Source organism: Cuculus canorus, chromosome Z (assembly GCF_017976375.1).
Source record: "Cuculus canorus isolate bCucCan1 chromosome Z, bCucCan1.pri, whole genome shotgun sequence".
NCBI classification, from domain to species: domain Eukaryota; kingdom Metazoa; phylum Chordata; class Aves; order Cuculiformes; family Cuculidae; genus Cuculus; species Cuculus canorus.
In genome coordinates this window covers 72,568,161-72,712,339 of record NC_071441.1, presented here as the reverse complement: position 1 = coordinate 72,712,339, position 144,179 = coordinate 72,568,161, and the positions used below count along the sequence as shown (strand labels likewise).

Below are 144,179 nucleotides of genomic sequence, written 5' to 3'. Positions count from 1 at the left end.
TCTCCAGCCCCCTCACCAGCTTCGTTGCTCTTCTCTGGACACGCTCCAGAGCCTCAACATCCTTCTTGTGGTGAGGGGCCCAGAACTGAACACAGTACTCAAGGTGTGGTCTCACCAGTGCCGAGTACAGAGGGAGGATCACCTCCTAGAGAAGCAGTCAGTCCTCGTGGAAACAGAATTTCCTTTGGGATGGTTTATTCTTCCCTTTTCCTTTAATCAATAATTAGATGTTAGTGTTTCCCATTGCAATGATATAGAAAATGAAAGAAAAAATAAAAAAGAACCTATTGAAGAATGGCAAACTAAGCAAGCAGCTTGAGATGTCTTATTGAAAGCTAGAGAGGCATTTTCTGGCTGTCAGCTGGAGTATTGTACTTCAGTGCAGAGAAGACAGAGGGGTGCACCTGCCACCAGAAGTGACTGGTAGGCTCAGAGACACTGACGTGGTCAACTTTTCCACATACACAAATCACGGAACAGTAATATTACACAGTGTGTTTTTCAGTGTCACTGAATGTTGGCCCTCTATCAACTCTATGCTAGTGTTGTTTTTTGCTTAGGGATTTTGTAGTGGAAGTATTAGTGAAAAAATAAGTAAAATGAGGAGAATGTGTATGTGTCACCATTTTTATTCTTATGAACAATAAAGCCTGTTTCTTAGACCAGATCCACACGCTGCTGGAGCAATGGACAATGAGATCATGATGACAGATTTTTCCCTTACTTAAAAGTTTGAAGAAAGAGGTTTTCTTCCACCATTCCAGTTAATTAACCTTTTCTAAGGCAATATCCAAATGTTTTATAAGTCTTTGTACGCACTATTATTTATGTGTTACAGATGAGTGCAGAAATAAGTCACATTAAGCTCTCATCATGCCATAAATTCTACAGAAACACATCCAACACAGTCCAGCGTCATAGGCTCATGGACTATCTCATCATGAGTGTACAGACTTAATTGCATGATTGGAGATAAATTAATCTCCCTAATCTCCTCACTAAGCTCCCCCAGCATCCTCTAAGGCACGCATTGTGCAATCCAGACTCATCCAGACTCATGATGTAGCACAGTGTGATCGACTGAAGCTTTCACGTACTCGCTGAGTCTTACCTGTTGAACCTTGGTTTAAAGAGGGATAAAGGAAAAGTAAATAAGCCATGAATAACATTCCCAATGCTGCAGGAAATGCTGCCCCTTTAATGATCCTGCAGCTAGAACAAATGATTGTTCACTCGTAACGTACACATTGCAGTTGTCATAGAAACACACTTAGCAACAAAGAATCCTTGACCTTTTCCCCATCTGTTTTAAATCTTCACGAAGGCACATTAATTTCTATATATTGGTTTCTCCTTTTTTTCTTCCTAAGAGAGGAATGCCACATTTTGCGTGGCTCCCAGGCACCAACATAAGCCTTCCACACCGTCAAGGGGAGTGTTGCAGGGGTGCTGGCTCTCCTTACCTCTTCTCAGAGTGAGGCACCAGACAGTTCTTCACAAAAAGATAAGTACAAATTAGGTTATACAACTGGGAACTCAACCTGCAAACTTGGAGAACAATGTGTTTCAGGCTGGGAGACGTGAAAGAAGCTAATAGCCCTATGGTTTTGCACAGCATCACCCAGGGTATGTACAGTCACAGTCAGTAATTAGTTCAGAATGTCCCGTTCAAATGGATCCAGACCATCCAGGAAATAAGATTGTATAGTCAAAGGCCAGTATATATATATAATAACATCACAGAGATGAAAACAGCCTTGCAACAAGTGGTATTGCTAAATTCCCAGAAGAAACAGAAATGGATAAAATCAATCCAGACTCTGAGAAACAGTGAAATCACTGCATATTGTGAAGGCACAGAGGTTTCAGATAAGGCTTGGCTGTCCTAATTAGATTACATCCCCGGGGCTTGTTTTTTTTCAACTATGATTTCATGTTTACTATTTGGGATAAATAAAGAAAACTCAGTCACAAATTATTTTAAACTAACGATGAGAAAATTAAAATAAACAATTATACAAACCGTTTCAATGATCTTTGAAAGGCTCCAGGTTTCGTTTTACATTTTTTACACCTTCTCTCAAGTGGATGATGTTTACAGTAGGAACTCCTTCCCTCCCTTTCCCTCCCCTCCCCTCCTCAGAGTTTGTTGGTATAACTGAAATCTCAAACATTGAACTTCAGAATCCCTAGTAGTCCAGATCTAAGTATTCTAGAATGGGAAGTAATATACCCTTTATCCTACTCTAACACTCATCTTTCTCCTGCTGTTTTGGGTCCCAGGGTTGGTGGTTTCTCGCTGGTGATGGTGGGTGTTATGGTGACTCATCGGGGTCAGAGTTCTTTGCTGGGAGAAAAACAGTGTTCATGTAGATGTTTTCTTGTTCCTTCCTCTGGGGTCCACTTAGGGTCACTTTATGTTTCCTAGAGCACTTTTACAACTTCATTGGTTTGCAGCTCCACATTACGTCTGAGTTTTTATTACATCCCAGATTTTATTATAAATCCCTGCTGTGCTGGAGCATGCCATATATTATGTGCGTGCATGCGAGTGAGCTATGTGAGAGAGGGTGCTCAGATGATTACCCTGGACTATCCTTCAGTTGCATAATTGATGGAAATTTCGTGTTCCCTTTATCTGCTCCAGCAGTCTGTATTTGTAGGCTTTCATGAGGTACATACATGACGCTGTCCTACAAGTGCAGTTTATTTTTCCTGTCTGAACAACAAGCAAAGGAGGGGACAGAATACTGCAACACCATAAAGATTGTGGTAGATTTTCAGAGCTGCTGATCTCTGATTTTTATATGATCTGGTTTGTGTTCAGCATTTTCTAAATGTTTGCTTTAATGTCTAAACAGAGACATCAAAATCATGACTGAGGTTGCCATTTAAAATTAATTGTAGCTGTGTATCTACAATTCAGTACCTAGGTGTTGACTTTGGGAATGTCTAAACAGAGACATCAAAATCATGACTGAGGTTGCCATTTAAAATTAATTGTAGCTGTGTATCTACAAATCAGTACCTAGACCTTGACTTTGGGCAGCTCTCTCTGAATGACTCTGAAAACACAATCAGAATCTCAAAAACCATTGAAATTGCTTGTTTTAGGTAGAGCTGGCTCCAAGTGTTCCCTTTGTTCATAGAATCATAGAATCGTAGAATGATTAGAGTTGGAAGGGACCTTAAAGATCATCTAGCTTCATTCCCTCTGCCATGGGAAGGGACATCTCACACTAGATCAAGTTGCTCAAAGCCTCAGATCAGAGTCATCTGAAGTGGTTAATTTTGCAAAGACTGCAAAAAGAAGCTATAAACAAAGTATTTTCCAAACCTGCACCCTTGCTAGAGATTTATGAGGGTTTTTTTTTAGAAATATTAATAAAAAGCTAATAATGAACACAAATGTTTTACATCAGTTCCATGGACATTTCTGAATTTCAGAAAATAATGTCTTTATGGGAACATTTCATCCTGACCCTGAAATACCCATTTTGGGAAATCAAATTTTTCTGCTATGTCATGAAGCCCAGTGTCAAGTTAGGTCATGTCAATGAGATCAAGTCCATGCTCCAAATGCTATTTATAAGTGCAGGTATCCTGAGATACATAGAAAAGATGTAAACAGTAAACATTTTAGGCTGTGCTGGTGGAGGAACGCCATCAATGACTCAGACAACCACATAACTTGTTCCTGAACAGGGCCAGAAGGAACACTTCCAGCACTGGGAAGCCATCAAAAACTTAGATCCTGTGGAGATGAGGCTTCTCCAAATTTAAGTGTCTGCTATTCATGACAGTCCTGGGTCAAAAGCCTTCTATGCAACTAGCATAAACAAACTTGTCCAAGGCTACATCACAAGGAGCTTGACAATAATTTTCCAAGGCCTCTTTGGGAGCTTGGACCAGCCCTCTGCCCAGACAACTAAGTGAGCCCACATGGATTTTTTCACTTCTTCAGTTATACAGCACTTTTAATCTTGCTGGTATTTATGCTGATGACATGAAAGACAGCTACAGCAATTGCAGATACTTCTGTTTATAGAGATTTAATAGAAACACTCAGCATAAAATTCACTGAGCAGCATCTTGCTATTGGAATAGTTAAATCTTAAATGCCATTAAACTTGATGGGAATCACAGCAGACATCATCACATAAACATTTCAGTAAACTTCAAATGTGGACACAAATTCCTCTCCAGGATGAGTGGGACGTAGCAGCACGGTTTCAGAGAGGCATCTCACAGTTAATAAAGCCATTCAGCTTGAAAGACATAATTTTTCCAGAAGTGTCTCTCCTCTGTAATTTTTCTTCCTTAAGAAAGCAGGGTGGAAACTACTACTGAGAAATTAAGAGCTGCTGAGAGGCAGCTGACTCAGTGGCCTATGGGACATGGTAGATTCTGCTATCTTAGCCCCAATGAGCTTGGCTGCCACATTCCCCTTTTGCCAGCCAACTCCGGACACCTGGACCCTCACATCCCTGATACTTGTGGTCCTGAAGTTGACTATTCTCACACGTGCATCCTCTGAAACCGTGCCCATAAAAAACACAGTCAAAAATAGCGTTTGATTAGGACAGAGCACAAGTGTAGGGTAAGGGTGGTGGTCAGTCACCTGCCTGCACTTAACTGGCCCCTTCTATTCCTTTTCCTTTCCTCATGCTTTCTTCCCCCCAGTCTCCCTTGAACCCGTTTCCTCACCTTTGATCTTTCCCCTATGTTTCCCATTAGTGAACCATACCCATTACCCCCATAAAACGTTACCATAAATTTTACCCTGTCCCCAAATTCTTTTATTCACACTGTGGTGGAATGAGAATATTTGAAGCACGGACAGTGAGTTCATTCTCTGTGCAAATACAAAACGCCAGTCTAGCCCTCAGATGGAGCAAGTCACATCTACTGCCTGCTCCCCCCAGGCATTTTTCAACTGTTCAGCCTCACGGCTCCAGAGCCCAGCACTCCCGATAGAGTCTGCAGACCCACCTTGGAACGAAGGTCTTTGTTCCCTTCATCAAGATTTAGCCTGGACTTGAATAGGGGAAGGTAATTTATTCATTTGAAACTGCAGTATCAAATAATTGCATTTGAAACCCTTGCCATAATCCTCAGGGCACAAAACATGGGCCTCAGAACAGTCCTAGAGTTCTTTTGTGTTTCTAAGGGTTAGTGAGTGCTTAGGGGAAAGTAATATCTGCTGCAGATGGAGAAATAGTCAAGCTTTCTGAACACAAGCTCTTCTTTTGGTCTGAAAGAGAAACAGCAACTGTCAGTGCTAAATTCAGGTTGAGAACAATTGCTATGAGTTGAACTTGATATGGCAATTAGTTAAATCATCCAAGAGAAACGTTGCTGGTATCTATAAAGCAAAAATAAGTGTTTGTAGGGAAAAAGATGATGACTTGATTATCTCCTATGGAGAGAGCAGAGCCGGGTGATGTGTCACCTCTGGGAAAGGTAGGAGGTGGCAAGGGGAAGGAGGAGAATCTGAAATGCGCTTTAAGGCAGTGTCCCTCCTGTATTCAGGAGGTTTAGTATCCTATGCAGTTTTGAATTCCAGTTCACAGACATGTTTTGAAGGATTGTGGGTGGAGCTTTTGGAAAGATTGAGGCGTAGAATAACTTTCCTTTGAGATTCAGGACTCAGAGGCCAGAGCTAGAATAATCATTCTGTGAGAAATCTCTTCTTCCTGATGACCCGATGTTTCTGCACCTCATTGATTATTCTTAGAAGCCTGTGCTGGGGCATAACGGTTGTCTATTTCTGCACACAGAGTTTCCAGGAGAACACAGAGTATGTACATTATATTTAAATATTATCCAAGTGTCATACATGTAAACCTTACAAGTTTCAAAGGCTGTAAAACAAATATAATTTATGATGAGAGCTGTGAAAACATGTTCTCAAACTTTACTTCCACTCTTTAGGAAAAGCTTATCTCCATCCAAAGTGTGTGATGACTGAAAACGAATTGACTTTTCATGAAGAGCTTTGAGAAGCCGGTGAACTCTTTGTAAAGAATTGTAGTATGTTAAGGGTTGAAATAGATCTTAAAGATCACCCAGTTCCAACCTCCCTGCTATGGGCAGAAATACCTCCCACTGAATCAGGTTGCTCAAAGCCTCATGCAATCTGGCCTTGAACAACTCCAAGGATGGGGCACTCACAACTTCTCTGGGAAGCCTGTGCCAGTGCCTCACCACCCTTACAGTAAATAAATTCTTACTAAAATCTAATCTAAATCTTCCCTCTTTCATCTTAAAGTCATTAACCCTCATCCTATTACTACTCTCTCTGATAAAGAGCCACTTCCCGTCTACCCTGCAGGCCCTTTTTAAGTACTGGTAAGCTGCTATGGGTTCTTCCCAGAGCCTTCTCATCTCTAGGCTGAACAATCACAACTCTTTGAGCCTTTCCTGGTATGGAAGGTGCTCCAGGCCTTGGGTCATCTTCATGGGCTCCTCTGGACTCAGTCTAACTTGCTCTATGCCCTTTCTGTGCTGAGGACTGTCTCATGAGAGCAGATTAGAGGGGCAGAATCACCTCACTGGACTTGACGGTTACGTTTTTTCTGATGCATCCCAGGATACAGTTGGCTTTCTGGGCTGTTAAGCACGCATTGCCAGCTCATGTTGAGCTTCTAACCCACCAACGCACTCAAGTCATTCTCTTCAAGGCTACTCTCAGTCCGTTCTCGCCCTCATTCTCTGTTTGTTCTTGGGATTACCCCGTTCCAGGTGTGGGACCTTGTAAAACCTCATGAGGTTCGCATGGGCCCACTTCTCAAGCCTGTCAAGGCCCCTCTGGACGGCTTCCCCTCCCTCCAGCATGTCAACCATCCCACACAGCATGTCATCGACAAACTTGCTGAGAGTGCTCTCAATCCCACTGTCTATGTCTGCAACGAAGCATACAAGAAAGTTACCCCATTAAGCACAGTGAAGTAGAGAACAGATTGTTGTTGAACCTAAGAAATTATTTCTATGTGTATTATAAAAATATGTAAATGCCTATGGATGTACATTGCTATCAAATATCTCCGAAAGATGAACAAAAGTGAACCAAAATGTAATTGCAATTGCTCTTTTTTCCCCAAACAGGAGAGGTGAACAAGCATTTTCATTTATTAGAACTGGATACAGAGAGTGGTGCAACTCCTTATAGCAAAAGAACACCCATGGAGCTGGAGTCCCCCTGCCTGGTTGAAAACACAGAGAGATGATCATTAGCTTCCAAAATATGTATTCATGACCCCCTCCATTATTCAGACTATGATTCTTCCTATTTACATTTCTAGCATTTTCTGGAGTGACTGCCCTCTTGTACTAAAATACACCCTTCCTGACCGAATAAAACAACTTGTGAAAAAACAATGATGTAAGACTTGACTTTCATCCCAGGGGTACTCAGGCTAACTCGTGTGAAGTGGAAACACCCTCATAAGGTTCTTCCCATCCTCCTGATCACAGATGCACCCTGACCAATGTTACAAGTTGATGAAAACCAAAATAAAACTATGAAAGAAGATCAACATGAGTAGTTTTCTGTCCTGCAATAATTTGAAAACTGAAAGCTCACTAAAAATTTGCTTTATAGTGGAAAAGAGAGAGTAGTTTCATTATCTTGAAACTTTAAAGCAACAGGTTTCTGTGAAAGAGCTAGGAAACCTCAGGGTCTGAAGTACCCCAGAGTATTTCTAAGTTTTCTTTTTCCTTCATCATGCAAGAAAACAAAAAGTAAATAGGTCGTAATTCTGATTTCACCTTATCAGCACCACTGACTGTTAGAATTACTTCAGTTGACACTAGTACAATAGGATATCCTGACAGTTCCAAGCAAACTCAGGCATATTAAAAGCAATAAATAACTGTTATGATCCCAGAGAAGCAACACATACTACTCCATTTGTTTTGCGTATGGCTTCAGAGATTAGGGGACCCTGCTACTTAATTGCTCAGAGGGACACTAATCTTGTAAAGCTGTTTTCCTAGCAGAAGCTATCAAATAGAAGGAGGACTCTTTAAAAAAAATTAAAGTTGTTAAATTCTCCATTTTGCCGCGAGGTTACTGGGTCCAGAAACAACCAACAAAACCACAGAAGAATAATCAGGATGTGAAAAATTCAGATAATCTAGAACAGCAGGTTTTGTTCACAGTCTTTTCTGTATGTTTATGTTATGTGATCATATATGCTTTTTCTTTCCCACAAACCGAATTTTCACACCATGCAACAGTCATGGCAGGGAAAATTACTTCAGTCTCAGCCATCCTGGGAAGGAGCAGGCATTGAGCATCCAAGGGACAGAAGCAAAGGGATAGCCACTCATTGGACGTGTTTTAACCAGATAGAAGGTTTCAGAAGTGTGGTTCCCAAAATATCTTTCGTATGCATGATATTTTTCAGACCCAATATGTACAATTTCTGATACCACAGTTATGTGCCCAGTGGCACTTCAGTCTCTCTTGGAGAAATTACGGGTAACTATGAATTTTCAATAAAACCACTGCAAGAGTGGGTTTTGTCTGTGTAAAAAGGAAATAAAAACTAGTTCTCCCTGAATTTGTTCAGAGATATAGCTGTAGAAGTCTGTCCTGGAAAAGGCTCTGTTGAATAAACTTTGGGTAAACCATAAGTAGCTTGGAACATCGTGCCGTAATATGTACAAAAGCACATATCATACCCTCGTTTCCAGGCCTGGCCTTTGTAGATGACTAGAGAACAACAAGATCAGCATCACTCAAATGCTCTCTGTCTTCTTTCAGTAGTATGGCAGTGAAGGTAGCTTTAACTGCTGGAGAGCCCATCTGTGCTGTTAACAATAACAGCAGAAATGAAGGAAGCTCTCTCCTTGCTCGAGTCATTGTGTTTTGCAGGGAACTGTCTTGTAACCTGTTTGCGTAGTACTCAGAACTGGTGAGCGTGGTGATAACGTGTTACACAAGACACGTCAGCTAGAGGTAACTGCCTCAGCTCTGCTCAATTTCACTCGAATCACACCACCTTTGGTCTGTCTGTCAAACCTAGACCAAAATAAACCATCTGACAGCTCAATTGAATGGGATTCGCTATGGAAAATGGGGCTCCTGGAGGCCCCTCATTATTAATAATTACAGTATAATAAAAAGCACATAGCTAATTGCTGATCCTCTGCTATAACCTGTTAGATTAATAGAAACAGTTCTTTCTTCTCAGGAGAGTAGGCTCACTTTCACATTACAAAAATAATTAAAATGTAATCAAGTGCTGAGAAGCCACCCAGGAGGTCTGTGTATAACAGCTCACATATACATTTTGCCTTTTGTGCCAAAGCTGCTCACAAAGGAACAAATCTGTTCTGCCATCAAATCCTGATTCCCCCCTTGCATATGAAAAAGGAGCAGACTGAGCATGATATGGTGGCTCTACACTCGCACATGGGGTCTGGTCCTGCTGCTGGCCCTCCAGCTTTGGCACTCCCCAGTCACACCTCATCTGTTCAGCACTGTCACTCTCCCTCTCCTAAGACACTTTAGCACTACCTTCTGTTTCAGTGCAGTTGCTAAAGATGCCATCCCAGCAACTAAAATAAACCAAAAGATTACCGCATCTCCAGCCCAGAGATGTAGACTCACTGGCCAATAAATCTTGTGGGTTTTTTTTTTTCTTTTTTTTCTTTTTCCTAATTACTGTTTAAATCTCAGAAGTAATTTGCAGATGGAAGATCAGAGGAAAATCTCCACTCACACACGCTTGCTTCTCTCTCTGCAACCAATCTGCAACTTCCTTTCACTCCAGGGCGAAAATGTCCTGCAATGCTCATAGTTTCTCTTCTCTGCACCTGTGCATGGAGCCAAAACTCCCCTGCAATCACCAGACATATTCACAGGGTTTCAGAATGGAGATCTTAATTACCTTAAGCATAACTCATTAAACACTTATTCCTATATTGGTGATGTATTTTAAATGAGCATGAACATGACTGCTAAGTCAGACAAAAGGGGCTAAAGAGTGGCACAGGGTATGAGGATCTCATTGTGATGCCATTAGGAATTTCTTACCAAGTAAAGCTTTGAGCAGACTATTGATTTTGGCTTGGATCAACACCCAAATAATTTTTTCCATTCTCACAAATGGGAATTAATACATCCAGGGAGCCCCTTCAGAATCTCCACATGAAGAGTTTAACTGCCCTTTTCCTGAAATTAACACTAGTGTTTAAAGAGTGTGCATAGAGAGTGGGAGAGGAAGAGTGGCACCTGAATAATTTTAAAAACAAAATCATGCCTGCTTGACTCCAATTTCACAAATATTACATCTAATTTTCACCTCTTACATCTGGAATAAAACAGTAGTGCCACACTCCTGTAAAGGTGATAGAACAAGAATCTTGGAAAATACGGGGATTTTTCTGTACGACTTTTTGACATGGATAACATGCTGGCTTTCATGTCTAATTTTTTTTTTTTTTTTTAAATTCCTGTCTGGTTGGTGATTATTTACATGAGATAAAGAATGTTTGAAGGCCTTCACAGTAATTAAGTTTCATCTTTCAAGAATATTTTTTACATGTAAAGGTAATTGCTTTTAGTTGTTATAAATCTTGTGTAAAATTCCTCAAGCAATAAACACAAGCTGTGTCTCAGTAATTGTCTATTGACTACACATTCCAGTATGAATTAATTTTCAATTACAAACTTCCTTTCTTACTGTATCAGATTCAAAGTCTGCATTTTGAACACGTAGATATTCTCATATTGTGTAGGTTTGTCTCACATTATACTGGAAAAAAAAAAGAGAGAGATTCAACCCTCATTCTGAATATCAATGCAGCATGAGAATAACAGTATATGTCAAAACTCAGATTTTTTTCTACAAATTCCCAGACATCAGCAAAGACCCATTACCCACCCTAATTATTTTTATTGCTGTTACATTGTATTCATCTCTATTGCTTCTTTAAAAGTTAATGGCCTGATTAAGAAGGGGACCTAAACTCAATGAAATTTTGACAGCAACCACACATGAAATCCCCGCTGACTTAACCAGGATATTTAGGGGATAATTACCTAAGTTACCTAAGCGAGGTAAATAGTCCTGGGCTGAGCTAGCACATCTCCTTCTGAACAAGAAGTTAGGGATCACAGCAAGACTTTCAGAGGTGTTCATCTGGAGTTAAGTACCCGGTTTGCTGTTGCTTTCAGAAATGCCCCAATGTAGGCATTTTTAGGTGTGGGATACTTTTCTCATAATAGCAGCTAAATCTTATCTTCAAAAGCCGTGTGACCCACCCAGCACTACAAATCTCGGTATGTAGGTCTGCATAGTTTGCATGCCATGCTGAGGAGACGCCAAATATCTTCTTCGCACATCAAATCTGGGGGAGAGCTAGTTGGTGTGGTGGAGACAGTGCCAAAGCCCTCCAAGAGGAGACAGAAGAGGTATTGACTCAAATGCAGAAAAAATGGACTTCTGCTAGAAGAGGAATTGTCCACCGTTCTTCCTTCTTCCTGTTTTAAAACTGTGATGTCCTACAGTCCCTTAACCTGACTCTGGATCCATGCTGTACCAATTTAAATAAATAAAATAGCAGAAAACTATCTACTCCTCCCACTCCCAAGACATTTGCTGTCATTTTAGTGAGGTAAATTAGCTCATGAAAAGTTCTTAAGAATGACAAAGGCATCACCAAACACGGGGCAGGGGAGGAAGGTGGAAGGAGCTCCTATCCCAGTACTATATGTAGCCACTGATGAGAGCAGCCTTTGTTTGTTCCCTACAGGACTGAGGCATCCTAAATTTACAGAGGTCTTGAAGCACTCTGGGAGAGATAATTCCATATGGTTTCTCACTTGATACCTGTATACTTTGCAACGGAATGTGAGTGTCTCACATTTCCTGTATCTTACCTGCAGCTCAGCAGAGCTGTCTTGGACGCCTTGTGGCATCTGGAATGGCTCTGGATATGTAGGTTTAGGGACATGAATCTCACCATCGGTGACCTCAAGTCATATCACTAAAAGAGGCTAATCTCGACAACTTTAAAGGGGTGTATTCCCCCTGTACCAAGAAAGGGGGAATAATACGTGAATAATACGTTAATACGTGAAGTGTGAAAGAGCAAAAGTGACTCTTCAAGAAGTTTCAAGTAAGAGCATATTGAACAATTTTTAAGGTATAAAATAAGAGCTCATAAATAATAGATTTCCTCTATACATCTATGTGCTCATCACATCTGCATTACAAATTTCTGAATTTCTGTTCAGGATTGCTGATAAGTTTGCCAGACTTATCAAATTCCTAACACTAAACGGAAAAAGTCAGACATGCACACACACATATCTGTAGGCGATTGCACATTTGGGCATTTATTTAACAAGGGATATTTTTCTACTCTCTGGTATTTGCAGTCACTGGAAAAAAAAAAAAAAGAAAGAAAAGAATAAAAAAAAGAAGAAAGAAAAGAATTTAAAAAAATCAGATACTTCCACCTGCAGAAGTCCTGAGAGTAAAGAGAATGGGATGTTACAGACACAAAAATGAGGCTGGACCATGTCACTTGACCACCGCAACATAAATAGCTCTGCTGGGAGAAATGACCTTTTCCTTTTCTTTTTCTTGTGTAAGATCTGCCTTCTGCCTGTGAAATGAAGACTTCAGCTAACAGTGCCACCAGATGGACCCTTGATGGTACTGTATTCCCTTACTGATATCCTAATGAAAGAGAAGAGAGAAGAGAAGAGAAGAGAAGAGAAGAGAAGAGAAGAGAAGAGAAGAGAAGAGAAGAGAAGAGAAGAGAAGAGAAGAGAAGAGAAGAGAAGAGAAGAGTTCAGTATTTCTGTTAATTTCATCCTATCTTTTCATCTCTGCTCCGGAATTCTCTCTCCAGCAAGAAACTGAAGGCTTTATAGTGTCTTGCATAATAAGGTGAAAAGACCTTGGCTTTATTTTTCAATGCGATAACTTAGTGGCTTGCAAATTTCTCACTGGAGGTTAATTGTATCTTTGGAATGCGTGACCCGCATAGCAGGCAGACAGAATAAAACAGTTCTGTGTACTTTTAATGGATTTATTTAAAAGGATGAGCAAGCAAATGTTCACTTAAGAGCACCTATTAGTGAGCTAATACACTCACATTTTCACTAGGATAATTAAAGACTGAACAATGCGATGGTCAAATTGAGGTCACAATTAAAATTAAATCAGTAAATCAATAGACTCAGAATGATCAAATCACTGCATTAATACAATACATAATGAAACCAAGTTACAAGTTTCATGGTGGATTAAATTACTAGACAACAGTCTTCAGCATTGGTTGAATTTAACAGAGGTGGTTTCCTTCCAGTAAGACCCCACTGGTGGTGTGTTGTACGAACATGGTGTTGATTTAGCAGGTAAAGGAAGCAAATGTTCATATAAATGGCTCTGCCCCTCCCTTGGTAAGGGGAGTAATCTCCCTTGGGGAGTAATCTAACAGACTACAACCGAGTCTTGATTTAGACTAAAAAAAAAAATAGCTCCCTGTGTGTGATTTCAACTCAACTGTTATCACTATAAACACTTTGCTGTTGTTATTCGTAATTATCACCCTCTGTTTTTGCAGCAAACCATAGAATCTCCCTAAGCACTCAAATCAGAATTGATGGTTTAGATAGATTTACTGCAGCTTTGGGATAGTTGCCTTTTTCTAATGCAGGAGAATGCAATTCCTAAATCACTAAAAGTTTGGTGTCTATTTTAGGGAATTATTGAGCAGTCATCAATACATCTGTCAAAATGACGTTTAAAATACCTGTGAGTACTGCCCTTCTCTAAATTAAGAAAAAAATAAGGACTCCAGTTTTAGTCGCTGGCAATGTGAAAGAACAAGAGAACCATTTTTCTTATGTAAAATACTAGATTTCATAAAGGTTACTTTTGTTTGTTCTCCCTTTGGAGTCAAAAAAAGTACATGAATTCAAGTAATCTGAATATTCAGCTCTGTCCAGTACTTCAGTCAATGCTCGTAAGTTTTTAAGGTTTTGTGTCATGGAAGAAATCTCAAAAATCAATTTATCCATTTCTGTCTGCCACACCAGCTGCAGCGGAGATAATGTTTGAAAAGGGATGAAAAGTCTTTGATAGAAAAGCATGTTGCCAATATTTCAGCCAATACAACGGACGTGAGATCTCGAAAATTATTTCAATAAATACACACCAATGAGACAAACATGCAATTTCCAAATCAGTTTTCTTTCCATGGCTGTTCTCCCTGTGCTTTTTTAGCAATTTCTATTTTTTTTATGGATTTTTTTCTCAGATAAAAAATTCAGCGACAGAAATTAGTATCTAATTCTAAAGGGTTTTGATATCAAAACGCTTACCAAAGCTTTTAATTTTTTATCAGCATTTGCTCTATATATTATAGCAGCATTTGAGGTGCTTTCTTTTCCCTCCCAGCTCAATTTAGTCTCCCTACAAGATTAAGAAATGACCCCATTTTTCCTCTGAAGACACCCGTCTCCACTGGCTACAGGAAGGTTACTACAGTCTGACTTGGCTGTCTCCATTAAGTAAGACTAAATTATCTACCCAGAAAGAAGAAGTCAGTCTGAATCACAGTTGAGAAGCTTAGTCCTTCAAATATTATCTCTGTTCTCTTAAAAACTATGTCACTCTTCCCATTTTTCATCACATCAGAGCTCTGGCCCTGACTCGCAGAACTCCTTGAGCAGGTAGTCTTCTCTTCTAAAGCGATGACAAAACTCTCACAAGGAATTAAATAGTGTCAAATTGCCATTCCATCAGCTGACTAAAGGGATTTACCCTATTTTAAGAGGTCTTACACAAACATTTTGGTAAAAACACTTGTAAGCATTTTAAATGAGACTATTAACGTGCACCTCAATTCCCTGCCCACCTCATTGAAAAACGGCCCTATCTTTCAGCGGAGAGTTACACTTCAGACTTGTTATGAGGCTGTGCCAGAGTTTTTGTTTCAGAGAGATCACAGACTAACAAATATGCAGAAAAGAGAACTATTCCCAGACCAACATGTGCATTGCACGACAGAATTGATATGGCCTTGTCATGTCTCAGGCTCTGTGTAAAGCTGTGAAAGAGATTCTCCTTTATCTCTAGCAGGAGATAAGAACACAGCAACCTGGGCTTAAGGAGTAGGACAAGCGTAGTTTTAACAGCAGTGGCCACAAGCACTTCAGATGTCCATCTTGGCTGTGAACAAACAACCAGCGCTTCCTAAAGCCCTACGTGTCTTGAACGAAAGGGGAGAGAGAGAGATAGTAACTCATGAACTTCCTAAATATCAAAACAGATTTGAATACGAGAAGGTTTTGTACTATTATATTAAATAAAATCCCTGATAGATAGCTAAGTCACAGGAGACCAGTAGCAAGCCTTTGCTGCTGTCAAGTGATTAATTTCAGTAACAACATCAAAGAGAGGAAACAAGGAAAATGGATGAGATGCTTGCTGCTTAGGAAGAGACAGCAGTGGGGGATTTTGCCCACATTAGAACTGCAGCCCTATCCTCAGACCTGCCATAGCACATGTAATTTCCATTGCATTTGATTCACATAATTGTACCAAGCAGTAAAATTCACTTTTCTCTGTAGCAGCAGTCAATGTAATATCAGAAGGTACACATATTTGAGAGAAGCAGTATAACAATACCGGTCTGCCCTTCCTCACTCCCAAAAACCATGAGATCAAGTTTAAGAATCACAATATTCAAAAAGAAAACAAAATCCTTGTGTAGTGATTTGCAGATTGTAAACCCTTCTTTGCAACTGAGAGACAGATATTCTCACCTTTAAAGAGTAAATAAAAGACTCTCACATGAATAAGCTGGATCCAGCTGTCAGGGCTTGATATACAAAGGAACTAAAGGGCATGGGAGCCCATCACACTTCTGTCACATTTCTGTGGACAACGCATTGCCTGGAAGACCCCTTACTTAACTGATGCTCACAGGGAGCTGTCAGTAGAGTCTAGAGAGTGATGAAGAGGAATGCACTGGGACAGAATTTCTTTTCCATTGACCAGTGGAAACTGGGGACAACTGTAGCAGACTAAGTTAGCAGACAGAAGAATTTTTGAACCCTGATTCTAGTAGCTTCATGTGGAATTTCTGGGGAGGCTTCTGGAAGAATATAGACATCAGTGAAGACTGAAGATAATGGAGAGGTTCATTTTATAATGGAGAAGATCATGTGTGGGTTGGGTTGTTGTTGTTGTGTTTTTTTTGTTTGGCTCAGTTTGTTGTTCCTTACCTTGTTGCAGAGTTAGACCTTCATCAGAAAGCATGATGCTTGTGGAGAGTGTGATGCTCCAAGTAACTCCACAAACACAGGTAGGTGGAGTTTGAACTTCCATTCCTAACTCAGTAACGTAATGCAGAGTATCAGCCAAATGGGTGGAAATTGCCACTTTTCAGGTGTAAAGAAAATGACATAAAAATTAACGCCTGCTCTATAGAGAGGATTGCAGAGTTAGGCTTTCCATAGACGCACATGCCCACTGCTTTCAGGAACATTTCACCTACTGTGGGTTCATTTCTGCTCCACTTAGAGGAGTTGGACCGATCTTTTCTGTCACTGGATTCTCCCAGATGGGAATCCAGGCTCCCTCACGCTGAAACTGTAGAGCCTATTCAGGTAATGGGGCACAAAAGCCTAAATTTGAAAGAAATTGTGTCCGGTTTTCACTATCTTCTTGGAAATAAAGTTAAACCCACAGCTACTATACCATAAACTCTAGGGCTTTAGCAACATAGGAGTGCCTAGATGACATTGTAGTTCATTACCGTTTGTGTTAAGGCATATATGTTCGAAGGCTAGATAATTTTTGAGAGATTAATACAAATGCAACCAATTTCACACACAGGAGGTCCGAGACTTCCCTTCATATATTCAGTAAAATACACAACAAATAGCAACCTTAAAACGCCTACTAGCAGAGATTCATAGATCTCAAAAGTACATTGATCGTAGTCCTCCACAAACATGACCTTCTGTTTAACACAGGCCACAGGATTTCACCCACCGTGGCAGAGGAAATTATTCTTTCTTTCTTCCTAACTGAACACTATCAAGCCCAATAACTTGCTAGTGGCTGAACTATAGCTTATCATTAATAAGAGATCCAGTCCTGGCATAAACGCTCCACTGTGAATTAACCAGCTACTTTGGTAAACTTCCAACGTGCTTAAACACCTTGACAGAATTCATTCTTTTCCATTTAAATTTATTTGACCTAAACGTCCTGCTATCCAATTCTATTATGCTTTAGTGCACTGGATTGAATACCCCTTAATATAATTTCCGTGGTTGAGATTGTTACACAAATCACCGCATGTAAGACACCAGGGACTGAAATGGACACTTCCAGCGCTAAAATCTTCCATCTCAACAGTCTGAGATAGCTCAAAGGTGGTGCTCCATGGCAGGATAAGCTAAATCGTGACTGCCACTGACATCCTTCCCCACTTGCACCAGCCCTTGCACTCCTGAGGTCACTGAGCACATCAGTTCAGTGAGTTTAGCCCTAAGAAATTCGGTACTACAGAAGCAATGCATTGGGCTTCTGTTGGCTTGCTTCCGGAACGGGATGGTCACACGGCTCACCCAGCACTGAGATACTGAACTCGCAGTTTGGGAGAATTAAGGTAGATTTGCACCATCTGTGAAGCATGGTCGCACAAAACACAGTGTGTACACGGTTAAAGCTGATCTTGAGGAGATCTGAAGACGCCTGATGAGCTTAATCCAGGCCTTCAAAAAAATCAAACTAAACCAAACCACACCTCGTTGTTCCAACTAGTGATTCCTAAATTAATCTCCCGTACTGGCCAAGGCATTCACACCATGTGTAGGACTTCTGGTACCAAAAGAGAATGGGAGCAGTGACATTTTATAGGAGTTTGAAAATCAAGACGGAAGTCCAGACCCACAGACATTCATCTCACTACGGAACAACCACCAAAAAACACTCCTGTGTCCAAAGTGAACTAGCACAAGACATATCAATGGCCTGAATAAAGGCAACCCATTTTTCATATTCTTTTAAAATATTAGCTTTTCTCCTTTCCTAAATAAAAGACTGGAATGGTAAATCAGCTAAGTGCATCACTTTGATAAAAACTATGCAAATCTTTATACGCATGAAAGCACCATCTATAACCCTGACAGTTCAGATAAAGTCTTTAGTTTTAGTTTAAAATGTAAGTTCCCAGTAAGGAATGTAAATGCAAACATTTGCTTTATTTTATTTTTTTTAAGTACTTTGTATTTGGTACTCTGACAGTTACAAATTGCATAGATAATTTACTGAACCTTTCCCTCTCCACAAACCCAGCCCCTCCTTCTTCAGAAGACCCCGTAATATTATAGGAGACTGGCAAAAAAACCCACATAACTTGAGCGGCAGTGGGAAGGAAGATAAAAAACACAGAAAGATCACACAGATTAAAGTAAAATAAATAGCAGGCAGCAGTTCAAATTACAAAGTGCTGTGGGTATTAAAAAGGAATTCATCATATGTGCCAGTAAAACGCATGCACTATACAGCATTCCTGTGCCGGTCCTTCCCTTCTAACTTGGGGTCACAGCCCATCTTTTTTTCCGTTTCAAAGGAAACTGGATACTGCCAATGTGCCCAGCTCCAATTCTTGACCTACCAAGAAAGTAAAGAGCACAGCAAGCAAGGAAGAAACTACGTACACTCTTCCAGTTTCCATCTCTAAAGACTTTCTCATTGCTCTTGCCTTGCCTTGCCTTGCCTTGCCTTGCCTTGCCTTGCCTTGCCTTGCCTTGCCTTGCCTTGCCTTGCCTTGCCTTGCCTTGCCTTGCCTTGCCTTGCCTTGCCTTGCCTTGCCTTGCCTTGCCTTGCCTTCCCTTCCCTTCCCTTCCCTTCCCTTCCCTTCCCTTCCCTTCCCTTCCCTTCCCTTCCCTTCCCTTCCCTTCCCTTCCCTTCCCTTCCCTTCCCTTCCCTTCCCTTCCCTTCCCTTCCCTTCCCTTCCCTTCCCTTCCCTTCCCCTTCCCTTCCCTTCCCTTCCCTTCCCTTCCCTTCCCTTCCCTTCCCCTTCCCCTTCCCCTTCCCCTTCCCCTTCCCCCTGCACTTCTCCCTGCCACACCAGAACAACAAAGTCTACAACGACACCGACCAAGGCGAAAATATGCAAAAAGGCTAAAATAAATCAGAAAACAAGGCTGTGCTGTTAGTTTTAACCCAGATAATTTCAGAGACTTGGTTTAGTTGTAACCTCACGCATAGTTGTATGGACACAGCCGAAGGGACGGCAGGGAACTTTGCACACGGCAGAAAAATTGTAGCACATAACTACTCCCGGTGGAGCCATTCAGTCAAATGGCTTACTGTGCCCATTCTGCCTGGGGAGAACAAACTTTAGGACAGATTCAGTTCAATGTGACTGCACGGCAGTTAAGACCTTGCTCAATGCCAAAGTGTTGTATAGTGGGCTTTTTTTCCCTGAGTTAATGTACATAAATGATCTTTTAAAACTGGAGTCTCTAATCTAATTTTGACTTTACAGAATCTAAATGAGGATACGAGGAAATTATACATTAAAATGGAAATCCAAAGAGTCACCTAAAAATCCAAGACACTGTGTCATGAAAATTACTGTGAATTACAGAAATGCTCAATTTATTACACAATGGAAAGAGAAAAAAATAGAGAAACAGAAACAGCAGCAGAAACAGTTCTGTGTCCCTCTGAAAAACAAAATAGGAGGCACATAAGAATTCCTGCCCTCTAAGGACCACACATGTATAAAACAGCACAAACCACACCTTTGCCAGAGTCTTCGGTGAAAACTAAAATACAGAGACCAGAGTTCTTCACAGGTCTGCAATCATTCCAACACCACCAGATGCCCACAATGAATGAGAAGCTGAATACAACGTTGATATTTAGGTGTCAGAATTCACTTAAAGGTCCAATTCAAAAAAAAAGTTTCATCATTCTCTCTGCAGATTTTTGGTTTTTTGCAGACAAACAACTCTTTGTATAAATAAATTACTGCTTTCCATGTCCTTTGGATTATTTTTTTTTGATCATCTTCTTTGAAGAAGATACAGAGCACACAAAAGCCAACACATAGAAGTCTAAAATACTTCATTAGCTTTTTCTAGGGCATTACAGAACAGTTCTTACTTGACTGCTTAGGGTGTACTCTCTGGCTCTACGATATGAGTAGGATTCAACACGTGTTTTCATCGCTTTGCCTGAAAAAAGCTAAACACCAGAGAGGTGCCTTGACAAACTATCAGTCTTTATCTCACAGCCTACAGTATTGAAAGTCAGTAATGCAGACAGATGGTGGGAAAACAAGCCAAATTCCATTGGAAAATCAGAACTGACACCATTTTCACATACATTACACCCGTAAGAACATGCAGCAAAATAGCTTCATACGCACAAAGCGAACACTAAGGCTTCAAACAGAAGAATTTAGTGGGTAACCCCATGGACTGCAAATAAATTGTCCAGGCAGACGTTACAACATCTTACAGCCACGGTACCTTGATGTAGCAAAACTTCCAGGTTGCTAAACTGATTTGACTAGAAACAGATGTCACTCCCGAGTCAGGACAAACATCACATTAAGTTGGCAAGTCTAAAATTGGAACACCTACGTTAAGAGTTTTGGCTCCCCTTTGTAATGAAGGGAGAAAAGAAAGAGAACTACACACTGTCGCTCCACATGTCCCCAAGTTGGCAGTGGAGGAGGGAAAAGCCCAGCTCTTGGTGTGCTCAGATCTCCACATCCTCCATGGATAACAGGTCTGTATCCCAGCAGCGCCACAGTGCAGCCTTCCAATTGGCTTGTACACGGCAAAAAGTAAGGAACAGTTTGGAAACCTGCTTCTATCAGAAAGGCAGGACCGCTATTGCAGTCTGTTTCCTCATGAAAAACTTCAGCTGGGGAAGATGGGGATTGCAAAGTACACATCCTTGGGCCTCCTCAGTCCTTTCCTTCCCTCCCAAACTGCATGCCCAGACTCTGATGGAAGGAACTCACTTGCAAACAGCCACAGAGTGCCCGTCCAGCAGTACCAATAGCATCAGGGAGCCTCAGCAAGAAACAGCCCTCCCTGCACACCAGTGTGGGATTTTCATCGAATTCCAGCTGCCCCAGAACCACACATTGCATTTTTTCAGCACTATCCCCCGTCCTTGCTATACTAAATTCCTTAATTTAAATATTCTTTTATTTTGGTTATTTTTTTTAGTCCCTCCCAAACCTCCTGCCTCCCCTGTCAAAGCCTCATCTTGCCTTCGCTCCCCGATCTAATTATTTCCCACAGAACACCTGGGTTCTGCGTGCCGGACTGACATCTTTTGCGATGCACCAATCTTGTGCTCGATTGCCTCAATTAGCTTCGGTTGTACACCTGGGTACGGCATTAACGTGACATCTGTACAGTTCAGGAAATGCCTGCTCCATAATGGAGCTTTTCCATCATTTCTCAGAAAGAAGGAGATTATCCAGCCCTTAACGGCATCCCTGTCTTAGCCAGAGGGATCATTCTCCATCTCCTTTTCTCACACACAGCCGCTCAGCCTCTCTGCAGATGTTGAAGCTTGGAAAAAATGGGTCCTTTGCGAGAGATGTGAAATCACAAACCATCACAGCTCTGGAAATAGTAATTTATTGGCATGCTTAGAGACAGAACTGTAAAGCTGAGTATGGCTGTTATAACTGTTGCACCTTGATTGAACTCTGCTGTAATCCTAGCAAAGTGTAGTTCTTTGCCCTGTTTGGGCTAGCTATAAAGTTCAGGGGCTTCTCAAGCTGCATAGCAGGACTTAAAACCTTCACTGGGCTCAAACTGCTCAAATTGCTTGCAATAAACTGCAGACCAGGATGTTAAGGGGATAGGTCCAGACTTTATTACAGCTATTTTACATTTTCTTCCACAGAACTGCTGGCCAAATTTGCAAAATTCTCTTCAAAAGGACATTAAAGGACAGTGGAAAGGACACCTCTAGAAGGTGAAACTCCTGGCAATGTTGATTATCTTAAATTTAACATTACCAATAATAAAAGGTGTAACAAAACTGTTCAGTGCGGTTGAGGAAAATCAAGGGCTAATGCTTCCTTACAAAGATGAAGTCTTTCTTGCTGGATCCTAAATGACAAACGGGCATTTTTTAACAACTCATCATGTTGAGCTCGTAAATTGAGTTTTTATAAAATCCAAGATCCTAATAGTCCTTATTTGAGGGACTGGCAAAGAAGAAATTAGCTAGTACAGTTCTATTTGACAGATATAAAAGCTGTAAACTAACATTTTTAGTGAAGTTATGCTGAAGCTGGAAGGTTTATGTTATCAATTTTCATCCATTTGTCCATTCTTTGCAGCATAATTGCTGAAGCTGTTGGCCAGTTTCATCTAGATCTGATGGACAAGGGGATGTCTCAAAGGAATTTTATGAATGTGTTTCATGGAAATGAATCTTTAATCGAGGAGGGAGACATTATTAATTTCTCTGCTGATTAAAACAGCTGTAGTGTGAGAGCAAGAATCATTAAACAGAGAAGCTGCACCAGAAATCTTTATCGTAGAATCATAGAATCACCAAGTTGGAAAGGACCCATTGGATCATTGAGTCCAACCATTCCCATCACTCACTTAAACCATGTCCCATGACCACTAAACCATGTTTATGACCACTTGAAGAAAAAAAACAAACCCCCAAACCCAAACACTGTCACTATTTGCACTTTATCAAGCACAAGAAGATTCAGCTGATTGACTACTTCAGAACAGACTAATCTCCTCCTTCTCTTCAATGCTTCCACTGGTCAAAGAACAAGTTGTTTCAATATGAGGGGAGACCTTATTTCTCTCTACAATTACCTGAAAGGAGATTGTAGTGAGGTGGGTGCTGATCTCTTTTCTCAAATAACAAGCAATAGGACAAGGGGAAATGGTCTCAAGTTGCACCAGGGAAGGTTTAGATTGGATATTAGAAGAAATAAAAATTGTCACAAAAAGAGTGGTCAAGCAATGAAATAGGCTGTTCAGGAAAGTCTCCTTCCCTGGAGCTGTTAAAAAAAACGTGCAGACATGGCATTTTGTGACGTGGTTTAGTAGGTATGGTGGTGTTGGGCTGATGGTTGGACTTCATGGTCTTAGAGGTCTTTTCCAACCTTAATGATTCTATGATATGATTATTTTGGGTGTCCAAAAGAGAAGATCCTTTTGGATTTGGTTTGCACTTAAAAGAAAGAAAAGTTTATACTCTAAGAAAGCAAAGGAGTGATGAGTGATGACTGCGCTGCAGTAAACACGTTTGACCCAGCCTACAAACTACCCACTCTATGATGAGACATCACATAAGTTGCCATGAATTATATATCTCAGGACCTCCTCAACAGATTGATCAAGAATCAATATTGTACACGCTGTAACCTTATTTCTAAATGGCAACTTTTTTCTAAATATGACCATTTCTAAGCAGTCACTTTTAGATGTGCCCAAATTTAGAGGTCCCGTGAAGTGTCCCACACACATTTTCTCCTATTCTTAGTGAAGATTCTAGAATAAGAGTTCAGGTTTACCATTGTTAGTTATTTTTTCTTCTTGTTGTCATTTTCATCTATTGTAGCTGTTTTATTACCGCTAATTCACAAAAACTCACATCAAGTGTCTTCTTCCCACAAAACAGAAATTGATTTGCTTATGGAAAGGAGGCTTCTTGAAGGCAGACTTTAACACAAGAGGTGTCTGCATTTTTCTCTAGGTTTTCCTTCTTTTTTCTTGTATTGTGACTGATTTTGTGGTAGTTTGCTTTCTTCATGTGTATGTCTTCTGGAAAACAGCTTTAGTTGACCCAGTTCAAACTCCAAAGCAATACCCTATAGCTCTGCCAGTATACCTGAGGCAAATAAAGAAGCCTAATGGCTTTTAACGGCTATTAAACCCCTATTTTCCAAGAACTTTAATCCATGTCATTAAAGGACTTCCATGCCTTTGAGTTGTCCCAGTGGATGATTTGATTATTAAAATTAAATGACTAAGTGTCAAGCTGAATGGGTGCCAATCTTCTAAACCATCCTCAGCCCACAACGAAACTTCTGCAAAGAATTTCAGTCATTGCCAGGAAGTCCTTTAGAGGCAGCAGGATAACGGAGAAAAGAATGTTTGGAAAGGGAGAACTCAACCGACTCGAGAGGAGGGAAGCACCACATTGCCGTGTTCGATTGCTTTTGCACTAACAGGGAGAACTGGAGCAGCAGAGTTCTTTGGGGACCAGGCAGAAAGGGCAGCAGCTGCTTACAGGCTGCTGCATGGAAACAGCAGATATGCCTTTATTATTGCTAAGAAACAGTGTGCGACCAAGAACAGCTACGCATTTCTGAAGTGGAAAAACATTGCCAAAGTGCTGGGAAAGGAGGAGCTCTGGGGTCTCCCTTTAATTCCACAGTAGTACAGCTCCTTGTCATGTAGGAAGCCTTCTCCACTCATATCACAGCTTTCTGGGGGCTCTAAGCAGTGCACAGGAATCGATTTATGTACATTTACATGCTAACAAGGGACATCTTCCTTTCATCTATACATACGTCAACTATATTCCTCACCCTTGGGTTAAGTTCTTCTCTTGTCTCATTTATTTATCCATTCTCCTGCCATCATTTCTTCTTTTGGAAGAGTCCTGGATTTTTTTATTGTGTTTTGTACTAATTGAGATGATTTGACCACACACAATCTTACAGTAAAACACACAGGTGAGAATGAGTCTTTAGGCTTTTGCTTTGCCTTTGCTGCATTTGCTCCTAGAGAAAATCTTACACGGAAAGTCACCATGAGTAAGACCTCGTTGCCTCATCCTTTAGGAGGAAACAGAATTAAATAAGTTGTTTTTCTGTGGCCCCTGTGCTCAGCCAGTGACTCATTCCCTCTGGAAGCAGCACATCATTTTTCATGTCTCGTGGACCATGTGATTGGCAGACAGTAATTTCCTTTCGATAGGGGCCTCTTTGAACAGACTGAGAGACTACGGCACGTGGTTATAGTGGAATCCCAGAACGAGCTCTAGTGCCTGCAGGGGAAACTATTCCTTCCAGAGCAGCCATTCATGTACTGCTGGATCACTCTGGGGTTTTTCTTGTAGCATGTATTATTTCCATAAACTATAGTTAAGTGTTGAACAGGACAGTTCTGCCAGATGAAAACATTGTTCTGAAAACATACCTGAACTAATAATATATCTATGGTTTTGATTCCTTTTAGGAAAGGTAGAAAAACCCAAAAACCCGAATGCCGTTTGTCAGCAAGGCCAAGGTTTGCTTTCATAGGAAGTCCTTAGACGGAAGAATGATTCAAAAGAACAAAATCAGTACATGCTGAGTTTAAGGAAAGTCTGCCCAAACTGCCTAAGAGGCGATTGACTCACCGGACTGTAGGCTCAATTTGACTGTTATGGACTAAGACTACTATTTGAAAGCTCTTTCTGTTCATAGATGTCATCTATAACAACTTTCATCAGTCTATGTTCATGCGGCCTTTCCTGCAACGTACGATAATGTGCAATCACACAGAGTGAATAATTAGCAGCCAATGGGCTAAGAGTAATGGATATTTCCAAGTGGAGGTTTTTCCTCTTTTTCTTTCATAACTTTTCAGGTGAGTATTTGAATAGTCGGAGGCAGGAGGGGTTATATCTTAAAGGTAATTAATATCAATCAGTCATCGACACTAGCTGCTTTTGTGAGATCTAATTACTGCAGATTCCAACAGCTTGGTGCATCACAGAATCATCAGGTTGGAAAGGACCCACTGGATCATCGAGTCCAACCATTCCTAACACTCCCTTAAACCATGTCCCTAAGCTCTTCATCCACCCGTTCCTTTAAACACCTCCAGGGAAGGCGACTCGACCCCCTCCCCGGGCAGCCTCTGCCAGTGCCCAATGACTCTTTCTGTGAAGAATCTTTTTCTGATATCCAACCTGAACCTCCCCTGGCAGAGCTTCAGGCCATTTCCCCTTGCAAGGAGTGGTTCTGGCCACCTCCTTGCTCTAGCCCTCAGGGTAATGGTGATTTTTCGCTTGTCGTCCAGTAGAGAGTTCTCTGAGAGAAACCACAAAGCGAAGATCACGAAAAAGACTTCAGTCTCTGGTTTGCAGCCTGGAACCAGGAAGGGGCAGAGACTTCGACCATCCTTCTGGAAAAATTCTGTCAGCAGCAGACAACTGCTGTGATGTGGATGGTATGAGCCTGCATGATGTCCAAGTTTCCTGAAGGCCTCTTTTTTTCGTATTTCCTCAGAGCAAATCGATCAGATTGAACCTGTCACAAACTTGAGACGGTCACCCACTCTCAGAGTCCTGATTTAGGTTCTGGTATTGTTAACCCTAGCAAAACAGGTGTAATATTGTGCTTATCCTGAGGCACACGCTTTAAGGTCAAAGAGATCAAGAGAATTGTCAAAGTCCCACCTGACTCAGTGGGTGCTGTCAGCACCACAGACACTCAAATTCTGCTTAAAAGCTGCTTTAAGCACTGAGGTTCCTCCTTTTTCTTTCCCTAAGAAATCTCTATTTCAATGAAAACATTTTTTTTTGTCCTGCATCACGCACTGCTTCTTCTTGTTTCTTTTGTTTCTGATGCTTTAAATGTTCTTTAATTGTCATCATTCATGATGGAAGAATATTATCAAAGCAATCAAACTATAGGCAAAGGGACTTAAAACATTTACAGCTGCGTTCAGCCCTCCAGACGAAGCTTGTGACAGCTTGAAGGCACAGCAAGCATCAAGCTCAGTTGATGGCCACAGTATGTCAGTACTCATCCTGGGTAGATGTGGGAAAAAATCCCCAAACACAAAGCTGGACTGGCCTGAATGAAGGTGGAGAAAGAAGCAGATGCAATAGTCCCTGGGACTTTTCCCACCCAAACAAACCTGACAGCCTTTCCAGGTTTATAACCTGGAGTTCCTCCTTTTTACCATCTCACTCCAAAGGCAACAGCAGGAAAAAAATAGTCTTAAACCAATACCGACATATAATTGATCTGGGTTTCTAATCACTGCTCCACAGGGACCATCAGCCCTTTAAAAACAAGATGTACTTAATCAGTGTCCCACTGACATCAGTTCAAAGGCAGCTTCAGCCGCTCTCATCTTCAAGAGAGAACTTTCTTGCCCAGACTTCAATTAATCCCCATGCTGTCTAATCTTTCAATATTTTCAACCTTCTACAGATTCTTTGCACAAAATCCTGTCGCTTCCGCTTGTTCTTTCTTCTCAGTTTGATAATACAGGTCTTCAGCCAAAAAGGATATATGAAAACTCTCTCATCCAGGCTTTTCCTCCCTAGCACTATCAGTTAAGAATGTGGCTGCTTTTTTATTCGCTTTATTTGTCATAATGAAAACAAAAAGTAACCCTCGGGGCTCAAACTCTTCAGTTTTAGTCTGTTACAGAGATCGTCAGATTTTTGTCTTGTGCAAATCAAGTTCTTCGCTATTCAGTCTAAGAATTAATTATGATGAGTGATTTCTTCAGCTTATGCTCCGGATTTTCCTAAACTGTACGATTTGCTTTTCCAAATGGGAAATTCTTCAGTCTCCTAATATACAGCTATACTCCTGTGTTTTGCAAAAGGAACAGATATCCTAATTCCCATTTGACTCTAAGTCATTTAAGTAATTTTATTTATATTTACATACATCAGAATTAGACCAAGACTCTGAAAAGCGTATTAAATTTTCACTTCTGTTTGAATAGTTTTCAGTATGGAATTCCCTGTATTATAGATTAAATTGATGTCACAGCATTCATCAAAAGCAGACATGCAAATGGCACTTTCTTGCTTGGAACTGGATGGGCTTTAATGTTCCTTCCAACCCAAACCATTCTACGATTCTATTATATAATGAATATATTAATATTTCTCTGTTACATTATCTTAATTTCCAATGGCTTGTAGGTTCAGAGAATTCAAGGACTGTGGCTAACATTGTGTGTAACTCACCTTGATTAATGTTTGTTCCACACATTCATCTAATTGCTCTTTAACACCCATAAAACACTATGATAAGGAGCTCCACAGTTCAATGGTGCACTGTGTAAAAAGCACTTCCTTTTACTTGTTTCAAACCCTTTCAACACCATCTGTTCATTAAGAAAGAGAAGAAACCAAATTTTTCTTTTTCACTTTTCTCCCACATTACTCAGAATTTTCCACAGAATACCATGGGATAGACAGGCCCTCTGGAGGAAATGTTTTCTTGTGTTCAGACTGAAATTCCTCTGTTTCAATTTGTACCCGCTATCTTGTCCTGGCACTGGGCACTACCGTAAGGGGTCTGACACTGTCTCTCTTCTTCATTCCCCATACCCAAGTATTATTACACATTGGTAAGAACTCTCCTGAGCTTTCCCTTCTCCGAGATGAACAGTCCCACCTCTCTCAGCCTTTCCTCATAGGAAAGACATACTTCTTCAATCACTTCTTCTCTAGACTGAAGCTTCCTGGTCCAGCCATTGATCTTATGTTGGGAGTCAATTTGCTCCCTTGCTTATCCTTTTCAATATCTTTATATTCTCTAGATTCACTATATTCATTTTGGAAAGACAGCCTTAGCTTTGCTCGCATTCAGTGGCACAAGGATTTTTCTGTACCTTCTCAATTCCTTTTCTATCAAATCCTAATGTCCAATCGCTCTTTGCCTGCAACAGAGCATGCAAAGGTGTTTTACTAAGTCTGTATTAAAACTCAGAGATCTTTTTCCTGAATAAGCCTTTTAACAGATGGGATTGTAGAATGACATTTTGTTCCCCTATAGTAGTATTATTAGAATCACTTTCAAATGCTTCCCCCTATTCTTCCTTCAGTTTTTGCTTTGCTTTCTTAAACAAAAACTGCAAAAGGAATTTATTTTGTGTTAGTATTTTTGCTGCCTTTCAATGATTTTCCTAAGGCAGAAAAGAAAAATAAAGGGAGATGGGGTGGGAAAGAAGGATAAAAATTGATTTTCTTTTAGAGATGGTTACAGCATGTCTCACGGGGATGCCTTCTACTCTTACACACTGGTCTATGCAGTGATAGAAGAGTTTAGATGCCTCTGTCAACATTGTGGGCACAATTCTATCCATATGTAAAGTAAAAACGGCTGAAGACTTCTGCCTTGTGAAATGGAGAAAGAAGCAGAGCAGCCATGCTTTCATTACCTACTTCTGCTACATAACTTACTTTTCAAATGCAGATTGGCTACCACGACCTATGACTCGATGCTTGGAGGGATCTGAAGTAGCTGGAACTTCTTGCAGAAGATATGCAGAGAGACCACTTTATTGTAAATCTTCGCATCGTTTCCTTTCTTTTCACATTTCTGAGTTTTGTTCCACTTCCAACATGCATATTAGTGGATGTAAACGCCCATGGGATTTGACGAGAAATGCCTGTTGGTCAGGAGAAAGAAGAGGTGTGCCACCCTGTGAATGAGGTAGGACTTGGAGTGAATAGGACTGTGAATGAGTGTTTTAGGATTTAATTCCAGAAGGATGAGAAGCACTGAAAAGAGCTGTGCCTTTGGTCCTGAGTGCATTTCATTACAGACAAAGCTTGGATATCTGCTTCTGCAATCCAACCTACTGCTTCTTGGTGTGAATGCATTACTGCCACCATAACAATAACATATTTCTCCCTGAATTTTTAGACAAGGCACTTCCTTCCAGCTCTATCCTACCTGAAATGGTACACTATCTGAATAGAGTAACTGTTTTGTTCTCCACTAGAAGTTATTTGGCACTGTCTAGCAGGCAGACCGGAAGGATTCCACTAAGTGATTACATGGTTTGGTTTAACATTACCTAACAGTTCTTCTCACTTTGATTTAGAAAACAAAAAACTACATTTTTTTTTTCTCATATTTTTGGGTTGACCCAAGTGAAAATGTATGAGGGCAATTATTCTCGTAGAAAGTATACATTTTCTTCAGTGGGCTTCTCCTGTCTATGAGCTATCTAGTGTCTCTTTGCATTTTAGAGTTAATTTAACTATGTAGATACAGCTATGTTACTTACATGTGCCTTTTCATTTGGCCTTGGATTGCTGGTTTCTGCTGAAATTATTTGTATTATAGGACTATTCAGATATTGTAGCTGTATGGTGAAACATAATGATGTGATCATTGCCCAGAAGGCTTTCAAATTTAAGAAATCAAGAGAACACAAAACGGATGGATGCAACAGATGAAATAAGAACAACTTGGATTGTCAATACCACGTACATATGGGTTTAAAGGAGACTAGATAAACTTTCATATATATGAAATGGCAAACAGTTGGCATGATATCTATGGAACTCTAATGATTTCAAATTCAAATAAAGCTCCTTTCTTAAATTATTTAGATTGGAAATAAATAAATAAATAAATTAATAAGGAAAATAAAAGTAACTTCATTCCCACCCTCAAGCACCCTGGATTTTATGGAATTAAACAAAGTAAGAATGAAATAATCTATCAAATCCTCAAGAGACATTTGAAAACTGCAATATCAGTACAAATTTATGTTTGACTTCAGACAACTCATACAAATCTCAACCTTACAAATGTTAGTAATTTATGCCTCATCTGGCATCTTTCCACTACCAGACCTGAACATATTTGGTTTTTGAGCTTCACAGAACACCTGAAAGCAGGAAAGGACAGAGATCAGAGCAAGCTCATCTCAACTTGATCTACCATGGCGATTGGATATTATATGGAGATTTATATCCTAAAGCTGGGCATAACAGAACAGTTAGTTGATTTCCTAGGGCAATGTAATTATCTACCCTGTGAGTTAAGCTTGGTTGATATGCCTAACTGTGTGAAATGCCTTTGACTCTGCTCCAGCTTCTGAGAAGATGGCATTTCCAGAAAGGTGCGACATAATCCACTAACAAATTCAGGTGAAGCAGTCTGTCTTCTTGGGACACCATCATCTCCTGCAGCTCTTCGGGGAGACTTCGCATCCACATCATTCTAGTTAAGTTTATGGGCACTTGAAAGTGGGAAAAGTATCTCAGTGTTCAGTGATGTTTACTATACACAAAATCCTGCAGAAGTTTGGCTCACGGAAACAATATTTTTAAAGTAACCAGATGGATTGATGGAAATGTGATGGGATTAACCCTTTCTCTGAAGACTCCTGTACAGGACTCCTCTCAGAAAACAAGTGTGCGATCATACAGATAAACAAATTAGTCTAAATGTCATTTCGATGCACACTTAATCCGCATCTCAACATTAATTGCACTGCTCATAGTAACATAATGGCTGCATGCCAGTGACTGTGTCTTCCTTTAGCAAAGGAGATGGGCTCTTGCCTTGAAGTCTCCACTGACAACTAGTAGGACCTCAGAGCTCCTTAAAATGATCCAAATTTCTCATGACTAGGAGAACCAGTTGGAGAACCAGTTAGAGATGCTGTCTGGTCCTTGAAAGGAACACACCAATATTGGAAAACCCAGCTGCCATGTGTGCATTTCAGATTCATGTAAGTACCTGCATTTAAGACCTCAGCATGGTCTGTGAAAATCTACTCAGTGCAGTCAGCAAAATCTAATAATTTCAGAGTCAGCTCATCCTGAAACAGGCACAAAAGACTTCCTTCAATTTGGCCAAAACTAAATGCCCAAAACCATTTGAAATGGCATGGAGCAGCCAAGATCTCCATGGCAGGCTGGAAAACATAGCATGGAAAATATGTGTAATCCATACTCCTCAAGAGCAATAGCTAGAGTCCAAGAGGGTATCAATTAGATCTGGAGCCTACCTTAAACAAATTTCCTTTAGAATCCTACTCTGTGATTTGGATATCACAATATAAGGTTATGTTTGATGATTCTTACTTGCTCGCCTGTCAAGACAAATAGAAAGGAAGAGATTACGCAAGTTAACCAAGGGAAGTAAAGACCTGAACAGGATCCTATAGATAAAATAATCTACAGGATTAGAACATGCATAAACCTGGGAAATTAATCTAGTAGTATTACTTGCCCCAGATCTCTGTCTGCACATCACCAATTGCAATGGAACTAGATTCCATTTCATAGAACCATTGAATAGTTTGGGTTGGAAGGGATCTTAAAGATCATCCTGTTTCAACCCCTGTGCCATGGGCAGGGACATCCCACTAGATCAGGCTGTCAAAGGCCTCATCCAGCCTGGCCCTGAACACCTCCAGGGATGGGGCAGCCATGACTTCCCTGGGCAACCTGTTCCAATGTCTCACCACTCTCATGGTGAAGAAATTCTTCCTAATGTCTAGGCTAAATCTGCCCCTCTCCAGTTTATATCCCTTCCCCCTCGTCCTATCCCCACAGCCTTTATGAATAGCCCCTCTCCAGCTTTCCTGTAGCCCTTTCAGGTACTGGAAGGTTGCTATAAGATCTCCTCAGAGCCTTCTCTGCTCCACACTGAACAGGCCCAACTCTCTCTGCCTGTCCTCTTAGGGAAGGTGCTCCAGCCCTCCGATCACCTTTGTAGCCTCCTCTGGACCCGTTCCAACAACTCCATATCCTTCTTAAGTTGAGGATTCCAGAACCAGACACAGGATTCCACATGAAGTTTCACAAGAGAGGAATAGAGGGGCAGAATCACTTCCCTCACCCTACTGGCCACACTTCTTTGATGCAGCACAGGACATGTTTGGTTTCTGGGCTGTGAGCACACACTGCCGGCTCATGTTGAGCTTCTCATCGACCAGCACCCCAACTCCTCCGCAGGGCTGCTCTCAAGCATATCATCTCCCATCATGTACTGAAAATAGGGATTGCCCCATTTCAGGCTCCTGTATAACAGCACATTGCAGAAACTGTAATCAAGTATTTGAGCAGTGACTGCATCCTCAGAGATATTCCAGTCCAAAGTCAACACTGTGCAGTCACAAAAATTAGGATAAACGGTAACCCCACCACCATGCCCATGCTTGCCTTTGCTCTAGTATCAACACCACAGCTGAAAAATGGCAAACTGCAACAGTGGTTGTACACCAAAGCTCAATATGCAAAAACCTAAGTAACAAAGAAAATTATACTTATGATGGAACAAAAAGCTCAACACTAGAACTGCTATTGAGGAGCATTAGTTAGGTACAGGATCAGGGACATTAAAATGGGCAACAAAATAATGAAATAGTGGAAAAGCATATGCTAAGTGAGCCTTTCATGTAAGAATGAACTGCAGGTGTCCTGATTTATGCTGATGTACAAATCTTAAATGAGCTGGTCTTCTTGCTTATTATATTGCTCTAACTGTAAACGAGAAAATAATCCTTGGAACTAGTAATTCTCAGTTGTTCTTGTACACACCCATTTACAACCCATATGGTGCTAAACTAGAAAACAACATACAGCTTTTAGCTATCCTTCTGGCTATATCTCTTCATTGAATAAAATAATTTAGTTGCAGCATATTAAATCAAGATCAGGCACCCATTAAACTGGATGATGCACAGGCAGAGAACACGGACCTTGATAAAAACGCCTGACAAAGTGCCTCGCAGCTATTGCAAGCTTAAGCTGAAAAACTGATTACCTTATTTTGCTGCATTTCTGTTGAGCTCTTTTTATATGTAGAGAACTTCAGGACTAGTTAATGAAAGGAAAGAAACATTTTCATCCTCCCTAATTTTACTATAGCTTTCTAAGACAGAAGGATGGAGAGAACCAGCAGAACAGAGTTTGACAGGAACATGAGTTCCAGCAAGTACATTTCTTCAGGCACCTTTCAGCTCCAACGTATGGAAAAACCACGAGCCAACAAACCAAGGCTGAATGCAAAATGCAATCAAAACACATTGCTGTTTGGCAGATTACAATGGCATTTCCCAGATCCATCTAAAATTAAAGCCCCAAGCTACAGCACTTCTTGTGTGAGACAAGTTAAAAACCGGTCCTGCACCACTGAGCACTGAGTTTACAGAGCTGGGAGGGTAATGGAAGTTTGAAAAATGAAAAATCTTCAAGCCCAATAGACAACCAAAGCCACAGCCAGGACTGTAACACTGCGTCGCTCAGCTCTCATTTCAAAAAACAGCACCTACGGAGTTAGGAGCAGAAGCTGTAATCTCCTCATTTGCAGAGTAAGAAGCCACTCAGCACTTTGTTATTAGCATGCTGTTTGCAGCTTGGAAAAGATAAATACAATATGGCCTGACATTGTTGAAAAATACCCCTTACATGTTTTAGTAACCACACTTCCAAACTATATATCCACATTTTTTCCCTCGTTCAGGATTTCAACAAGTACAGTTCTTGTGGTAGCCAGCTCTCTAGAGTGTATTTCATATTTAAAATTACCTCATTCATTATGTCTGTTGCTGTGCTTTCCCTCAGAACAGAAACTGAATTAACTCTCAGTGTAATGCTGTCTTGGCAGAATCTAGGCAGGGAATCACTCCTTTAAAGAGCAAGCTTCTGGCCATGCATGCTGCCGGGTTGATGAATGAATCAGATAATCACTACAGCATCAACCACCTACCCTTCACCTCTTCTGAGTCACAAAACGGAGTAGCCAAGTCAGTCACTGCATGATCAAACCTGAGTGTCAGAAGTAAAGCAGTTATCCACACAAGAATGGCTCCCAGCAGGGACAGACAAAGGGAAAAAAAAACTCAAGTACAAGCTGAAATGGAAGCTGCCTACCTCACGGAATAGACACTGGTACTAGACGAGACCGCTTTCGTCGGAAAAGTCTCCCTGGTATGTCAGCTGAAAATGATACAGGACTAGAGAAGTGACAGACAGCTGACTGGACCGAAAAAGTGCAGTTCATATAACCAGAAATGGAGAAAAACAACAATCCAGTATTTACTAGAAGAGAAGAAAAGCTCTGTCTCTGTCCTGGCACACAGTATCTCTCTACTACAACAGTTCAGCAACATAAGTATGCATCTCTCTACACCTGCACGCAGATATGGAGCTTGTTATTCCACTAGAAGTTCAGAGAGAAATAGTTTGCCAATGGTTTGTTAAAAGCAAAGATTTTCCCTAATTACTTCCCATCTTCTCAGCTAGAAAGCTGTTTATATATGACTGTGCCAGAAAGGAAACCTATTAGAGAAAAAAAAAAAAGCAAGCCATTTTTCTTTAGCGATACAGATTCTTCAGTCTCTAATCAGCAAGAGATGTTGTATGAAACAGACATGAGAGAGAAAAACCTTTCACTACAATTAACTTCACAATCTGATTCCCAGCAAAAAAAGACACTGAAAAAAGGACTGTGCAAAAAGTCTTCCTATTTTATAGATCAAGGACAAACGAAGCAGTTTGTTTGACAGTGTGGAATGTGTACTGATATGATTTACCCATTGCATATTCCAATTAATGTCTAAGCACCTAGTGAGATGGGGAAAGTGCCATCATACAACTGTCACTACAGGCTGGAGAAAGCTGAATGGCTTGCCCATGGAAGAACTCATCCCGTTCCTCCCCAGAATGCTCACACTGGCTCAGCCCTCCCTTCATATTGCTTTATTTCCTGTGCACTGTGGTTTCTGAAAAGAACATCCTCCCCGGAGCCAGTCTGTAAAATTACCATCCTCTGATCCCTCAGCATTAATGAGGAGACGTGGAAAAAAACAGCACAAACACATTTCTGTCAAAGGAAGAAATCAAAAGTAGCTCTGTTAAATTTTGCAAAACACCTGATTGTGGAGAGGTTTTATTCAGAATTCAAGTACTTCCCTGGGGTATAGCTTAATCCACTTTGGAAAGGACCATTCCATACACAGTTTAACCAATTAATATCTTTGTATAGATGAGCTATGAATTCCTTACCAAGCAACGTTCCTGCTGTTTCAGATTTTAACCTATGCTGCTGAACCACAATGATACTCTAGAAGAAACTGGGATTGGCTATTTTACCCTCCAAAGTGAAATTTCTTCATTCTTAAGCACAGCTTTTTCTAAATTACAGATGCTTGGAAGGACAGGAGAACACCGATATTGCACTTCAAGTAGCTTCACTATTACAAAGAATCATCACACCAGTCAAAGGGGTTACAAAAATCTATTTTAACACAATCCACCTGCAATCTGCTTTCAATGACTCCCTTAAGACTCATTAAATGTACATGCTTCAGATACTTCATAATAATCACGATATTTTACCATCCACTGATGACACTGGGCCTTTAAAACCTCTGCTGACTACAAATAGCAGGACGTTTAGACATGCTACTTCCCTTTGGTGCTACACACACTCTGTAGGGTGTTAAGATTCCCATTCTCTGTTCCTCCTTCCCTTTCCCAAAACCACTATTCCCCCACAGCCTTGCAAATATGCTTTTTTGTTTTAAACCGCAGACTAGAACAACAAAGCCAGGTAACTGTCTGTAAGCACAGGGACATTTCTTGCCAAAAGAATATATGCCTTCTATATTAGAACAAAGAGCTTATCCCTCTCTTTCCCACCCCTCCACCCTACCTTCCAGAAAATACTGCTTTGGCAATTACTGCATCTTCCTCCCAACAATGAAAAAAATATGACCCTATCACCTTCTGCTCCCAAGCGCCACCAGCTGAAACCAATGTCAGTGTACAGGCAGGGGAGGACGGGAAAAAAAAGGGATCACAGAACGGTTTGGGTCAGAAGGGACCTTAAAGATCATTGATTTCCAACCACCCTCCCAGCAGACCAGGCTGCTCAACGCCCCATCCAGCCTGGCCTTGAACACTTCCAGGGATGGGGCACCCACAGCTTCCCTGGGGAACTTATGCCAGCACCTCACCACCTTCATTGGGAAGAATTCCTTCCTAACGTCCAATCCAAATCCTCCCTTATTCTACTTACTGTCATTCCCCCCATGCTATCACTCCATGCCCTTTTAAAAAGCCCCAGCTTTCTTGAACCCCCTTTCAGGTACTGGAAGGTTGCTCTAAGGTCTCCCCAGAGCCCTCTCTTCTCCAACTCTCTCAGCCTGTCCTCATAGCAGAGGTGCTCCAGCCCTCAGATTGTCTTTCTGACCCTCCTATGGACACAGTCCAACAGCTCCATATGTTTTGCTTCTCCCACCCTCAACTCCAACAAAAGACCATCAAAGATTCCAGGAAAAAATAAAATCTGTGTGAAAACAAGATGGATGTTGAAAGGCAATTAAAGCATCTACACGCTGTCTTTATAGTATTTAATAGTAATTTATTTCTAGTTATACAACTGCTAAGAAAAACAAGCCCACGGCAAAAATATTTCTGAATGTTCTGTTTCTTTTTCTCTGTAATTCTTCCTAGAGACTCCAGAGGATAATTTCTCACAAGTTATTCTGCAACAGGACTGGTACATCCTGGTTTCCTACCAGCTTTCACATCATGCTTCGATACAAGCGGTTGAGCTCACAGCCTCACTCTACAGTTTTGTGTGTGTGTGCAGCCCTACATACAAACAAGTACAAGTAAACACACGGGGTGAAACTGCTGCCCAACTCTTCCCTAGGGAACTTTGACTGGAATCTACCTTTGTGAAACTCATAGGAATTCCACCTTAAGGACTTTCACTCCCCAAGCCAGGATTGGATTCAAGGGATTCAGATTAGAGACAGACACATAATATCCTCACAGTACTGGGTTACACAGAGATATTGAGCCACGACAGATAACCTATTAAAACCTTCTCACACCAGTAAGTCAAAGCTTTAGACTAACATAATGAAAAAGAAACCCCGTCATTTAAAACTAGCTTATTTCCCCAGTTTTGTTTGGTTTGGGTTTATTTTTTGGCTTTACTTTAAATAGATGCTGATGCATGAAGTGATAAGGACCAACAGATTTTACACAATAAAATCAGAACTTATTTTTTAAATCTCCAAGACTTAAAAATTTTTTAAAAAATCTATTTATGTGAGGACTTCTAAAAACCCTTTTCAACAACATTTAGTATTTATAAGACAAGATGAAGTAATTAATTTACTTACATCTAGTATGTTGTAGAAGTTTCAGTGCTGTCCTGTTCTTCATGCTGTAAGGGCTCACAGGAGCTGGGAACAGAATATGCAGATCGGCCTGAAAAACGTCACTAGCTGTATCGCAGACACATCCAGACACTCTGTCAACACTCAATTGGTAAGTGTTCTACAAAATTCTTTGGAAATACACTGAAAAAATACCCAAAGTCAACAAGGAGAAACACAGATGAACACGTAGGTTGGATTGCATTCCACTGAGTCATGTTGGCTTTTCCATTTCTATTTTCCATTTACAAAGTGGCCAGTGATTTCCAGTGAAGTGAGGGTCTTCTTAAGCCTGTACCACACTCAGATACCATTCTAGTTCACATGCTACCCTTTACAACTGACTTTGTGTACAGTTTTAACCGGCTGTTGCATAGTTCAGCATACAAACAGGTCATTAATATTCATTTTAAACCATAAGACACAGTGAACAACCATCTATTAGTACTGTGTTTATGAAAGTTACATTGAACACTTTATAAACCTCTGCAAAATGGAATGTGCTGTAGGAACAGGCTGATGATGTCTTTTGGGTTTTAACAAGGAGTCCCCCTTGTCCCGTCTAGTGAACTGGTGCAGAGTGTCTCATTCCCATATTCTTCATAACTAGTCTTGGGCAAAGGGAAGAGGAATTTTTCTTCAAAAGAAGTTTTCTTCAAAGGAACTTGTGGAAAAGTCCTAGAATATGTACAGTGGAAAGAGCTGGGGATCAAGAGCCAAGAACTCAGTCAAAATGAAGTGTGGCTACATCATACAAACAAATGTGCGGGCATACAGGATGCTCCTTCAAAATAAATTAAAAAAAGATAATTTATTTTTAGAGTTTTCTTTGCATGTCAGAAAATTCCATGCTTTCAAAAATATCCTTGGAACTATGACAAAGTTCTGTATGTTGAATGAGTTCACAGGAAGTGGAGGCAGTGGAGAGATGTGTATTTCTGTCAGATTAAGCAAGACCAAAAAAACCCCACATGAAATTGATGATTATAACTTCTCTAAAGAGTCAACTGAAGATGAGAGATACCACTGTGGCTCCTCTGTAGCACTGTGTTTTACCAGCTAACACAAGCACTGCTTAACTAGGGAAAAACAGTTTCTCTAAGTCACTCATACAGAGGAAAAGAAAGACTGAATGGATGTTGTGTTCAATTAGCAAGCTTGGGTAATGTGTTGAAATAACTAAGAGCCCATCACAGCCCTAGTGGATTTTCCCCCATCAAAGCTCTTCCAGTGTTTGGTAGCAAAAGCAGTACAAAGCAAGCCTGACTCACAAATATGCATCAGATTCAGATTCAAATCAGTGCTTCTTATCATTATAATTGGGAGGGATTTCTTCCTGATTTACATTGTTATTAAAAAATATTGGAGTATAAGGGTACCCTTTGATGAGATGCACACATTTATGAAGAGCTAATTACATTGTTGATTGTTCAAAGCAGATTCATTATGAACTCAACATGAGGCACAAAAGACATCTTATGAGTGGTCTTATTCTTGCATCAAGCAAACTGAGGAGTGAAAATCCTTGCAAAAAGCCAGAAGCTATAAACATAATCCTCTAGTATGCCATGTCTCAGCAGGTAAGATTAAAAAGACAAAACAGAACACCTCAAGACTGCAACAACAAAGAGTTTATTAGCGTCAAGAATATATAATCACTGTACAGAAAACATTCAGAGTTAAAGTGTAAAATACCGAACTGCTCACTGTGCATTCCGGTTGCTGAGCTTGTTAGTGATGATTTAATTGGCTGCCTACAGCTAGCTAACTTATCAGTACTTAAAAACACTTTTGTAAGCAGGCAAGAAATGATTGTCCTTTGTGAATGATAACATTGCCCAAGGTGGGAAATAAAAGGATCATGTGAGCTACATTTAGAAGTTACTTAAGGAACGAAGTTGGTGGGAAGAGATTGCCATAGTTTTGTGGTTTTTCTAGAGAGAGGAACTGTAGCCTCACTATTGTAACTTTGTACATACTCGTGTTCAGTACAGCAATGATATCTTTTCTTAAATAAGAAAATATATTAACAGGTACAAGAATTTACCATTAAATCCAGCCTCTTCCAGTTATCTTTGGCTTGAGAGAAGTTGCTTACTTCAACATTTGAGGCTCAAGTGTTTTCACTGGAAAGAAATGTCATAGCATCTGATCCCCAAGGATGGTATAAACCATTTTCCTTTAAAAAATGCTTGGTTTTAAACCTTCAGTGAACAGAGATTCAAAAAGCTTCTCTACCTCCTGAGCTCTCAATTATGCACGCTTCCAAACCTGCAGCTTTTGCCTTCCAAAACTGTTTGGTGAAGTCCACAAGAGCTTGAGAAAGTCCCTCTCTTGAGCATTTGCTTGTTTCCACCACAGGCAGGCAAAAGGCTTATTTTCTCCAATACTACAAAAAATCAGAAAACACATAATACAGCTTTTATTCAGCTTGGTTTGCTCTCGAAGAACAAAAGTTATGTGTGTTTAAAAACATGGTGAAGAGTCAAAATGCAGGAGATATTGACAGGCGAACAAACAACGTGGAAACAAAGTGTATCTGCACCCTGACAAATGGCTTAATCCAATCTGCGCAATCCTCCTGGTAGATTTTCCCTATTTAATTTTGTCGTTCAATAGGAGGAAAACAGAAGTCCTGTCCTGAGGGAAAGAAACTACAGCTGCATTCTGGGATAGAGCAGTACTGGGACCATGGCTTGGAGATATACCAAAGCCACTTAACATTTACAGCTTAATTTGAACAGACAGCAGCCACTCATTAGTACAACCTCCAAATTGTAAACCCACATTTTAGAGGGGAGACCTCCCATCCTCCATGCTTTCACTTTTTTAATCACTACTTAATATGAGGCCAGACTTGACCTGTAAATTTACAAGATAAAAAGTGAAATTAGTCACTGCAACTGCAGACTCTCCAGGGAGAAATGGCTATCCTGTCTTCATTAGTATCAACTAAAATTAGTATGCACTTTTTCTCCTCTTGAACACTACTGTACAGCACCAGCAGCAACGTATTCTAAATATTTAATTTATTTACTTTTGAGACAACAGGTTTTTGATAACCATTAAGGAAGAGACAAGTACTATGTAAAAAGGTCTGTAAAATATCTGATAAGATAACAGAGATACATTAAAGACTAAAGGCTTCAAAACACAGCTTTGAACTGAACTCACTTTGCAACGCTGTTAAAAAAGAATACCAACCTCACCTCAAATATCTAGATTCCTTAATCCAAGAGCTTTACTTACTACACAGTAACATATATAATATGCTGATTCACAACAGTTACTATAATAGCCAGTCCTAGTAAAAGCTCTCAACTGCTGCACTAGACAGCACAGATTCCTTGTAGGCCAATTTTAGAGGCTGCGAGCAAATAAAAATCTATCAATAAACAAAAATTATGTTGAAGGGCATTTCAAATGAAAAATTGTGTGGTATTAGGCCAAAAATCTGCTGTACAGGCATGTGTATCTGTGTAGTGTTTTGGGGTTTTTTTAGACGACTTGTATCAGTATTAACAGCAAGAACTGGCAATTCGATGCAGCATTGTATCTGAAAAAACTGAAAGCTTCAACTGGTCATTGTGTAAGACGACCCCTTTACAGTCAATTCAATGACACATTAATAGTTCATTTGTTTAACGATTTACAGACTCTGTAAAGACTCCAGCAGCAAATTCTTAAGACCACCTCAGACGAAAAGGAAAGATAATGATTTTAACTAATGAAGTACTAAATATCACTAAAAGGCGTCCTACCTCGCTTTCAATATAAAGAGAATAGACATTAATTACACTTAATTTTGATGGATTTTTTAGTAAGTTTCTAAAAAGACCTTAGATTCTTAAGACTTGTCAACTGCTGATTCATTTGTCATTAGTTTTTTTTGTATCCTCCTCACACTTCTAAGGATCAAGTACTCTTGCAGGGGGAAGCCTGCAAGTGTAATAAGTTACAGAACCTGAGTGGAGGCAATAATCTGAACTCCAAAACTGGCAGAAGAACCCTACATCACACAGAGCCAAAAGATGCCTTAAGCACTGATAAAGCAATGCAGTATTGTTTTCATTTTACACACCTGATACTCAACGTAGAATGCAAAGCTAAAAGCAAATAGGTAGCAAACTCTGCAGCAGTGCATGAGGAGAGCTCAGGGCCTCAGGAAAAACAGCCTAAAAACCTCTATACCGAAACCAGCACCAGGTAAAAACCCCCAAAATGAGACAGCTGGATCAGGTCTGCATTAGTGCAACACACACTTGTGGGCTTGACTTTTACACCCCCAAATATAAATGGAATATGCAATTGTTGCCTATTGCTGTATGCACCGGCCTGTTCCCAACATTCCTGGGAGCCAGAAGCCAGGGGTTCAAATTCTTGGATACTTTTAAATATTCTGAATATGTCCTGTGATTTTAAAAACAATCATAAGTAACTCAGCATTTCCTGAGACCACCAACTGAGAAGATACCTCACCTGTGCAAACTTGTGTATCTGTTCCACCACAGCTGCAAAGAGCGCATGGACACTTTCATCAATTAGACTTTGCATATAATGGACAGCTTCTTCATCAGACAGGTCCAAACGAAACTTGTCCTGCACCTGGGACGGCAGGCGGAGATGACAAAGATGAATTCAATTGGACAGTCAAACACACACTACTCTATCCAAACTTTACAGTAGCAGACACAATAATTTCAGCTGTGGACCTTTAGTACAGTATCTTATTTCTAAGTTATGACAGATTACTGGGAATTCAGAATTTTATGCAAAATGCCTGTGGCTGTTTCACAAAAATGAGTATTAAACATAAGCTAGAAACACCCATACACTCCATTCCCCCAGCTAGTAACATCAAAAGTTGAAGCCAGGAAGTCAAGAAAAGTATCTGGACATAAGCAGAACCAAAATGCTATGAGAGAAACACTTAGCATTCACTAAACAAGAACGAAGCATCACTTAAGAAAAAAAAAAAACTTCATACAAACCAGAAAGTTGAAAAGAGTCTGGGTAACCCTAAACACTTCTGGACATATGTATCACTTTGTTATTCTAAACTTTATTTTCAGATAAAATTGTCTTTCAGAAACTATAATGTAATTAAGTAAAGAATACATAATCACATTATGCACATAGCTTGGGCAACAAACAGGATGAGTTGGAAGCTACTGTGCTGTTAGAAAGTTATGACCTGATTGCTGTTATTGAAACTTGGTGAACCCATGACTGGAGTGTAGCTATCAGGGGCTAAAGGCTGTTCAGAAGGAAAAGACCAGGAAGGAGAGTTGGAGGCACTGCCCTTTGTATTAGTCAGGACCCTAAATTTTAGGAAAAACTTCGAGCTCTTTAAGTAGGACCCCCTGGGAAATGAACCTCAAGGACAAGGGATCAAAACAGAGCTGGCAAGTATTTAAGGATGCTTACCACAGAGCACAAGAGTGCATTCTACCAACTGTATCCTGGGCTGCAACAAAAGAAGCATGGCCTGTAGGTAAGGAAGGTCATTCTCCCCAGTCTCACACCTCTCTCATACCTCACTTGGAGTACCGTGTCCAGTTCTGGAATCTCCAACATAAGAAGGAGATGGAACTGCTGGAAGGGGTCCAGATGAGGGTCATGAAGATGATCAGAGTGCTGGAGCACTTCTGTTATGAGGACAGGCTGGGAGAGCTGGGGTTGTTCAGCCTGGAGTAAAGAGGACTTCATGGAAACCTAACAGTGGCCTTCCAGTACCTGAAGGGGGCCTACAAGAAAGCTGTGGAGGGACTTCTTATAATGATACGACAAGGGGGAATGGGTTTAAATTGGAAGGGGCAAGGTTTTGATCAGACATTAGGATGAAATTCTTCAGGATGAGGGTGGTGAGGCATTAGCACATCTTGCCCAGCAAAGTCATGGAAGCCCCCTCCCTGGAAGCATTCAAGGCCAGGCTGGACAGGACTCTCAGCAGCCTGGTCTAGCGGGAGGTGTCCCTGCCCATGGCAGGGGGGTGGAACTAGATGATCTTTAAGGCCCCTTCCAATCCAAACCATTCTATGATTCTATGATAGATAGAGCCAAGGAAATCTACCCTGTCAAAACTGACCTTTATACTGCACATGAGAAGAATTTAATTAACTTTCATTATATCCACAATCCAGTTGGCTGGAGACACTGCTACTCCTTACGCTGTTTTTTCTTTTGACAGCAACATATTTTAACTACCAGCAATAATGCGTTTTGCTTAGTATTTGCAATTTAAAAGCTGAATGCACCATAATTAAGAATACAGCAACAACATCTATACTTTCCACTTTCAGCCTTGGCAAAGCCTTGACCCATGAATATTTACAAAGATGCAGTAGATGCCTTTCAGTGAGTTCCAACTAAGTCCATGGCAATTGTTCAGGACTGCTCCAGATGGCAACATCTCACAAGCACCGTTAGCACAGATATTCCTTTGGCAATACTAAAAAAATCTGCACATCGTTCTGGCAAGAGCTTTAGGTAGAATTAAAACAAAAAAAAAACCCAAACCATTTTGCTTTACAGGAGGCAAGTAAGTTTTGCAGACGTGCTTTACTCTTTACAACATTTATGACAGACAGATGCATATATAAGCATTTTGGACGAACTTAAACAATCTGATGCATGGATCTGAGGAATTGCTATAGATACCAATACACCATTTTCTAAGCTTTCTGAAGTGCTGGCTGTGCACCAAGGTCTGCACGAAGGAACGGCAAATATTCAGGCTCCTTCTGAAAAACAAAAAAACCCTCACATTTTTGGGAAAACAATGCTAACTTTGGGTGCCCAATTTGGAGAACCATTTGTACTCCTAGCAAGTCTATGATTTCTCACAATTATGGAGTCTAAGATCCCAGCATTCTGTAAATCCTATCCCCAAAGTTGTGTCCAGAGAGGCTTAGACTGGATATTGGGAAATATTACTTCACCAAAAGGGTTGTCAGGCATTGGAACAGGCTGCTTAGGGAAGTCGTGGAGTCATCATCTCTGGAGATATTTGAAAGACATGTAGATATGGCGCTTAGGAACATCATTTAATGGTGTACTTGGCAGTGTTAGGTTACTAGTTGGACTTGATGATCTTAAAGGTCTTTTCCAACATAACCAATTCTATGATTCTTAAAGTTTAAAACTTCTAGTTACCTTGCAAAGTAGTGCTGATCACAATATGAAAACTGCCCAACAAATTCCTATTACTAACAGGAAATTAATTGCTGCCACCTAATCATGTACTTTATTCTCACGGACATAATTTCAAATGATGCGAGGTCTTGTGGAGACCATCAAATCCATCTACTTCAGTCTCCTGCATAATGAGCTAGATAAAACTGCATCAAACAATTTTGCATCAACTTTGTAACTTCTGTTCTAACTGTGACAATCTCTTTACAGAGTCCTTCTACAAAGACAGACTACTTCACATTCTGGCTAAATTGTTTCAATGATTAATTGCCCTATTTAACTATTGTGACTTATTTCCTATCTGAATTTGTCCCATTTCCATCTCAAATGGTGGAGCTCATTAAAGCTTTTCACATTAAAGAACTGTCCATCAGAAAACTCTCTTGTGTAGGTAAATGTAAAATGTTTAAAGTTGTTTCTTAACCTTCTCCTGGATACGACTAGGGAGATCGACTGCAAGACAGAATCAAGTCTTGCCTGACCATCTTCCATGCATTTAATTTTTTTAAGCACTGACGAAAATTATTTCAACCAAAAAAGCCAAATTATTTCAACAACATTCTTAACAAGGCGCTATTACTGAGATGATGCTACCTTCTCTCCCTGTTTTGTATTATTTCTGTGCACCAAGGATACCATATATACAACCATATATATATAGTAATAGCAAATTACTCTAAGATTTCAGCTCAGTGTTACTCCACATTCTTTTAAAAGGCAATGTACTTCAGAACAGCGCCCTTTAGTGCTACTATAACAATGTTGGCCTGCCAACTATGTAAAGGTGACACTGCTTCACTCAAAATAATTTTGTAACTCTGCTGTCGATACACTTGAAGTAAGTATAAATAGATGTTTTTTCCCTCAATTTCCCCTCATAAAGAAGTTTGATCAACACAAAACAATAGATTAAGCTGAACAGGTTCCAACTCTCAAGGAAGTACCAGCCTTTGTAAAGCCTTTGACACAGTCCCCAACAACAACCTTCTCTCTAAATTGGAGAGATATGGATTTGATGGATGGACGGTAAGGTGGATAAGAAACGGGTTGGATGGTCGTATTCAGAGAGTAGTGGTTGATGGCTCAAAGTCCAGATGGAGATCCGTGACAAGTGGTGTCCCTCAGGGGTCATGCTGTTTAATATTTTTATCAATGATATCGACAGTGAGATGGAGTGCACCCTCAGCAAGTTTGCGGATGACACCAAGCTGAGTGGTGTAGTTGCCACACCAGAAGGACAGGATGTCATCCAGAGGGACCTGGACAGGCTGGAGAAGTGGGCCTGTGAGAATCTCATGAGGTTCAACAAGGCCAAGTGTAAGGTCCTGCACCTGGGTTGGTGCAGTCCCCGCTTTCAGTACATGATGGGAGATGACATGATTGAGAGCAGCCCTGCAGAGAAGGATTGGGGGTGCTGGTGGATGAGAAGCTCGACATGAGCCGGCAATGTGCGCTCGCAGTCCAGAAGGCCAACCGTGTCCTGGGCTGCATCAAAAGCAGCGTGGCCAGTAGGGCGAGGGAAGTGATTCTGTCCCTCTATTCTTCTCGTGAGACCTCATCTGGAATACTGTGTCTAGTTCTGGAATCCTCAACGTAAGAAGGACACGGAGCTGTTGGAACGGATCCAGAGGAGGCTACAAAGATGATGGGAGGGCTGGAGCACCTTCCATACGAGGACAGGCTGAGACAGTTGGGAGTTGTTCAGCCTGGAGAGGAGAAGACTCAGAGGAGATCTTATAGCGACCTTCCTTTACCTGAAGGGGCTACGGGAAAGCTGGAGAGGGGCTGTTCATAAAGGCTTGTGGGGATAGGGCCAAGGAGAACGGGTGTAAATTGGAGAGGGGCAGATTTAGGTTAGGCATTTGGAAGAATTTCTTCACTATGAGAGTGGTGAGACACTGGCACAGGTTGCCCAGGGAAGCTGTGGCTGCCCCATCCTTGGAGGTGTTCAAGGCCAGGCTGGATGAGGCCTTTGGCAGCCTGATCTGGTGGGATGTCCCTGCCCATAGCAGGGGGGTTGGAACTGGATGATCTTTCCGGTCCCTTCCAATCCAAATTATTCTATGATACTATGATACCAGGGAGAGATTTATTTTATTTGAAGGCTAACAGTGAATTTCTATCTTCATAAGAAACATGATGAGAAGGAAGTTTCTCCCGCATATGTTTGAGAAGTCTGATAGCCAATGAAGCACACAGTAGTATCCAACTGATTTTAGTAGACTATTCACAATCTTGCAATTATGCACAAGCATAAATACTTCCCAAAATTAGACAGCAGACTTCTATCAGATCCATTTTCACACTCATAGAAAAGGTGATGTAATAAGAATTCAGCAAAATTGCTAACTGTAGTTTAAAAAGACCAAAATTTCCCTGTAACAATCACATACATACTCCAGCAATCTTCTAGTTTGTTCACAGAACAACTTCTCAGAAAGTCTTGCAGTTACTGATATTAAGAAATAGTTTCATTCTATGGAATTACCCATAGAATTTAAACCCACTTCTCATCTTCTCCAGGACGACTGGCACACTGATTTATATGTAAAGCAATTTACCCACGGTTAAATCTTAAAATCAGTTCGCAATTAGCAGCAGCATCAAATGCTGTTGAGTCCTAGGTCTCTGCATGAAAGTTTTTCAGCACTGCAATTAATAATGACTGCTGCAACCTAGCTGAGAAGAAACGCAGTAAGATGACAAATTACCCCTTGAGCAGCAACAAGATTAATATACACTGACTTATGGTTCTTGTAACAAACTCAATAGTAATTCTTACTTGAAATCTCTGAGTTCCAAGGTAAACCATGTATTTTGAAAGCCAATGGCTTTTCACAGAGGAGGTGCAATTAGGAAGGGACTGCTGCCGCTGCAAAAAGTGTATTTATGGGGGTCATATTCTGATGAATACACTCATTCTATGCACTTAAGAACATCTGCCACGGAGTAGGCACACTGGTTAAGCTTTTGCTTTGCTGCCAGAAAGGAAAGTTTTAACCTCTACACAGTATATACATGTTGATTTTAAACGTCAGGTCTCAACACCAGAACTGAGGGATGGAAATGGTGGATAAGGAACTAGAGCATTCATGAAGACACTGACACTAAACTTCAAGGTTTCAAGTTGTTGACTTCCTCCCCCAGTAGTAGTAATAAAGCATAAAAGAACAGTTATATGAACCTGCATGAGCAGAAATTCTATCATATTGCAGTTAAATTTGAAGTGTCTTGTAAGAAAGCTGCTGTTAGCTAACATGGCAGAATATTGTGCAACCCATGCCGGTGTCTCACCACTCTCATCGTGAAGAATTTCTTCCTAATGTCTAATCTAAATCTTCCCCTCTCCAATTTATTGCCATTCCCCCTCGTCCTATGACTACAAGCCTTTGCAAACAGTCCCTCCCGAGCTTTCCTGTATACCCTTTCAGGTACTGGGAAGTCACTATAGGGTCACCCGGAGCCTTCTCCAGGCTGAACAATCCCAACTCTCTCAGTCTGTTATATAAATTATAAATATTGTTATAAGAAAATCAGAACATCATAAGAGATAAGACTAAAGTAGAAATTAAACCATTTCATGGAAAATGCTGATATTTCCTGCCAAAAAAAACCCCAAATTCCACCGTAAAAACCTGTTTTAAAGACATGAATTTTCAAAACCTGTAAACTTTATCTATATATATATATACACACACACAAAATTGATGTGACAATTCATTATAAAAAAAGGAAGTTGTAAAGCTAACTGAAAGGGAAAGAGCATAATAGCTCCCAGAATAATGAGTTGGTGAACTTGCACTTATTCTTTGCTTAAGTGAACAAAGGGCACTGCTAAAACATTACCCAAAATGGATGAAGTACTTAAGGTTCAAGGTTAAGACAGACTTCTTAGAAATTCTTAGGAAGTGTTTATAAACTTCAGGGCATTATGTGAATTCGCACTTCATGAACATTCATAGCTATGTTTTTTGTAATTACTGAAGACAGTAGTGATACATTTTGAGTAAATCTATCACACGTATGTGTGAGAACTTTCTCAATGCCGTTTAGTTTTACAAACTAACTGCAAGTCAGTCACTTTGAAGACTGCTGGCTCCTCTAGCATTTATTCTTCCAATAACATTAAATAGCACTGCTCGTGTCTTCTATGACTACTAGACATGTAATTCATTCCGATATGGGATCGCTTATTGTGAAATCAACTACTTGAAGAGAAACTTCAGCGTCCTCCCTCACTGGGGTCATAACATGCACTGGGTGTGAGCACTGTGGCAACACCCAACTCTGAACTCTGAACAAATCTAAATCTCAGACAAAGATCAATTCATAGCCAAAAATGAACATAGTAATATTTAGTGGTGTTTTCATGATTATTTTTACTGGTTTGCCTTATAACTGTTTCCAATAATCAGCATCCAACAGTCCTGTAGCAGAAACTGGCATTAAATTTTTTGACTTAACCTTTACATTATTTCTTTTCAGCAAAATACCTTGCTTTCCCTGTTGCTTGCAGTTCAAACAACTCACTGTACAAACTAGTGAGATTCTCTATTTGCAGTAACAATAACAATTTTATTTGAAAGATTATTTCAACAACAGCTTTAGTATTTAAACTCTGGATTTGAAAAAACTGTTGTTTCTAAACAAGCCCGTTTAGGCTTCTGTAATTTTCCTCTTCTAATTAGAGGCCAGTAAAGACATTAGTCAGCATCTCTAAAATGATTATCCATGAGAATAAGGGCTTCAGATGCTGCAATACGCAAAGATTATTTTGTTCCAGCTCAGAATTTCATGATACTGGCCAAAACCTTATAATTTAATAGGAAACATGGTATAAAGCAACAGGAGCACAGGAGTATTCTTACACTTGGTTCATATTGTCATGTTTATTCCAGCTAATTTATTTATTAATTTTGAAATGAACTAACATACAGGCAAAATCAACAGACTAGAAACAGAAAAGCTCGATGTTCAGCTGTAGTGTCATCACCCATTCAGACAGAAAAGATAAACGTCTGCCAAGGCAAAATAAGCTCCATGTCAATGTGACACTTCACAAAGAATAAAACTCCCCAGAGCAGCAAGCAAATATAAATACTGAGAGAAACAGACTCTGACCAAGCAAAACTTGAGTTTATTTCATCTATAAATTTCCTCAGACATGTTTCTTAGCTCCCCCTTTTAACAAATACTTATGTTTTCAGTATATTGCTTGTATTACCTACTGCCTAAAAAGGCACATCAGGCGACAAACTAGAAGTCCTTTTCTTTCATTAACTCTAGTCTCAACTATCCATTGACTGACTCCTGGAGAGGACAAGAAAAAACAGCACAGGCATCTTTACTACATTGCAGATGAGAAACTGGCAAAATTTGCTTGAACTTTTAAAGTTAGTTCAGAAACTCTTTGTATATCTTGAGTCACATTCATCTCTGCTTCAGCTTTTATACCTGTAGAACAACAACCACTTCACTTTGCTACATTTAACGTAAAAGGAACAAAACACACCTGCTCTCTTTTATTGCTAGTTTCCAAACCATTACACTACTCATTTTCTTATCAAGGAGGATGAGACCCAGTTAATGTTCACACAGACTTGGAAACACAGAGGATTCTCTCAGCATTGCACTCTGCAGGAAGAAAATTCTGCACTCTCTTGAATGGCTTGATTTTAGCCTTTTTCTGTGTATGCCCAAAGGCACTACTACATCTCAAAGGGCTACTTTCACAAACAGCAGTTACCTACTGCTCGCTGGAAGCCAGTATTTGTGCTGCCTATGTTCATAATAACCTGGCCTGTAAATGAAAGAGTTGCAGCATCTTTGCAGCACCTTCTTTAATCAATGGCCATCTGAAACACAGCTCAGTCAATTAGGACACTGTCTTTTAATGCCTGCTGAGTTCTTTGTGTGCCAATGAATCACCGGTCCCTGATGTTTTCTAATTTAAAGGTCAAATTTGCTATGAAGGACAGACAGAAGCCATCTGGCTTTCCAGTAGAAAAATCAAACGCTTTTTTTTGTTAGCAGGTAACAATGCTGAATACATTAGCTACATTTGAAGAGTGACGGCCTATGTCTTCCTTACGCAAAACTGGCCGTATAATTGACTTCATAGTTTAGTCACTGCTATTTAAATTTATAGCTAATTTATAAGAAGTCCAACAATTAGCAATTAAGAGTTGCAGCTGTACCAGAAATAAAGAAGAACAAAAAAAGGTGTGCGTAGGGAAATCCTTATTTTACTATCAGTTATGCATTGACAAGTCAGCATATCAGCACAAAGGGCAACCCAGCCCTTTCCTGAAAGCTGAGAAGGGGAAAAGAATAAGCAAAGAATGGAAAATTTAGAGGCAATTACCTCAGAGGCCACAGAAAAGGAGAGGCAAACCAGGGAGAATCTTCTGCTACTTTTCAATTTAATTTAATTTTGTGACATTTTTGAGCTGAAGCGAGTTATCAGAACAGCCTAAATCTGAGGGTGACAGTAGGAGATGGTGTCATGAACCATGAGGTGAAGCACACTAGACTGACAGTTTTCTCTACAAACAGTATGAAGAGGACAAAAGGTGATAAAAGGATTAAATTTCAAGCTCTGCAGCTACTTTTTCTTGGTCAAAAAGTTGACAAACATTTGACTGTTAAATAAAATACCAGGAAGTAGAAGAGAGTTCCCTACGGTTTTGAGAACGCGGGCAATTTTATGTACTTGGTAATCACCATTTTCTGGGTTTTTTTCTATGGAGAAAAACAGTCATCAAAACTTTTTCTGCAACTGAAAGGTACTAGCTGATCTATCTAGGGATACTGTTTATGCACACTGAAAGTGGACAGCTACGTAACAAGTGTTTTTCCATACACTCTCAAAGAATAATTGTGAAACTTGAAAAATAGTTTTTTATTTTTTTTGCAGGCCAATGCTGACTGATTCTTTTTCAGTCTAACTTTAACTGTGAGAATTGCATCATTAAGGTCAGCACTGACTGAATACAAATGTTATGTAAAACAAGTAAGAAGGTACTTGTCAAATTTTGGTATGCTCCAAATCTGCATCTTCAAATGGAATCACTGGCCGTATCTGGTACTCTTCATACTAATAGGAGAAAAACACCAACATTGTTGTCTTTCTCTGATGAGCAAAATCAGTCTGTGTAGAGCTTGTTCTCTTTTGAACAAGAAGAATGTAAAAGTACCTTCACAGATGACAGGAACAGAGCACTTAGCTCTGCTTACACCATCCTGTGCCATAAACCATGTCAAACAGGTGTAATCAATACTTATTTTACAGAGAGTTGTACATGACATAAGGTGCTGTTCCAATTTTGCCTTGACTCGATGCATATTTCTCCCAAGAAATGTCAAAACTATTGGACAGAAATGACACCCAGACAATATGCTTTGAGTTAGATTTGAAGCTTGATTATACATTCTGCCAGTTCGCTCCTTGGGACGTCATGTTGTTACTGCAAGGTAGATGATACTTTGGCAAAACCAATCTCCACCTACAAAGATTCTGCTTTCCATTTTGTTTCTCAGGTTAGTAACAATATCCCTTAGAAGTATTTTCTGCACTTAGATTTTTCTAAGAAGTCTCATTTAGAGTAACAGTCTGAAATTCCTTAAAATACAGTATCTTAAAATTTAAATCATCCAATGCCTTACTTTCTTTTATGATCCTACTTTGTTTCCTGATTTGTCTGAACATAGGAAAGTCCACAGACTGCTGACTTCCAACCATCTTTCAGTCTAAATAGTGACAGGAAGTGACAAAAAAGAGCACAAGAAATCAAGTTATACAAAATGACATGCTGTTCTTTATTTAGATTTATTTTTATTTTACTCTGCATATACCTTACAATACCAAAGGCTACACTTTGTTTTTATTTAGAATATTAACAGGATTACAAAAATCAAACTGTCATCCTGAATCTTAAAATTTGGTAGACTACTTTCTGAAGTTTAGAAAGGGGGAACCCCAAAAGTATTTCCAAAGGTGGCTTTACTTGCTACCATGTTTTCACATCTCACCATACTTTACACCAGCAGCAAGGTACTTGCTACAACATAAACCATCTCCCTGCCGTCAGAAGTGAGGAGGATGCATCAAGTCAGTTTGTGAAGCTAAAGATGAGGCTGGAACATGAGCCTAACACCACAATGAGGAATCAAAACTGTGTCCCTTCTTTAGAGGTAATCTTTAGAATAATTAATGCCTACTTGGTACCAGCAGTACAACTGCACCTACTGAAAAATTCCAGTAACAAGGATCTCTAAGCCAAACAAATTGCTTGCTAAAATAATTGAAGCATAATATTCACTCCCTTCAATAACTATTTCTTTCTTTAAAAAAGATTTTTTTATTTCCTACTGTACAAATTTTCTCGTAGCTTAATCATAAGGCAGCATTCTGATTTATTACCAAATCTGGATAAGCGTAATCTGTCTAGTTAACTCTGTGACTTGACTTCAGTGGCCTGAGACCAGGGCCTCACCAGCTCACCAGCCCCCTAACGCAAAAATAAGGGCTCTAAAAACAGAGTGAGCGTTTCCCTATCATTGCTGTTACCACAGCAAGGAACTTCATAGCCAGCATTTTCCCTATCATTGCTGTTACCACAGCAATGATAGGGAAAATGCTGGCTATGAAGTTCCTTCCAGACTATTAAGCAGGATACCTTCTTAGATGCAGAAATGTTTGTAAATCTCCACCTCTGTCTTCCATGAAAGTGATATCACAGTTGAAATGGCTATTGACTAGACTCACACATCAAAGGTAATCTAATTTTACAGGTCAGTCCAAAATGGATCTTGAGCTAATTTGAGTCTGTTGAAATATATATGGATTTTTTGTTTAAAGCTTTAAGGAAAAAAAACCCCAACAAAAATCAATTGAGATGCTGAAAGCATTTATTCAATTTTACTACAACAAGGTACAGTATTATCTTGTTAAATGACCAGACAAACTTGCAACTCAGCCCAAGAGATGCAAAAAACCTTGTTCCTTTTTTAATTGGTACTAACAAAGCTCGCAACTGATTTGAGACAGGCTAACAGGCACTTAATATTCAAAACAAGTTTTCCAACACATTGTTTAAAAACTACAATGAGCTTTTCACCATGCTGCAATGGGTTAATATGATTCTGATCCTTGTCCATTTAGAGCTGATTCGCCAACTGTTTTTTTAAAGCTAAAAAACAAAACTAAAAATTGAGTATGGAAGAAAATAACTGCTGTCATACGAACTGTGAACAAAGTTGTATGCATCCAGTAGATCAAGATGTCAACAACTGCTTTGTGGAAGTGTCCCCTATTCACCTACTCATCAGAGATACCACTAGGACCTATTATTTTTGCACAAATTCAGGGAGTATTTTCAAAGGACAATTTTTGAAGCAAAGGACCAAATGTGAACACTTAACAGGAATTAAAAAAAAGTTGAGATATCAGGAAAAAGTGAAAGTTTACATAAAAATTCAATATATGGTGAAGGGCTGAAAAGTCTGAATTACAAAGAAAAAGCTTATGAACAAGCTTTCTTGTAATATATTACTGTGTGGGTTTTGTTTTTTTAAAAAAACAAACTGTAAGTGAACTTAGAGAATTTGGGAAAGTAAAGTATTTTCCTCTCGAAACATCTGAAGATTGAAAGTGATTTGCATTTCTTATCAAAAATACCTGCCTTACTGGTTCAGTTCTAGGGCTTTTAACATATTAAAGCCTCTGTTAAAGGACAGACTTGAACCTATCATGAGGGTAAAAGTCACAGTTCATCAAGCTGCTGTACTGTCAGAGCTCAGTATCCCAATAACTATTTGCTGCACTTGAACTAATAGATTTATAACAAAAAATCTTATGTTCTTTTCACACAAAGAGGGCACTGTTATTTCTACTATGTAGTGGAATTAAGAAGTAATCACATTGATCTAATTCATAGCTCTTAGAACTTCCTTTTCAATTTTGCTTCCTTCCGTTATCTCCAAGCAGATAAAACACAATCATGCTTTCCATAATCTCGATTTTTAACTACTGTACATCGATGAACTGTAACCTACTTAGCAGCTGTAAAAAAGACTTTCTGGTTTTCAATTGTGTATCCTGATTTGTTATTTCAAGAAAATTATATGGAAAACTTATGTAGAATAAAAGTTTGAGAAGAATCTGAAATATTAAGATGGTGCTATATTAAAACAATCCTTTACAAATATTAATGATTCTGATACCCTATTATCATTAATTAAAGAAAGCAATACAACCTTGGAGTGCACTTCTAAGGAGTTTATCAACATAAGATACAACACCAAGACACTAATAAGAAATGAGGATATTCTATTAATTGTCAGTGAACATAGGGAGTGTCAGAGATCACAAGAAAACATTCAAGGCAAGAATGAACACTATCACATCAAGCAACAGTGAAATGGACAGAGAAGAGCAAGATTGAAAAAAAAAAACCAACAAGCCTTAAACTTATTGCTGCAAACATGACAGAACCAGCACTTCTGTAATACAACAAAAGCATGTGTTTGATCTCCTAATGACTATTTCAGTCAACAACAAACTTCCCCAAATTAGCCCCTGTACTACCTGTGGATACACGCTCCAATTTCTCCCTGGATTTATTCTACATCTATTTGTACAGCTTGCAGTCTAAAGGGTTTTCCCCTCTTATTGTATCACTGAAACAAAAACAAAAAAAAAAGACTTCTCCCCATTTTTCCAATATGTAGCCAGAACTAAACATGTCATCTTTATGAAGATGAAATTCATAAGCATGAGTTGCAAGTATACCATTAGGAAGGTCTCTTCCTTCAAAAGAAGGTCTCTACCAAAACGTTGTTATTCCCATCACCTACAACTTTGTAAGTGTGGAATCGTCACAGTTTTCTACTTCATGCCTCTATGTTCCATATAGTACTGAGTAAACTACTGAATCTTTGCTGTGTGTTTAGGGACAAAGGTGAGGTTTTAAATATTGTTATAGACAAATCATTAACTGCCAGTATCTCATGAAAACAACCTGGTGGAGGGAGGGCTGTCATCTTTACCAGAAAATTCAGCATTTCTGGCTAGCCCAGCCTTTCTGAAAATCAAACTGAATAGCTACATGCACTCTTTGTATCAATCTGAAACCAAGAAAGGCTGAACAGAAATGCTAGAACTCTCACAGGGAAAAGAAAAGATTTGGTTGGAGTCAAATTTGAGTTTTCCTTAAGGGAACTGTGCTAGAATATGAAACATTAAGATTTTGAATCTTTGCTTTTATATCTTACTGAAAACATTGAAGAACATCATATTTTAGAGAAAATCCACTGCTCTAATATAAACTACACTGAATTGATTTCCATTGGATACACAGGCTCCACAAAGCCTTTGTGGAATTAAAACAGACAGCCCTTCACTATAAATCTATTATAGAAAAGCCAGTGTTTGCCTAAAAGCGTAAGTGTAATGAAACCTAGACCAACATTTATCCAATATTTTTAATTTCAATTGTTGCTGAAACATCAAGTGAAGAATTTTCCTTTGCATCAGCCTGAATCAAAGTCAGAATTACACGAAACAAGTCTGTTTTCAAGGTAAAAAAAATCTCTTAGTGATCAAAATATACAAGTCTACTGGCTGTAAATCTTCACTAGACTGGTTTAATAAAGCCACACACAACTCATAGGACTCTAGGCTTGATGGAAGAATCTTTCATGATGTAGTCATGAAGTATTAATTCCTTCACTTATCGAGGTCTCATAAAGTGTGATTGCTGTTCTTAGCAGAATGCTAAAATATCACTTGGAACAGACTGCTAGAGCAGCCTGTGCACTACTATATCAATGATAAATATCAATTCTGTATTTGTAGGCACATGTCCTACATGATCTCAAAAGTATATTCTCCTATCTTTAACTTCAGAGACTCTAGAAATCACTCAGAATTCGAGCAAATATTTTCAGGTTACCAGTTACAAATGAGTCACCAGAAATGACTAAAAATTTAATGACATGACAACTTCGGTTACTGAAAGACAAGGAAAGTTTTCCAGTTACCTTTTTAACAGTCTTGTCAGGTTCAAGAGCAATATCTGGAATGTTGGCATCCACCATGAGGGAAAATAAGTTCAAGATCAAGTTGGAATACCTGAGTGGAAGAACAGATTAAGTAAAACAATTTAACTGCACAAAAGACAGTTTGTAAACAACTTTATCTAAAAATACATTGTCACTTTGTGTAAACTGGAAATGCTTCAGATGAAACATATTCATAACACTTTATTTGAACAAATTTATGTTAAAACCATAAGATATCTGATATTAGTGGTGAAAGCTTAACCCTTAAACTGCCTTAAGCAGCCCAAACTGAATAGATTGCTGCTCTGCTTTTGACATAAACTACTAAAAATTCTCAGAATATTTATAAAGAGACACAAATATAAACTGTATTTTCAAATATTGTAGGATTTAATGACCTTTTGTAACTCTGGTAGAACAAACATATGCTAGAATAATTATTCAAAGGTTATTTTTATTAAAAGGGGTATCATTGATATAGCAGTATTATATAAATTAGCATTCAAACAGCTGACGCCTTCACAATTAGAAGACAGGATTTTTCAAGTTGCTGCAAAGGATTCTGCCATAACAAGCTGAATGTGATTTAACCACATCCAAGTCTGCAGACACTCTGTTAAGCTGCAATAACATTGGTAGGAATGCTGCACTTACGAAGTATGAATGTCAGTTATAACCATTAAAAAAGACAAGACAGTTTTAACATAGCGTTGGAATTATTCACTTGTCTTTTAAATAACACCACTTTGCCCATGAAGGAAATTATCTATAAGTTGCTTTTTGAAAGCATAATTTTCAAGCTGCTCAGTATAAACTGAAACTTCCCTTCCTCTGCAAAGAGGTCTAAGTCTTCTTTCAGACACAAAGCATGCAACTGACTTCAAAATATGAAATATTGCTTTCCTTAGAGGACTTGGAGCTTCACAGATGACAGAAAACAAATTCTTAGCAACAAAACTTCTGTATTAGCAAGGTGCTGAATATATAAAAGCTGACAATTGTAAGGAGTATAAAGTATTTTAACTACACAAAAGGACTGCTTCATAGCCATATTTTACAAGCTAAATACTGCTCAACAAAAAATCTCTCTCAAAATACACAATTCCACTACAAACTCCTGACATGCTATTATTAACTGGAATTAGCACTACCTAACACATTCCACTGTGAGTTTTAACACTCTATAACACAGACATTTAAAATAAACTCTGGGCAGAAATCTTCTGTGTCTCTTCTTTCAGCTGTTCTTCTTCACTTTCCCAGGGGTAAGGGACTGGAATCAAGAAAATCACTTTAATCACAGACAAAAAGAAAGAAACAGAACATTTTGTTCAGCTCTGCTTAAGAAACCTGGTACTCCAGTTGCTTTGGTGCCAGGAACAATCACCACAGTTTTCAATTTTCTTTTTTCTAGTTGCCTGAAACAAGTAAATCTCACTTTAAACTCACTTAGACCTTACAGCTACATTCTCTCAAGTCTCTTCCTGCGTCACTGGCAGCTTTCATTGGTAGTTCTCCCTTTGAGCTGACCCAGGAGTCCAGAGTCTGAGTCTCTTTTGCTCTTGTACCACACTGAGGATAAGTGCTTAGGAATATTACAAGTTTCCGGGGTCATTTAAGTGATGGAGGTTTGTAAAAAAGAATTCAAAGGTCTTTGCATTATTGCTTGATGCCAGTTAAAAACTGGTTCTGTTCCATACATCTCTTTTGGTTCTTGGTAATTAACAGTAAAAGCACTGGAAGCATAAGATCCTCATTGAGGAAAAACCTCAATTATTAAAGAAAAAAAATAAGGGTAATTTCAGGAGGCATATATTATGGGAAGAGACAAAATCTAGGAAAGTGCTGCTCACTATACTATCTGCAGGTCACTCCTCCGCTTCTTACACCAACACTGCTTTAGCTCAGTAATCTGGCAGTCTAAGGATGAAAGAGCTTCTTAATTACATTTGTTAGCTGTCTCTAGGATCCTTGCCATGTTTCACAGATTTTAGAGAATTTATTAAAAAAAAATTAGGACTTTTAAAAGAGAGGCAAGAGCTTCCTACTTGAGACAGCTGTCATCCTTCCCATAGGCAACATCCTTGACTGATATGCCAAGATGTTCACAACTGATCAACTGACAGTCCAATTTAATTCTAAGACTAGACATTTTGCTGAAACACTTGAGCTAGGAATCTGACCAGTAAAAACCAAACACCTTTGTCAGATAAGTTGTATCAGTTGTCTTTGACATCTACGTTACAAGGGCCTCTGCTCTGGACTGGCTGACCTCCATCCACAGGCAGAATGAACTAGGAGCTCAGTTCTTCTATGTTTAAGGAGCTTCAATTAAACACCTAAACCTGACCTTAAACCCTTCTGAAGTGAATACATTCTTTGTTTTCCCTGAAGTGCAATACAAATTAATTTACAAAACAAATGAGCACTTGGCTGCACTGGAGTTTGACTAAGCTTACAGTTCGAACATGACCATAAAGTGCTAAAACACGAGGTTATGTAAAAATTTAAGAAATCCAACAACGTAACTCTACTTCTATGTAGAAAAGGCCTCTTCAAATACCAAGACAGAAACCCACATCAGACAAAAGTTCTACTTCCCACTGCTACCTTTTCTGAGAACAGTATTTTTTTTAGTGCTTAGTATCTCATCAAATACATGCTTGATGCTAAGCACACATGCCTACTAACTGTTCTCACGTGACTAACACAGGGGAAATCCTTACAATCTAGGACCTCACTCTGGGAAAAACTTCCAAATGTTGATGCCAAATTCGTCTCTGGTGGATCCTGCAGAAGATCGGTAAACTTGGAATTCTCCGAGGAAGGGAAATGCTGACACACAACAGGATGTGAACACCTTTAAATAGGTTCAACACATATCACAGAGATATAAAAGGCTGCTACAGCCCAAGAGTGCATGCTGCCAGCAGCAATTTGCCCTGCCACACATTCAAAACTGAGAGGCTGCTCCTTCATTACAGCACTGCTGCAAACCACACACAACTGACTACTGTTGTTCAAAAAAAGGTGGAAAACAACTCCCTTATCTCCTAAACAAAAAACCCAAACTGACAAAAAAAAAAAAAATCAGACACAAATGATCATATGCCAAACTGCTTCCAACCTAAAACAATGAACAAAGCTATTTTTCCATTCAGAAGTTTTAAACTAATTTTATATATTTTCACTATGCAACACCCATTCCATCAGGAACCCTGAAACACTAAGATGCAGCAAGTGAATTATGTAGAGAACTGTTTGTACCCCAGGGAAATAAAGGAAAAAAAACCCAACACAAATTGATGGAGTGACAAACAGAGTTTGCATTTGGTCTTGGCAATCTGAAGTTATGAGTTATGAGTACTTAGTCAGAAGAAGTATCTTTTAACGGGTTTGTGTCAACATGCAGAATTGTTAGAACTAAGCTATTCCACCTCTAATTATTCTTTTTTCAATAAGCAAGTAATCATAATGATTTTTAGTTCTAGCTGCTTAAAGTAAGTTATAGTAATACCAATATTATCCTATGCTATCTTTGTTGAAAGCCTTAATGATATTTATCCAGAACCATTTAAAAATACTTTCCTATTAAATTGAACAAATATTGGAGAGACTATAATGACAACTACAATCTCAGACATTAAAAATGAAAACATCTTGATTTACAGTTTAGTTTTATATCCAAATCATTGCTGTACTCCACACTTAATGATGCTCTTTGTAGCAAATCATTACATAAATTAATGCAATGGATAATCCTTCACTGACACAACAGACCTTTCCATGGAAATGGCTAGGTTTAAACAGTAAAAACAACTCAAGTATTTCATAAATAAGAAATACAGTATAAAAAAACAATTGAAATCAAAATTTAGAACATGGAATATATTAGCCTTCCTGACTCTTCTCTGAAGTCATTAATACTGCTTACTATTTTTTCATGCTACTGAATTGCTTTAAACTTGTTAATAACCACAGAATCATAGAATCACTATGTTGGAGAAGACCTTTGAGATCATGAAGTCCAACCATACCTGTCCACTACTAAATCATATCCTTTAGCACTTTCGTCTACTTGTGTTTCAAACGCCTCCAGGTATGGGGACTCAACCACCTCCCTGGGCAGCCTGTTCCAGTGCTTGATAACTCTTAGGTGAAGAAATTTTTCCTAATGTCCAATCTAAACTTCCTCTGACGCAACATGAGGCCATTCCCTCTCATTCTATTTCCTGTCACTTGGGAGAAGAGACCAACACCCACCTCTCTACAATTTCCTTTCAGGTAGTTGTAGACAGTGATAAGGTCTCACCTCAGCCTTCTCTTCTCTAAGCTAAACCTCAGTGCCCTCAGCCACTCCTTTTAAGACTTGTTCTCCACCCCCTTTACTAGTTTCATCGCTCTTCTCTGGACACACTCTAGGACCTCAAAGTCTTTCTTGTAGTGAGTGGTCCAAAACTGAACAAAGTATTTGAGGTGTAGGCTCACCAGTTCAGAGTACAGGGGGAGGATCATTTTCCTGGTCCTGCTACCCATGCTGTTTCTGATCCAAGCCAAGATGCTATTGGCTTTCTTGGCCACCTGTGCGTACTGCTGGCTCATGTTCAGCCGGCTGTCAACCAACACCCCCAGGTCCTTCTCTGTCGGGCAGCTTTCTAGCCATTCTTCCCCAAGCCTTTAGCGCTGCACGGGGTTGTTGTATATCAAGTGCAGGACTCTGCACTTGGCCTTGTTAAACCTCAGCCTATCAATCCAGCCCATCCAGACCCCTCTGTAGAGCCCCTCTACCCTCAAGCACACCAATCCTTCCTCACAGCTTAGTGTTATCCATGAATTTGCTAAGGATACACTCAATCCCCTCATCCAGGTAAAGATATTTAATAGAGCTGGACCCAGCACCAAGCTCTGGCTATCCCGCCAGTTTTTAACCTGGCAGAGGGTTTGCCTGTCCAGGCCAGCAACAACCAGTTTCTCAAGCAGAATACTGTGAGAAATGGTGTCAAAGGCTTCACTAAAGTCCAGGAACACCATATCCATAGCCTTTCCCTCATCCATTAAGCAGGTCACCTTGTCAGAGAAGGAGATCGGGTTAGTTTGGCAGGACCTACCTTTCATAAACCCATGATGACTGGGCCTAACCACCTGGTTGCCTTGTGTGTGCTGTGTGACAGCACTCAAGATGACCTGCTCCTTCACCTTTCCCGGCACCAAGGTCAGACTGACAGGCCTGTAGCTTCCTGGATCCTCCCGCCAGCCCTTCTTGTAAACAGGTGTAACATTTGCCAATCTCCAGTCAAGCGGAGCTTCTCCAGTGAGACAGGACTATGGGTAGATGATGGCAAGGGTTTTGGTCAGCACCTCTGCCAGCCCCCTCAATAACCTCGGGTGGATTCCACCCAGCCCCACAGACTTATGAATGTCTAACTGGCCCAGCAGATCTCTAACCATTTCCTCTTGGATCATGAGAGCTTTTTTCCGCTCTCCCTCCCCCTCTCCTGGCACAGGAGGCTGAGTACCCAGGGAACATCTTACCCTACTATTAAAGACTGAAGCAAAGAAGGCATTAAGTACTTCACCCCTATCGTCATCATTTGTCACTATTGTTCCCAAAGGATGAAGATTCTTCTTGGCTCTCCTTTTGTTGTTGGTATATTTGTAAAAACATTTTTTATCTTTCACAGAACTGGCCAAACTAAGTTCTAGTTGGGCTTTAGCCCTTCTCATTTTCTGTCTGCATGATCTCATTTCATCCCTGTAGTACTCCTGAAATGCCTGCCCCTTCTTCCAAAACTCACTAACTTTCCTCTTTTTCTCCAAGACCTACCCAAAACTCTTTGTTCCTCCAAGACAGTTTTCTTGCCCGCCTGCTCACTTTCCCGCACACAGGGATGGCCTGCTCTTGCGCCACCAAGATTTCCTTCTTAAGGAGCACCCAGCCCTCTTGTGCTCCTTTGCCCCCCAGGACTGCCTCTCAGGGAACTTTATCAACCAACCTTCTGAACAGAACAAAGTCTGCCCCCTTGAAGTTCAAGGTGGCCGTTCTGCTGACCCCCCTCCTTACTCCTCCTAGAACTGAGAATTCTATAATCTCGTGATCAGTGTGCCCCAGGTGTACTCCAGCTGTCTTATCTCTCACAAAGCCTGCTCTGTTCACAAACAACAGGTCCACGGGAGCACCTTCCCTAGTCTCTTCACTCACCAGTTGTGTCAGGAAGTCATTTTCCACACATTCTAGGAACCTCCTAGACTGTTTCGTCTCCGATGTATTATAATTCTAGCAGACATCTGGTAAGTTGAAATCTCTCACAAGAACAAGGGTTAACGATCGTAAGACTTCTCCTAGTTGCTTGCACAATATCTCATCAGCCCCTTCTTCCTGGCAGGGTGGCCTACAGGAGTAGACCAGGGTGGTCTACAGGAGACTCTCACCACGATATCTGCCTTATTGCGTGCTCCATTGACTTTTACCCATAGACATTCAACCCCAGACATCACCACCATTAAGCTGAAGGCAATAAAGACATTAACACAGAGATCTACCCCGCTGCCTCTCCTTCCTTGCCTATCCCGCCTGAAGAGTTTATAGCCAACCATGGCAGCTCTCCAGTTATGTGAGCCATTCCACCATGTTTCTGTGATGGCAATTATAATAGTTTCCTTGCCTTACAATAAATTCTAGTTCCTCCCATTCATCGCTCATGCTGCTTGTACTGGTGTAGGTGCACTTCAGTTAGGCTACTGATCCTGCTACATTTCTGAGGGCAACAGTGTCAATTCCTAAGTTATTACTCACTGAATTTTCTAACCCATCAATAATCTTTACATCTTTACTGCTGCTTGATGCGCTATCCCCCACTTCCTCTGAGATGGCAGACCAAAGGGCCTTTCTAGCACACCATTCCTCAAGCACTGGAGTACCATTCCCAGGCTTTTTTCTATCAAGTCTGGTTCTGTCCCCGCTCTCAGCTTCACATTTAGTTTAAAGCTCTATTAATGAGCCCTGCTAGCTTCCTGGTAAGAATCTTTTGCCCCTTGTGGACTAGTGTGCCCCATCCTTGGACAGCTAAGCCTGGTCATATGGAAGCCAACTCATGGTCAAAGAACCCAAAGTTTTCCTGCTCACACCAGGTTCGGAGCCAGGTATTTGTTTCCTGGCTCTTCCTACTCCTTTCCTTGTGATTCCCTGTAATAAGAATAAGAGAAGAGAACATTACCTGTGCACCTGATCATCATTCACCCTAAGGCTCTAAAGTCCCTTTTAATTGCCCAGATTCTTGTTGGGATTTTGTTACTGTCTACTTGGAAAATCAACAGAGGAAAATTATCCATGGGCCTGACCACAGTTGGAAGTTTTCTTTCTCTATCTCTTAACAAAGACCCCATGTAGGCAGCAGACTTCCCTATGTAATGGGTCAGTCTGCATACTGGGCCTTCTCTTCCCTTCAGAAGGGAGTCCCCTATGGCAATGACCAGTCTTTTCCTCTTAACAGAAGCCGTTTTGATGGATGGCTTAGGGACTCTTAACCTAGGGAATATTTCTAGGCTGTCGGACACACCATCCTCATTGAGGTTTGGTTCCACCTGCAGAGCTTCATATCTATTGTGCAAGGGAACCTGCGAGGCTGAGGCTAACACAGGGGAGACACACCTACTGTGCCAAGACAGGACCCTTCTGCCAATTCCCTCCATCTCCTAAATTTCTCTCCTCTGCAAAATTGAGAGTATGGGAAGTCCTTTGTTGCATGAGGCATTCCTGCCTGTTGGGTCTGAGACGGGGAGCACAGAGTTTTGTTCCAGTGGTCAATCTCCCTCTCATACTCCCTAACAGTCCTCACCCTGCTCACCTCCTTCCTGAGCTCTGTCACCTGTTGGAGGAGTTCCTCCACTTGAGCACACCTCCCACAGGTGACTTCCTCACTTGTGTCCAATACCAGTGCAAGAGCGAGACACACCCTGCAGCCCAACATCTGGGTGGTAGTGTAGAACCACTGGGGGTCTGCTTGGGTAGCAGCATCAGTCATGGCTGGTGCGGAGGTTGGAGAAGCCTTAACTTTCTGCAGAGTGGACATGTGGTTCCCTGGTCCTTCTGGCTGAGTTTCAGCACCCTCTATGCACACTCCCTGCTTGCCCTGTGCAAACTGAGTCACCATGCTTTTCTGACATGCCATACATCTGTTTGCCACGTTCCGGTTGCTGGCACTTCCTAGGGGCTTTTTAAACCTCCAGTGGCCACTTCTGGTAATACTTCTCATCTTGTTAGCTGCCATGTGGCAGCTGCTGCTTCTGGGAGTAAGGAGCCACCTACCCCTCAATCCCTCCTGAGTGTTCCTTGCTCCACAGGGCTTCACGGAGCACCCTTTTTTCTTCATCAAGTTCCCAGACACAAAACTTATCGTCTCTGCTGCCAATTATCACCAGCTGAGGGTTGTTGCTGCCTTTGCCACCAAAGAGTTCACAAGCAGCATCGTGAAGTGTGGAATACAGCAGTAATTTGAATATAAAACTAAAACGTAAATCAAGATGTTTTCATTTTTAATGTCTGAGCTTGTAGTTGTAATTATAATCTCTCCAATACTTACTCAGTTTAATAGGAAAGTATTTTTAAATAGTTCTGGATAAATATTGTAGCACTTTTATTTTAAGTCATTGACCACCTACTTTTCATACTACATGTACTTTTCACATATGCTTTCATGTTACTAACTTTTTCCCACATACTTGGAAGTTTGCACTATCATGTGATCTTCATACTGAAGTGAAATTTTTTCATCTGCATGACGATGGACTAAATCAATCATTTAAGAGTTCCAGAGTGCTTCCCTGGGCTCTGTTCAACAAGGCTAAGCTACTTGGCTCAGAAAGCTGATGATAAGTGATACGGTCACTGCAAAAGAATGAAGCCGATTCCAAATCTCAAGGAAAGACCTGTTAGTTTGTAAATAAATACAGTCCAAAGAGGTGTTACCTGTCACCATTTTGGGTATCTACAGAAACTGCTAGCATACTTGATTGCCACTACAAATACCTGATTTTTGTCCCGCAGGACCTGTATCCAACTAAGCTTATTTATACCATCTTCAATGCAAAGAATCTGAGCATCACTGGAGGAGGGTAGAGCACCACATAAGTAATGACTCAGAGTTAAAATAACCATTAATTCATCATCAATAACAAGAGAAAAAGTTGTTTAAGGGCAAAAACATATCAAAAAAGCAAGATATAAATTACTACTCCACAGAAGTTACAAAGAAAAAAAGCTATTTAGGTTACTAAACAAGCAAAACTGGGGACCTTAACCTGGAGGACAATTACATTCAAGCCCCACATCACACTAATGCAGATGTCTCTCTGATGTCTTCATCTTCTGTTTTGCACAAACTCTTGTGTCTTCATTCAGACTTCAAATAAGTTTTGAATTTTCAATAGAAATACTTTTCTAATTCCTGCTTTATGCTGTCTCTAATAAACTTTAGCATCAAGATAGTATTGTTACCTGCGGAGATGAAGAAAGGCTGTATAGCACTGCTTACGGAACTCCTGGTACTGTTCACTCTGTGTGCCTCCCATACCTTCCACCATCTCCTTATTCAGCTTCATTGGGGGAGGCAGAGGTTTAGGGTCCCGACCCAAAATATAACCAAAGTCAATGTGAAACAGTTTACCTGTAGAAAGAAAGGCAAACATAATTACTTATCTCAACACTACAGATAGTATCACATCTTGATGCAAAACTTGGAAATAAAAAAAAATACATAAATGCTGTCTTTAGAAGATGCTTAGAAGCTCTCAAAATAACACAATTCACTGCTTTCTGTAAGGCCTATAACAATATATTTTATATCTTCAGCTGCCAATTTGAAATGAAGGGTTTGAAAAGTTAAGATAATTTCAAATTCATTAAAAGTACTAACAAACAAGATTAATCTCTTCTCTTTTTTTAAACAGACGGAGTATACTCAAAGACTGAATCAACACTGAAATTCGTCAGTAGATATTAAATGCATATTTATACAATAGATACTACTAATTCTTTGCTACTACTTGAGAATTTGTTGGTAAATTAAAATATTAATACACACACGCCCCTGCTTTTAGTATCCTGTCACAAGAAACACGCTCTCTTAGTTGTACATTAAACTGACCAAAGGGAAAATAGGACTCATGATCCCAAGAAAGACCTTTTGAAGACATTAAATACCAAAGATGATTTAAAAGCTGCTTCAAAATTATTTAAGAGTCATTTAAATAAGGTTAACACGTATCACGAGCTTTCAAATACATTAAGGAAACGTCACTACAATTACGTATCTGAAATTGTATTTCAAATGTGCCAAAGTCTGTCAGACAGTCTTTCAGTACTAAAATGCAAGAGTTAACAACAGTTTATCACCACATTTACTTTCTCATATCAGCTGACTACATTTAAAATGGTTCTGCAGCATTAACATGACAAACTTATATATACACCTTGCTTCAAATGCAGAAGGCAACTTCCTTTCCTACTGAGAGCTGGAGTGCTGCTCAGACCCTTATTGGGGAGCATTCACTGTATTCCCTTTCAATAGTTCTCAACCGCATATGACATGCAATAGGTGGCAAAATGACCAACACCAGCTACTTCCAAAAAAAGTACTAAAATATTTAGATAATCTTAACATTAAATATTGTATAAATATGCAAAAAAAATGCTGTCAACAGAAATTTAAGTAGTAACATTCATAATTCTTAGGAATCCAGTTTCTATGAAATGTCTTGACTTGCTTCTTAGGTGGAAAATACTGACCTTATAAAGCAAAAAAGTTCTTTTGTAAGGTGTTATGCAAACAATTTTTTAGTTTGAAATACATAATTTAAATAACGACTAAGGTGATACCAGAGCTATATTACAAAAAGATGAGAAGGATTCAGATATGTCAAAAAACATTTATTTAAAATAATAAATAGATACATATAAGTGCAACCTGTTAAGTAATTTTCTTAGGACAGAGAGAAACCATTTTCCTGAGATCTGCAGTAATGAGGAATCAAGAAGGAAACTAAGAAGCACAAAAAGGTGATGTGTTTGAACTGTTAGGAGAGTTAAGTTTTGCATCCAAAAGCAAAGCTACGCAATGACATAAATAAATGTAAGTCTTACGTGATTAATTTACATAAGAGAATGAAATGTAGATACAAGACGGAAGATCTTTAAAACAAAAAGGCAGAAATACCTATTAGCACGATAGTTATCTTGACAGTCACAGGTAGCACAGAACAGTCTTGATTCAGAATTATGGAACTGAAAAGTGTCATAGGCAGAAATCTGTTTGCCAAGGTATGCATTCATTTTAATATTTTCACAAGCTTAAGTGTTCAGCACTCTTTACTTCCTTCAATAGTTTTTTCAAGCTGTTACGGAAGTTACTTTTAGAGCTCATTTTTGTACACCAAGATTTTGAAGTAGACACTTTGATATATTCACCCCCACATTAAGTTACAAAAAATGTTTAATTAAAAAGTTTGGGAGGTCTGTTTTCTGTTCGCTTATTCAAACCTGTCACCTCGAAGAGTCAAGAGACAATATTTTTAATAAAACAATAACTCTTGTGGCAGTAATTAAATCTTTTTTAAGTTTGCTCTGGAGACAAGGAACAAAAGGCGATAATTAATAATTTCTATTAGTAACAAAGATGCATCAAAACCACTTTAATAGGTGACTGATATACCTTCACATAAATTAATTAGATATCAAATAGTTCACTTATTCATTATTAGGAATGAAGTATAAAAGAAAGTACAAGATGAGACCATCCTGTATTAGCATTCTAGCTCCCCTAGCTGCACTTCAAAATTCAGCAGATTTTTAGGTTGACTGAAAACATATGTCAAAAGCTTTCATTTAAATACACTAAATGTATTTCATATTTTTCAAATCCATGTCCTAAACATAGACTTAACTCATTTCCATTCATGCAGCTCCTCCAAGATCAATTAAATCAGCATACCATATTACAGAATATGGACAGAAGGCTACTGTTGGTGCCTCTCTGAAGCTGTTGCAACAGTGAAAACTAAGTGGACAGCTAGAAGAAGTACTACAGTGTTAAAGCTGTCTACAGAGAAGCGTGGCATATTCTCCTTGAGGACTTAAGTACAATTGGAACACGCAAAGAACATGCCTGCTTTGGGCAAATGAAATTGTACCTTTAACACTGAAGATCAGGTGAAGTTTACATTATTATTTACATTAATAAATAATAAATTTATCAAGTTAATAGATGCAATTATTTGAAATCGTTCAATACTAAAATGAAAGATTGCAAGTATCTCAAGTGATATCCCAAGTGAGATTTATATCAAGGTGCAACACTGTACATTCCATTTTCATGGTATTGAAGAAATTGTTCCCTAGACTAACTCTCTGCATAAAGTCCATTATAAGAACAAGGACGGATAAAGTTTCTGGTATGCACCTGAGACAGTGTAGTATCAGAAAGTACTAAATAGTTCCAGGAAGAGCAAGATCAAAATAGGAACTTGAACACTCCAGCTCTATATAAAGCAACAATTCTAGGTTATATGAACATCAAACAAAAAAAAATATCATTCTGATCTAGAAATTAATGTACTGAAGACACAATTTGAGAGGACAGAAAATACATTTAATCAGAATTTTCCTTCTGTAAGAACCGAACTTCACTGTGAATAGCATATCTCCTAACACAGTCATCACTCCTGGTGCACACCTATAAGGACAGAAGCAAAAGTTGAAAGTAACAACTTATGAATTATTTTTTCGTCCATTTAAACTTGTTTTTTCTTCAAGAACACGGCTTCTCAAGAAGTACTCATTTGAAATTTGTCAGCTACAGATGTGACAATACATAAAAAATAAGTTGTCTAGTACTCACATCCAAAAACGGACTATAGGAGAATCAGCATCTTATTTGGGCAGGTGCTGAATGAGTTTTTCAGTTCTGGATTGTCACACAGTTCCTATCTGAAAGTTCCTGAAAGTTACATAATTTAATTCATAGGAAGCATACCTTCTCAACTGAATTTTGAAGATGATTTTTAAACCTTTATTTCACATGGTTTTAAACCTTTATTTTCCTTATGGTTAGGGTTTGAAGGGACCTACGGAGAACATCTGGCCCAACCTCCTGGTCAAGCAGGGACACCTAGAGCCAGCTCCCTTGTCCAGGACCACGTCCAGATCGTTTCCGAGTATCTCTATGAACAGAGACTCCTTGGGCTTCCCAACCAGAAATCTGCCACACTCACTGTAAGTAATAATTCATCTTCATAGCACGGTACTTGTACGCAATTAACATCTACCATTCCAGTAAATCAGACTGCTTTTGAGCTTTGTGCAACACTGCTTTTTCAAAAGGCTCTGAACTTCCATGTTTTATAAAACAACTATATTTCCTTCCTTCAATACAGTGTCAGTGTCACAACACGTAACATTTTGATCTCACGTTTTTTCTTCAGTTTCTAATCCATCTTCTTCAGATTTATTACATTTTAATTTAAAATGCTCTTAATTATTAGACATGCTTATAAATCAAAGACAAAACTGAACCTCTAATTTTGGTTTATTACTGCTCCAGAATGACTGCTAAATCATAAAGCTGAAGTGGTTTTGCTTGAGTCATGTTTGAAAATAAGAGAAAAGTTACTTAAAGACAATAGGTCAAACAGATTTCAGCCCCAGAGCCTCTTACATTCTTGTAAGCCCAGATATAAAGGCCTCTAATTTCTAATATTTAGACACTGAACACTTTAGAAAGCTCTTCAGAAATCGGAGTTCCTTATAAGAATGGAAGATCTGCGGCATCTGACAAAATGAAACATAAGAATACAGGAAATAGCTTGGGACCACAGACACGGATGTGTGAACTTCCTTCCTCATTTCAAGGCCTGGAGTAGGATTATTTGTATGAATTTACATACAGTTCAAGATACATGGCTTTGGACAAACACTTCTGATGTTAAAAGTGGCTAACTCCTCAAAGTATAACAGATGACATCGGTACTCTTTCAGGAAGCTGAAAAAAAATCTCTGCTGGAAAGACACCAAACAGCATCTCATCTTTAAAAAAAACCAGTCTTTTAACAATGACTCTCCACTCTCCCACATAAGGCGTTTCACAGCAGAAAAAGCAAGACATGAGGCATTTACTGACTTGCAGCAGATGAGATGTTTTCAGGAATATGCAACAATGTAATAGTAGGCACACATAAAATTATTTGTTCGAAACCTAAACTCTGGTATTGCTGTGTACTTTTAAGCTTGTTTTTATTAAAGAAAAATATCAGGTTGACTACAGTTTTCTACTGAACACCAGTTTTTCTAGCATATGGAATAAAGAAGACAGGCTTCTGGAGAGTTCAAGCAAAAGCCATCAAACATGGGAAGTCTCCCTGACAAGCAGCCAGGGCGTGAGGGATTTCAAAGTCCATTCGAGTTCTTTTCAGCCTTGAGAGTGATCTTTCATGAAGTGAAGCATGGACTTGTGAAGACGAAATATTGATATCTGGTGCTTGCAATAGCCAATAACATCTGACTGCAGCCAACGAGGCTGATTTGTCCATCACTTTTACTGCTAATGCCTACATTTTAGTACAGAAGAATGTTGCCATATTGCAGCACAGAAATTTTTATTTCATTAGAGGACTGTGAGGAAATACTACTGAAAATCGGCACAGAACTCTGAAATCCTTAAACAAAATGTTGAAAGCAAAGATAATTACTAAAATAAAATTAGACTGGTGGCAATTGTCTTTTAACAGGCAAGAAAGCCTCACAAATTGTTCTGAACTTAACTGTTACCACTTTTGGGAAGACCAGGGATCCCCCTCCCCCCGACCAATACATAGAATCTCCCAAGCTCTGAATTTCAATATTTTTTTCTGTAAACTGCAACTGCTACTATTCTTTCAAGCTGGCTTTTATAGAAAAGGAACAAATTAATGACTATTTTAACTGAATTCCCACTTCAAATTTGGAATAACAGGGTTAAAATCCATCTGATGAAAGTAAGTGGATAAGTGGATGGATGGATGGATGGATGGATGGATGGATGGATGGATGGATGGATGGACGGACGGACGGACTGGGTGGTTTCTTGGCTTTCCCAGCAAATTCTGATGCTACCATCAAAACTTCTTCTTTGTAACAGCACTGCCATGGTGAAAAGATCAGAATCCCCAATATATTGTCATGATTTTCATCACTCACCTGTTATTGCTTCTCTAAGACTACACAAAACCAGAAGCAAGCAGTATGAATTGTTAAGGATTTATTCAGGATACAGATTTTAAACTCAATATTCAGCAACAGCTGGAGGTCAAGTTTATCACTGTCATCCATATAATGGAGAAGGGCTCAGCTTGTGCTAAGCATTGTAATTTTTCCCCCTCAGACCACAAGCTGTCCATTCTCAAAATACACCCCATGCAGGCACACTATAAGAAAAAAAGATGTCAGATGTGTGTTGCTAAAGGAGAAATACTGTTCAAGATACCTAAGAGAAAATGTTCATCAGGCCAACAGCTAAAAGTTTATATTCTCTTTGATAAGTGTCACAGAAATGGGGGTTGCAGAGAGAAATCTCAAAAATAACAGTAGGTGTTAATTTGGTTCATTTTTTAAAAAAAGGATGCTCCTTTATCAAGACAAATAATATTTATAAGCTTATTTAAAAATTCCACTGCTTTTTACATATTATAGCAGTTTGCAACAATAATAAATGCATTTATCAAAGTACTTTTGTAAGCATTGATACAGAAAGAAGATTCATACACTACAGTTTTTCCATTTTGGTCATCTACAGCTTTAACTGAAAAGTTCTGAAGGTACAAACACATCATGTCATCCAACACATGGAACTGTTCAGATCTTTGCTATCTTGCCTGGCGACCCTTTCTAACTGAGACTGGAGAATAAATCACATGTCAATTGGTATATTTCACAGTGAAGACAGACCACAGCTCTACTTCTAAGCATTAAATGAGGAGACCGTGCAGTTCTTTTACCAAACTACACATGATGCTAAAATCCAACGTTTTTTTCATGTTCTGAGCCCTCACACTTTGCACTTGCACTTAGATATTAATGATATTTTTATCCACATTGCAATTTGCTCTCTTGCTACAGAGCAGTTTCAAGTATAAAGTTTATATCAAAGTATATAGGGAACCTGTATACATGCAGGTCCCTAAAGATTACTGGAGTATTAAGTCGGTCAGTCACTTCGGCAAGAGTTAACTGGCCAGACACGCTTATGCAGTGCTACTCAAGAATGCCATCTGGAAGTCTCAGGATATCCTAAAATATCTACTGACAGCCTGTAGATACAACAGGACCCTTGTGAAATCTTTGTTTGCCTACAAAGCAAGCAGAAGCTACTATTATGTTTGTGAAACTGATGCAAGTATTCTTGCAATTTTTAACATTACTGATAGATGAGGATATTTTGACTGATGGTTCCCTATAAATCTTGCCAAACAAACTTCTACAGCTGCCCTTGAAATATATGGTAGAGCGTTTAGAAATCTGAAAATATCTGAAGATATCTTGTGTAAGACTACTAAAAAAAAAAAAAAAAAAGCCACCTTATTTTAAGAACTATAAGCATAAGAGTCATGAAAGACAGCAGAAATTCTTTCTAAACATTGAGTGGGAAACAATTTGGTTTTATGAACTTCAGTATCTGTTGCTTAATACTTAAATTATATCGTTGGTCCTATAGGCACAGACATATACATTTTACAAGATGATGCAACAATTCTATTGGAAGGAGTCCAACACAGATGTGGCTACATCCACCAAATTAAAAGGAAGAGCCAAAAAAAGTTATGATATATATTGCCATATAAACCCAAGAAAAGTAAGTGAACCCACATCTGGTACTCACAATTCTTTAGTCTACTGGAAAGCTTCAATTCATCAAAGAAATACATCAAATAAAGAAAGGATGCACATAAGGTCACACAATTTTGAAGAAAAACATTTAAAACTTCCATTCTTCACAAGAAGAATGACATTAGCTTTTTCCAACTTAAGTTTAAGGGTATCTCAGTAGTAAGAAATGAAGCTTTGTAGCAAGTGTTTGTTGTATTTGGCACATAAGAATTTCTCTTGATAGCTCAGAAAACCTCCCTGAATGCGACAGAGCATAGGTAACAATGAAAACAATTTCAGACTGTGAATTTACCGTGGTTATGGGCTGCCCTCTGCTGTACTGTGTAAATTCTGCCACTAAACCAAACAGCCATTGTGCTGTTACTTTTTAACACTGACAGGCAAGATGCACTTTACTCCAAATCAAAACACTGAAATATTACTACTCAAGAGTGTGCAACCAGTGCCTGTTATGGAAAGATTTATACATGTCATCTACGATAAATGACAGACACCTCTCAAGACAGATTTCTAAATGCACATTTCCTAGCAGATAAGGAAAAACAGACTTGCTGTAGATGTTCTCCCACACACACAAAGCAAGACTTTGCCTTCGTCAAGGCCCAACGGTCAATTTTCTATTCTTTCATATGATTCAATGTAATGCATGCTACAGCTTTAACTGTAAACTTACAGGCTTTCCACCTGGATGTGTCTCTTTTCCCCATATAACATTTCATATTTACATGCTTCTCATTCCATAAATGTTTCACTTTATAATAAACACTCAACCACAACTCCTAAGTCGTCACTATGCAAGGAAGATATTCAAGGTAGCAAAGCTTCTATTGAGAGCTATTAATTCAAAAGTAAGCCAGAAAAAACTCAAACCATAAAAAAGATCAAAAATAATTATCCTAGATGAAATGTTTTTGTTTGCAAAAACTTTGAGAACTTACATGCAGCTACAACTGAACTCATTTTCAGCTAAAACATTTGAACTTCCCTATCCCCAAGGGACTGATTATAATAGTCAAAGTAGCTTAATTTTCAAATCTTTCATTTCCCTTAGTAGAGAAGCCTTCTATTTATTTAGAATTACTAGAATTATTCACTTTGTGTAGTCTGTTATTAATCCATACAGATGTCAACAAAAAATAACCTTTAAAAAGTTAAAACAAGCTGGGGAGAATCAAAACGCATAACTGCTATTTTGATCTTTCATGATACATGGGGTTTGATTCAAACTAAAGCGTAAACTTGATTAAACAGTAAGTTCTACTACTTTCTCTCTCCCACCTGAAAATACGTAATGAGCATGTCACTAAAGGCTCTATGTCCTTCTGGTTTTAGAGAAGGCTTAAAGAAATGTGTGTAATTTCAACCGGATGCTCGAAAGTCCAGCCAGCTCAGTTAGTCTGATGATGACACACTGCTCTGAGAAGTCTCAGGTGACATTCCCACTTCTGAGACATACTATGTAAATTTCTTTCAAAAAACCACAGATCTGGAAAACTCACAGAAACACTTTATTCAAAATTTTAAAAAGTCTAAGATAGGAATTTACATAGACACTCAGTGAAGTCATTGATTTTATACCTAATTTCATATTACTACTGATAATACTTGTCTTAAACATCTACTGTATTTGGAATAGCATACATAAAGAAGCAGACTTATTTGACAAGTATTAAAATACAACAGGCATCTAATTAGTAATCTTGAATTTGCTTTTCGATAGTATAAAAAAGCTATTAAGCAAGAATGTAACTATTCAATGAAAAATTAAATGATTTGATAAAGAACAATCAGGATACTTGGGGCTGAAGCAACATTACAAACATTCCTTAACGAGCCCTTTTCTTCAGTTTTGGACCAAGACTTTAAAAAAATCCATGTAATTATCATATTAGACAAATCTAAGTTAACAGTAAAACATTTACTGGTCTTAGGTAAAAGCAGTCAAATTTTAGCATATGCTATGTTCATAATACTTTCAAAAAGGGTAGAATCATTCAAGAAACTATCATCATTCAGTACTGATACACAAATGCTTCTTAAACTGACATAAAAGTCACCTATCAGATACATGTTCTATTACATCTTGCCTACTAGTGCAATTAGAGCACTACTAGAGCAATTAATCTACTTGTTTTCTTATTCTTCAGGTGCTACTTCACACTACTAATAGTTTAAACCTGAACTTTGAATCACTGGATCAACTATAACCTTAGATGAGACAATATAACTTTACATTTAAAAATATAGTCTCATCTACAATACTCAGCAATTACACTCACAAGAAAAATAAAGCAAAATAGTACCAACACATTACTAATCAAACAACTGCTGTTGTGAGATTATAGTGCTAAAATAATTACCTGTTTTTGTTAGCAAAAGATTATCCAGATGTCTATCTCCAACTCCAAGGATGTAAGTAATTACACAATAACCAGCTGTAACAAGTAAATTGTAAACATCAATATAAGTACCTTTCTTGGAAAGTAACAAGTTCCACACAATTAACGAAAGCATATGACATTATCTTAGCTCTTACTCATTGGTAATAGATGTACCATACAGACTGGGGGCAGTGGTAGAGCTGATGAATAATAATCAAGATTAGCAGAACTATGAAGCAATAAATGAAAAATCTGAAGTTTATTCAGTACTGGCAAGGTTTTCAACTCCTACTACAATTATATTCCTAACATCAAAAGTATAAATTAATTCAAGAATAGGATTAAGATATTCAAAGGAAGATAAAAGTATTTAGAGCAAAATGAATGCACACATTTTGAACTTAGTATATTTTCAGGTAAATGTAAACAAGCATGAGACACTGATATAAATCTGAATATATACACCAGTGTAATTCACAAGCTAAGCAGTAAGCCAGGCAGTGATAAACAGTGAACTGTTTCAATTCTTACTTTCACCCACTAAGCATAAGTCTGAAAGACTGAGCCAGCAGAAAGAGACAGGGAATGGAGAAGACACTGTGGAGCAACAACTGAACTACCTTTTTTAGAATGAAATTGCTTGTAATTTAATAGACAGCAAATGTGATATTTTAATATTGCCACCACATTTACCGCTTTTTCTTGTCATCCAAATGGAACAAGTAGTTGAATATAGCCTCAACCCCCCAAAACCAGATGTTTTAAAAACAAACAGGTTTTTTTTATGTCAAATACAGATGATTTTTTATTATATAAATGCTTTACATCCCGTGAATTACCAAGACCCCAATTCATGATGTGGAGGGGCAAATCTAACATTATTGCTAGTTAGCTATAATATCTAACTTCCAAGAAGAATAAAAAAGGGCTGAGGAGAGGAATTGTGTCTAACAGGCCAGGCTCAAAATTGTTCTTTTCACAGGATTCTGGCAAGTACACGCACAGTGCCTAAATCTGTAGTCATCTAACCAGAACTGTCTTCACACCTCACCTACACTGGCCTTTTAGCTTCAGACACGGAGTTACCAACTGTGAGACTGTAACTCACCACAGCTCTTAACATAGGTGTCCATCACTTCTGCACTTATTCCATGAGGGCCAGTCTCACTAGGTGCATGTTTCCTGAAGAAGTTCTGGAGGGGAAGTCATCAACATATTTAGTTATTCCACATGATCTGAAACAGGATCTTTAGAATCCGACTGAAAAGAAGATTTAAATCAAAACCACAAAGGGCCATTATTATAATCTGTTACACTAACAACCCCTCCCAAAAACCTAGTAAATCCTAATTTTATTTTATATAGCTTTATTTATTTTCTATCTTAATCATCACATTCTTATACTCAACAGAAACAGACCTGAAGTTCAAATTGAAAAGTAGTTTCCTCTGTTGACAACTTCAGAAAATTAACAATGCATTGAAAAGTTACTGATTAACAACTTAGTACAAAAACCTCCACAGGGAAGTGTTTAAGTCAGATCAACAAAAACTAGAACAGTACAGATTAGTAACTACATTTGGGGGACATATCCTGAGAAGGTTTATCATCATGATACATCTCCATATTCTTCAATACAACCAACCTCTACTGATTTTAAAGGGAAAAAATCTAAGTCATCAAAAGGAAACTTCACCTTTCCCGTGAAATGTGGACAGGGTCAGAACAGTCTTTCCCACCATTCAGAAGAAAACTGTTTTTTTTCTCTTAAGACAAAGATAGGTAAACTAAATCCAAGCCTAAGCACAATTTTCTTCCAGTAAACATACACAAAGCTAAGGAAGCACTGTAAGGGGAGATTTGTAGGCATCTAAATATCATGTAAGCAACTAAAAACACAACTAAAATCACAAGAATCTTAACAAAAGCCAAGAAGGTACTGAAGGAAGGTGCCAGTAGGCTACTTAAGGTAAGTTTTGCTTGAAGAGCAGTCCTGTTTTAACATGTATCCGAGTTTTAAGGTGAGGAGATAGATTTAATTATCTGTTTACAGAAGAATAAATCCTTTCGGTATATGTTAAAAAAGGCTGACTGCATAGCCACAAACAGAATTCAGACCATCCAAGTGCTAAACTGTAGAGTGCGGAACAGAAAAACCTCCAATTTCAAGATTGTTGATAGATAGTAAGTAACCCTCAAACATAAGAATAACTTTCCTTTCCTACAGAACTGCATTACCAGCCAGTATTGGATTACTTGCTTTAAAATCTTCTCAAACTGAAATAATTTTTAATGTTTATTTTCAGTGTCCATCTTTATTAAAACAGCTGTGGCACTGAAAAGGAACATTTATAAAAAACATAAACCAAACTTCCACAACACCTAAAAATGTTCATTCGGTTTTCATTTATCGGGTCTCTAATGTATTTTGCCACTGATCTGTGAAGTAATCTTAGATCACATTCTTTTGGCATCCTGTCTGTTTAGATTAGCAATTATTCACAGGAAGAATTGCTCTTTATGCCTGCACAGCCACTAAAACAGCAGGGCATCTACTTTAGATTGGAATATGATGTTACAAGTAATTGCAAAATGACAGTTTCACAAGCATTTCTATATATATGATTTTATAAAAACACATCACGGTCTGGAATATGAATATCACATTTCCAAGACTGCAAAGGATTGCCAAGAAAACACCTTATAAACCATATAATTATTGAATGTGTAGATGAAGCTCATCAAAATCTTTACTGAATGGTAAGTTCAAAAAAAACTTATCCAACCTGGTCATTGTCTGATTAATGACACACATTTTTGTGATACACATTTTATATACTTATTTGTTAAGCAAATGATAATGACAGATGACAATAACTTTTTTAATCTCCATATGTTTAATATATGTAGTTGGGAGCTGTTTGCACTGGCTCCCAGTTACTGAGCTATAAACAAATGCAAACTTCAATATAAACTACAAAAAAAGGAAGAAAGGTATTGTGATAAATTGAATCCCAGATAAACATGCCGTGTTTTCATTAAAAAACTTATTAGCAATATATCTCATAGGGCAATCTGGTATATTTTTATCTAACTATACCTATTTCAACCAGCTGCGCTCTGCTAGCTAGCTTGTGTGCTTCAAATTAGCATGAATTTGTGTGCCGCTACTCAATTATGTGTCCCTACTCAATTTTGTAACAGTTACAGAAAGTTTGCTATTAAGAAAGGTCAAAATAAATAAATAAAATCACATATCTCTACATCCACTATGGCAAGGAAACAGACCTCAGAAATTACATGAACAAACTATTCAGGTATTACATAAAAAAAATGAAACCATTAAAACACACTTTGAAAAGGTATCAGGTCCAAACTACTGAGTGGATGATAGAAATACCTCAAAACAAACAGCACAGAAGTGTTATGCACCTACCATCTATCAGTGGAGCAAAGCAAGAATTTCAGTATCACAACTGCATTACACTTTAATTATTTAAATAATACTACTTTTAGAATATGATATATTCATCTGGTGATTTAAGCATATGTTTTAAAGCAAAAGTTCTGCTGTAAATACCATTATGTTTCAAGCTGTAAACTTCTAATTACCAGTTGAGAGACTGAAGATCAAAGCCTGCAATTCATACTGTTTACCAGAAGATGACTTAAATATACCCCAACACACACCTGTATACTTTCCTCGGTAGCAAGAACTTCTGCAACTGGTACTGACTGAATAAACTGCATGAAGCCTGTGACAAAAAAAACACCAGATAAAAATTTCCAGTGCATAGAACTTTTAAGGTACTCCAAATCACTTTCATTAAAGGGCAATACTTCAATGATTCTCACTGGCAAATAACCAAATTTTGTCTCAATTATCTGCCTTCAGTAGTTCTAAAACAACTTTTCATTAACACCAAATTAGCTTGCAAAAGTTCTCCTGTTTCAAGTTCTCAGGAGAAAGATCAGTAACAGCTTTCTAAATATTTATCCAGAATTTACCTAAAAGCATAGACAAGTCTGATTTTGTTTTGTCTTAGGTTTTCCTCCATTTCATGAGCAGGTTTACAAATATGAGTGTTAAAAGTTCGTTGTGTGAGATCACACAGCAAGCCAACCATAAAGTTAACACTACTGATTGTCATAATACTCCAAAATCCAGGCTTCTTCTGGAATATTGTGGTCACTCAAGATGTTTATATCCATGATTCATATTGAAACTTTCTTAAACATTTCACAGAATCATAGAATGCTTTGGGTTGGAAGGGGCCTTTATCAGTCATATAGTCCAAGCTCCCTGCACAAGCTGGGACATCTTCAAATGGATCAGGTGGCTTGGAGACCCACCCAACCTGACCCTGAGTGCTTCCAGAAACCCAGCCTATATTTCACCACCTGCAATGTAAAAAACGTCTTCCTTACATTCACTCTAAATCTACTCTCGCTTCGTTTAAAACCATTAGCAGAACAGTCACATTAAACTTCCAGAGGGCAGACTTTGGACTGTTCAGAAGGCTGGTTAGCGAAGTCCCACAGGAGACAGCCCTTCAGGGCAAGGCAGCCCACGAGTGCTGGGCACTCTTCAAAAATGAAAACCTAGCAGCTCAGAAGCAAGCCATCACTATGGTCTGGAAAAGGAGCCAGCGGGGGAAAAAAAACAGCTTGCTTGAGTAGGGAGATCTTGAGAGGCATCAAAAAGAAGAGGAATGTCTATAAGCTTTGGAAGAAGGGACAGGTGTCTTGGGTGGACTACAGGGAGGAAGTGAGATCATGCAGGGAAAAAATCAGGAGGGCTAAGGCCCAACTAGAAATCAAACTGGCTAAGTCTGTGGAAGATAATAAAAAATCTTTCTACAAATACGTTAACAAGAAAAGGACGACTGGGGAGAATATTCAGTCCCTATTGGATGTAGAAGGAATAACAGTGACAGGGGATGAGGACAAGGCTGAGGTACTTAATGCCTTCTTTGCCTCAGTCTTTAATAGCAAGGAAAGTTGTTCCCTCTGTGTACAAACCCAGGAGTTAGAGGAGAAGAATGAGGCTCCCATGATCCAAGAGGAGGCGGTTAGAGACTTGCTTGCCCACCTAGACACCCACAAGTCTATAGGGCCGGATGATATCCACCCAAGAGTAATGAAGGAGCTGGCGGATATCCTTTCCAAACCCCTTTCCATCCTCTTCCAGCGGTCCTGGCTGACTGGGGAAGTTCCACTGGACCGGAGGCTGGCTGATGTTGTGCCCATCTACAAGAAGGGTTGCAGGGAGGATCCGGGGAACTACAGGCCTGTCAGTCTGACCTCAGTGCCGGGGAAAGTCATGGAACAGGTGATGTTGGGTGCTATCATGAAGCACATGCAAGAGAACCGGGTGATCAGGCCCAGTCAACACAGGTTCATGAAAGGCAGATCTTGCCAAACTAACCTGATTGCCTTCTATGACAAAATCACTCGACTACTGGATGGGGGAAAGGCTGTGGATGTAGTCTTCTTGGACTTCAGTAAAGCCTTTGACACAGTTTCTCACAGCATTCTGCTTCAGAAACTGTCAGCCTCTGGCCTGGACAGGCGCACACTCTCCTGGGTTGAAAACTGGTTGGATGGCCGGGCCCAGAGAGTGGTGGTCAATGAAGTTAACTCCAGCTGGACGCCGCTTACAAGTGGGGTTCCTCAGGGTTTGGTACTAGGTCCAGCCCTGTTCAATGTCTTTATCAATGACCTGGATGAAGGCATTGAGTGCACCCTCAGCAAGTTTGCAGATGACACTAAGCTGGGTGGAAGTGTGGATCTGCTGGAGGGCAGGGAGGCTCTGCAAAGGGATCTGAACAGGCTGGACCGCTGGGTTGAGACCAATGGGATGAGGTTTAACAAGGCCAAATGCCGGGTCCTGCACTTGGGGCACAACAACCCTATGCAGTGCTACAGACCGGGAGAAGAGAAGGACCTGGGGGTGCTGGTTGACAGCTGACTGAACATGAGCCAGCGGTGTGCCCAGGTGGCCAAGAAGGCCAATGGAATCTTGGTTTGGATGAGAAATGGCATGACCAGCAGGTCCAGGGAGGTTATTCTCCTTCTGTACTCTGCACTGGTGAGACCGCACCTTGAGTCCTGTGTTCAGTTCTGGGCCCTTCACCACAAGAAGGATGTTGAGCCTCTGGAGCGTGTCCAGAGAAGAGCAACGAAGCTAGTGAGGGGGCCGGAGAACAAGTCTTATGAGGAGCGGCTGGGAGAGCTGGGGTTGCTTATCCTGGAGAGGAGGAGGCTGAGGGGAGACCTTATTGCTCTCTACAACTACCTAAAACGAGGTTGTGGAGAGGAGGGAGCTGGCCTCTTCTCCCAAGTGACAGGGGACAGGACAAGGGGGAATGGCCTGAAGCTCCGCCAGGGGAGGTTCAGGGTGGACATCAGGAAAAAAATTTTCATGGAAAGGGTCACTGGGCACTGGAACAGGCTGCCCAGGGAGGTGGTTGAGTCACCTTCCCTGGAGGTGTTCAAAGGACGGGTGGATGAGGTGCTGAGAGGCATGGTTTAGGGATCAATGGGAATGGCTGGACTCAATGATGCAGTAGGTCCTTTCCAACCTCGTGATTCTATGATTCTATAATTACTCCTTGTCCTGTCACCACAGGCTTTGCTAAAAAGCCTGTCCCTACCTTTCCCACAGGCACCCTTGAAGTACATTTGAGCTCTGTTTTAGAATGCTGTACTAAGTGAAATATCTCTCATGAAAACAATGCATCACAACAGTCTATGAACAGAAGGAGATTCTTACCAATACTGCATTTTTAGGAAACAGAAGTATCCATACCATGTTTTGTACTAGTTGCCAGCACTTTATAGGGTGTCAGTTTCAAATCCAGATTCTCTTTTCTTAAGAGCTGTAAAAATACAAACCACACACACACAAAAAAGGCAGATGAATGCAAATGAACGGCAGCTTCTGTTTTTAAAATGAATGTGTATTGGACACTGATCTCCACTGTTCTTTACTGAAATCAGTAATGAATGAAAGTCAGTTTGCCAATCTATTTAATTATTTATTTTAAAGCACATGCAGGCTTATTGCCTGTCTATAAAGAAAATAAACAAACTCTCCTAGGAACCGAGAACTCTGGAATGTATTAGCAATATAAGCTGCATTAACAATTTTCAACAATTCTGTTCCCGACAAGGAAAATCAAGAACACAGGAGGATGCACATTAATAATCCTCACCTTATCCATGAGTGAAATAATCTGAAGAATAAGCTGATCTTGACGTAAATCATCCCCATGCTTAAAAATAACAGGATATTTGCCTCCATCTTCTGTCTTGAAGAATAACTGAGCAGGCATTAAGGCACTCTGGAAAAGGAAACTTGTTCTACTAAAGCAGTTCACAGCAATATTCATATTAAGATGTTGCTACAGTGGAGTTTTAAAATCCAAATCCTTATTCACTGCATTATAAACATGAAATGAACTAGGCCAAGTGTCAGCTCACAGGATTCAAGTATCAAATTCAGTAACAAAAAGATTTGGAATAGTAGCAATAACTACGGGAACTCCTTCCATTCCCCTCAAGTCCGGTAGAAAAGAAGCAATTCTAAAGTGTCTAATAGCAGCTATTCACTATTTAGGGCGCAACAGTTAGAACATAGCATTTCTAGTTATCAAAAGTGTGATGCAGTCACGCTTTTAAAATAATATCTTACGTCTTTCTTTTTTAGCAAGGCGTGTGAAGGATACATTTCCCACCCACTCCTTTCCCCAGCAGAAGAGGAGGACAGAGGGATTCAAATTCTGTTTGCGTGCATGAAATTCCAATCAACATAGAAGCATTATGAAAAAGGTCACAACAAAACAAATTTAAACTGACCAGATCAAAGAGAGACACAATTATAGGATAAACATCAAAGAAATGCTAGGGGCAAGACATTTTAAACAATTGCTTCCTTAATCTACTTAGTGAAAGCAAAAATGCCTTTTCACGTTGTTGTTTAAGAAAGCCAATTTGTTTGCAATTTCTCTGCATAAAAAGGGTTGAAGGGGATCAATTACACACATAAATGATTTAATCTATTGCAACTGACCAAACTAAAAAGAAACAAAAAAAAATCAAGAATATAAAGTTTAATATTTGAGCAGGTACATGAAATGTTCAGCTGCAGTGAATGTTTCCAAATTATTAAGTCCCATAAACAAAGGAAAAATTATTCCTTAAATGGTATGTGATATCTAAGAGCACCAAAAATTAGTCATTCTTTCCGCTTTGGGTTTATCTTTCGTGCCATAGCACAGAAAGAGATATTAAATAGAAATCTGTAACCTTACAGAATCAGCAGAATCAAAGCCATCTCCGATTTGGAAACAAGTCACATCTCATATTCTTTGTCCCAATTTTTCTAAATTTCTACACAAGACTATCTGACTTGAGTTGGTCTTGATTGAGTTAAGCTGTTGTTCTTGACAGAAAGCTGTTGTTCACGCGGTCTTTTTGTCAGCATAGTTCCCTTGACCCTTAAATTCATGCTAAAAGCTAGCGCAGGTTTGCAAGGCCTTGCTTTCACGACAGATCTTTCCAACTTTGCCTCCAGCCTGTGGTGTAAGAGCATGGAATTGAAGCATACTCTTCAAAAAGACTGACTGGTATAATAGTAACTAAAGCTAGGGAATCAAGCGATAATACAGTAGAAAACTGGGAAAATGTTCACCTCTTTTTAAGTAAACACAGACTATGCTACAGTCAACAAGCAGCCTGTCAAAGTTTGGAACTACCAGGTGTAGTAAATATCTGACCTAGCATATAGAGAAGATGAACTAACACTGGTTGCCACAGCAGCTTGAATATTTTTTAACTGGGAGAGAATGCCTCCTGGATATAGGACTGACTGGTAAACCACATTCTGATCTCAAAATTAGATTACAGTCAGCTGAGTCAATCTGATGAGTAAATTTAGAGAGAGGGCCGGCAATAACTTACATTTCAAGTAGTATAAGAAGCAAAATAACTCCAGCCCTTTCAACAGCATACTGAGTGTTTAGTAACTAGATTAAGAGATGGCCATACAATCATAAGCAACTTTTATGAATTAGTTTAAGAATCAACTAACCTTAATCATACAGGTTATACCCGTCAGTCCACTGCAACAAAACGAAATGGACCATCTTACTATTTGACAGTCTCTAACAATTTAACATTTCTATTTTGCAAGGGAACAATGCATACATGCAGCTAAGAAGTCGCGTATCTGACTAGATTTGTATGACTTTGTGGGCACATTCTATTTACATTTTCCCTCAATGTCAGCCCCTTTAAACTTTTCAACTGATGTTTTTAAGCTTAGTGCTCATAAGAGTTGTTTGCATTCCAGCTATTCAAGAAGATCTCATTTACCTTGAAGAGTGTGGCTTTTTCAGGGATTATCCCTTTAATTTTCACCTGAGGTTCCAGAGGAAGTGGAATAAGCTCCATATCTGCTAAATTCATCTTTTCATTATCTGCTAACAAAGCCTGAAGCCTCTCATTCTAAAAGAATAAAAGAATGAAAAACTTGCTTCAAATATTATCAAAACACCACAGAAAACATACTAGGTATATATGAACAGTTAAAAAGTCTTTTAACAAAGAATATATAAATATATATACAATTTATATAATTTGAAAGAATGCTCTCAATGTAACACACAAGCAGGGTTCACTCTCCAAAACTGCATAACCCCCTCCTGTTTTAGTGATTACACCTTCATTACTGATACACAGAACATTCACATAATTTCATTTAAAAAAAGATGCCAACACTTAGGTGTTTCATTTTCCTGCACAAATATATGCTACAGATATAAAAAAGAAGTGAAAATAAATTACTACACTGCAGAATTCATGTTTAAAAATACTGATGTGTGTCAGAGGAAAAGAAAATACATGAATATAAATCCCTTTGTCATTCCTGTTTCCGTTCCATACCTATATGTCAAGTTCAGTTAACATATTTTAACTAAGGAAGACATGGCTTCTTAAAATGCACCTATAGAGGCAAAAAAAGACAAAGTTCTGCCAAATGTGCACCTTCTAAAAGAATACTTCTATTCTTCTTGGAACAAACAAAACCTTGCTGATGGTCAAATTTTGCTATCTAGCCTGGCATAACTCTTACCCCACAGCTCCCTTCTGAAATCCCCCACAACTTGTTCTCTTGTCTTCCTTTTGCCTAAATATCTCATTCTCAGGGGTCTCTCCTGTTTTTCATCTAGGAACTTTGGAAGTTTGACCCACCTAAACTTCTCCAAAGTTCAGCTAAAATTATTACAGCACAGACAAGACACCTGCTTTAAATCTCAGTGCTAAGTATTTTTAGTGAAAAGCTAGCTCTCCTATTGTTAAATTCTGGACAGATAAGTTTTCCTATCCCTTAATTACCTTTTTCTTACGATTCCCACTTTCACGCTGCACTGCTTTCATTACGTGAACTAGTCGATCTACAAATGTCTGCTGGGCTGCCAACAATGAACGCATAACTCTGACAGACTTATCACCCTAAACGAATTAAAAGAAACAAAATTAGTTCTTTGTTCTGTAATTATTTTATCTAGAAATTATTCTTTCATTCTTAAGACCTTTGGGCTTTCATGAGGTAAGTGAATAACGATCAATTTCCTGTCAATTCGAAAGGTATTTTCTGTAAAACACAATCAGAATCACTGTAGCTAGCAATCAATTATCTGACCTACCAGTGCACTTCAATTTGCATCAACAATTTCACTCGAGAACAGTCATGCATGACAAACCTATTCATGCAGGCAAAATAAGTCAGTAAGAATAAGCACAAGGAATATTCTTATAAAGCATTAAGAGTCAGATTTGAGTAACATCCCTAAAATGGAAATTAATATGAAGTGTGGCATACACTAAGATCAGTAAAAGATTCCACATCTGCAATAAATTACAGAATGCAACTCAGAAAAGGTTTGGTGTTTTTGTCTTTCTTCCCTGCTACTCCAGCACCCTCTGCTGCTAATACACAGAACAACACTGTCTGCAAGTTCAAAAGATGGGTCTCATCTCAATTTGCACTGCAAGGACAAGTGCTTCCAGTAAAGCAATTGTAAATAAAACAGACTGATTACACAAGGTATAGGATTTTAGAACCCACATGTTACTAATAAGAACAAGCAACTGAACTGAGGAAAATGGTCTGAACAATTTTGTTTGCCACAAATTCAAAATTCAAGCAAAACTGGAAGCTTTTTTAAAATTTCAATATGTATTACTTGAAAAAACATCCTCATTCTAGATACTTGTGACTGTTTAAAGGATGACTATCCCAAATCACTAAGTATTTCCTTATACAGAGGCATTACCTTCAGCAAAGCCTGACTAAATCTTCTCATTACATTTAAGTACATTTCGTGAGTCTTTGGGTCCCTCTGCTGAGTGTCTTGGTCTTCACACTCCACTATAACATACCTGCAGCACAAAAACAACCCAAGTTATGCCATTCTCTGGTTTCACACAACTGAGTGAAATACAGTAGCCCTGTTTTACAGGCCTGTAACTAAAAACAGAGTTGATCTTTGAATGAGATATCAACGAGCAAGCAAACTCTTCAAAACTGCATAGTCAAATTCCCACTTGGATCAAGATAGTCCATCAAAGTTTTTAAGGTCTTTCACTCGCAGTGAAACAGCATCACTCAAACAGGACAAGTCAGGAGTCCAGATCACATGGCTACTCCGAGTGAGCAGTACCGTGGAAGGAGTGGGCATTCCACTGTGTTCCTACCCCCTGCACGGTTTATTGGCAGGAAAACAGCTGCAAAAACAAGTACATCTGCAAAAACAGGAAGAACTCACCCTACCTATTCCCTCTTTTATCATTAGCAATGGTGGTACTGATCCTGAACCAGCTCTGAGAAGCCTACATTCCAAAATAAGTTTTCATTTCTAAAACTATGATTCAGAGTAGATTCAAACTAAGATTAAAGGAGTACAATTTGGAACAGTTATATCGAAAACTTATTTTCTTAAGCAGTTGTTCAGAAATTTGTTGAGTTTATTTCTATTCACAGCATCAACAATGAAAAAGTAGCTATGCATGAAGATCTTCTAGTGAACAACAGATCACCTTGTGCTGCCCAGTAAAATCTTATAACCCCATTATTAACAAAAGGAAGAAATTAGGAAGTCATTCAATTTTCAAACACTGAACTTGGATTCAAAAGTGACTCTACACATTAAGCAAACACACTTGGACTTTATGCTAACAGCTATAATTACCACTTCTTTACACGCCTGTGCAGTATCTCTTTACATCTGAATGATTATAGGACAAGATTAGAGGTCTCTTATTTTCAGCTGATCATATTTGAGTAGTCTTATTTATGAAAACACAAAATATTACATACATTACAATAAGGCATATGTAAATTATTCTGTATTATATCAATGAAATCTATAGCTAAAGATTACTTCTAGAACTTTGCTAATATATTGCTCTACACTGTTCCCTCACTAAATTGACATTTATAGTGCAATAAGAGTATAACCATAAGTCCATATTCTGATGTCTGTGCATCAAAACTTCAAGGAAAACAGGAAGTAGTGAATTAAAACATGGCATTTTCATCTTCACTTGTTAAAAAGTCTAGTTTCTCAAAACTATCTTACGACAAAGAGAAAGAGTAATGCTTCATTCTTGAATAGGAGTCTCATATGTCCAAAGAAGAGACAGGAAAAAGTAGTCAGTAGCACTGATTTCTGCACCTGCTGTTAAAGTGTAAGGATAGGACAGCTTTACAATGACAAGTGACTGAGCAGGGAGGTTTGATTTTCAAGAGTTACTGTACTTTTTCCATTGATTATTTTAGGTGCATACTGTGTCTGGATAGCTGAAACAAGCAATTGATCAGCAGCCATGAGGATTTATGGCTACCTCAGCTCAAACAGTGGCTGCAACATTTGTATTTTGTCACTGAGAAATTGAGATGTCTGGAAAGAAAACAAAGAATGAATTGACTGGGCTTTTTTTTGGTAGCAGTTTGGGGTTTTTTTTTGAGTACTGGATGCTTTGAACTTTCCATAAGATTAAATGTCTCGAGATGATGTTAGATGAGGCTTTGAGCAACCTGATCTAATAGGATGTGTCCCTGCCCATGGCAGCAGGGTTGAAACAGAATGATCTTTAAGGTCCTGTCCAACCCAAACCATTCTATGTTGCCAAAATGTAAGTGCAGTGTTCCTATCAAAATGACAAAAACAAGCTAACCTACCTACACTTATTTTAAATAAAGACTATTTGATTTGGTCGAGCCTTTGGTTTCTACCAATTCCAATGAGGCCTGCGATAATTTAAATAATTTAAATTTATTAGCACTTTTTTTCTGAAGCCAAAAATTAACTCTGGGCACTACTATCGATAGAAGTATGTACCCTAGGGAACTGTAGTGAAGTGATGCACTTGTGTATTTGAAGTTTAAGCCACTGAAAAAGCAATGAAACAAGTGAATTTAAAGGACTCCTAAGCTACCCTGAGAGTGATTCCATTTTCAAATGGGTTTTTTTTTAAGAACCATTTAGTATGTTTATGTCACATATCACACTGCTCCTAACTCACAGCTTATCCGTGGTTAATTTCATAGTACATTAACATATTATAATATGTATTAGTATTTTTATTAGATACCCCTACAAGGGGTACAAATGAGAATAATAAGACTTGAGTTTACAAGCCATCTAAGCTCTCTATTTTAAAATATGTGCATGCACACAAGTGGACAGCTATGTTTTGTGTATGAGCATACACATACACATTAATACATACACATAAAAACTAACTTTCATATCACAGAGCTCTATTCACCTGTTTTCTTCAAATGAGATAATTCTACCTGCAAATGCTTACTCAGAAGGCATGCAGATGACTAGTTTAGACATCTAATTCTTAAATTATGGAAATGGAACAAGATCCTTAGCTGAGCAATTTTACCTCTCCACTAACTAGATGAACTATTCACAACTAAGTTCCCCCTTAAGAGAGCAAACATCTGAAATTACACTTTGTTTGTGTTCATAACATAACTGCAAGTGGAATCTAAAAAAATACTAAGGTTCATGCAAAAAGCAAGTGTTACATAAACTTTCATAAAGCACATTCTTGATTAATACTAGCCAACACTGTGAGAAACTTTAAACACAAACCAAACACAAAAGCAGAGGATGGACTTAATCTCCTTCTCATCACCACAAACAAATTGAATGACTACTTAAAAAAAAATAAATCTTAACTATAGTTTATAACACTGTACTTGCTGCCCTGCAAGTCAGCTTCCTTTGTCTAACAGCAAAGCATACCTGTGCTTTTTAAAAACCAATACCTTTCTCTTACTAACGGTTCTGTTCAAATGTATATTGATTTAGATCTACTACTTCGTCCTGACAGAAATCGAGATTCTCAAGTTCTCAAAGACAGGTCATCTTTTGCTGTGCATCCTTCTGGGCCTTACAGCTTTGATTTCAACTAGACATTGATATAGTACGAATAAGGAGTTTGTAACATACCAGTATAAGTAGTTTGCCAATGTGGAATTTTTGCATGCTCGTGAAATCAAGAAAGTGCAAAGGTCTTGCTGGAAGGGATTTAAGAAAAGTAAAATTAAGTTACAGAGAAGTCTAAGCCCTTGAGAGAAATGAAGTTATGGAAAAACACCAAGTAACTATAAGGAGTTTTGAGAGATATCTCCCTTTCTAAAATCTGTATCAAACTTAACTTAATGTTTAAATCACATCAGCTCTAATATTACTCCAAACCCAGCAACACTATATACGTAAAAACCCGCTTGCTTTTACAGTAATTTATTTACCAATATGCCAAAAGTACATGATGTTCTCCAACAATAAACCTTTAGTGTAAAGTTTCTAATTATAATATATTAAGTTTTCCTTCTATGCAATTATCCCTTGCTTTAAGACTTAACCCTGAAAGAGATTTGCTACCCTGTTTTGCATTCAGAAGACGTAAACTCATTAAGATGTTCTACATTTTAACTTAAAGGAAAAAAAAAAACAAACCCATAGAGGCTGCAGAACATTTAGCTTTTAGGATTAATATTCCAACTAACAAGAAATTTGAGTATCTTTACTGATATGATCAATTTGAGTCTTATTTTCTATGCAGTACCGAGACCCAAAAGGGAAGATTTGCAACACGGAATATAGATCTTCAGTTCGAAGACCAATTAACTGCATATCAGATTTCCTCAAACTGTCTCTACCTTTTGTCTTTCCCTCCCTCTAGTCTCATTTTTATTACTCCTCTACTTGTGTTATAAATTGAGTATAATCCTTGTACTCAATGTACAATGAATATACATAAATCAGAGGTCCAAAAAGATGATGCCCGCACCAAAGAACGTGGCTAGAGAAAGAACAGATTGCATAGATTAAAACATTTGGATAACGGTTTTCCATTAAAAAAACTGCATTAGAACACCTCAACACAGGCAATTGTCAGTATCTAATCAACATGCAATAGCCTTGGGCAGTTACTTTAAACAGAGTACTTCAATTTTATGAAGAATTCAATGCCCAGTCCCCCAGTTTTGGGTAGTTTGGCCATGTGACATAACAGAAAGTCTGTAAAAAGAAAATCAGTTATTTTCTTTTTTAGCACTATTTTTTTGAACACTTTAAGTATTCAGCAAGATACAGTAGATAGATTCAAACGTTCAAAACCAAAAACTAAAAGCAGTACTACATTGCTAAGAAGCCTCAAGAATCAAAACCACAAGATGAAATATTTTACTTACATCAAGGTTTTCATTGTCTGCTAGCTCCTTTGTCTTAGAAGTAAGAGGTGGTGAGGAAACTGGTGGAATGGGACTCATGATCTGGGAACTACATAAAGGAAAGCATGTAATTTGCACGAAACAAAGTTCTTGCTTGGGGGGCTGGGGGCATGCACAGAAATAATAACGCATTGCACTTTCACAACATAATAAATGCCGAAAACTGGGAAAAAAGGTATCTCTGAAGACAGTATCTCAACCCTGTTTCAGAACAAACTGCATAAACAATAACTTTGACAGATGCAGTTCCAGAAAATGGCAAAAATCTGCACCAGGACAGCTATACAGTTCATGGCTGTGAAGGACATAAACTTCCATAAAACTTAACATTTTGTTCCGTTATCCATAAAAATAAGTAGCTATAGATGGGAATTTAGCAAACCCACACTTTCAGGATAAAATTTTTTTTAGAAATGCCCTTAGATGAAATCACTAATACACAACACCTGCAAGCACTTGTCTCTGGAATGCAATTCCACACAACAGTAGACAAACCAAATGCTTGCAAGGCAATTATCAGACAGTAAATTCTCCTGAAAAGAAGTAATCAAACAGCTCTACTAACATCTAAGTGCCACTGCAGCCTCAAAATACACCTCACATCCCAGGACACCCACTCTACAGCCTAGCAGCAAGATCAATGAAAAACAATATTCTTGGAAAATGAAAAGGATACCCTAGTGACACAAGTGATTAGACACTGAAGCTTAAAACTAAAAATCCTGGAAATTCATATTAAGTATTCACATGAGACTTCAGTTAACCAAGTTTGCCGCACCTTGCTTAATACCGTATCAATCAGATATTTCAGCCTTCATGTGGATTCCTGCAAGAACAAAAGGCTTGATCCTCAGCTCCTTTACATTCACAGGACTCCCCTTACACCTTCTTTTGCAAGAGATTAAAAAAAAAAATTCTTTTCACTTCAGACTGATTGGATTTTTAGATACATATTCTTTGATGAAACTGGGAAGCATACTCATACCACTGGAGACATCCTAACCTTTGGAGAGACAGACGGAAGAAATGCCGGTGTTTTCCCTGCTCTCCAGAAATTGCTTTCTTTTCCTGTGGTAAGGCCAAAGGCCACAACTTTGAGATTAAGAATATTTGCTCTGTAAACTTTCTGTAGTCAGGAAATACATTCAGTGAAAGCTCAGGGGTTATTTTTAAGTCAACACTTGATTATAAAATAAGATGTTGAATATGCAGTAGTCCCTACAAAGAAGAAAGTATTTGTTACACGTTTCTGCTTTTCTACTGGAAATCTAAGCTTCTTACCTGTCTATTTCTGCACCATTAGCTCCAGATGTTGTCATGCTTTCTGACATTGAACCTTGACTGTCCTTCTTGCTAGGTTCCAGTCCATTCTTTATATCACTGAAGTTTTCATACTTCAGTGCCTGGACTAACTGTAGCAGGTACATCAGCAGATCCTAATAAAGGAAAAAAATGAAAATCAATTGATGAAGTCAAAGCTGATTACGACTCTGTGTATTTTCAAAATTCTAATTTTTAGAAAAACTTAGTCAAAATTTAGTGACTTAAAGATACAGAAATTGGGGTCTCCTTAACACGCAATATACAATAGCAAAACTGGGGTAGTATGGCGCTTGACTCCCAAAACATACTGAGTTATTATATTAATATTTTTGTTACTTAAAGGTAGCAAGTGCTAATTAAGTGAATACTGAAGTGCAACTACTGCTTTAAAGTTCTCTTAAGCTAAGCTGCCCTTCTTGCTTCCAGCATCCAGAAAATAAAATTTACAGTTTGTGGCTGCCAGAAACAATATTCAACCATGGTATCAGAATAAAGAATAAAATTTTAATCACTCGCTGTTTATAATTAATTTGTTCAACTGAAGTTACATTTTTAAAGTCAGAGCAGTATGACCTTGGCTAGTGAAGTGGGCTTGCAAATATCTGACATATTTATGCTCTCTACTGACTGCCAAGGACTCAAGAGTTGTGATAATACACTCAAAGTATTATTTTTACTGTCAAAAGAAAATAAATTTAAGAAAAAAAAAAGAAATTAAATTAAATATTCTTTTATTAAATAAAAGAAAAAAATTAAGATTAGCATCTATTAAGTGGGCTCTACTCAGAAATCACAGCTCATCATATTCTAATAAGTATACGATTAGAACATCTTATTTCCACAGATGCTTTTCTACTCTCTTTAGTACAACAGCATGACTATATTCTGCTTCACAGTTTGCCAGGTGGATTTGTTGGAAATCTTTTACTAGATTTTACAAGTTCAGAGCACTTCTACGCAGGTTAACATTTAAAATTTATCTTTTTTAGTTTTCCACCAGCATTATTTCACCTAAATGCCCTCAACAGCAGTAAAAATTTCAAGTATTCAATGAGACTAACAATCCTCAGACAAGGTGACTTTCACAAGTACCCGCAGACCAAGGAATACCTCATCATCAGCTTGCTGGAGTCTGGCAACGGCATAGCGCCGAACCGTTGGGTTGGTGAAGTGAGATGACAAAAGTTCTAGAGAGTCTTCCACATCCATAGGCTTCCACTTTCCCAGCAGCTCCAGTGCTTGCTTTGCCTCTTGTGGTAGGTCCCAGTTGACACATTTTAAGAATTTTGTCAAGGCCTAGACAGAGAGATTCGACAAACTGGCATCAGTGAAAAGCCATGCTAAACAAAATATTTAGAATAGAACACTCTACTTCATTTAGAAGGGATCTACAATGATCTAGTTTAATGGCCTAGATGACTAAAAGTTAAAGCATGTTGTTAAAGGCATTGTCCAAATGCCTCTGAAACACTGGCAGGCTTGGGACACCAACCACCTATCTAGGAAGCCTAATTAAGGATCTGATCACTCTCCTGTTAAAGAAATACTTCCTAAAGCCCAGTCTAGATCTCCCCTGGTGCAACTTTTAACCATTCCCACATGCCTTATCACTGGATAGCAGGGGAAAGATCTCAGGACCTCTCTCTTCACTCTCCCTCCTCAGGAAGCTGCAGAGAGCAAAGAGGTTACCCCTCAGGCTCCTGTTCTCCAAACCAGGCAAGCCCAAAGTCTTCAGCTGCTTCCCACAGGTTGTTCTTTCCAGCTCTTTCACCAGCTTTGTTGCCCTCCTCTGGACACGTCCAAGGACCTTCTTAAATTGTAGGATGCAGAACTGCACACAGTATTCAAGGTAAGATCTCACCAGTGCTACATGCAGCAGGATAATCACCTCTTTTGACTGACTGGTTATGCTGTGTTTGATGCACCCCAAGATGTAGTTTGCCCTCTTGCGTGGCAGGGAATAGCACCGATTGACATTGAGACTGCAGTCAAGCAGCACCCTCAGATCGCTTTTTGCAGGGCTACTCTCCAGACACTTCTCTTCCAGCTTTGCTTGTGCCTGGCATTACTCCATTCTAGGTGCATAATCTAGCATTTCAAATTGTTATATATCATCCCATTATTTATTGCCCAATGCTCCAATCTATGCAGACCCCTCTGCAAGGCTTCAGATCCCTCAGGAGAGGCAATAGCACCTCCCAGTTTGGTATCATCAGAACACTTGCCAGTAGTGCATTCAACTCCTGTACTCAGATCACTGATAAACATATTGAACAGAACTGCCTCTAGGATTGAGCCTTGCGGAACATCGACGGTGACTGGTCACCATCCAGGTGCAGCCCCATTCACTGCAACACTTTGCACTCTGTCCTTCAGCCAGTTCTTCATTCAGTTCTCCATGAACCTGCCCACTCCACAGCTGGAAAATCTGTCCAGAAGGATGCCATGAAATCAATGTTTCATTTTAAAGTAGAACTAGATTCAGACTGTATTTTTAGAAGCACTTACTAATATAAGTGACAATACAATGTTGCATTGTTTTAATACATCCCCCAAAACTGCAGCTATGTTATCTTTTAAGTAAAATGTAAACTCAATGGTTACTGCTTTACCACAATTATGACTACATATAATATGTCCGCTGCTGGGGGCTTATTTAGTTATTTTATTTCCTTTGCGCTTTTGGTGTGTTGCTATTTATTCTGTTAATACAAACATTTGTCTAAAAGGGATGGAGAAGCTCCTCTTTAATAATTATTCCTTCCTGAGAATGAAATTGGCAACACTGGTATTTTAAGCTGATGATCAGTGTTTGTGCAAAGACTGCTGTAGCAACAGCTAGGTCATATGACTTGATGAAAAACTACGGTCAACAATTTTTTAATGAGTAACATGGTAGAGAAAGTTAAAATTATCTTGACCAGCTTCTTAGACATTAAAGTTCTGTAACTCTCTAGAATGAGTGCCAGATGAAGCATCTGTTGCATTAGTAAGTCTTCTCAAATCATTGAACTTACCTTCTCCTGATTAGTAAGGTAATATCTGAATTTCCAAACCAGATCTTGTTCCTCGTACGTTAGCTGCTTTGTCGGTGGATAACTCACTATAATCTATTAGATACATAGTCAGAAAGCGAGTTTAGAAATGTGAACAGACATAATCAAGTTAACAGACTGTGATGAGGTGCATTGACAACACATGAAACCAGCTAAGAACACCACAAAGTCCTTCTGCTATCATGGTGACACTCCTCAATTATATGGTTGACAGAACTGGCAGCATAGGCCAACATACAGACTTGTCTTAAGAGTAAAATTAACACGTAAATGATAACTGCACAATACACATTCTTATGCCCCCAAAACTGTTCACAAAAAAATAAGCAAGTGCCTTCTGTTGCTTTCAGAGTGGGACTCATCTAACTACCCCCTTGTAAGAAACACTTAAAAGCATTTCTTCAGTAATTATTTCATATAAATTGAAGTGAACTGCACCTTTCTTAAATTGTCACGACATATCAATATCTAATAACCTAACAAAATTGAATTTAGCATCATACAGCTGACTTACATTAAGCTGATCTCGCGTAGCCGCATTAGGCTTCAGATCATGATCAGAAGGTCCGCTTCTTAAGCTTCGAGCCAGCTTGTGATGCTTGCTTTCTACTAAGTTCTCCTAAACGCAGAGGGTAAGTTGGGATTTATAAGTATTTAAACTCCAGATAATATTACTACTGGAATAAAACTATCTAGCAAAGACTCACCAGAATCTTGAATAATGCACGACAATTAAAATTCACATTTAAACTACAGCGTCTTCTGGACTTTTGCTCTTGTTGTTTCAGGATGGCTGGGGATTTTGAGGTTTTGGGTTGCCTTTTTTACTTCACACAATTTATAAACCCCTATATTGCCTTTTGGTGAACTGCTGCAAAACGCAAGCGCTTCAATTCAACACATCTGTGATTCAGACAGCACTCAAACGTGCTAGCCACTTCATAAACACTTTCAGGATGCTTGCAGGATGAAGCTTTGAATGCAAGAAAAACTTCTCAAAAAGTTTTCCCACTGTTAATGCCATGTTAGCAACAGTAGGAGCCAAAATAGGAGCCACAGTGTCAATGAGATTTCAGCAGCCAAGGCAGTTTTCAGCATTGTCAGACTTGCTCTTGCAGTGTTAGACTACACGGTGCTCAAACAGTGTTGCCAGTAGAAGCCCACTTACATTAAGGTTCCCAAAGCTGCCAATACCAGTTCCACTGAATTGGCATCCACAATAATGGAAATCTTTTCTAGAACTGTACTTAGGCACTGTCTACATGAAAGACAACATACAAGAGAGTGTAGGAGAAAATATTTTAACAAAGAGACCAAGAGTTACTGCATCTTCCACCGAATTTCTTCATTTCAACTCCCTCTTACCTTATATTCCCACCCTCTCACCTCTTTGCTAACAACCCACCTTCTCTGCTTTCCTACATCTCAGAAGCAAGCACATTAGCTATGGAAAGGAGGAGATTAACACAAGCATTAAATCAGTTCTTGTATTTTACCTAGCAGCAGCAATAAAAATAGACTACAAAAGAGTCAAACCCACTGGTATTTTTCTCAGCTGGCCAAATACATCTTTGCACTGGAACTTTAAAATATCGAAGACACCAATATAGACAGCTTTTATCTCCATTTATGAAAACTTCAGCAAAAATACTACAATACAGATTGCACTGTATGAAGCATAGCTTACCATAGACATTTGGGGATCTGGAATCTTAACAATTTCAGAACTTGTTAAAATTGGAGATGACTCATCACCATCCTGAATAACAAGAAGTTAAAGTCATATTAAACATCTCAAGTTTTAAGAAAAAAAACCCAAGTCATATCAATGTACTGTGAAATACACTGCAGTGAAAGAATGATGCAATTGTACCTTACTGACTTTTGACAGTTACAAACAGGAGAAGAGAAAGTAAGAAATGGATTTTTTTTTCTTGTCAGTTATTGCCAGGTGATGAACAAGACACAGAAGTCATCCGGTCAAAGAGTAAACAAAATTTACAGAATTTTGCGAATCATGCAATGTTCTGTACACACCTGAAAATCAGTTACACAACATCAATAAATAAGGTTTTATTTATCTTTTTATATTACAAAGCCCATATTCACATCTCCATTCCCTAAAGTGTGCTTAGTAGCCTCTTGGGACTCCCACATTGTCCTTGCCTCTGGATTTGCTTTTATTTTTCTCTGTATGTCTTTGGTGCCCGAGCAAAGCTCCCCGAGCCTCACTCTCCACAGGGCACAGCCGCACGGAGCTGTGAGGAGCACGCTCAGGTCTGGGAGGGTTTGGCAGTGCAGGTCTCAAGTGATACGCAAGTCCAAGCTAAAATAAGCCACCTGGATACCCAGGGGCTGGCAAGTTTGGCGTGTTAACTGCGGAGAGGTCTGCTAAAGGCAGCAAAAGCCCAGTAAAGCCCAGTCGAGTTGTTAATGCTAAAACCTCATGAGGTGTTCTTTGTGCTCTGCTCCTGCCTCCTCTGGGGCCAGACCCCATGTCTCGTGATCACACTGCCATTTTCTGAACTGGTTGCCAGATAAAGGCTCCGACGAGAGAAAAGGACATGGTCATCTTGTTGATTTCCTTTTCTCAAGGTGTTACTGCCTGCTTCTGCACTATGATCCCACCCTGGGATAGACCTCGGCCGTGGTCTTTGGCCATGGTCTTCTCCGGCAGGTTCTGCATCCCAGCTTTGGTGATGATCCTGGATTTGTCTACGCTCAACGGGGGCAAACGCCACTTCCAATCACACCCCATTGCCCCTGCCCATATTGGGGCATAGGCTCCTGGGTGGCCGTGATGTCACAGTGGACACACTGCCAAGGCACGGAGAGAACGCTGCAGCGTCCTGGTCCTGTGTCAGTGCGTCCCGGTGAGGTGAGGAGGGGGCAGGGGAGGACGGCTGCTCCTGGGTCTACTGAGGGAGGATGCTCCCCCAGCCCCACAGAGGTGCTCATTCTCAGTGGCATTTGCTCTCTGCTCTCCAGCACGTTCACTGCATTGATCGGTAGAAGTTGTTTGGGAGGTCTCAGTACAAAAGAGCGAAGAAGGGCTGTGTGCGCAGAGCTATCGTCTGGTGAGTTGTCCCAGGGGTCCCTGCAGCCTTCTGCCAGGGATGGTCCCTTCCCTGGTGCTGTAAGGCGAGCCCAAAAGCTGTGCCCTGCCCGCAGGCATGGGGCTGGCCACGCTGACCCTGAGCCTGCTGCTCAGGCCGTTGCTGTCTTCTTTCCAGCGCTGCTTTGCGGTGAGATGGGGGCTGCCCTGAGGCGCCCGAAGAAGGGCAGCACCTGCAACCCCCCACGGCCAGAAAGCAGCCCCTGCTCCAGCCACTTTGGGCCAGACCGCAGGCGACACCAAGCACGGCTACAACGGCGGCTGGAAAAGCCATACAGCCGTCCCGAAGAGCACCGTGGGAGCAGCTGTGTGCTAATGCCAAGCCTGGAGCTCAGCAGCCCCAGCGATGCCTGGAAAATGGTACTGCCTGTGTTCCTTCGCGCTCTATCTCTGGAAAGGAACACCTGCAGGTCCACCAGGCCGGCGGCATCAAGGATGTCCCGTGAGGCTCTGGCACTTGAGAGATGCGGCCACTCCATCCGCCTGGGGCCAGTCCGGAGCCGACATCTCTCACGGGCACAACGTCAGGCAGAGAAACCATACAGCCATCATGGAGGAAGCGGTGGAACCATCTGCGTGCCAACTGGAGGGGCTCGAAGCAAAACCTCCGGCAATTCCACCCAGCCGCCCTTGACACCACCTTTGGGGTCCCCAGCACCTGGAAGGAGCAGACCCAGCACCGCCAGCCCAGGCGCAGGGAGCGTCTTCCAAGGCTCCCCAGGACCTATCAAGAGCTGCAGCAAAACCAGCATCAAGGCACCACTGGAGACATCCTGCAGCTCCCCAGCAGCAGAAAGCACGGGCCGCTACAGCCACTGCGGGCCAATCCGCATACGACACCGCTCACGATTAGCACGACGGGAATAGAAGCCTGGAAGCATCTGCTGAGCTCTCACGTGTGCTTCAACCCCGACTTCTCTCCCCGTCCCTTAGTTCATAAAGTTAGAAAATAAAATTTGTTGTCCTCAGCGGTGGGAAGTCCCACTTTCATTTGCTGGTCATCCTGCTCTGCCTTTCGTGCAGGGCAGCATCGGGGGCTGGGACTGGGTCTGAGGGTGCCGATGTGTCAGGTGCACACTGCAAGGTTTGCGGGGTGATGGCAGGTGTGAGATGCATCTGGATTGGGGGGTTCTTCCTGGATGTAGGAAATGCTTCCAGGCCTGAGGGTTATTTCCAGTTTGAGGGTGCCGCTGGGTTGAAAGCACTGTCTGCCCTGGTGGGAACAAGCCCTTTCCCTCCAGCAGTGCATCTCGTCAGGCGCTGGGCAGCAGGGCAGTCACGCTGTGCTCCTGGGCTCCTTGTTCCAGCCACTCGGGTACCCAGCATGCCAGCCTTGAGAAGAGCAAGGAGGGCACCCTTGGGTGTTTGTCACTTGCCCTGTTTGAAGTGAAATTGCGCCTCGTCCACTTTGTGGACAGTACACACCGTGCTGTCTGCTCTGCTTGGGAAGGAATGATGTGTTCCTGTTTGTGTCATAGCTGCCTAATTCCTCTTGTGGGATCTCTGGTGCAGATCCCTCAGGGCCGTTGACGGAGGCTGAGTTTTGGGTCCTGTCAGCTCTTTTGCTTGGCAGCATGGGAGGAGGGGACTCCAGAAGCACTGTTGCGTGGCTGGCTGCGAGAGCAGCCTCGCAGGACAGAGGCTGTGGGAAATCCCTTCCCAATCCAGCTGAAGCTCAAGAGGTTTCTCTGCCGGTGGAGCTGCTGTGGCGCTCATCACCTGGCAAGGTCTCTGACACTGCCGGGGTTCACTGTGCTTTCTGCTCTGGATGAGATTGTTGCCAGCACGGAGTTGGCACAGCCTATGCTCCTATGGAGTCGTCTTGTTGCTTGTTGTCACAACACACTTTGTCACTGTTTGGTGCATCAGGCTGCCAGGGAGGGGTCGCTATCAGGATATTTGGAAATGGGAGAGGGATGTACGTTGACCTTTTGAAGTGGGATGGAAACAGCCACTTGAGTTTATTACATGTCTCAGCACGTATGTCTCCTGTCTTGTGAGACCTCATCTGGATTACCGTGTCCAGTTCTGGAATCCTCAACGTAATGTTTTGCATTAGGAGTCAAACCCTATAACCCAAAATGAGTTACAAAGCAGGAATGTTTATTTCCAGTGCTGGGGTGCAAGGGGATTCTCCTCCTACCTTGCACACTGTATAACTTAACAAAAAAACTACTTATAGTGTAAAGACCTGCATAGCTATAAGCGCCTACTAAATATGCATAACTTTTCCCCGCTTTGTATTATAGTTAGTTCACTCCAGTCTTGCGCCTGCGTAGTGCCTCCTGGTGGTCCTGGGCTGGGGTCTCAGGGATGAAGTAAGAAGTCTTCCTCAGGATGATTTTTTTCTCCCTGAACTGTGCGCAGGCACAGGCCCTTCTGGTTGTTTTCTAACTACTGGACCAAGCACAGCCAGCTTTCTGCATTCCAATGCCCGCTTATCACTAAACTTCTGCTAGCTGACTCTCTCTTGTTATCAACTTTCAAGGTCTCCAAGGCTGTCTCTGACAAGCAGCATCATGTTCTAGTGAACATTCGAAACCCCCTGTCTGCTGTTGCTCATCGGTAAGAAGGAGATGGAGCTGTTGAAGCGGGTCCAGAGGAGGGCTACAAATATCTTGTTATTTACCTCTAAATATCTTGTTATTTATCTTCAGACAAAACATAACTTCCAGTAACATCAATGGGATACAAGTTCTCCCACACATTAAGAAAACAGACATCCACTTCTAGATACCACTTTTCTTTCATTCAAACCATGAAAAAGGTTCTCATACTTTTTTTTTTTAATAAACTGGATGCAGCAGGGCAATCAATTTATTTGTTCAAGTAAAGATTTCATTTGCAACCTGCACAAAACCACATTAATGATAAATACTGGTGTAATTTGCACTTGGAAAGTCACACTGAATTTTTGCCTAAATGGAGAATCACAAGCAATGCTCTCATTGCTAGCAGACTGCTATCCTTCACATCTTGAATGCTGTATTAAAATTAAATTAATGGAAAACATGGGAAGAGCCATTGCCACTTCACTTCATTGTAATTGAATGTTGAGTCAAAGAATCTCAAATTCCATCAGCCACTGTTTAACAGGCTAGTTCCTCGTAAACCCTTGAAAACAAATTTATCAACAAAACTGTGACAAGTAATCTCCATTTCAGCTATCAGTCACGGGCAGGTGACAACAGAACCTACTTTCATTAGACTCAATGTACCGGATTGGCAATGCCAGATACATACACTGTACTCTGTAATTGGATGCATGACAAAACTGAGAAACTCAGACACCAATTTATGTAATGTTTCCTATTGCTGCCAGAAAAGGGCCAAGAACTTGTTGAAAAGCTACTTCATAACAACAAATCCCTCAAACTACAGCTAGTTATAGCTTTAATATGTACCATTACACATTCAGTTACTTTATTTCCACAACAGCAGCCAATTCATAGTTATCCTGTCCCACGCACTTTTAATACTCTTTAGAAACATCTGTTAAAAGAAAGATACATGCCTGAAGTCTGACTCTACTTTCCTGCATCTAGCATATTTGTAGAACCACGACACAAACAAAGTTGTGTGTGTAAATCAGGAATAATTAATCTATAATAATTGGTTTCTGAAGGCAAGGGTGAAAGAAGAAATAATTTGTTAAAAGTTGTAAGTTTGAACTAACTAAAATACACAATTCTGACATAAAGGTTTTTTTAGCAGGGCAGTGACTGTATCTGGTCGAAGCCAGTTAACATGAACTGGTACAACGGTCATAGGAAGAACCACCACCTGGGCCAGATAAGGCCCAAAGGTGGCCTAGGCTCTCTAAGAGCACGTGCAAGGACAGAAGGTGAAAATTTTAAAGCAAGGAAGACTGCCTGTTTTCATCCCCAAAGACCCCATCGACCATTACCACGAGAAAAGGTGCAAGTGCTGAGAGGAGGAGACCTATGATAATGAGTTCCCGGAATTAATCTTACTATGATAATGAGTTCCAGGGACTAATCTTACTAACTCTACTTACCTTCTGGAAAAGTCATGACTATGTATGTTACCCTAATGCATATGTAAAACATAGCACAATAAAGAGGTACCGACTTTGACACATGGGGTGCAAGCTTGGAGGAAAGATCCCCCTTGCACCCTGTACACAGCCGCATACCTGCACCTAACTCTGCATTTGGTGTTGTTACTCAGTGAGTCACGGGAGCGAAATAATTTTTAGGAATGTCACATTTGACTTTAAAAATCAAATAAAAGAGCTAAGAGGACACAAAGCCGTGCAGTAGCCATGCTCATCAGTTTGCACTTCTGAAAAGTACAGCACATTCTAATGTAAAAAGCTAATGTTTACTAAAATGTTTCAATATTTTGATCATATTCCACTATGTTCGCCAGAAAAATATTTCCTTGACTTGGAAAGAAATAAATAACTTTGTTTCACAGAGGAATCTGACATACTGTAGGTTACATTCTAATTTGTAACAGAAGGGAGTTTTGTAGTAGTAAGCTCCCCTACAATCCTTGGTTCTAAGATAAATGTATAAAAAGACAATAGACAGAAAGACTTGAAAAAGATAAAGGCCAAAAAGAAAAAGCTGGGGAGAGGTCCCACTGTCAATTACAGTCCACAAAAAGAAATGCTGAAGAGCTAACTGCCTAAGGCACAGTTTTACTAGTTACCAAAATTTACTAAAAACCTGGAAACAACCACAGTAATTCCCCTCAAACAAACCCATACCCAAAAAAACCCACAAAACACAAACCACCAATGAACCCTCCCAGAAATCAAACAAACAAAAAAACTCACACCTAAATCAAACACCCCCCCCCCCAAAAAAAGCTACATACTAAGAAAAAAAAAAATATTCCCTCTTCAACACATCCCACACATTTGCCTCAGACTGTGGGAGGATACACCAACAGCCAAGTGGAACTGCTGGTTCCTCCAGAAGCATTACAAAGGCAGCTACCACTCTACAAGACACGTGGATGAAGCACAGACACTCACATGCATTATTTTTGCATCATACAAGTCACACTTCTCACAATGGCTTAAAAAATTTCTTCAATCGCCTCTCATTTTTATTATGACTACAGCAATTTGAAAAACAACCTTAACAGTTTCTTCTATAGTGGCACATGTTAAAGGAACTCTTCTTAATAGTTTTGGATATTCAATAACATCTTAATTCAAAGCGCTGGAGTATAACAGCATTTAATCAGTTTTCTTCCCAAACATTCACAAACTATATATAACTGGCTACAGATCATACAGTTAAGGAGACTTTTTTTCAAATTATTACTGTATTTTTCACTATCTTCAAGAATCTTAAGCTAGATGAGATTAACTGGCAATGCAGTCACATACCCAGAAATATTCATAATTATTTTCTATTGCATTAACATTTTGTGTACCAAACTACACATTTTTTAAAAAATTCTTAGAGGAGAAGTTGCTTAAAGTTAGTGACCCTGATCTCAACAGGACTCCAGTATCTTTTTCTGCCTTGTTTCTCTTTCCCATAAAGCTGCACTCTTTAGCAACATTGTGACTTCTTACCAACCTAAACAAGCTGAAAATTTTAAGAGGCAATTACTGACAATTTTTTAACAAAAGCGATTACAGATACACTGTTTTTTCCATTTAGTGGTTCTTTCCACAATATGCAGGTCTATAAAAGTACTGATAATACCTTCCAATGCTACAATGACATCTCTTAAACTCACTGTCAATCCTCCATTTCATTAAATTTGACCTCATAAAAAACACTGAAAGCACTGCTTTGGAGGTGATTTCTAACAGAAAGAAAAGATAGATGCAAGATGTTCAAATACAGATGTCTTTTACTTAATTGATTCCCCAAATATTTTCAGCATGAAAGACTAAACTTATATATTTGTTCATTTTACAGTAAACGCACAGCTCCTGTGCAAAGTTTTCGTAACTTCTCTTTTACAAAGTTACCAATCAACACAGGTACATTTCTTCCTGATTTATTATTTTACACACAGCTACTCTGAAAGTACTACTGGATGACTGAAGGAATCATAAATCAAAAAGTTTTTAATCACTCATACTTACTAAATTCTGTAATCTTGAACTGTGTTACATGAATGATTGACTTCTGCAATCTTGTTGCATCTCTACTATTTGATTTGTAAGTACATCAACAGTTGCCACTGACAGCTGTCTGGCACTATCCTGCAGCAGAGTATTTCACCTCAGCAGACAATCCTATCCATTTTATGTGCATATGTTGCTTTTTAAAGACAACCATCAAGCCTGTAAGGCACATACCTTTTCGTAGTAAACTATTCCATATTCTTTATCATCACACTTGACGCAACGGAATTCAATCATCAGGTACATAAAATTAGAACTTCGTTTCTCCCTCTGAGAAGAGAACCACCACAGATGCGTATCATGTACTAAAGAGCATTAGTCTTCAGCATTTCAGAACAGCAATTACTCTACTTCCTTTGTGCTGTAACTAATTTATTAGATTACCAATTGTTCTAGTAATTATTCAGTTAATCATTGCATAGCACTACTTGAGACCACATGACCTTTTTCCATGCATTCTTACTTCCTCACACACCCACTTCATGATAAACATCCACATCTAACAGACAAAATCGCATTGTTTTCACCAGTGTTTGCCACTGTGGACTAAAGGTCTGCAAAAAGGCAATTAATCATAGAACAGTTTGAGTTAGGAGGGATCATAAAGATCATCTAATTCCAACCCACCAGGGACACCTCCCACAAGGTGAGGCTGCTCAAGGCCCCATCCAACCTGGCCTTGAACACTTCCAGGGATGGGGCAAATGAAGAATCACTGGATGCCAGCTGGGGTTTTGTGTCTGTTTTTTTTTTTTTCTTTTAAAATCTTTACATACAATTACGTATGTTGGAGTCAAAACCAGAAGACAGGAGGAAAAAAAAAAATCACATTTTTCCATAAAACCATGAAAGAGGCAAATTGGACCATGAGATTAGATTTGCCGCTCATTCACCATCAGAGAAAGCTTTCCTCATATACGCATTTTTTTAGTGCTTTACATGGGGACAAATTGCTCAGAATCTTAAATTCTAGGTGGGAAACAAGAAAATTTATACACAACCATTTCTCATTCGTAGAACGAGAAAAAAACCAAACATAAAATGATAGGAAGAGTTCTAAAAAAAGAGCTTCCCATCACAACCTAAATCCTAGAGTTAGTCTAACACCATTTTTTCCAAGCTATTCCAAATTCTGTCTTCCATGATCAAGTTCACTTGAAGCTGAAAACTTAAGGACAGCTGTCTATTCTGGCGGATGAAAAGATGGACATGAGACAGCAATGTGCACTCACAGCCCAGAAAACCAATCATATCCTGAGCTGCAGCAATAAAAGCATATCCAGCACATCAAGCGAGGCGATTCTGCCCCTCTACTCTGCTCCCGTGAGAGCCTACCTGGAATACTAGGCCCAGTTCTGGTGCCCTCAGCACAGGAAGGACACGGATCTGTTACAGTGGGTCCAAAGGAGGGATCAAAAATGATCAGAGGGATGGAACACCTCCTTGAGGAAAGGCTGAGGAAGTTGCAGTTTTTCAGCCTGGAGAAGTGAAAGCTCTGGGAAGACATTACAGTAGCCTTCCAATACCTAAAGTGATCCTACAAGAAACCCGGAGAAGGACTTTTTACAAAGACCTGTAGTGATAGGCCTGTAGAAATGCCTTCAAACTCTAACAGAGAGTAGATTCAGACCAGGTAGAAGGAAGAAATTCTTTATGAGGAGGCTGCTGAAATACAAACAGGTTGCCCAGAGAGGTGGTGGATGCCCCCACCCCGGAAACACTCAAGGTCAGGTTGGACGGGGCTCTGAGCGAGCAACTCAAGTTGAACATGTCCCTGCTCACTGCAGGTTGTTTGGACTAGATATGACCTTTAAAAGTCCCTTCCAACACAAATCACTCTATTATTCTTTGATTCTCATTATTGTGAAAATAAAATCAACTTTGGAACTTTAAAGAATTAATTTTCCTCTCCTGGCAGTTGAAGAAAAATAGGACAAGTACTTAGACTAAGTCTTGTAAGCAAACAAGGGTCCCATACTATTAAGATTAAAAAAAAGTACAAATCTGATATGAATTAACCTACCTCATTGATCATTTCTATTTCTCTGAAGGTCAGTCTGTCCAGCCAGTCCACTTTGACCATGTGACCTTGTCGATGAGACTTGGTGAGCTGCATGAAAAAAAAAAAATGAAATAATAACATTTGAATAGCTCAGAGCAAGAAAAAGAATATCAAAATTGTAAATTAACTTGAACGCTAACATGACATCAAGGAAAATAAATAAAAGAACTGGAAAAATTGTTTGTACAGTACGGACACAACAGATCCTTGTAAATGACTAAGCTATGCCATAAAAATATTTCTAATATCTATAACATCAATCACAGCAAAGACCTAAATCACATTCCAAGCACATCAGCTTTGTAATTTTAACACATAAACAACAAAAGTCTATTCTTTAAGCAAAGTCACGTAACAAAAATATTTCTTTGTGTTACCAAGTTTCGTACACTAAAATTTACCAAGCCAAACAAAAAGAAGATACTTCAAAAATTAATCAAATTGAACAACCTGTCCTTGTTAGTCTTTAACAAGTTTTCAGACTGACACACTCTGCAAAAGATAAGGTCAGCTGAAGACTTACAACAAATCACAGAGAGTTTGCTCTCCCTTTCTTTTTAGACAACTGAAAAATAGTTAAAGTTTTACTCCTACATCTACATCTTGCTGTAGTAATAACATGGAAGTTGTTAAAATGACTACGCAATAGTAGAAGACTGGAAGAGAACATAAGTATGATGTGACCCATACTACTTGTTATTTCAGATGCGCTCACACACAACAGTTTAGGAAAAATTCAGTACCAGGCCACTTGAATATGAACAAAAATAGTCTTTTCTGCTTCTAAGAAATCACAAGCGTTCCTCAAAAAAATTATTAATCCTTGCTGGATGCAAGAAGAGATGCCAAGGGACTAGAAGACATCAAGTTTTCTCATGTTTCAAAGAAAGCAGTATTTGTCTAGAAAATGACTAGTGAGGAGACACTCAAATTATTCCTGTTAAAGCAAAGGTTACAACTAAGACCTCATCAGCTTTGTTCCGTGGTCACCTGCCCACCCATAAGCATTCAAATTTGAACAGGCAACACAAATACAGTGACTGTCATTTCTTGCCCATGTGACAGGCAGGGGACAGGCAGTACAGGAAGAGATCAAGGACAGCTTACGAATGGAAGGGACCTGTGTAGGAGCACAGTAGCCTACTTATGTACAAAACTGGAGATGAAGCTACTACAAAAAAAAAGACACAGAAGACTTAAGACTTGTGACACCCTGGGAGTTGTCTAGGTGGCTGCTCACCAGATACCTGGACTATGCTTTCAGCGGCTCATCACTACTAATGCAAAAAATCAAAATCACTGTGAAGAAAAAGAGTTCAGAGTTTGCAGGAGTAGCACTGTCACAATATTCTCACTCAAATTCCCAGTAAACTGGTATCTTAGCAGTATGGGCACAAGTACTATTGCACACCAAACATGCCTTGGACTAAGTGCAAACCTAACCTTGACATAGTCTCAGGTACTATCTACTTCATGTTCAGGTACAGATCCCAACAGTTCTGGAGAGCACGTACATAACCAACTCACAATAGGCCAAGCTTCAGAAATTACGCAGGATCAAACGGCTTTTAACATCTCTTAAAGTAATTGTGACCTAACAGGCAAATAATCATCTACTCCCCAAAAGGCCATAATCAGCAATTGAAACTATTGATGAAAGGAAGTTATAGTGTTCTGAAGTCTCTCTGCAGGAGTTCTTACGTCAGTGGAACTGATCTCTCAAAGATCAGCTGTTAAATATTTATCCTTTAACAACTTGATCAATTGCCATTTCATATCCAACAATAACAGACCATTTTGCTTGTTCACATTCCACAAAGTGACCTCTTGCTGTTTAAGACAAGTTCACTGGGATTTTTTTTTTTCCCCCCTCTTATTCACCTCTATAAAGTTTCATTTGGTGTTTTGGTCTAACAATGCTTTGGATAATGATTGCTAATTCTAAGCAGGAACCAAAATGCCCAAGTAACTTAGTTTTCCTAGTAACAGTCTCTCCTGTCAGAAAGAGCTGGAATACACTACAGCCCACACCTCTGTCCCCTTTCAAGTTCTGAATTATATTTTAAGGCAGATTACCTGTGAAAACAAGTGTGACACCTAGCTCTGAGTGTCAATACTTGCTCATTTCACAAACATGTTACCTAACTCAACTTTTCTGATTGTTGGTTCCTACAAAGTCTACTAGAGATGAGGTTTTAAGTTTTCCACTAAATATTAAACTTCAACCATAGTTACTGGCTTTACCAAAGTGAAGGACTAGTCAAAGGAAGTTACAATTTAAAAGCAACCTAAAATCTGTCCTAAAATCCTGCCATTTAAAAAAAAAAAATAAATTTTCTAGATTTTGTAGGAATTGGCTATTCCAAGAAGCACTAAATAGAACATTAGCCATATGCATCTGATGCCCTTTGTTGTGAACTCATTCCATGAAACACAAAAGCATAATCCTGTAGTGTCTATGAAACTGCTGAAAGCAGCTGAATCACTGAAGATTTCTTTAAGCTCAGTATATACCACAGTATAGTTTGACAGGAATAATAACATTTTGATGCAAATCCTGGAAGACCACTGCAGCTTCTAAGAATTAATCATCAAGTTTTTTCTCAGCAAAATTACAGAGCCACACTGTGCCAGAACGGTGCTAAAAGCATAATACAAAACTTGGCCTTTGCCTCATTTGTGACTTCAAAATATACTGCAAAGGTAGAGAACCAGGAGCACGCAGAGCAGTTACAATGCAAGCTGCTGCATCAGGCAGGCTGGACATCAACACTCCATGCATTTACAAATGTCCTACCTAGTTCCTCTCAGTAATGAACCCTTAAGTGTCCACCATTTTTGCCACTTTTAATTTACTCCCTACTTTTGTTTTTTCATCTAACAGAAGCATTTTTTCTTACTCAAGGTAGCCTTCTTACTTCTGCTACCTTAAACCAATACATCAAAATTTTCAGAATATTTACAAGATTCAGGATAGCACTTATCAATGCCTTGGCAAAGAAATGCTGCTTAAATACCTTGTTCACAAATTCTTAGTCCTTTTTCCTGTTCACTGTACTAGAGAATAAATGTTATTCTATATGTTTAAGAAGAAAATTATTAATCTCTTAAACCTGCAAACCTCCCTTATAGAAAAGAAAAAAGTCATAATACAGCAACTAGTTAGGCCTGCAAGCAAGACCCACAAAATCTGTAGGCATATATATACATACGAAGAATTGTTCCCTTGTATTAACATCTAAAGCTTAAAGTAAGAGAGAAGTTAGTGTGTTCCTGTTACTACCCGAGAGGTATCCCTTTAGATACTATCCCACCATTGTTATTACCTAATTTTGTTCAGACAGCAGAAGGTGTGAGGAAATGAATGGATCAAAAAGAAATTAAGAATACTTTTTGTTTAAATAGAATAAGTTATCACAACACTCATGGGAGAAACATCTTAATGTCATTCATATTTGAGTGTGCTAAGGGATTGATACTCCTCCCATTAATACTCCTTAGTACAGGAAAAATCTGCACTCACAATGACCCCCAGGATGCAAAGACATGGCTTTTTCATCATCATCAGTTTTACATGCAACACTCACATATTTTGTAAAAGCACAATCATATGATAGCACCTCAACATGAAATGACAGAACTACCACAAGTATCAACTCTTTAAGGTGTAAAAGGATGCAACTCCTCTAGCAGCGAGTCACCGATTTTATGCAGTTTCCCAATTAATCATAACTACCACACACAAAAGCATGTCAAGAAAATAGTTTCAGATGGAAAACAGGTCCTTCACCGACCTCTTCTCAAAAGTTACTTATCTGGAGGACCCTAATTCGGCCTGTGATATCAGATATTCATCAACAGCATGACACTTGTAAGTCTTTCCAACAAACAAACAAAAACCAAACCAAGAATAACGAAGTCCATAGAAATTCATCTTGCATTCAGTTAGGCCTATTCCTCTTACCTATATTTAAATATACATTCACATACAGTAGCATCAGGAGGCATTCAGCAACTGATGAGCAAGTCATAGTAAAACTGAAGCTGATTGTACTCAACAGCTATTGAGGAATGATACAGCACAAGAATCTCATCTGCTGTGTAAACAACTGTGCAAATGAAAGCTGTCAGAGGCACACTACCCAGAAACCCTATTCACTTCACCGGCATTTGATGGTAAAATGTTTTTATAAATGAGCACAGCAAAATATCAGTGAAAACACTCATCTCGTAGAAACTGGTATCTCCCAAAACAGCTTTCAGAAGAGAAGAATGGTGGCAGTGATGGTACTAGCTTTCTATTAGCTGTTAACTAGAACTCACAGTTGGGACAGGAAAGGAGAAAGCCCTCCTTTTCCTCAGAGGCTTTCAGCATTTATCTCCCCTATACCAACACAAGAGGCTAGCACAGACCCAGGTATTTTAAAACTGAAATACTCTACATTATTTGTATTTCTTGAGCTATGAAGCATAAGGGAGTGAAGAGAAGAAAAAAACACTAGTATGGTTACTCTTACAGAACAGATTGAACATTCAAGGTAAGGCCTACGTTCTAAAACCTTTCTTCACACACTCACTGCCTACATCATGTAAACATTTGATGAACTATAAATTAGCCATGATATTTAGTGTCTGTCTACAAAGCTTCCTTAGGCTAGAGGGGATTTATTCTGCTATGATGAAGAAATGGGGAACCACCACTAGCAGAAAGCTTTAACGAGTTTTCCCCTATAAATTCAATGTGAACTAGAGTAATAAAAGAGAGGGTCTAAATGAAAGTTAGTTTACTGTTGTAATAAATCTCTAACTGAGAAAATGTATACATTTATGGCTTTGGACCTATCTTTCAGGGGGAACTGCAAGAAGGCAAGCATGAAAACTAGGAGACCAAGATTAAGAAAGTAAGATGAGGATGGGGGTTGAGTGATTTTGCAAGCCTGGGGTAAGCTCAAAAGAATGTGACATCGGCTAATAAAACACCTCAAGAACCAATATTTACTGATAAATTCCAAAAGTAGTTTTGATGGCAAAAATACACTGTGCCATCAAGCTGGGAGAAGAAATTACTAATTTAAACACACAATTATGAGCTTAAACCAATTAACCTTTGGTTAATTTTGGCAGTTCTACTCAAATTCCTTCTAACACAGACAGACGTCATACATACATGACCACTATGCCAGACAGCTTTAAATCTAACCGATGGCTACTGGAAGAAATTAGACTGTCCTCACAAGTTACTGTTGGAAGCTGCCTTTACTGGCCCCAATGGAATTATGGTTTCCAGCATCTTCAAGGTATATTCACATTTTCATTCTTTACAGAGAACTAGCATGTTAAGACATTACAACAGAACGCTATGCGTATTAAAAGGTATTTATATGCTTCCTTTTAAAAAATACTTCAGAAACAAACGAGTGTGACCTAATTTACTCCTTTGTACAAACCCTGTGAAATATCTAAACAAAGGAAGACAGCTTTCACATGAGCTAACAACACGAGAAGCCTGTCTCAATTTCACTTCAGCGGAAGTATGAGCTTGCCGTACATCTCAAAGATTGCTTTCTACTGCATTACCTTTGCTAAGCGGCTCATTTGATCTTCACAGACTGTGCTGCTGGTTCTCCCAGGAGTTTTGGTGGGCTCTGAGCCATCGGCTTCTACATTGGGCCAGACTTTCAAATCATGCATTCCTTGACGAAACATACTGCAGGAAAAAATGCAGAACCACTTCAGTAAATTCAAAATAATGCATCTCTCAGGAATCAAAATATAGCAGCAGCTGCAAGAAAATTAAGTAGCTTCTTTTGCCAACCCTACAAACATGCATTGCCATGCATATTTTAACCAAAATGCAAAAGTGCCTTACATCTTGTGCTTTCTACAGCCTTCATTTTTTATTGGCACATAGAGTTTAGAAGAAAACGAGTAAGTCTGAGATAACTTCTCTGGCAAGTAAAAGAAAAATGGGTAATTCCCACAGTCAGTTGGGTGGTACAAAAACAAAATGAGGACACAGCTTGACCTGCTTATTTTTATTATTTGTAATGAAGCACAAAGTGTTTGTCTTGACTTGCAAATTACAATACTGAGTTTAGGTTTGCCAGTTTGAAAAAAATTCAGCTAAAGACCTACTGAAATTTCATTTGGAGGTCAAGCAATAAAAAGCAGCCTTCTGAGCTGTCTAATAATAACCCCTCCACACACCACAACCCTCAACACACCACTTTCTCCATCTATGCTTGAAATTGAATTGGTAATTAGAACTGTGCAGTGAACAGAACTTTGCAGGGTAGTTGGACAAAACATTTTCTACACAAAATCCTGTTTCCCTCACATATTTGTGCTGATCCACCTCAAAAGATGCCCCAAGAAATCAAGCACATTAGTTTTGCCCATAAAAGGGAATCACTTACCTTTAATAACTTCAAATACATATAACTGGAAGTAATGCTTTAAAAAGTCAACCATACAAAATGAGAAATAAGAACCAGGACCATCTGACCTTTAATTTACACATTACTTTGTGGAATACTACTACAAGGGTCTCCATTTACAAGTGAATTCTTAAATTATTTCCATCTATCTACTTTGCCCAGGCCTCTCCTGGTGGCAAGAAAGCTCCGTTTATAAGTTGTATCCTTTTCCAGGAACTATTCTTCAATGTTCAAAAAAACAGCAGTCTTTGGGACACAGTCCAATTGATCCAGTTCAATTTTCTGCCATAGGAGTATATCAACCTTTCTGTCAAAGCAGTATCTTCAATGACAGACATCTCTCTAGAGTCATTTTTTGCACTCTCACGTCACTAAACCAGTTCTCCTAATGCTAACCTAATCTTTTCCTGCACTTCAGTTTAGTAGTCTAACTTTTTATCTACTGACAAGACAAAAAAAGGGCTACTTCTTCCCATTTCCCAATGCTATTTACATACTAGAAAAGTGTTCCTACAGTCTTTTCTTCAGCCCCACTAGTCTTTACTCCTCCACCACCACACCTATGTGCTAGACATTCAAAGACATAGACCCCTTTACACTCCTCGTAGTTGGTAGATTGCTGAAAGTCAGCTACATAAAACTGAACATATCCCAGCCAAGTAGACACATACGGAGAATGACGATACAATATTGTCCCCAAGGTGCATACTTGTAGACTGTTCATATATTCAATGCTATCTGTACATTTCACAAGAGCACCGCGATGCTGAATCGTGCAAAATTTAAGATTCACTCTAAAACCCAAATCTTCTGTTATCCTGGACAGCCACTCCCCATTCAAGTATCTGACTACAATCAAGAACAAAAAGTACCAGGGCCTCATACTTTTCCTTAAACTGCATCTTCTTTTTCTTTTTTTAGTCCCCTTCGCAATTAGTCGAGATCCTTTTGATGCATTGTCACCTTCCAGCACTGCTGTAATCTTGCCCATCCTAGTGTTATCATCCAGAAATTTACTAAACCCATGTTCCTTTGGATCCACATTACTAGCTTTGAAAATTACTGATAGTGACTGAGTTACACTTTATTCCTTATAAATAACACTGCATTAACAGTCCAACTGCAAGCCAATTAAATCAATTATCTTAATTATTCAGTACTGGCATTCATGCATTACATGCATACCATTATCAATATGAAGTGATATAAGCATTTGCTACCTTAAAATCCAAGCTTACAGATCTAAAAAAAACCCAGGTCTTAATTTTAGTGTTATGCAAGAGACGACTCTTTTTTACAACACTGCCCTGTAGTATATATGAAGTTACATTTGGGAAGAAATCAAGTAAATTATCTATGTATCTGATTTTTCAAACATGGAACTGTTAGCCTGTTAAAAAAAAAAAATTAAAGAAACTCTTGTAACCACTGCTACTTTACTATCCATAAGCGAGCTTCAAATCTGTATCATAGAAGAAAAAGCAATATACCCATATTTCCCAAAGAGCGAGACTGTTGTTCCTCCCACAGGAATAGCTTTACCAGGTCCATATACATCCCAGATGGTCAGAGCCACCTGCGCATTGCGAGGCAAGTCTGGATACTTCACAGGCAGTTTCAGCCACTCATTCCAGCTGTGAAGGAACATTTTTCATTAGTCATAAAGCTTTAGAATACAAGTTACTTTATTTGTTTATACAACCCAGATTCTCCTTAGAATATGAATTTCTAAGGAAGGGTGGATAATTTCCTTGTGGGCTTTAACCATTCAAATACTTGTTCCCAGCAAAATTAAAAGGCTACAAACCAAAGGAAAAATACTCCAACTTGATGATTAAGTAGTAAAGATCAGTCTGTCCAACAAACGGCATGAAAGCGTGCTAGTCTAGGCCCCAGAAGTTATTTAAGCAGTGAACCATGCCCAAACACACAAGTGAAGGCAACACTTCACAAACCATACTTAAGAAACATCAGTCACTTTAAGAACACAACAGAAAACAAATCTTTCTGACACAAATAAATACTATACGGATTTATTTATTCAACTTGATGCCCACAGTAACTAAATAAAATATAATATAAAAGGCAGTCACTTACTTCCATCTAGTGCTAAAAGCCTTGTAGGAAGTTCTAACTGGAAGAGCAAGAGGCTTCCCTTCTGCAAACACCTGACAGGTTACATACAAGTCAGAGCAAGTTTCTTGATACAGTCCTGAAAACTTCAGCATTGGATCTTCTAGGAGAGCTTTGTAACTCTTCTGTTCTCTTTTCCCTTCCAGACTTCCTCTATTGGGGGTGCAGGAAGAAAGTGAAAACAGGGAAACAATAAATACAACAAAACTTGTTTTATCAACAGTAAAAATTCTATTTTATTTCCATCTCTTATATTTAGATTTAGCAGTATTAAGGCTATCCTCCCTTCGCCTTACTAGCCAGCAGTGAATTCCAGCTACTGGAGAGGCACTCAGGATGTGAAACGATGAACAAATACAAAGTTTACTGCTATACTGATTCAGGTGCTGGGGATGGGGGAAAAGCAGGGAAGGTAACTATTATTGTTTCTCTTTCCAGCGGAGGCAACTTCTAGTACAACCTGTAGATTCTCAGACAGCATCCAGTGAGGTACCCTAAGCAGAGAAACAATGAGATAACATATGCTGCTATTATTTTAAAAACAACAACAAAAAAAAAACCAACCCCAAAACAAAAAAAAAAAAAAACCACATCAGCATTCAAGTGCTCCAAGTACTATTTGGAAAAAGAAACCTGTTAAGAAAAGCTGTATGAAATGAGAAGTATATGACTGGCTTTGGATGCTAGCCATCTCTTGAATCAACAAGTCAAAGCTCAACATCAAACTTGACTAAAGCTCTGCAATGATGTGCAGAGTGCTAGTCCTAAACAGTAAAATGATAGAACTTTTCAAGCCTCAGCTATACCACAATGAAAACAATCATGTATATTAACTATCTGACTGCGGATGCATGTGTGAAACCAAAAAAGAAATTGTGGCCGTGATGCAAAACATGCAAGATCAATCTTCCTTCAAACAAACAAAAAAACCCCTATGAGTACCACAAAAACACTTCACAGTAGATGAACAAGTTTCTTGCAAGAAAGAAGTGTTGAACATTCCAGGCCGGCATACACTCTGATGCACAAAGAACCCCTAGTTAGGCAGAATGAATTAGTGAAAAGGACACATGCACCTGACTTCACATATTGTTTTCTATTTGGAAGATAAACAACCCTCAAATAAGTTTTCCCAACTCAGTGTTCTAAAAGAAAAAAAAAAAAAGCACAATATAAAGTAGCAATATTACTACATTTTAGAGCCAGTGATGTCCCTCCTATGCAAATATACACATCTCATTGCTGCAACGCAGAAAAAGGCCAAACTTAAGAATTAAAAAAATTAACAGGCAAATACATCAGCACGCTGTAAACACCAGCTTCCACAGGAGAGTCTGGACGCACCCAGTTAGGAACATACTCACATCTTGCAGCATCTGGACCTGCCTACAATAAAGAACCTGATCAGGAGCAACCTGAGTGCAGATTTGGGCACTGCAGCATAAAAAGGATATCAAGCTACTGGAGTGTCCAGAGGAGGCCACAAAGTTCGTTGAAAGCTCTAGAGGGGAAATTGCATGAGTGGCTGAAGTCACTTGGTCTGTTCAGCCTGGAGGAGACCTCATAGCAGTTTACTGCTTCCTCACAGGGGTAGGAAGACAAGCAGGCACTGATCTCTTCTCTCTGCTGATCAGCAATTGCACTTGAAGGAATGGGAGGAAGAAGTGCCAGGGAAGGTTTAGGTTGGACATTAGGAAAATGTTCCTCACTAAGAGGGTGGTGGAGCACTGGAACAGCTCCCCAAGGAAGCAGTCCTGGTACCAAGCCTAACAATATTCCGGAAGCATTTGGACGACGCGCTCAGACACACGGTGTGAATGCTCAGGTTGTCCTGTGCAGGGACAGAAATTGGACTCGATGATCCTTGTGGGTCCCTTCCAACCCAGGACATTCTGTGATTCTGTGATTGCTTGTGTGCCCCTTGGGAGGTAAGTAGGAAGGAGTGCGGCTGGGCAATCTCCATTCCCTCACAGCAAGGGGTAAGCTGTGACACCAGAGCAGGCAACAGTAATCATAGGCATAAGCACTGGACAAACAGCGCTGGCCCCACAGTGCGGCCCTGCACCTGAGACCACGCTGCTTGTGAGGGGTACAGAGCCTTCTCCTCTCCAGGATCACAGAATCACAAGGTTGGAAAGGACCCATTGGATCATCGAGTCCAACCATTCCAAACACTCCCTAAACCATGTCCCTCAGCACTTCATCCATCCGTTCCTTAAACACCTCCAGGGAAGGTGACTCGACCACCTCCCTGGGCAGCCTGTTCCAGTGCCCAATGACTCTTTCTGTGAAGAATTTTTTTCTGATATCCAGCCTGAACCTCCCCTGACGGAGCTTCAGGCCATTCCCTCTTGTCCTGTCCCCTGTCACTTGGGAACATGATGAACAACAACTCTCAGCCTGTCCTCACAGCAGAGGTTCTCCAACCATCGGATCATCTCCATGGCCTTCTCTGGACCCCTTCCACCAGTTCCTTCTTATGTTGGGGATTCCAGAACTGGTCACAGTACTCCAGGTGGGGTCTCACGACAGTGGAGCAGAGGGGCAGAATCACCTCTCACTCTGCTGGCCACCTTTCTTTGGTTGGCCTTCAGGGCTGTGAGCATGCATTGCCAACTCATGTCACGTTTCTGATCAATCAGCACCCCAAGACTTTCTCTGCAGGGCTGCTCTCAATCACATGCCCCCCCAGCCTGCAGAGAGACTGCCACAACCCAGGAGCAGGACCTTGCACTTGGCCTTGTTGAACCTCATGAAATTCACACAGGCCCCCTTTTTCAGCTTGTCTGGGTCCCTCTAGATGAGATCTCATCCTTCTGCTGTGACAAGTGCACCACTCAAGCTTGGTGTCATCTGTAAACTTGCTGAGGGTGCACTTGGTCGTGCTGTCTATATCATCATCGAAACCATTAAATACCACTGGACCCAGTGATACAAGTAGTTACTATTACAAAAAGTGAAATAGTTTTGATTTAAGCAAAAGTAAAGTTTCATCTAAGTAATTGTGGGGTTTTAGGCAGAATGTCCTGCTAACAGCATCTTTTCCCAGAAACTGATCATTCTTTGACTATGGTAATGTCTTCTGTTCAGTATAGTCTGTGCTGAACAGATGTCTCCTCTGTAATCACCTCTGCTTGCAGGGTTTTCCCATCTCAAATGTAAGGTGAGGCAGAGAGCTGGCTCCAAAGCTCCAAATTACCAAGAGATTTGACTGTCGTAAAGTTCACAGTAACATTAAAATGAATCCTTGGAAAGTAATAGCATATGGATAAGATTTCTGGGAAAATTTATACACATTCATGTAAGTGGGAAACACATTCTGTAACTAGCTCTTGTCTCATTGCACATGACTGACAGAGACCGCTCACTCATATTGCCCAGGCCTGATAAAGAATGCTCCTTCCTAAAACTCCAAAACGAGTCTTAGAGAGACTTCATATAATACGTGGAATATTTCAAAGTGGAATATTATGATTCAAGCTAAAGTACAGTTAAGTTTCATCTAAGCAGTTGTGGTTTTTGAAAGTTAGACCAAGTTCTTCTGATAGCATGATTTCTTCCTCTGATAGCATGTTTGCCTTAAAATGGTGTTTTTCAGACACTGTCCTTTGTTTTGAAAATGATAACCTATTGTATGAGCAATGATCTGTGCTAAACATATCTCTTCAGTAACCACCTCTGTTTGGAATCTTCACTAATCTGAAAGACAAGGTCAAGAAGAGAGCTGGAGCCAGCTCTAAATTAGCAAGAGTTTTTACTATTACAAAGTTCATAACATTAAAGTTAGACCTTGGGAAGTAACAGAATATGCGTAACATTTCTGGGAAAATTTATACATAGGCATGTGAGTAAGAGAAATACTCTGTAACCAGCTTTTATCTCGTTGCACATATAATCATAGGATAGTTTGGGTTGGAAGGGACTTTAAAGATCACCCAGTTCCATCCCCCTGCGATGCGCAGGGACATCCCACTGGATCAGGCTGCCCAAGGCCCCATCCAACGTGGCCTTGAACACCTCCAGGGACAGGGCAGCCACAAATTCCCTGAGAAACGTAGGCCACCCCCACCACCACCCTCACCACCCCCATCATGAAGAAATTCTTCCTAATGTCTAGTCTAAATCTGCCCCTCTCCAGTTTACAGCCATTTTCCCTCGTCCTATCACTACAAGCCTTTGTAAACAGTGCCTTCCCAGCTTTCCTGCAGCCCCTTCAAGTACTGGAAGCTGCCCCCGCGCACCCCTGCCCGCCCTCTTTCTCACTGTGGAGCGCGGCACGCTGCCTGCCCCGATCTCCCCCGCCCTCACTTACATCTTCAGCTGCACGTTGATGTCCAAATCGCAGCTGTAAACATAATAAAGCTTCTCAGTCTCGCCCATGGCTGTGTTTCCAGCGGCTGCCGGCGCCCGAGCGCTCCACCACAACAGCCCTTGGGCATCAGCGCCGGCCGCTGCGCCGCCGCCACGCTCTGCGCATGCGCGGACACCGCCATCTTAGCTAAGGAAGGAAGGAGCTGGGAAGCCGCTGCCTCACGCTAGTAGAGGCCCTTTACTAAGATGGCCGCCAGCCGGAGGCAGCGGAGTGGGCGGCCTCAAGATGGCCGCGCCCATCTCACCAATATGGCCGCCGCCACTGCGCGGCACGCAAGATGGCCGCCTCCTAGAGAAGCATGGCGAGATGGCCGCTAGGCGTGAGATGGCTGCCTGTCGGTCCTGAGAGCGGAGGAGTCTGCGTCATGCGGCAGCTGTTATCGGAGTGACGTGTGTGAAGGCTCTGACAGGCTGAGAGAGTCGGCGTTATTTGGTCTGGAGAAAACAAGGCTCCGGGGAGACCTCAGAGCAGCTTCCAGTGCTTGAAGGGGCTCCAGGAAAGCTGGGGAGGGACTTTTTAACAAAGGCATGGAGTGATAGGACAAGGAGAATGGCTTTAAATTGGAAGGCGGAAGATTTATAGTAGGCATTAGGAAGAAATTCTTCATGCTGAGGGTGGTGAGGCCCTGGCACAGGTTGCCCCACGCGGCAGTGGCTGCCCTGTAGAATCACAGAATCACCAGGTTGGAAAAGACCTCTTGGATCATCGAGTTCCACCATTCCTATCTGCCACTAAACCATGTTCCTGAGCACCTCATCCACCTGTCCCTTAAGCACCTCCAGGGAAGGTGACTCGACCACCTACCTCCCTGGGCAGCCTCTGCCAAGGACCCTTCCTGTGAAAAATGTTTTCATGATGTCCATCCTGAACCTCCCCTGTCGGAGCTTGAGGCCATTCCCCCTTGTCCTGTCCCCTGTCACTTGGGAGAAGAGGCCAGCTCCCTCCTCTCCACAACCTCCTTTCAGGTAGTTGTAGAGAGCAATAAGGTCTCCCCTCAGCCTCCTCTTCTCCAGGCTAAACAACCCCAGCTCTCTCAGCCGCTCCTCAGAAGACTTGTTCTCCATTCCCTTCACCAGCTTCGTTGCTCTTCTCTGGACACGCTCCAGAGCCTCAACATCCTTCTTGTTGTGAGGGACACAGAACTGAACACAGGACTCAAGGTGTGGTCTCACCAGTGCCGAGTACAGAAGGAGAATAACCTCCCTGGACCTGCTGGTCACGCCATTTCTCATCCAAACCAAGATTCCATTGGCCTTCTTGGCCACCTGGGCACGCCGCTGGCTCATGTTCAGTCAGCTGTCAACCAGCACCCCCAGGTCCTTCTCCTCCAGACAGCTTTCCAGCCACTCTTCTCCCAGTCTGTAGCACTGCATAGGGTTGTTGTGACCCAAGTGCAGGACCCGGCATTTGGCCTTGTTAAACCTCATGCCATTGGTCTCAGCCCAGCGGTCCAGCCTGTTAAGATCCCTCTCATCCCTGGAGGTGTTCAAGGCCTGGTTGGAGGGGGCCTTGGGCAGCCTGATCCAGTGGGAGGTGTCCCTGCCCATGGCAGGGGGGGTGGAACTGAATGGGCTTTGAGGGGTCTTCCAACCCAAACCATTCCATGATTTGTAACTCTTGCACTGTTTTCCATCAGGAGTCCCAGCAGCACCTGGCACTCAGTTTGGGACCCCGTGCTGCAGCTAGATTCTTTGCCTCTGAAACCCTTTGGTGCCCTGAAAGGCAGGTGCAGCTTTTGTGGGTGTTGTGGACTGTATATCTTAAGGTTTTTCAGGGATAGTCACACATCAGGTAACTTTGGAGTCAACGATTCTTGATGTATAGAATCATGGTATCATTAAGGTTGGAAAAGACCTCTTAAGTCCAACCATCAGCTCAACACCACCATGCCTACTAAACTATGTTGCAAAATGCCACATCTGCACGTCTTTTACATATCTCCAGCAACAGTGACTCCACCACTCCCCTGGGCAGCCTTTTATAATACTTCACCACTCTTTACTCGATAAAGAATTTTTTCTTTATATCCAATGTAAAAGACCAACATCTGCCTTGCTACAGCCTCCTTTTAGGTAGTTGTAAAGAGTGATGAGATCTCCTCTTAACCTCCTTTTATCCAGACTAAACAACCCCAGTTTCCTCAGCTGCTCCTCAGAAGACTTGTTCTCCAGAACCTTCACCAGCTATATTGCCCTTCTCTGGAAACGCTCCAGCCCCTCAATGTCTTTCTTGTACTGAAGGGCCCGAAACTGAACACAGGATTCGAGGTGCAGCCTCACCAGTGCCAAGTACAGGGGGACAATCATTTCTCTACTGTTATTATGTCACTGATGCCTCTGAAGGAGACTGAGCAGAAATAGGAGTTGGCTTCTGCTACTGTGCTGCGAATGCTGCATAGGACACGGAATGCTGCACAGCTTGATCATTCCATCCATTGCACTGATTTTATCATGAGTCTTGCCACACTTAATTTGGAGGTATTTTTTGACAGTTTGTTATGTTTTTACTGAAGACTCAGCTGTCAGCAGCAGTAGATGCTCAGCTATCATCACCTAACAGAAAACAAAATCCTAAAATATGCATGCAGAATGACTGCATCTGACACAGGCAACAAAAAAAATTACTCGCAGCTTGCATACTGTAAATAACTATATGATTTTAAATAATCCGTAGTGTTTTGAGACTTAATAAGGATTGCAGGCACCTTCAAGTAACACAATTACACACTGACATTACTATAATAATAGTAATAACAATAATACATATTACACTTATTCTGTCTGTGTAGGCAAAACAACCTTGTCTGACCAAAAAGGAGGTTCATGGTTTATGATCCATCACAGCCACTAGGCTTCAGCGCTGTTGAGCAAAAGTATAAAAAGTGCTGGTTTTCCTGCTGTACTTAGGGTAGGCAGCGCTAGTCATATAGAATTATAGAATAGTTTGGCTCAGAAGGGACGTTAAAGATCATCCGGTTCCAAGCCCCCTGCCATGGGCAGGGGTGCCATCCACTAAATCTGGTTGCTAGGCTCTGGATTGGGAAGGCACGTGGAGGTAGAATGGGGAAGTGCTGAGAAAGCACCAAGACAGAGGTGCCCTCTCCAATTGCTATTTGGAACCAGCACATTCTCCTCCATTTTTATAACACGAATCATTGACAGGAGGGTGCAGAACACCTCCCAAGCTAGTCCTTTCTTCTTGCAAGTCAGCAGCAGTGGAGGAAGAGGATGAAACAGGGCTGGAACCCTTGTTTATGGGAAGAAGGGCTATTTCACCTCAAAGTTATTTTTTTCCCCTCAGATGCAGTGACCAGGAGGTCTTTTTTTGCCTTTTACTCCAAAACAACCAGCAAATTAGAGAAGGCCACGACCCAAACCCGTGTATCACTAAAATGAAGCCTTTACTTTTCAGCACTGCTAAGCTGGCATGTGACTGAGTGGAAAACGTAATTTAAACTTAGTTAATCTAACAAATTATTTGGTACAGATGATGTTAAAATAACAAGTAATCTTTTATCCAGCTCTCTCTATCTTCATTTGTCACTTTTTGATCACATCTACAGTTTCTACAGCTCTGGCAGCTGCCATTCATTTATTGCCTGCCTCATAATTTTTGATGGCTTCTGTTTGCTTGCTAGTTTGGTTCCAGCCCATTTTTTTACATAAAATCTCTGCTTTCCATAACAACAGTAAACAAACGTATTGCTCTTGGCTGTGGAGATAAAGTAAAACATAAAACTGAAAATTTAAAAGACAAATAAATCTCATAATTTGAAAGCTAAGCAATGTAGATCTGTCTCTGTGTATAAACAAAAGGCAAATACATTTATGCATTTGTACCTGATTGGGCATTAGTTTGTCTTAGGAAAAACTGGATCCTTCTTGAGTCGATGGAATTAGTAGTACCAGTTAAACAATCTTACCGATCTTACCATCAATTCCCCATTACAGAGACATTTTTAAGGAATTGGTCAAGTTTCATATATTTATGAGGAGAAAAAGCCAAGGGAAAATATCACAGAAAACATCTGATGTTGGTTTTAAAAAAGTTTTTTGAAGTTGCGTGTTTTCAGGTTTCTCAGATTCCAGTATACCTAACTAAATACGTAAATTGGTCTGTGGGAGATGAAAGACGAGAAAAACTTTTAGGAAAGACATTTTTAACAATAAAATTGTAGAAAGATGCTGTTTCAATAAAAAGTGTCACTTTATACTACTTTCATATTAATAACGTTACATTTATAAGTTCTCAAATATAGCCATAGAGGCAGATAGAGAGTATTTTTCACCTTGTAGGATCTGAAAGTACTTTGAAAGTGCAGCGATGAACATACCCTACATGTCTGGGAATCACTGCCTCCACTACTGACACAGATCTTGCTGGAGGTGACAGATGTCTCAGCGGGTGCAGTGTCTGTACAACGTGCCACACTGCTACAATCGAGGTAGCACACTAAAGCTGAACAGAGACATTTGGTACTGAGCAGATGCAGAGCTAGATAGGGCACTATCCCATTTATTCTCTGTTGCCACTTCCATGGATCCTTCAGGGCACCTGGCATTCATGACTAAAAACAGCCACTGTGGGCTGTTGCCCCTGAATCAAGTAGTATGTGTGGCTCACATCTAGCCTATCTTGACTTGGCCCCTGCAGATTGGTCCATCTGTATCTGGACTACAATAATATGTGATCCTTCTCTTCTCTAAGCTTCAGCGACCGCTCTCATGGCCAAAAGACACAGTTATTTGTATGTGTGTGTTTTCCAGCTCTGAAGTGCCTGATATCACGTAAGGGTTGTTTTGCAGCCTGCAGGAAGGTTGTTTTTATGGTATCTGGAGCAGAGCATGAAGGCACATTGTGGTGGTTGAGTGTAGCCTACTGAAGTAGGGCAGGATTGTTCCAAGCACCTTGCTCAAACAAGGGAAATCTGTTCTTACATTGTCGATCTGCCACACACTTGTAAGTAAACTACCGTGGTAACTCTACTTGGCTTTGTTCTTTGAGGGAGCTGGTAAGTATGTTCTAGAAGTGGGGCTAGGAGTGAATTAAAACACACACGCTGTACAGGTGACTGCATATATGTGATAAGAAGAGGTTCTGGAAGTGGTCCAAAATATCAAGATTGCTGATGCTCCAAGTACATTGTGAAGTAAACTCTGACATTCATTGTGCCGAGAGAAAAACATCATCTCTCCCTTCTCTTGGGAAACCTGAGGGACTAATAGGCCATAATGGTCATCAGTCTCCCCTGCTCATGGTCCATTTAGGGGGGGATCCATGCCGCAGCAACACCATATATCCTGCTCCACCACAGGACTGCCTGGCCCAGCCGTGGGCTCCACTGAGCCGACTCCCATACTTGGGATGATGGCTTATCCCTATGGAGGTATCTGATGCCCAGGCCTGGGGCTACCCTGGCCATCCCTCAGCCTGCCTTGCTTTCTGGCTGGAGCAGTGGGACAAGCCCTGGCTTTCTGCCATAGCACAGCCCAGTCACACATTCCTGTAGTGCTGTAACGTTTACCTGAGTATTTGATCTTGAAATCCCAATTTAACTCAACACCTGGAAGCGTTTACAAACTTTCTGAAGAATGGTACACAAAGAGAGATCTATTTTTTCCCATGAAGACTGTAAGTAACTGGCTAGCTACACCTAGATTTAGTTACTTACTGATATTATGCCAGTCTTGTCCACAGAAAATCTATAGCAAGCATGGCACTGACACTTCATAGCTTCACTCATGCATTAAAATCTCCCCCACCACTTTTCTGTTTTTCAGTCTGATGGCTTGTCAGGTCCCAGAAGCCTGATGTGGTGAAGCATCAAGAAACAGGGGGAGCAGTAGAGAGCTCTGCTGCTGACACTATTCTCTTTGGAGGGAATGGAGCTATTTTTCTTGTCTTGAAGCAGAAGTGTCACTCGCAGTTCATATTCAACTGATAGCCACAAAGAAATAGGTGACCTCTCAATCCTCCTAAGAAATATGTACCATCTTCCGGAGGATGGCATTTCTTCCTCATATACCATCTATTTTCTGCTAGTGAGACTACCACGATAAGCGAGAGGACTGATCAGTTCAGATGTTCAGCACAGTCCCGCATTCTTGGTAAAGACTTTCAGCGAAGTTGCTGAAAGCAGCTGTGATGTCCGACTCACTTTCTTTCATCTTTTTTGCATATGGACCTCTGTCCACTAGAAACTGAACTGAGATGAATAAAAACTATATGTAACCCTTCATCTGTCAGATGATAATGACTCTTGTTTACTAATAAACTGAAACAAAACTCTGGCTTTTTCTGTCCAGCAATATCCTAAGAAAGAATTTACATGCTGGATGTACTAGAGTTTCTGCCGTTTGATACCACAGTGGCAGGCAGGTTTTCGGAACCATAAAGGCAAGGTGGTTGACAGAGGGGTTATTACGTTTCCTTTTAAAATTACTACAAATGAGGTTTAAGAAAAGAGCACACTTTATCTTTTCTCAAATATATGTTTTGCATATATTTATAGGTTCATTAAAACGTCATTGATTCAAATACCATAGATACTGAATAATTTTAATTATCCATGCAGAACAATAGTTAACTGTTAAAAAAAACAGCAATCAACCAAAACCCACCATTAATTTGGAGTTAAATTAAAATCTAGAAATATCATTTGGGTCCCAAACCTGGTCCTTCTCAGAATTCCAGCCTTGGAACAAATCTGTCCCTGTGATGTGCTCAGAAAACATTCAGATTGAGACCACATGGAGCAAATGTCCAAAGCCTAGCAGAATGTTCAGCTAGCGGCATATATCCCTAAAGAGAGGTGAGGCTCTTGTAAAGTTGACCTTCTGGATTCTCATCCAGAAAACACAAAGCTAAGTGTAAAGCTCTATTTGAAAACTCAGAGCACCAATAACTTAGGTTTATGGAGTGATGTTTTTTCCTAACAAGGTTCACTTTCCACCTGATTTTATATTTTTTTCATTCGTAATGACTGTTAGATTTAAATTAAGAGTACTTTGAGGAAAAAGTCGTCTACCCTTCTGCATTTCTACTGTGCTTCACTCTTGCAGGACTTAGCTTCTAAGCACTGCATTAAGAAGTACAGTATTTCCAAACTTTTTTGCATTAAGTGACATTAATGCTGAACAAACTTTCGAAGTTGTTGTCCTAGTCTTTTGTCCAAGAAAAACAGCCTCATAGTTTAGCTGAAAGGAACCCGGGACTCACAGACATCTCTTCCCACATTCAGTCCTGTCTTTTAATAGCACCAACTGTTTCGATGTGTCTCAACGAGTTCAGCTTTACAAGCAAGAAAGATTTTGGCTCCACTAAGACCATGAGAAGGTTGTCCTAAAACACCTTGTTATTTTTGTCCCGTCCATAGGAGTCTCTTTTGCCTGAGCCTGATTCAGACTGCTGCCTACATTCCTACTATTGTAAGGACCCAGATCCTCACAGTCTCACTTTGCTACTGAGACGTATGTCATGCTAGCCACTAAGCCCATACTTCAGTTGCTGTTGCTAGAGATGTGGTGGATAAGATCGTCGTTCAGGTTGGCCGTACAGCTCTGAGTGCTTCAGGGAATAGGTAGACATGAAGAGGAGTGTTATTAAATGCATTCTTGATCATATTAAAGGATTTGTTCTAATACCTTAAAACTAGTTAAAATTTTACCTTTTTTTTGTGCTGGGTACCCTCAGGTTACATCACATTAGTTAAAGATGAAAGCACTGGGCTTCTTGCAACATTCAGTTTGTGCAATGACAGCAAAGCTGTGGACTGTCGTTTTATTGCAAGAAACGTCTTTGGAGTAGTCTCTGAACTCATTCATCCCTATATAACTTGAACTCAATAAAGTTGCACTAAGGAAGAGTTTGGCCCATTAACTTTAGTTTTCTAATGCTGTTTAGTCAATAAGTCATATAATTCCCAAAATAAAGAATGGAAAGAATAATAATAGGAAGCGCGAAATGTCAATGCAGCTTGTTCAGAAGGAGAAAAAAAACCCAAAAACTAAAGCTAAGCAAAAATACCGAGTCAGGTCATCAGCTGGAGAAAATCAGTGTAACTCCAGTAAAATCAATTAAATGATATTGGATTACATCAGATGAAGATGTGCTATGTAATTTTCAGGTTTCTCCGGTTCCTCCTACCCCTCCCTCTATCATAAAATTTGCTTTAAAAAAAACCTGTCTGCCAGATTTTGCAATAGTAGTAGTCTGTTAACTGAGTAAGTAAAGATATAATGAAAGCAATAAGTGCTGAAACATCACACATGCAGTACATATCTCCAGCCAGTCCAATTTTATGCCTAAGGAGACTGGCAGAGTTCCTGCTGCGATTCAAATCTTATGTCAAATTTATAAACTTGTTTTCTCCATTCTCCTCTCCTATCCCTGTGCCCCATCAATCAGAGCTTATACCTGCACAAAAGGCTGATCCATCATTAAGGAGACAGGTTGCAGCCAAATGTAAATTTGCACTTTAAAAAAAAGAAGGAATAATACTCATGCTGCAGGGCAGGGTCACCCTCTGACCCTAGGCAATCTACCTCTCAATCTGCAGAACACAGGCTAAAATAATGTGTCCACCGAACAAGCAGTAAACTTTTCTGCTTCTGCCTTTTTGAAGATCCTTGGAGTTGCTGCGTCTGCTGGCTGACACTCTGTCTGTCTTTTAAAATATGAAAATCTCCTCCATATGCATTGAGCTCAGTTTTCTACTTAGCATTTCAAGAGCCCTAAGGACCTTCAGGGGAAAAAAAACCCATATTCTGAATTTTCAATTTTGATGACAATTTGCTTTCCCTACAGGATGTGCAGGAACACCTTGAAAAACTTGTCAGCTGCACTAAAGGAAATGTTCCTTGCCATGAGAATGAGGGCATATCACTTTCAACTAACTTAGGGAAAACAAGTTTAACTCTTTTATAAGAGTGGGTCATATTTTTCACCTTACCCCATGCTTCCCCAAAGTATCTGAATGTCTCTTTTACGTTATTCCAAATAAGAAGTAACAATAACAGCAACTTAAAAAAAAAATATCAACTAAAATATCTCTAAAAAACCCATGAGTTTTCACCACACATCTAAAGACAAAATGTAGCCTGCCCATCCGTCCATCCGTCCATCCATACATCCATACATCCATACATCCATACATCCATCCTTGTACAAAGGAGTCCATTGACAGAATATCCAAATACAAATAAGGCATCAGGCCATAAGCAAAAGGTTTCTCATTTCTTTAATAGCAGTTTATTATAGTAGGATATATAACATAATTTTATCTACAGTATGATAATCTCACCTTGCTTTAGCCAAGTGAAGGAGACACCTTCAATATTTGTGTGAGACTGGGATGTGCTGCTGTTTATAAGACCATTTTTCTCCAAGAATTGTAAAAAGAACTTTGTTAACCTACTTGTATTAAACACTGCTTTGATAAGCTAGTCTTAAATGAGGTGAATCCTGCGCTTAAGATGAGATTTATGCATTTTCTCTGTAACAACTATATCGCAAAGGGCACATTGCAAGGGTGAGTCCATTAAGCATGGATGTGTCCAAATCTTTCAGCTTGCAGTGGGTTTTGTGGCTCCCATTCCACAAATGGGAGGTGCTGTGGTACATGGAATATGAAGTTTGATTTTTTCTTATCCAATTGAAGTTAATGACAAAACGATAACTGACCCTAAATGGCGCAGGAGTGAATTGTATGGGCTGACTGCTCAGAAAACCCAAGGTTACAGAATTCCAGATGAAATGTCTGGATGTCAGTGTTCTGGATGCTCAGTATTTAGCCATCGTAAGCTCCTGACAGATGTGCCACAAGCTGAGTTACAAATGGTAGATAAGCCTTGATTTCTGGGACTGTTTTGCAGCCATTAGACGGCACTTTAATGTGGAACTCCCGGTTTTAGAGGATGGACTGACGACAAGTGTTTGCTTTTGGTTTTTTATTGTTTGTTTGTTTGTTTGTTTATATTACCAGTATCTCACTGTTCAACATGGGCTAGACGGGACTGCATGTATTCTAGAATCATTTAATATTTCTGCTGCTAATCCTGGTTTAGCTTTGACACAGACAAATGTGGTATTAAGCGAAGGAAGATGTTGCAACACAGTAAAACACAGCAAAAGCTGCATCTCTTCCTTTCAGTGGACTCAGAAATACACTCCAGGGCAGGCAATTAGAATATGTGCCTTACGGTAAAGACTATTTAAGTGTTTTAAAATAGACAGTTTCATTACGAATGTCTTCGCTAGCCTTTTGTCCAAGGTGAGATGCAAATACAGCAGTGACTGATAAAGACAGACGCGTAAATGAATATGAATGTTTGCATGAGCTGTGTTTCTTTGCTGTTGTGGAACAAATTCTGCCTGTGGTTACATTTAAGAATCTGTCGATTTCAGTGTAGTTGTGAGTATGCACATAGGACAAATCCATCCTCCTATTGACTGATCAAACCACATTTTTTATTATGGATCCCATTTCCATGCAGAAGTGAAGCAGGCCTTGATCTCAAGGGCAGGCTATACGATGTCATCGCTGCAGCTCGATGACATGATATGGGTATACGCCGCATTCCAGTAGGTGCTCGTGTTGGGTAGAGAGGAGCTGAGATCCCCCATGCCTCCCTGTGAAATACTGACGGGCAGATAGACACCAGCAATTAGAATTTTGTTATTTTCTTTGAAAAGATACCCAATAAATAGCCTAAGCTCAAAATGCAAGTTGAAAACTCATAATCAACTTTGTCATTCTTGCTTTTCTTTCTTATTTGTAGGAAAAAATTAATCACTTTTCTCCCATCCTCTGATAAGACTGGGCTTTTGCACTCTATTAACCCCAGGGGCTAAAAGATAGACTGTTTTCTAACAGGTGAATTAGTGCTAGATAGCATTACCACAAATGCCAAGTCATTAAACATGTAATTGGAATTTTTTTTTTTTTGCTATCTTAACTTTTCTACATTATAAAGGATCTTTACAAATTAATGACAGAATACGAAGCTTCCCTGAGAGCTATTTGCCCATTAAAAATAGGCATGAAAAACTCCTATCCCCATCACATGAAGAACTATCCCACCAATTTCCAATTACTTCTGCCACTGACAGTTCACTGGACTGTTAAGTTATATTCTGCGCCATGCTGCTTAATGTGTTTAAGTCAGGCAGGTATTTGCTACTCTTCTTTTTTCTTTCTTCTTATTATTTCTAATTTTTTTTCCCCTGATTGTGAAGCAATTAAGCTATGTCACTAATGAAAAAGCAGGATTTTAGTACTATAAAGGCACAGTTAATTTAAAGATGAATCCCTGGCAATAACGAAATAAATCCTCATAGTACCCTGGTCCAAAAATGTTTCTGGAAGTTTATTCAGGACCTCTAATAAATGTCTTTCCTATCGCACTCATATCCTGAGGCAAGAAGCCTTAGTGAAAAAAGCTAACGTACTTATGTCTGTGTTGGGTAATGATGGTGATAATATTAGTGATAATGGTAATAAAAGGGAGAAGGATTTGCTGTGGAATATTTTTTTCTTCCGTTGTATAAAAATCTTCAATTGAAAATGCAGGAAAAGATTGACAAGTATGATCATGGTGTCAAGAACTGGAAACAAAGAGATCTAAGACTACAGAAGAGAGAATGCCACTGATTCAGAGTGCTTTTAAGGTCTGTGATGGGGGAATCCAAGTGGCAGTATGTGCTGGTTTTATTATTAGGTGATGGGGCCTCCAAATAGAGTTGGTAATGATGTCACTGGAAGATGAGTAAGGTAGTAAAGCATCCTAAGTTCATCGATGCCCCTATCTGAATGAGAGCTACAGGGGCGGTGGTGTTCTCTGAGTCCTGTGCAGTTTTACCTCTCAACATACAACCTCTTTGACGTTCTTGCAATGTATCTAATAAGGCATCTGCTCTCTGTTGATTGGTGATTAAGCAGCACACACTTCAGCAAACTGTTACATTTGATGCCTACGATTTAAGTGGGAATATTTATTAAGTAAAAAGTAATCCATCTCAGCATGAACAAGGATGAGATAACCAAAATATAAATGGGCTTTATCAAACCATTGTGTTTGATATTAATCTTTCCATCAGGTTGCTTATAGGATCTGTTCTGAACCCATTCTTTGGTATCATTCCTAAGCTTTGGAGGAAGTTTAAACTGCGCATTTCTGATTTGAATAGAAAGATCAGTTCTTAGTGACAAGAGAGAAAGATGTAAGCTTCCTAGCAGCTGTTTGTTGTCTTGTGATTAAAGTGATGCAACTAAAAGAAAAGTGAGTTCAAAACATTTCTAATAGGAACTTGGAGGCACTAATGGCCACAAAAAGACAAATCCAAAATAGAGTGGTTACAAAAAAAGGACTATTAAAATGAACAGGGGGATAGAGAACCTAATATAGATGTTGAGATTAAAAGAGTCTGGGCTTTTGAACCAAAGGATAGGTATTGTTACAGGTTGTTATTACTGTTTAATTATCTCTACTCATGAGGAAAATCTCTGGAAGGATGCAAAGATACTCAGTTTGAAGAAAAAGAATGTATATAGGTACCACAGGCAGTGCACATGTGTACTTCAGTGTTTCCTTATAAGGGTCTTCTACAAGACCAAACTCTGATAAATTTCTCAGTCAGATTGATGCTGGGTTTTGCTTATTGCGTGAATAGGTGTGATATGTGGTTGAGGGATGCTCCCCCGTCAGGTGATGTATTTAAGGATGGATCCCCTTGCTTTCTAGCCTTCTTAGAGGAGAACCTAGGTGTGGCTGGATCTGGCCTTAATCCCAGACTTGATCAATGGTTCATGTCTAAAGGATTATGTTGATGAGTTAGCCACCAGTCAGAATTAGTGTTACCTGTGAGAGTCCCTGTGAGGACTGTCACCCACAGGGTTAATACTTGCTGCCAGTGAGCCAAATGGGCTGTCACTGGAGCAGTCAAACAGTTTCACAATGCCTGTCAGAGAGACAATTTAGAAAAGCTGAAACAGTAGGTGATTTATTTAAAGCGACAGATAAAACAAGTTCAGGATTGCAGTTGATTAATCCACTTGCTGTGTGAGCACTAGATGATTACAACTGCTTAAGATTATTATATATATATATATATGTATATATAAGAAGTAGCATTTGAAATTCGAGCTAGTAGTTATTTTCTCGGATAACTTCCAACAAACCAGAGGCACAACTCTTACCAAAGTGGGATCCCTTCTTGGAGGGAAAGAGAAGTGCAAGCCTGTCCATCGGATATGGTGTTCCTTCCCCCAAAGGAGAAGCTTTCAGGCTTTTTATGCTTTTGAAAGCTGTTTCCTGCTTCTTGGTGAGGTGGGACTACATCAGTTATTAGATGTTTATTGCCTCTTGGCAAGCCCAGTTGTCTTGTCAGAAGCGGGGACTTTGCAGCTGGGACAGAGAGCTCGGTCCACGCTTTCCAGGGTGTTTCTGTTCTTAACTAAAGCAACATCAGGCTGTGAGGTCCCTGCCTCAGCCCAGGTATCACTTGGCTGATTTGAGAGACTCAGTCCAAGTATCACTCAGCTGATTTGAGAGACCACCATCTCACCAGGTAAAGTTGTTTGAGTCGAACCGCTCCCTTTTGCAGAGACACGGTGACTTTAGCATTTACCGTCTCTTGCAAGATCAGCCTTGGCAAGTCAGACAAGTCCATTGTACCACAATGCTGGATAAAGTGATGTTTGTACTGGAAACAGCAACCCATTCCATGCTGGCCAAAAAGTAGATTTGCAGGCCTGGTGCTTTTCACTGGAACTACTTCTTCAGCTTGTTTCATTTAGCAGCCTTTTCCCTTCTCCAGCTTCTAATCTCCCACTGCAGTCCACTTTGATATTTTCTCAATAATTTACTTTGGCTCTCTGATTCTGACGGTTTAGTTTGGCTTACTCATCTAGACAGAAAAAAATAAACCACGTTTTCTTCCCCTGTTGCTTCTCCTTTCCTTTTATGTTCTTCTGACTCCTTTGGCTTCTGAGAGCTGAAGGCAGAGGTTTATGTTCAAATATTCCTTCATTTTTAAATCTTGTGCTTATTTACACTGGTTTTATTACAGGGTGAAATATATTGCTAAACCAAGGGGACATGATTTAACACCCTTTTCGATGTTCAGAGTGATTTACCAAGGCTAATCATTTCAGAGATGAAATGAAGAATTACTGTTTTAAATGACCATGTTCAGTTCAGGCACCCCATTGCTGCTCTACAGAGCTGTATACAAACAGTATAATTTGATAATGAGTGGAAAACCTCCTGCTTCAACCTGTAAGTTAATAGGTGGAATTTACTCTTGTGCAGACATCCTGTGCCTGGGCCAGTTCACACCTGGCATCACATCAGGGCTTTGTGCTGGGTTTTTGAGCAAGGCTATTTTCACTTTGCAATGAGCAAGTGCAGTCATATGTTTCAATAAGGGACTTATCCGTTAGCATGTGAAAATGTTACTGCTAATTTTACATCTTGAAAACAAATCAGAGTTTCACAGTTCAAAAGCAGAAACCAACCAGCTATAAACTGTCGGATTGACTGTGATCTCAGGATTGAATAGGTCTATTTGTTCTAACAAACAGTTAGGCCATTAAATTGCAAAGCCTTCCAGTGTTTGTCCAGGTAAATAAGGACACATCCAAATTGATTATCTGTTGTTCGGAGGTAATGATACGTAATAAACTATTCGGTCTGGGTAACATAACAGAAATGTGCTTTAGTGTGCAGATGTGCCCTATCTTCCAGTGTAAAAGCAGCATCTCCTCGCTAGTTTAGCTTGAGTCCAGGACTCCATCACACCTGAAAATGTATTTTTCTCGCAGGGGTTGGGGCCAGGACCTCCAACCCCCAGGGGACAAATGCATTTGCCTGATAAAACAAACATGGACATTTTCTTGCTCGGTAACCCTGTGTGATGATAGTGGGCATTCCTTGAAAATCTGCATGTGGGTACATCTGCAACTCACAGAAGAAGAATTCAGCAACGTTAAGCTTGATTCTGTTCTTTTTGGTGTCATTATGCTCAATTGAAAAAAAGAATATCTGTCATCTCAGACATCAGATCCACTAGCTGCCCAGCAATAAATCTTGTGCTTATGTCAAAATGTCTCCAGCAGAATTTCTAGGATGAAACCGCACAGCTCAACATTAGGCAGCGATTTATGATCTATGATACAAGCAGCATGAGCAGTATTCTAAGAGGAAAAGGGGTAATCTCTAAATTTTGTCAAATGAGAGGTAGTTAAATGATTCTTGCTTTTCTCAGTTAGGAAATTAATTGACTTTTTTAAACTATCATGTGAGAATTCCTCCTGTGCAGACATTCTTGATACCTCCAGAGTTAGACTGTGGCTATGTGCAGATCTGGCTGGAAATCCCCAGTGTAGGGGAGATGGAATAAGGAGCTGGGACCAAGAGCGAGGGACAGAAACATTTTCCGGCAGCAGTAGCAGGACCTTCTTATGGCATCCTGCTCCACCACTTGTGACAAACATCAAATTGAATGTTTGTGGGGACAAACTCTGAGAAGGTAATAACCCATGCTGAGGCAGTGTGAGATGATAAATGTTTTATTGTCTTTATTTTTCTCACATCACTTGCCAGTTAGACTTACAAGGTGAAATTAGTAACCTTCTGTGGTGCAATTTTTCTTGCCAAATTTTGTCTGACTGAGGCATTGAGTGGGATAGCATGCCTGGGTAAAACACTTGAATTTAGACACCTAGGGGTGTTTATTCCCAGGCTGGTGTTTAAACTATTCTTCCTTGTAGCTGGTAAGAAGCTAGTCGGCTTTGCTGGGTGTTCCTAGGGAGCCATTGGAGCAGTCCTGGTACCTGCTTGGTGAGCAGCATCGTCCCCTGGCTCCATGGGCTGTACTGAGCAGTCTCCCCTGCATAAAAGGAGAGGCTATGCATTCCAGGATTCAAGCCTTTTGCACTGCTGTTATTACCCTCTGGCACTGGGCTGCTGGTCAGAGAGAGGACAGGTCTCCTGAAGGCTCCTTCCGACCTGGGGGAGCTTGACCAGTGCTGGAGGATGATGGTGAGGAGCTGAATCATGGTCCAGGGGACTCATCTGACCTGCATCGATGAACTCCCTCTGTAACCAGGGAAGAAGACAAGTGCCTTAAGGAGCATTTTCATTTAATCTATTGTAAGTGCCTATCTTAGGAAGATAAAAAATCCAAGTTCTCGCAAACAATTATTTAAAAGTGACTGGCTACGTCTTATGTAACTAACATTTGTAGCCTTATGCTAGAAAAGAATCGCACAGATTTAGTGGAAAGGGGGAGGTCACCTCTACCTGTTTATGGTGTAATTTTGCTGATGTCTGGAGAGCAAGAGCGTGTGTACATTTAACCAATGTCCACTGAAACAGAAAGCAAGATAACTGATCAAACAAGCAAACCAGGCATTTTCTCTCAGTGATCATATAACAGATGGCAGACAATATGGAAAGGGGAAGACACAAAGAGAGATATTAATTTAAGACAGACAGATAGATGGAGCAATACTTTCAGAAGTAATAAATGGTTCAAATTGAAGACCAGTGCTCAAATGCATATTCAGAGACATATGGGTTGAGCTCTTAATGAAAAAAATCTTTTTTTTTTAAATGTAAGTGAAAGATCATGCGTTGACATTTGTTTTTCATCTGTAAAAGAAGAAAAGGCAGAGCTAAATTTCTGTTGAGTCCTTCTTTCTGTAAGTTGCTAAATATTGCAGTACTCCTGGTACAACTGAGACAACGCAGGTAGAACATAAAGGTTTTATTTTCTTTTTTTAAAAAGGGAAGAATAATAAATGAAAGTCTGTTTATTTTTCTCTTTATTTAATTTTAGAAAATAATGAGACCTGTTCTTCTCTAAAAAGATAGTGAAACCTAATTCTGAACATCCTCAAACACCAGAAATGCAAATATCTTTCTAACCACTAGATGGTACTTAAAGCACAGGGTTGAAATGGACTGCTCTACTGTGAGATGTATCATCAGGGCACCTGTGTCAGAGGCTTAGCGAAGTCGAGGCTGGTTTTATTTTCCCCATATCCAGGAGGTAAAAAAAAAAAAAAGGAAAAAAAAAGAAAAAAAAAGACTAAATCTCTTCTCTGCCTTTTTTGACTTAAAAAGAAAAATGGACATGGCAAAAGTGTTCCTGATTAGATTGGTACAAAAAGATGATGCATTCTTTCTGGATGAATCAGGAGATATGAGGTTCTGTCACTCTTTAGATATAGACCTGAAATACTAAGCTTAAATTTATAGCCTCTTGAATGAGCCACAGGACTCTGTTTACTCATAGAGTAGAATTGGGTGCAGTTCCAGCAGTTTTTCTGTGTGATCAGTTACTTTATCACCTTGATCAGTTCGGAAGATACAATAACTCTCTTTTTTAATACATCCTACTACAGTAGATCCTTTATCAACCTTCTTTGGATTAAATCACACTTCTGGGGCAGTAATCCTTTCTGCATCTCACTCTCTTACATGCATGCAAACACTTGCACACATACTCAAAAGTACTTGCCTTACATTTTGACATTTTGTGATTTTTATGTTTTATGAGAGAGAGGCTGGAAGAGGTAGGAAGCAGGATCCAGGGGAAAGATAGCTCAATTGCAGCTGCTCCTTTTTTCCAGTTTCCAGGAAAGACAGTCGATTTCCAAAAGTGACCAGGGAGAAGTTTCTGTGTACAGGAACGATATTTCGGTGGATACCTGGAAATTTGAAAATGTACCTTAACTGCAGATTTTGGACTTTCAGTCCAAGTTTGAAGAATTAGGACTCAAAAGCGTTATTTACTCTGTGCTGCAGGTCCTCTCATATTCTATGCGAGGCTCAATAGTTTAATCTGGTGCTTTGTTCTGGGTTCATTCCCCATGTAAATTTTTACAGCAAGGAGGAGTGCTGGAGAGGTCAGTGAGATTTTCTAGGAAAGGAGGAGTATCAGATATCTCTGTGTAGTTCCTCCTATTGAACACCCTGCTGTGCAACTGGGAGTGTTTCTTCCTGACCTCTTCTGCCTACAAACTGTCCCTGGGGCTATGCAGATCAATAGTGTTGCTTAATGTACATGAAAAGGTTAGTCTGATTCTTACTCTTTAAAAACATAAAATGCCACTAGCTCTTTTCTAAAAGTATCTCAGATTATTTGTCTCTGAGGTATTCTGTGCCATTGAGCTCTAAAACCTCCAAATATTTGTTTGGTATCTCTGATTATCCAACAAAAAAAAAGAACAAACAATCCTGCTATATCTTTATACAAACAACTGTGAATGACATAAACGTTGGAAAGGTGCATCTAAACATGTTATAAAGTGTAAGATCATCCAGAAAATTAGTAGGAAATGGCTTTGTTACCAAGGCCTAAGTTTTCTTTAGGAAAAGGTGAGTGACCATCTGCTTCTTCATAATTCTTTGCTTGTCTAAGACAAAACCCAACAGTTTTGGGGCCTGATCCAAAGCTCCTTGAGCAAAGGACAGATTCTCCCTGAGGACAGGGTCCTTTCATTAGCTTCATGGCAGCCCCAGTGAGCAGGAATTTTCTTCAAAAAATGAAGTTTGAGGAATGCCTGTAGCATTGATCTCATCCCTGAGGTTTTGCTCTTGCATAGTGGCTTTACACCAAAGGACCTAGCTTTGGTGATGAGCCTATGTGTGAGACCTTTAAATGTGAGTTTCACTTTGCAGTTCCTGAGTTTGACTAGCTGCTGGCTAGGGGTTACTTATTTTCTATAATCAAGGCTGTTCAGAAGTAAACTTCTGGGAATTTTTTATTTTGTGCTGTGTTGTTTTATGAAGATGCACTACAGCATCTTCAGAAGTCACTCACTGGTTATATCTATAGGTCAGGCGTGTTCTATACCATCAAGGGGTTTAAGGCACAGAACCTGAAGTAAGCAGGCTTGAAAAGGTTTTACTCTTTCTTCCAGCTGGTAACTTCTGTTTCACTATTTGCAACTTGTTTCCAAGCCCCTGAAATTCCTTTCCAATTTTTTTTTCTCCAGAACTGCATTGCTCCTAGCAAAGCCATGAAAGTGTTCACCATTTCTTCTCAGAGCAAATCCTATCTGTTCCCATCTGTCTGTTGCTCTGTCTGTCTGATCTGCTGTATGTGAATACCTTTCTTTATACCTCTTGCAACCACTGCAGAGCTTTGCTTGAAGGGGCCAAACTCTGCAATAGTGAAACTTTATTGACTTCAGGGAACATACAAGGGACGAATTTGAACCATGATCTCCTCTGGGGACCACTCCAAATACAAAATGCGTGTCTGTGCCTGTGAGCAGTCAAAGGTGGGGAGGGGAATCAAACATCAGGTTTCGCAGAGATTGTTTCAGAACAATGGTAAATCATGCACTCATTGCTGCACTACGCAGAATACACTAGAGAAGAGCAAGAAAAATGAAGGAACATGCCATTCTGCCACTTCAGCAGTTAGGCTTTTGTTAGAATACTCTTAAGCAATTACAAAGCTGCCAGGACTGTATTTAATTAAATATATAAATATCTGCACAAAAATAAAACCCAAGTAACACTTACATCATGCCTACAAAGGTGTTATTGTTTTGTTTGTTTCTTACAGATGGACATTTTATCACGGAAAAACTTGCCAAGTGCTGTGAGAGAGAGAGGTAAAGAGAGGGAGAAGGAGGTAGAGGAATGCAGTGAAAAGAAACGTTGATGATACAGGAAAAATGGCAGCTCTTATATTTCAGAGGGGCATACACACTACAGTGCACATGTGCTAAGGAAGTGTGACTTGAGTTCCCTACTTAAGGCTTCACTGAAATTGCCCAGTACTTATGGGAAAACAGATGACAGAGTAATTAGAGATGGTGTATGTAATTTATCATCCATGGTCTTGAACTTCCTGTAGCTGATTTGAATGACCAGATAATTTTTACTAGTACACTAAATATTTGGGAGGAAAGGTGTGGGGGGACACAGCTGAGCACAGAAAATAACTCTTGTTTGCCCGGAATCCTGAATCTTTCATGCTGAAAAGTCAAAAGGCATGCCTGCAGATGTTCAGGGGAGGATAAATACCCCCAAGCAGCACCTATGGCTCTGAGGCTCTATCTGGGACAGGTTTTCCACCCCAAGAAGCACTGAACTGCACAGACATGGGGCTGCTCTTGCTTCTAATGGAAGAAGAGTCCAGGTAGCTAAGATTTCAGGAGCATACTAAGGCTTTGCCTGCAGGCCAGTCATGTTCCTGAAGGGCTGTGTCTTCTTGGGGTGTTACTGGCTGCTGAATCTTGCCTAGTGGAAAAGCTGGCACAGGTTAGATCCTGGGCTTCTTTGGCGTTAGTGAGACTAGTTAAAAACTTGCAGGTAGTCAATATTTTAAACTGCAACTAGCATGGGGCAGAGCAACTCGGGCAAAGTGGTGTAGTCTATAACCTCTTAGTTAAATTATCTCAGAAATGTGAATGCATTCACACCAAGTGATAGTTTCTGAAATGTTAGTGTGCTACATGAAGGCAGAGAAGGCATATTTCTTTCTTGGCTGCTAGTAATACAAAGTAAGATACCTGTCCACTCAGCAAAATGATTTTTAATGACTCTCAGATCCATCAGGTACTGTCTAGAAATTACATATCCTGCCTCAGCATCTACTCAGCTGTGCCAGTGTTGTGGTGGTTTTCTTCTGTCTTAGGAGGGGTACCAGGGCTGTTACTGCGGGTCACTATTTATGGCCTCCAGAGATGCACCTGCAGGACCCATGAGGCTGCAGCGACTCCCAGGTACAGGACTTAGTCCTCAGCTTCAGCAAGAGAGATGTTTTGGTCTAAATGCTGGAATCCTGTCCTGGCTGCTATTACAAAGGAATACCATCACCCCAAATTGATATGGCCGGTACATGAGGCTTTCCCATCATTTCATGTGTGCTTCATGTCCCCTCCTGACCTACAGGAGCGTGAAGCTACAAAGCGTGGAGCTTTTTTAGAGCAGGGGATGAAGTCCACATTGTTGCCTGGGGATGTGCCTTCCTCACTCCTCAGAAGTGGTTAAAAAAGAGTTGTTAAGATGAAATAACAGCTGGATTTTTCTTTCACTCCCTAAAAGCTGCGGCTGTAGTTTTCTAAAAGGTTGAAGGAATTAAGTATCCATTTCTTTTTCAAGTGAAAAGTATGAATCTCGCACTGAGCCTGCAAAGTAAATGTTTTGCTTGCCGTATGTTAGCCTCAGAACGGATTGTGTGTTGGGTTTATCCGTACTGCTTTAGTCCCTTGAACCATCCAGTAGTATTCATTATCCTGGTAGCAGACTCTTATGTTAATTTACAAAGAGAAAAACTCGGGGACATCCATAAGCTCCCACACAGAAGCACTGATGAGGAAAGAGCTTGGCATTGGGTGCACTTTCTGTATTTTTCTCCGACTATCTCAGGTGGTGGCTGCAAAATGAAAATACTCCACTGATAAACACTTATGAATGGTCGGTGAAAGAAGCTCTCATTTCAGGTGCAAATCCGATAGCTTTCCCTGCGGTTCGAGGGAAAGGATTAGTTCCCTTCACCACACGCTTCCCATCCCTGCAACCCCCTCCCCCCCCCATTCAGGATCTATATCCGAACCCTCTATCTGAACCAAAAGCTGTATCTGTCCCTTAGTAAAACAATCTTTTATTTGCCAACTTGTTTTTCCCACAGACTCCAGCTCCCTTTTGTGTTTGTGCTAATGTTCCGAATGTCTACACCGCGTAGCCGATGATTATTTGTGAGACAGAGTGAGTTAATGCAGATTTGCAAGCTGTTCCCATTTGTTAAATGTCAGAAAAACACATGCAAGTCACTGGCTTTAGCACTTAGCTGCCAGCTGGCTCTTCTGAAAGGAGGGGACAAATGACAGTCTATCAAACAGCATGCTTTCAAAGAAAGAGGAGACCTGTTCCAGAACTGCAGCTTCAGAGGCTCTTTTAACAACATAAGCAAAACTGGGAGCCAACTTCATTTTTCCCCCCTGGCTGTAATGAACATGTAGCTTAGCTGCAGCATTCCCCCACTCCCAGTAAAAGCGAACTGGAATTAAAAAGCTTATGAAGAAAAAAGTGACTTTTTTTTTTTTTTTTGCTTTCTCTCTCTTTTTTTTTTTTCTCTTTTTGTATTTTTTTTTTTAATCTTTTTTTGGCTCAAAAGTAAGACCAAAAATGTCAAAAGGGAAAGGAGTGGGGTTCTGAGATCAGTCTCAAATCTCAGAAGAAGATTGTGGGAAATTGTGCCAAATGGAAGTGTTTATCCATGGGTAAGTGCCCAGTGTAGATTAACATATTTTAATTATGGTCTGTGGGTTTGCTGCGTTCCCTGAAGAATACACGGTTTAGGCCTCACTGGTGAGCCAAAGTTATCAGGGCAGGGGGTTGGGTGGATGGTTTTGTGTCATGCATGCTGATGGGGAGCTCCGTCCTCGCTGAACTTGGGCAGCTGAGACATGCCTGTCTCGTCAGGCAGATGCTGCCGGAGTTGCAGCAGTGATGGTTTCTTTGTGCCACCCGACATGCTCCAACCCTGACCCGGAGGCCACCGCTCCTCTGCCGCTGCTGCCAGTGCAGAGACCTGGGCGAAGCGCTGCTTTCCCGGGTGATGTCCACCAAGACCTCCAACATCACCCGCTCATTAGGATGTCTCTGAACAGCTGTCATGTGGTGCTGACTTTTTGTCACGGCTGACAGGGGTGAGATTAAAGCAGGTAGCTGGAGGCTGAAAAACTCTGTGTTTTGTTTCAAAGCCCTGAGTCATCTAGTCCCCTATCATAGATATTAGGTGTCAGATTTGGATTCATACTCAGTCTCTCATAGCCTTGGGTAGATCCCATTGCACAAATGGACCAATTTATTGCAGCAGGACTATTTGTATACGAGATTACCATCATTGTCAAGATGTCAAAATCTGGCCTCATATGTTTAATGCTTAGTAAATAACAAGCTGTATTGCTCTAGTGAACATCTTCCAATTATACAGCAAGATTTTGAAATGAATGGTCAGTTCCCAAAGTTTTCTCTGGTTTAAACTCAGTGCTGGTTAGGACAGGGCTTTGGGAAGAAAGAACATTATGTCGAGCAAGATTCATCTTTTCTGTCTTCTCTGATATTAATCTGAGCTAAACATCCAGGTTCGTTCTTACAGGTGAGAGGGAGAGATGAAACTATGTAAGTAGTTCATGCTGCCTAGCTTATGGAAGAAGTCCCTGCTTACCTCTGTCACTGAAGAGAGCTCAGGTGACTTTAGGTGA

At 39.9% G+C, this 144,179-nt stretch overlaps 1 protein-coding gene across 3 annotated transcripts; it reads right to left on the bottom strand.

Moving 5' to 3' along the window:
- Nucleotides 1–39,568: 39,568 nt before the first annotated feature.
- Nucleotides 39,569–121,052, bottom strand: PIK3C3 (phosphatidylinositol 3-kinase catalytic subunit type 3). Of its 3 annotated transcripts, XM_054053445.1 has the most exons (26): nt 120,887–121,050; nt 116,539–116,727; nt 115,932–116,075; nt 113,582–113,711; nt 107,966–108,052; nt 106,117–106,212; nt 98,394–98,465; nt 97,875–97,964; nt 97,221–97,325; nt 96,668–96,760; nt 94,761–94,946; nt 93,609–93,763; nt 92,289–92,376; nt 91,042–91,109; nt 87,847–87,952; nt 86,906–87,022; nt 85,883–86,014; nt 83,722–83,850; nt 83,316–83,385; nt 80,195–80,259; nt 77,613–77,697; nt 76,484–76,558; nt 66,708–66,876; nt 57,194–57,284; nt 42,437–42,562; nt 39,569–40,346 (listed from the first exon to the last, which is right to left on the bottom strand). In XM_054053445.1, exons 1-26 carry the CDS (start codon nt 120,952–120,954, stop codon nt 40,332–40,334), a joined length of 2,751 nt encoding a protein of 916 aa, XP_053909420.1. In that variant the 5' UTR covers nt 120,955–121,050; the 3' UTR covers nt 39,569–40,331. The 3 variants fall into 3 exon arrangements, 2 of the variants coding, with proteins under 2 accessions (XP_053909420.1, XP_053909421.1); XM_054053446.1 differs by lacking the exon at nt 97,875–97,964 and having other exon boundaries at nt 39,570–40,346; nt 120,887–121,049; XR_008447634.1 differs by lacking the exons at nt 39,569–40,346; nt 42,437–42,562; nt 57,194–57,284; nt 66,708–66,876; nt 76,484–76,558 and having other exon boundaries at nt 77,624–77,697; nt 83,280–83,385; nt 120,887–121,052.
- Nucleotides 121,053–144,179: the final 23,127 nt, after the last annotated feature.

What these genes read in the sequence shown, in the direction of transcription:
- PIK3C3 (XM_054053445.1), bottom strand. Translation starts at nt 120,954, where the DNA reads ATGGGCGAGACTGAGAAGCTTTATTATGTTTACAGCTGCGATTTGGAC. An exon ending in AAATAGAAATGATCAATGAG is followed by an intron (nt 106,213 to 107,965) that starts GTAGGTTAATTC and finishes TTCTCTTCTCAG; the next exon opens with AGGGAGAAACGAAGTTCTAA. An exon ending in TTATTTCACTCATGGATAAG is followed by an intron (nt 83,386 to 83,721) that starts GTGAGGATTATT and finishes GTATTTTTACAG; the next exon opens with CTCTTAAGAAAAGAGAATCT.